General features: G+C 47.0%; 11 protein-coding genes across 17 annotated transcripts in view; 6 read left to right on the top strand and 5 right to left on the bottom strand.

Annotated features, from left to right (window-relative positions):
• Positions 1 to 8,434: 8,434 nt before the first annotated feature.
• On the top strand, positions 8,435 to 9,367 carry LOC118083853 (olfactory receptor 13H1-like). The gene has a single exon (XM_035113270.2). It carries the CDS (start codon positions 8,435 to 8,437, stop codon positions 9,365 to 9,367), a length of 933 nt encoding a protein of 310 aa, XP_034969161.2.
• A 6,577-nt stretch (positions 9,368 to 15,944) lies between these two features.
• On the top strand, positions 15,945 to 16,886 carry LOC118083273 (olfactory receptor 13H1-like). The gene has a single exon (XM_035111937.2). The coding sequence runs from the start codon at positions 15,954 to 15,956 to the stop codon at positions 16,884 to 16,886; it is 933 nt and encodes a 310-aa protein (XP_034967828.1). The 5' UTR covers positions 15,945 to 15,953.
• Positions 16,887 to 23,500: 6,614 nt separating this feature from the next.
• LOC118082591 (olfactory receptor 13H1-like) lies at positions 23,501 to 29,384 on the bottom strand. Its single transcript, XM_088652559.1, has 3 exons — positions 28,832 to 29,384; positions 24,923 to 24,953; positions 23,501 to 23,828 (listed from the first exon to the last, which is right to left on the bottom strand). The coding sequence occupies exons 1-3, from the start codon at positions 29,334 to 29,336 to the stop codon at positions 23,501 to 23,503; spliced, it is 864 nt and encodes a 287-aa protein (XP_088508685.1). The 5' UTR covers positions 29,337 to 29,384.
• Positions 29,385 to 35,767: 6,383 nt separating this feature from the next.
• LOC118082087 (olfactory receptor 10R2-like) lies at positions 35,768 to 36,702 on the bottom strand. Its single transcript, XM_035109397.3, has one exon. It carries the CDS (start codon positions 36,689 to 36,691, stop codon positions 35,768 to 35,770), a length of 924 nt encoding a protein of 307 aa, XP_034965288.2. The 5' UTR covers positions 36,692 to 36,702.
• Positions 36,703 to 41,829: 5,127 nt separating this feature from the next.
• Positions 41,830 to 51,618, top strand: LOC118085749 (lysozyme C, milk isozyme-like). Its single transcript, XM_035116711.2, has 4 exons — positions 41,830 to 42,040; positions 45,983 to 46,144; positions 48,626 to 48,704; positions 51,309 to 51,618. The coding sequence occupies exons 1-4, from the start codon at positions 41,905 to 41,907 to the stop codon at positions 51,373 to 51,375; spliced, it is 444 nt and encodes a 147-aa protein (XP_034972602.1). The 5' UTR covers positions 41,830 to 41,904; the 3' UTR covers positions 51,376 to 51,618.
• A 4,959-nt stretch (positions 51,619 to 56,577) lies between these two features.
• LOC118085738 (lysozyme C, milk isozyme-like) lies at positions 56,578 to 62,970 on the top strand. Its single transcript, XM_035116701.3, has 4 exons — positions 56,578 to 56,754; positions 57,169 to 57,330; positions 60,172 to 60,250; positions 62,108 to 62,970. The coding sequence occupies exons 1-4, from the start codon at positions 56,619 to 56,621 to the stop codon at positions 62,172 to 62,174; spliced, it is 444 nt and encodes a 147-aa protein (XP_034972592.2). The 5' UTR covers positions 56,578 to 56,618; the 3' UTR covers positions 62,175 to 62,970.
• Positions 62,971 to 66,552: 3,582 nt separating this feature from the next.
• On the bottom strand, positions 66,553 to 73,696 carry LOC118081337 (uncharacterized). 4 transcript variants are annotated; one of them, XM_088651780.1, is made up of 4 exons: positions 73,640 to 73,696; positions 72,346 to 72,485; positions 69,663 to 69,789; positions 66,553 to 68,895 (listed from the first exon to the last, which is right to left on the bottom strand). In XM_088651780.1, exons 3-4 carry the CDS (start codon positions 69,694 to 69,696, stop codon positions 67,067 to 67,069), a joined length of 1,863 nt encoding a protein of 620 aa, XP_088507906.1. In that variant the 5' UTR covers positions 69,697 to 69,789; positions 72,346 to 72,485; positions 73,640 to 73,696; the 3' UTR covers positions 66,553 to 67,066. The 4 variants fall into 4 exon arrangements, with proteins under 4 accessions (XP_088507906.1, XP_088507905.1, XP_060135763.2 ...); XM_088651779.1 differs by lacking the exon at positions 73,640 to 73,696 and adding an exon at positions 73,555 to 73,637; XM_060279780.2 differs by lacking the exon at positions 72,346 to 72,485 and having other exon boundaries at positions 73,640 to 73,686.
• A 7,614-nt stretch (positions 73,697 to 81,310) lies between these two features.
• Positions 81,311 to 82,324, top strand: LOC132592764 (coiled-coil domain-containing protein 166-like). Its single transcript, XM_060279779.2, has one exon. The coding sequence runs from the start codon at positions 81,311 to 81,313 to the stop codon at positions 82,322 to 82,324; it is 1,014 nt and encodes a 337-aa protein (XP_060135762.2).
• Positions 82,325 to 86,010: 3,686 nt separating this feature from the next.
• Positions 86,011 to 101,232, bottom strand: GCNA (germ cell nuclear acidic peptidase). The gene is made up of 10 exons (XM_088651790.1): positions 100,680 to 101,232; positions 99,543 to 99,580; positions 98,364 to 98,424; positions 97,883 to 97,947; positions 95,896 to 96,315; positions 94,174 to 94,342; positions 93,702 to 93,843; positions 93,065 to 93,203; positions 88,327 to 88,531; positions 86,011 to 86,519 (listed from the first exon to the last, which is right to left on the bottom strand). Exons 1-10 carry the CDS (start codon positions 100,733 to 100,735, stop codon positions 86,255 to 86,257), a joined length of 1,560 nt encoding a protein of 519 aa, XP_088507916.1. The 5' UTR covers positions 100,736 to 101,232; the 3' UTR covers positions 86,011 to 86,254.
• A 708-nt stretch (positions 101,233 to 101,940) lies between these two features.
• Positions 101,941 to 109,948, bottom strand: ADM2 (adrenomedullin 2). Its single transcript, XM_060279371.2, has 2 exons — positions 108,722 to 109,948; positions 101,941 to 102,698 (listed from the first exon to the last, which is right to left on the bottom strand). Exons 1-2 carry the CDS (start codon positions 109,201 to 109,203, stop codon positions 102,305 to 102,307), a joined length of 876 nt encoding a protein of 291 aa, XP_060135354.2. The 5' UTR covers positions 109,204 to 109,948; the 3' UTR covers positions 101,941 to 102,304.
• An 8,855-nt stretch (positions 109,949 to 118,803) lies between these two features.
• SBF1 (SET binding factor 1) overlaps positions 118,804 to 140,048 on the top strand; it is a 47,825-nt gene continuing 26,580 nt past the window's right edge. For all 4 annotated transcript variants that reach the window (XM_035127183.3, XM_035127182.3, XM_035127181.3 and 1 more), the window contains exon 1: positions 118,804 to 119,008. In XM_035127183.3, the coding sequence (XP_034983074.3) occupies positions 118,906 to 119,008 (103 nt within the window). In that variant the 5' untranslated portion in view covers positions 118,804 to 118,905. The remainder of the gene's footprint in view (positions 119,009 to 140,048) is intronic.

Genomic DNA, 140,048 nt, shown 5'->3' with positions numbered 1-140,048 from the left:
CTACGAACATGAGTTTGACCAAATTGCGGGAGGCAGTGCAAGACAGGAGTGCCTGGCAAGCTCTGTTCCATGGGGTCACGAAGAGTTGGACATGACTAAATGACTAAATAACAACAACAACAACAACAACAACAGGCTAAAGCCTTGTCCCACTCTTTGCTCCGCATTTTCTTTGCTGATGGGGCCCTATGTCCTATCAGCGTTAAAGGTGTTCAGGGCAAATGTGGTAGCCACAATGGCCTATGCTGCACCGTTATGGGTGGCTATGGCAAATTTGTCACCCTTGGAGACGTTGCAGAATCAATTCTTGCGCAGGCTCCTAAAGCTTCCCTCATGCATAACCAACTCAGCATACGTCTAGAACTGAAGATCCCCGCCCTAGAATCTATCTTATGGAGGTGAGTCTTTAATTGCTGGCTGACTCTCTGGCACAGACTGCCCAGCCACTATCTTGTGCAATGCCTATGGCAGGATAAATTCCCCAGCCCATGGTCCAATAAAATCCATGCCAAACTCTTATTTTATGGAATCTCTCCGTCAGTCTCCATAAATCGAGACCTTGCTGCAGCCAAAAGACTTATTAAACAAAAGCTGGACAATGCTGAGTTGCAATATAACCTAACGACGGGTGGAGGGGTCTGCTTGTCAATGAATATCGGCATTACACCAACTTGTCATGTTCCATCATACCTATCCTCCCTTTCCTTCGCCTCACACTTGTTTGTGTTTATCAAAGTGAGATTTAATGCTTTTCCGTCTAACGTTTTGAGACACAGATTTTCCAAGGGACAAGCTTCCGCACTCTGTACTTGTGACAAAAAGTCGTAAGAATCCCTCCACCACCAAATACCTTCACCTCCCCACCTCAGTAGGAGGATGAGAAACATACTACAACGCCAACCAAATACGCCATATAATCCCATATATACTAGAAGACGAGACAAAACAATGGGTACATCTGGAGAGGGACTCAATTGAAAATATCTGCACCACAGCATATCCCTTTCTCCCAAACAAATTAAAGAAGATTCCCACAACACTCAACAGATACACACAAACTATGTTCAAAGCATGGAAAGCAGAAACTAGTAAATTATCTCCAACTCCATCCCCATTAATTCCCCTGGCTTACCATCCATTGTTCCATCATGCAGCACAAAACCTCCAGATGAAAACCTGGCAAACCAAAGGTTTACATCGCTTAATAGACTTCTATAAAGACAACAAACCTTTGTCAACACAAGAAATACAGGACAAACTAGAAGACATCCCAATGCCCTGGTTAGCACAACATCAATTACATGCCTTTCTAAATAACCCAACAGTAAAACCAGCAGCAACTAGACCCCTGACAGCTTTCGAAAGCCTCCTCCAAATGTCAAAAGGACACGGAAAAGGGACGGTATCTGAAATTTACAAAATACTACTTCAAAATCCCACAGATCCTCTGGACAAGATAAAACGACAATGGGAGGATGACATAGGATATGAAATCAACCTACCCAATGGACTCGAATGTGGTCGAAACCCCCTTTCAAATCTATATCAATGAAAAGAAAAGAACTCTCTTTAAACTAACTCACAGATGGTACCTGACTCCACGAAAACTATCACTAATACGTTCCGGAATCTCATCAAAATTTTGGAGAGGATGCACTTCCACAGGCACATATCTCCACATGTGGTGGGAGTGCCCTAAAATCCAATCATTCTGGAAGACATCCATGCAAGAAATTTGTAAGATAACTAAGCAAGTGCTAGAAATTACCCCAGAATTGGTTTTACTAAATATCTTTCAAGATAACAATGCTCACTCAGATCACAAGGAACTTATAATCCATCTGTTGTCAGCAACCAGAAACATCATAGCCAGGCACTGAAGGGACCTGTCAGGGGTAAACATGGACCAATGGTACCAAGTTGTATGGGAAACAGCCCTACTAGAAAAACTAACCAGTAAGCTGAAACTGACACGGGGACAAACTGAAGAAGACACCTTCACCCCAGCATGGTTCCCCTTCATCACTTATACAGCCCAACAGGACAACGACAAAAACTTACCGTCAGCATACAAATCAATATGGCTAACCTAATCAAAACACCCTCCCTCCCCACTCACGCAAGAAACTAAGGATCATCGCAGCCAACCACAAATGAACAACCACATTCTAAGACAAATCCTGACCTCTCTCACCAACAAAGAAACACGAACAAACAACAGAGAACCAGCACAAACGACACTGACGCCGAACCCCTACACATACCAAGAAAAACAGAAACATCGGCAATCCACCACACCCGACTCCCCATCCCACCCACCTCTTTCCCCCCCTTCCTCATAATGTCTCAACAAGTAAAATTGATGTGTAAAAATGATGCATGGGGAAAAAAATACATGAGACATTGCACTACCTTTGTAACCCAAGAAAATCTTTAATAAAAATAATTATATTAAAAAAGAATCCCTCCACCATATAATGTTTAAATGCCCTCTGTACAGCGCCGCTTGGGTAAACATCCTGAACCCAATAATCCAGGAAATGGCAGACAAACCTGCAGAATCACACCTTGCAATTGCCTTACCCAGACAGAACCCTACAGGTAGCAGGGTTTTTAACCTCAGTTCTCTCATACAAGAGACGAACTGGTATATTATATGACTAGTGAATTTTTACAGAATTTTTACTCAATTCCTTCTATGGCACAGATCATTTCCCTTTTACTTTTGCCTTGTGTTTTATTGTACTTTTATGTTTTTTGGTTATATTTATGTGCCAGTCCGATTATGTTTTTTGCTGTGTGGGCTTATAGCTGCAATAAAGAATTTTGGTTTGGTAAAGAAAGAAAATATCTTAGAAGGATATTTAGAAACTTATTAAAACAATAGGGAGGAGAGATAAATTAAAAGAATTTAAGGAATTATCAGGGAAACTAACAACTTGGATGCAATATCATCATTTGTGTGAAATTTGTGAGAAGGATAGGGTATGAGGATTTTGGGGGGAATATCACAACTGGAGAGAGACTTATTGGAATGTAATGTAAAAGTGTTGTCTAAAATTTACAAATTATTATTGGATTGAGAGACAAAGGATGAGCAAGTAAAATTCTCAATGATACACTGGGCAATAGATATTGGTCATAATATATATATGGAAGCCTGGGAACAACTGTGGAATATGGATATAAAATTTACAGCATGCTATGGTCTAAGAGAAAATGATATGAAAATGATATATCGATGGTATTTAACACCAAGTAAAGTGGCAAAATGTATAAATCTAAATCAAATAAGTGTTGGAAATGTAAAGAGAAAGAAGGTGGTCTTGTAGTAAAGTTAAAGCTTATTGGGAAATGATAAAAATTGAATTAAAAAAGATGTCTAGAATAACTTTTGTTTTAAAAAAAAAACAACCAGAAGCTTTTCTTTTGGGAATTTGTTGTTGTTTAGTCGTTTAGTCGTGTCCGACTCTTCGTGAGAATTATAGGGCCAGAACTACCTAAAATGTATAGAACTTTATTTATGTATACTATGACAGCGGCAACAATGTTACTTGCCCCAAAATGGAAAGAAGTCCCAGCGAAAGAGGAATGGATACAAAAACTTATGGAATATGCAGAAATGGCAAAACTGGGAAAATAAGAAATCAAGACAGAAAACTTTTTATAAAAGAACTAGCTGGACCAGCCACGCGTTGTTGTGGGTTTTTGTGTTAAATGGACCTTTTTCTGTTAAGTGGACCTTTAGAGTCTCCCCTCAGAGTCCCCTCACCTGCCCTGTCCCAACCCTGACTCCCCTACTGTAAGTTTCAAAAATAAGACTCCCACACCCATGCGTGTTCCTGAAAATGTCCCCACCCTGCACTGCTTTGGCTGACTCAGGGTCCTACCTCCCCCCCATGGCTATGTGTTTCCCCTCCCTTTTTTGTGCCTCATCTCTGTGAGCCCCCTCCCCCGTTGTTGTGCCTCATCCCTGTGATTCTCCCACCCTGTGAAAGGCCCACATTCTGTTTGTTTTTGCCTGTGGCCTACTGGGCAATGGTGAGGCCTACTCAGTTTTCCCTGCTGGGCAATGCTGCAGTCTACTCAGTTTTCCCTGTCCCAACCCACCACCCACTGCTTTGGCTGACTCAGGGTCCCCCCCCCATGCCTATGTGTTCCCCCCTCCCTTTGTTGTGCCTCATCCCTGTGACCCCCCCAATTGTGAAAGCCCCACATTCTGTTTGTTTTTGCCTGTGACCTACTGAATGATGTGGCCTACTCAGTTTTCCCTGTTTGGCAATGCTGCGGCCTATTGAAAAAGCTAGGCCTTGTTGCTGCAAAAGGACTGTTTTCAGTTGGTTGCTGTGGAATTTTGTGATGTCATCTAGCAGCGCAGCTTTGGAGGCAGCAGCATGCGATCTGCCTTTCTATTGGATGCTGCTGGAGTCTTCAGAGCTTCTGGTGGTGACGTCTAATTTGGTCACCACTTATTTGTGTTTAATCATTATTTTAGGTGTGAAAGGTATGATTTTTTGGGGGGGGGGGTTAATGCCAGATCCCTCCCTGGTGGGCATGGAACATTGTGGCCAAATTTGTTACATTACGGTTCAGCAGTTACGGAGAAAGGCTGTGACCTCCACGCACGCAATGCCTACATTTTAATATATATGGAAATGATTTATGGAATATTTACAAACGAACTGTAAACAGATAAGAACATTGGCAGAATTATTGTTATTACCTGCAATTTTATAAGAGTATATATTTTAAGTAGATTTTAAAAATGGGTAAATTGAATGAATTTGGATATGCAGAAGACATTAAATACAATTTTTTTGAACCGCAGAAAGAGGGGGTCTGTGAAGCTAGAGAGAGGGAGCCATGGTGAAGAGCTCCATGTGTGTTTATATGTAAATAAAGTAGATTAAATTGTTTTGAAGTTAAGTTCTAGGAGTAAGTAAAACTTTTGAATCATATTTTTGAACTGGAGAAAATTTATTTCAATACAAGAGTCAGTTTTTGTTCACCTAGTGGCTTCTACATGTGCCGTATTAATTATCTCAATAGGTAGATAGGTAAAGGTAAGGACCCCTGGATGGTTAAGTCCAGTCAAAGGCAACTATGGGGCGCTCATGTTGCTTCAGGCCAAGGGAGCCGGTGTTTGTCCACAGACAGCTTTCCAAGTCATGTGGCCAGCAAGACTAAACCGCTTCTGGTGCAATGGGACACCATGACGAAAACCAGAGCTCACTGAAATTCTGTTTACCTTCCCATCCCAGTGGTACCTATTTATCTATCTACTTGCACTGGTGTGATTTCAAACTGCTACGTTGGCAGAAGCTGGGACAGAGCAACAGGAGCTCACCCCGTTCCAATCAGCAAGCCCAAAAGGCTCAGTGGTTTAGAGTACCACAGTGCCCCCCACTTATCCAGGGCTGTCAAAGTGGGACTGGATGGCCCTTGTGGTCTCTTCCAACTCTATGATTCTATGATTTCTCCAGAAAAAGATATGCCAGAACTCACCGTGAATGCCTCCCTTGTTCTCTTATAATGGCAATGTTGCCCACCTTAGAAGTGCCAGAACTGAGTTCTGGTGAGTTCCAGCTGGAAAAAAAGCCTTGAGTAAGAACATATAAATATGTGTCTACCATGTGGCAGTCGGGGTTGCGAGAAAGGGTCATTTTGCAACTCACATTGTGTCCTCTAGTTGCGACCAGCAGTTATCTCAGACAGTCCAGAGGTTACTGACTCTGGAGCTCTCAAAGATCCACTGTGACCACTGGCTAGGCCACCCTTCTGATCAGCGAGCCCAAGAGGCTCCACAGCATCACCCGCACCACCCCAATGTGGCTCATTAACCACTAGGGAGCAGGTGTGAGCAAAATAATTACCTTTGGTCTAATGAGCAGAGCTGCAGGAATGAAGAATGGATCTTCCTGCATGACCCACATAAGCATTCTCCACGAAGTTATTAGGCTCCTGAGATTCTTTGAAAAGGAATATTAATATCTCCCCAACCTACCCACACATCTTAGTATTTTCCTTTCTCATATAAAGGAATAAAGTTTCAAATCAACAACCTTTATTGATGGAAATGGTTAATGTGAACACGTTTTATCATAGCAAACTCCAAAATGTCACTATATGAAGATCAAATTGACTGGATTTGATGGAATTTCAATAATTTTGAAGTCAAGTGGGATTCTTACAGCTTGCTTTTCCTCTTCAACACTTCTTTAGACTACACACTACAAAGGATCTCAGTCTTTTGTCAAATTGGGAGATCCAAATTTAGGTAAGCAATATCATGTTTGCAATTGATATAACCTGTGCCTTTGCAATCTATTCCGGCTCAGAAATAAGCTTCATTGAAATCCAATGGGACTTACACCCAAGTACAGTAAGTGGTTATGGTTGCAGTCTTAATGTACTTTTAGGGTTGCATTGTTGTCTTTCTTCTGATCTAACCAGCTAATTCTAAGCTGTTTTTTCTTTCTAAATGCCCCTATTTTTCTACCTTTGGCACATAAATCCACATGTGTGTTCATAGACACCATGGTTGAACTAGGCTGCAACAGCGTAAAACTGGGAATTCCATTTTCAAATACTAATGAGCACAGGAGATTGCTTTATATTAAGTTGGTACATGTAGCAGTGTTGTCTGCAGTGATTGGCAGTGGCTCGCCAGGACTGCAGACAGGGGTCTCTCCCAGCAGATACTCTACCACTGAGTCATGACCTGAGTTAACAATCCACATGTTTAATTGCTTTTCTATGGAATTTCTTGCTAGCCCTGTGCCCTGAGGATTGCATAAACTAAAAAAATAATAATACAGTGACAAAATAATAATCAGTAAACCATAGAAGCATAGAGTTGGAAGAGACCACAGGGCCACTAACTTTTCTGCATTCCCATAAAAAAACTTAGATATTACTATTTTTCATTCAATTAGAATAGAATCATAGAGTTGGAAGAGACCACAAGGGCCATCCAGTCCAACCCCCTGCAGGAAACACCATCAAAGCATTCCTGACAGATGGCTGTCAAGCCTCCGCTTAAAGACCTCCAACGAAGGAGACTCCACCACACCCCTTGGCAGCAAATTCCACTGTCGAACAGCTCTTACTGTCAGGAAGTTCTTCTTAATGTTTAGGTGGAATCTTCTTTCTTGTAGTTTGAATCCATTGCTCCACGTCTGCTTCTCTGGAGGAGCAGAAAACAACCTTTCACCCTCTTCTATATGACATCCTTTTATATATTTGAACATGGCTATCATATCATCCCTTAACCTTCTCTTCTCCAGGCTAAACATACCCAGCTCCCTAAGCCGTTCCTCATAAGGCATTGTTTCCAGGCCTTTGACCATTTTGGTTACCCTCCTCTGGACACGTTCTAGCTTGTCAGTATCCTTCTTGAACTGAGGTGCCCAGAACTGGACACAGTACTCCAGGTGAGGTCTGACCAGAGCAGAATACAGTGGTACTATTACTTCCCTTGATCTAGACGCTATACTCCTATTGATGCGTCCCTCATAAAATAGCATACTATAAAAAAAGAAGACAGATAGTAGCAAATACAGATAGTAGCAAATACAGTACTTAGTTTATCAGAATAAGGTTCCCAGTCTCATTAGAAATGATAAAAACCATGTATTGAATTTGTAATGCAATTGGTCATCAATAGTTAGCCACTTGGCCAATCTATATAGCATAGCTATCAAGTTCTCCCCTTCTTAAAGGAAATTCCCTTATGCTGAATAGGCTTCCTCACAAGAAAAGGGAAAACAACAGGGGGAGCTGACCTGGAATAAATACAAGTGGCCTTGACCACTGAGGAAGACCCCTTTGGTGTGTGTCAAAAACACAATTGGTCTCTAGTCATTGTTTGGCCCATTGGGTTGATATATAGGCATCATTCTAGACAGATATACATCACTGTGTTTCAATAATTTTATTCACATTTCAATTGTATGTTGGTGTTTTTTTATTTAAATGTGGGTTTAAATAAATGTGGGAATTCCTGGACATATCCTCTTTTTGGGGTCCTACATGCCCATCCAGGGGGAATTTTACATTTTACAGTAAATGTCCTGGATTTGGGATTTTAAAAAATGTGCAGGGGGTGTGTGCTCTGGTTTAGGCTTTGGTGGGGGCACAGGTGACCTGGCTCTGGCTTGGCGGTGGTGGTGATTGCTCTAAAAAATCTCAAAAACTTTTTGTGCCCATGTTTCTTGAAATACAGCAACCCTAGTATAATAAATTATCAAACCAACAGCACCACAGACTGATTTCAATGGGATCGAATTGTGCATAAATGAGTTGGAAAGCAGCCTATGCACTTGGACTCTATGCTGGATTACAAGGGGGTGGGTGCTTCTTAGAGAAACCTCTTTCTGTGCTTCTAAACACATTGACCTTTCTTCCCTGCAGGAGATCCCAAGCACAGAATGCCATGGGACTTGCAAATGAGACTATGGTGACAGAGTTCATCTTGATTGGGTTATCCGAATACCCCAGAGCTCAAACCATCTTTTTCTTCTTCCTCTTGGTAGTCTACCTCACTAGCTTTCTTGGTAATGGCCTCATTATCATGCTAATCATTATGGACCCCAGGCTTCATACTCCCATGTATTTCTTTCTGTGTGCTCTGTCTTTTATTGACATCGCCCTCATCAGCAATACAGTTCCAGAGGTCTTGGTCAACTGCTTCATTTACAGGCCTACAATTTCCTTCTACAGATGCCTGTCCCAGATGTACATTGGTCTATTACTTGTCTCCACTGAGTGTGTCCTGCTTGCACTCATGGCATACGACCGCTTTGTGGCTATATGCCAGCCCTTGCACTACATGAAGATCATGAGCTGGAAATGTTGCCTTTGCCTCGTGGCTGCATCTATGGGCTTTCCTTTCCTGATAACTCTGATCAATGCACTGTTGCGGCCGACTGACTTCTGTGGCCAAAATGTCATCAATCATTTTGCATGTGAGCTGGAGTCATTCCTCAAACTGGCTTGCTCTGACATTCATGCTAGTGAGCTCTTTATGCAAGCTGCCAGCATCTCCATTTTAATACCTCCCTTTGGTTTCATAGTTGTGACATATGGGCGCATAGGCCTGGCTGTACTGCGCATCCGTTCAGCACAGGGTCGCAAGAAAGCCTTTTCCACCTGCAGCTCTCACCTTGCTGTCGTCAGTGTCTTCTATGGCACTATCATGATCATGTACTTGAGGCCACAAGGGAAATCAGTTTCTGAAAAGGACAAGCTCATATCTGTAGCATATGGAGCTTTGACACCTATGCTCAACCCTTTGATATACAGCCTGAGAAACAGGGATGTGAAGGGTGCCTTTTGGAAACTGGCTGGAAGGAAAATATCAGAATAAGTATCAATTGCATTTGATAGTGGCTAATTTCTGATAACAAGAGGAAGTTGTGGTAAAGAAGAAGAAGAAGAGTTTGGATTTGATATCCAGCTTTATCACTACCCTAAGGAGTCTCAAAGTGGCTAACAATCTCCCTTCCTTCCCACAACAAACACTCTGTGAGGTGAGTGAGGCTGAGAGACTTCAGAGAAGTGTGACTAGCCCAAGGTCACCCAGCAGCTGCATGTGGAGGAGCAGAGACGCAAACCCAGCTCACCAGATTATGAGTCCACCGCTCTTAACCACTACACCATGCTGGCTCTCTCAGTGAGACAAATTACACCCTTACTGTAGAGTCACTTGAAGCAAATTAACATTTCCTGTTCAACTTGAGTAATTTCTGTGATTAAAATTGTGAAGGTTCTCAAGTCTGACAACCAGGCAGACACCTCTGCTGCTCTATGAAAAGCCTCCCAGCTTAACTATGCCTTCCAAACTTAGGCACACATGAAAAAAGAGATAGACTTATTCAGTATAGGAGAAAGCCAGTTGAGGAGGAACAGTGTGAAGTTGTCCTTTTGTTGAACAAAATATTCCAATGTGACCAATGTTGCCTGTCTTGAGGAATGCTTAGCAAACAAGTTTTCAGTCTCGTTTCTCTTCTTTTTCGAATTCCATGGCATCTTTACTCCTCCCACAGCGCTATTTCTATGTCCAGGAGCACAACATGTTTACTCAGCCCACAGAGGTGATTTGCTATCCTCACTCTGCCTTGTCTGCAGGGTGGAAATGGAACTGTTCAAGCATGCCAGATGCATAGCTGCCAAGTTATCCCTTTTTTTCAGGGATTTTCCATTATGCTGAATAGGCTTCCTCGCGAGAAAAGCAAAAACTTGGCAGCTATGGCCAGATGTTCTCAGGAACCGGGCCTGCTCGTGAGAGATAGCTGCCCCAACCTTCCTTCCCACTGTCTGCTTCCAGAAGGCAACTACTGGAAAAAACCCCAGACCTACGTGTATGTGTGTGTGTGTGTGTGTGTGTGTTGAGTATCAGTTCACTAGGCTTCAAAAAACCTGAATTTTTAAAATGTCTCTACTTTTGACGCATATAGGAGACCTTCAAGCCAGGCTATCCTAATCTTGTACTATGAGCGGTTACTGTATCTTTGTCTCACAAAAACACATTCCAGAGTGTCTGCATAAGAAAGGGAGGCGTGCCTTGCTCCATGTCCTAAACTCCCTTTCTTAAACCCATATAAGGAAAGTTACAGGTAGGTAGTCGTGTTGGTCTGCTGTAGTCAAAACAAAATAAAGAAATTCCTTCCAGTGGCACCTTAGAGACCAACTAAGTTTGTTATTGGTATGAGCTTTCGTGTGCATGCACACTTCTTCAGATCTAGAAAGCTCATACCAATAACAAACTTAGTTGGACTCTAAGGTGCCACTGGAAGGAATTTTTCAATATAAGGAAAGGAATGCAAAGGGGTCATGTGCAGCGAGGTGCTGCTTAGAGAGAGTTCTTTGTGTGCTTGCTTAATGTATATGCAATTAAGGAAAGACCATAAATGGTATGCTAATAGGGTGATTTAGCCTAGCATAGGAGGGATTTTGCCGCAGTTTATGCATATGTAGTGCCTTAAATTTATGCATATGTATGGAGTAACAGACCCGGTAATGGACAGAACAAAAGGTAACAAAAAGAAAAAAGATAACAAACTTCCAAGAAATTTCTCAGAAATGATGCAAAATCTTGAATTGATAGACTCCTGGAAATTTAAACATCCTACCCAGAAGGACTATACGTACTTCTCCTCTGTATATAAAACGGCATCTAGAATAGATACTATAAGGACACCGAAGGAATTGATATCTAGAATCGAAAAAGTAGAAATACTACCTAAGATCCTGGAAGATCATAACCCAATTAAAATTATAATAAAGGGGAAAAACCAATATGCTGCAAAGAAATGGAGGATGAATGTATTTTTACTAAATAATGAAAAATTGTACAAGGGGCCTCTAAATTAATGAAAGAATACTTCGACATAAATGTAAATGATGAGGTAGATATAAGAACTGTATGGGATGCGGGAAAAGCGGTGATACGGGGCTACTTTATCCAACAAAATTCAATCCAAAAAAAAAAAAAAGAGAGAGAAACTCAAAGTGAATTTATTGGAGGAAATAAGAAATAAGGAAAAAATGTTATATAAAACAGGAAGAAAGGAAATCAATCAAGAATTAATAATTTTAAAGACAAAATATGAAAACATGGTTGATCAAGAGATGGAACGCCAAATTCAATATTGAAAATATAGGAATTTCAAATGGGCAAATAAAGTGTGAGGGACAAGGGATACAGGGAAGTCCCTCCCATCTTAAGTTCCAGCCCATCCCCAAGCGCTGGGGAGAGCAGGGAGAGCTCTGCCTCCAGCGGAGAGTCAGGAAGTGGTGTCCGAGGCTCAGGCAAGGTTGCGGAGCCCATGCCCCAGGTGGGACAGGAAGGTGTGAGCACGGGGGGGGGGGAGGCCAATTCCCCCAACTCCGGAATTGAGACGCAAACGTAGGGGGAAGAGGTTGGGTCTCCCAAAGCTTCTTTGCTGGAAGAAAACGCGCCAATCTCCATTCGGAGGTTCTGACACCTCACCGTAAGCATGTATATAGATCGTTCTGACCACTGTAAATAATCAGCACTCAATAAAAGTCTAAAAAGACTATGCTGCGAGGAGTCGTTACTCTAGAGTAGCCACATCAGCACCTCTGACACCAAGCAAATTATTAGCATGGAAAATAAAGAAGCGACAAAATCAAAAATTTATAAATAGATTAAAAATCCAGGAAGAAATCGTTGACAAACCCCAAGATATAGTGAAACAATTTGAAAATTATTATAGGATTTTATAACAAAATGAAGATTCGGCTATAATTGAGATTGAAAAGTTTTTGGAAAAATATAAAGTGCCCCAAATATCACCGGAAAAAATAAAATAAAAAAATTAAATAAAATTATTAAATCAAGAAATTACCGAAAATGAGATCAAAGCAAGTGTTACAGGAAATAGGTTTTTCCTACTTTCTTCAGTTTAAGCTGGAATTTTGCTATAAGAAGCTGATGATCTGAGTTACAGTCAGCTCCAGGTCTTGTTTTTGCTGACTGTATAGAGCTTCTCCATCTTTGGCTGCAGAGAATATAATCAATCTGATTTCGATGCTGCCCATTTGGTGATATCCATGTGTAGAGTCGTCTCTTGTGTTGTTGGAAAAGAGTGTTTGTGATGACCAGCTTGTTCTCTTGACAGAACTCTATTAGCCTTTGCCCTGCTTCATTTTGAACTCCAAGGCCAAACTTGCCAGTTGTTCCTTTTATCTCTTGATTCCCTACTTTAGCATTCCAATCCCCTGTAATGAGAAGTACATCCTTCTTTGGTGTCATTTCTAGAAAGTGTTGTAAGTCTTCATAGAATTGGTCAATTTCACTTTCTTCAGCACCGGTAGTTGGTGCATAAACTTGGATTACTGTGATGTTAAAAGGTCTGCCTTGGATTCGTATCGAGATCATTCTATCATTTTTGAGATTGCATCCCATTACAGCTTTTGCCACTCTTTTGTTGACTATGAGGGCCACTCCAAATAGGAATACAAGAAAATATTTATAATTCAAAAAAATTGTCATTATGTTTTGCTCTTGTTTCTGTTTGATGTTTTGTTATTAATTGGTGTTTATTTTGTTTAGTTTTACTTTCCTTGTTTGTACATACAACCTAGCAGTTCGAAAGCACGTCAAAATGCAAGTAGATAAATAGGAACCGCTACAGCAGGAAGGTAAACGGCGTTTCCATGTGCTGCTCTGGTTTGCCAGAAGCGGCTTTGTCATGCTGGCCACGTGACCTGGAAGCTGTACGCCGGCTCCCTCGGCCAATCATGCGAGATGAGCGCGCAACCCCAGAGTTGGTCACGACTGGACCTAATGATCAGGGGTCCCTTTACCTTTACCTTACCTTTGTTTAGTTTTACTTTCCTTGTTTGTACATACAATGTACAGATTATGTTGAATCTTATATGATTATAATTTTATATGATTTACTATCATTCATTTCTCTTTTCTTTTTCTTCTCTTTCTTCTCTTCTTTTTTTTCTGTGTATTTTCTTCTTTCTGTTTATGTTATTGGTGATGTTTTGACTTGTAATGCTGATCTGTAATGTTGAAACATAAAAATAAAAGCTATGCAAAAAAATTATGCATATGTAGTGCCTTAAGAGGGACGCAGGTGGCGCTGTGGTCTAAACCACTGAGCCTAGGACTTGCTGTTCAGAAGGTCAGCGATTTGAATCCCTGTGACGGGGTAAGCTCCCGTTGCTTGGTCCCTGCTCCTGCCCACCTAGCAGTTTGAAAGCATGTAAAAGTTCAAGTAGATAAATAGGTACCGCTCTGGCGGGAAGGTAAACGGCGTTTCCGTGTGCTGCTCTGGTTCGCCAGAAGCAGCTTAGTCATGCTGGCCACATGACCCGGAAGCTGTACGCCGGCTCCCTCGGCCAGTAAAGTGAGATGAGCGCCGCAACCCCAGAGTTGCCCGCAACTGGACCTAACAGTCAGGGGTCCCTTTACCTTTACCTTTACCTAGTGCCTTAAGAGATAACAGAAATGTATATATGAAGGAGCCCCTCCCTTTTCTCAGGGCTCAGACTTTGGAACTAGCCAAGCAATAAAACTTTTGTTATTCCTCATTCTCTGCGTGGAGTTTTCTTTCAGCCCAAACGCTGCTGTTTTGCAACACTACTGTTTCAGAATAATCCTATGGAAAGACACAGGGCAGGGCCTAGAGGCCAGACTTAGATCTTATGTAATAATGTATATTTCTCTCTTACTTGTTTCTTTTGTTGGTTGTATAATCCTTATAATGAAGCCATAATTACTTTTGTTTATGATTATCTACCTTATGATAGAATATAAAAAATAAAACTATACATACATTCAAAAACCTGTATTTTGTCAATGATTCTTAAAGGAATTGTATGCTTGTGAGGGGCATACATTCCATCAAATGAAAGATTGGAGGAAAGAATAATGAGGCAGAAGAAAAGTAAATTGGTTGCTAATATGTTGATGATGCTGACCATATAATTTCTCTCCTTCCTACAGTGTTCATAATATAGTCTTATTTAGATTATGAAATAATAATCAAGTCCAAAACGTTAATGTGAAGTATGTTCCCCCTGGGTTCAATTACATACCATTCCTTGCGGGATTCACCTCTGGGCTTATCTTGCTTACTCCAGAAGGACCTACAATACAAATGCAGCTTACAAAAAAGGGAAAGAAAATGAGAGCAAAATACTTACCTTCTTTATCTCAAGGGCTAAGCAGGAGACTTTTCAGTTTACACGGAAGTGAACTAGATTTCAATTCATTTCCCTGACCTTAAAAACAAACATCACTCTCTTAACACCAACTTTCCTGTCACAATTTCTTTGTGTTCTGGCTCTGTGATGTATTTTGGAGAGCATATTGTCAGTCAGATCAACATTAGGAGAAGTATCACCAGGTAAGCATTTTAGTGAAAAGGGGATGGCCATGCTTTGATTTCTCAATACTACTCAATTCATACTGTTTCGAACACTTGGCCTGATGAAGAATAGAGGCATAACTATTCAGGGCTTTGGGAGTAAGTGAGCTTATTATCTGCATGTAATGCTACAGCTGTACAGTTCAGATTCAATAGCTCTATAGCAGGGACAGGGAACACCTGGCCCTCCAAATGCCGCTAAACTACAATTCCCATCAGCCCCAGCAAGTCAAGCTGGTTTGTGCGACTACCTACAATTGAGATGGCAATCCTATCTTAATTCTTCTTTCTTTATTTTCTTGATTAGCTGACTAAAGAGAACTGAAAGGTTAGGAGAAATTTGTATTAAAAATTTATTTTGGGAAATGAGCCACCTATACTTAAAACTACTGTACAAGTTTACAACTTCTAACTGAGAGTGGAGGCAAAGCATTTCCACAGTGGGTGGTTTGTTTGGGTTTTTTGTCCTTCAAATGCATACTCAGATATTTGTGGATGAGTTTATGACTTTCACAAGATTATTATTTTTTTACAGAGTATCTACTGAAGAAGGAATGGATATCTGAGTGTTCATTCCAGATAACCTTTTTGATTTCTTAGATGTGCATTAATGTGGGTTTTGAATTTCAGAAAATTATTATTTAAAGGTAGTTGTAGTAGTAGTCATAGTTATCATCTTGCCTTCTACGAAAGTTTCTCAGGGCAATATACCCTAAAAATAGCACACAAAAAAGAAGTGTGCATGCACACGAAAGCTCATACCAAAATAAAAACTTAGTTGGTCTTTAAGATGCTGCTGGAAGGATTTTTTTATTTTGTTTCGACTATGTCAGACCAACACGGCTACCTACCTGTAACACACAGCAGGTATCTTCAAAACTCAAAGCAAAGCAAAGCAAAACAGGCACTCATGGTCCTTACATTTGTCTTGGCTATGTCTTCTGTCTTGGATAGAGCAGTTTTTTAGGGATGACCAAAATCACATCCCTCCTGCTGTGACATATTTCTAAACATTTCATTCTTTTCACCCTGCAGGAAAATGTTATGGCTGCTGCAAATGAGACTGTGGTCACTGAGTTCATCTTAATTGGATTTTCAGAATACCCCCGAGGTCAGGCTGTATTCTTTGGGTTCCTCTTGATTGCCTACCTCATCAGTGTACTTGGCAATGGACTTATTATCCTGCTGAGTATAAAGGACCCTGACCTTCACACTCCCATGTATTTCTTTCTTTGTGTCCTCTCCTCACTTGACCTTATCCTTACTAACAATGCACTTCCAGATATCTTGGTCAACTGCTTCATTTACATGCCCACAATTTCCTTCTCTAGATGCTTAACACAGATGTACATTGGTCTGTTAGTTGTCGCAACAGAATGCATCATCCTGGCCATCATGGCATATGACCGCTTGGCAGCTATATGCCAACCCTTATACTACATGCAGATCATGAGCTGGAGAGTTTGCATAGCCCTGGTGGCTGTCTCTGTAGCATTTTCCTTTCTCAACACCCTAGTCACTGTCCTGTTACAACCTAGTGACTTCTGTGGCCAACACATCATCGACCACTTTGCATGTGAGTTACAATCATTCCTCAAGTTGGCTTGCTCAGATACACATATCAGTGAGTTATTTATGCATATTTCCAGCCTTTTTCTCCTAATACCACCCTTTGGTTTCATAGTTGTGACATACGGGCGCATAGGCCTGGCTGTACTGCGCATCCGTTCAGCACAGGGTCGCAAGAAAGCCTTTTCCACCTGCAGCTCTCACCTTGCTGTCGTCAGTGTCTTCTATGGCACAATCATGATCATGTACTTGAGGCCACAAGGGAAATCGGTTTCTGAAAAGGACAAGCTCATATCTCTAATGTACGGAGCTTTGACACCTATGCTCAACCCTTTGATATATAGCCTGAGAAACAGGGATGTGAAGGGTGCCTTTTGGAAACTGGTTGGAAGGAAAATATCAGAATAAGTATCAAAACATTATGAAAAGGCCATAGCTTTCAATTACTATTATTAGCATAGGTCTGATCTGAAGATACTTGAGGGGGAAAGATGTCCTTCACCCATATTTTATTTGATAATGACATTTAACCAGCCCCTGTTCCAGTATAGCTCTCAGCTCTGTTAACCAGTTTCCCTCCCAGAGATTAATGTCCCCTAGAAGTGTCCCCCCCCCCATCTACATCCAGAATTGAAGGAAACTGCAGCAAGAGGTGACAGCTCTGGACTTGACCTACTTTGAAACCTTTTCCAAATCATATAAATGTTTTGAGTGATAGTTTCATTAAATAACTGTATGTTCTCTCCTATTTTTATGCCATAGGGATTTTTTTATTTCAGCAGATAAAACATTTTGTTTCATTTTTGTTGAAAGCAAATTTTGCAAGCCATTTTTTAATATTCTGAGCATGGCTGTGTTGTAATAGCATTATATGTTAGGAAATATCAAACCACCTAATATTTGTTGACAAAATCTTTTTGATGTACTTCTGAGTTTCCTGCATTCCCATAAAAAACTTAGATACTACTATTTTCATTCAATTAGAATAGAATCATAGAGTTGGAAGAGACCACAAGGGCCATCCAGTCCAACCCCCTGCCAAGCAGGAAACACCATCAAAGCATTCCTGACAGATGACTGTCAAGCCTATGCTTAAAGACCTCCAAAGAAGGAGACTCCACCACACCCCTTGGCAGCAAATTCCACTATTGAACAGCCCTTACTGTCAGGAAGTTCTTCCTAATGTTTAGGTGGAATCTTCTTTCTTGTAGCTTGAATCCATTGCTCTGTGTCCGCTTCTCTGGAGCAGGAGAAAACAACCTTTCACCCTCTTCTATACGACATCCTTTTATATATTTGAACATGGGTATCATATCACCCCTTAACCTTCTCTTCTCCAGGCTAAACATACCCAGCTCCCTAAGCCGTTCCTCATAAGGCATAGTTTCCAGACCTTTGACCATTTTGGTTGCCCTCCTCTGGACACGTTCCAGCTTGTCAGTATCGTTCTTGAACTGAGGTGCCCAGAATTGGACACAGTACTCCAGGTGAGGTCTGACCAGAGCGGAATACAGTGGTACTATTACTTCCCTTGATCTAGATGCTATACAGTACTCCTATTGATGCAGCCCAGATGCTGGCTATTTGATACTGATGCTGGCTATTTGTTTGAATTCCTCCCTGGTGGTTTCCCCCCTTTTCCATTTTTTGTACATATCCCTTTTAAATCTTAACTCAGTTAAATGTTCTTTAGATAACCACCCTGGCTTCAGGGCCGTCTCTAGGTAGAGTCCCAGTGGCGCGAGGCGCCAGGGCACCGGGCCGGTAGGCTGGGCGCTGCGCAGCAAAGCCGCGTGGAAGCGCCAGGGCGTGCAACCGGCTTGAGACTGCCCTGCCTGGCTTCTTTAGGCACCTCCCATGTTTCCGTCTCATTGGTATTGCCTGAAGTTGTGCTTTTAATATCTCCCTTTTTACAAACTCCCAACCATCATGAACTCCCTTCCCTTTTAGTATTTCTGTCCATGGGATCTCACCCAGCATTTCCCTAAGTTTTCTGAAGTTGGCTTTCTTAAAGTCTAGGATTTGAGTCTTAGTATGCTTGGTTGCTCCTTTCAGCTGTATAATAAACTCCAGAAGAGCATGATCACTCCCACCTAATGATCCTGCCACTTCTACCCCACTAACCAGGTCATCACTAATGGTTAGGATCAGATCTAAAATGGCTGATCCTCTTGTTGGTTCTCCCACTTTCTGGACAAGTTGTCTGCAAGGCCGGTGAGGAATCTGTTCAACCTTATGTTCTTGGCTGAGTTTGACATCCAACAAATATCAGGATAGCTGAAATCCCCCATTACTACTATCTCACTTCCTTTTAAATGCTTGGTCATCTGTTCCAGGAAGGCCTCATCTGTGTCCTCAGTTTGGCTTGGGGATCCATAGTAAACTCCCACAATGAGATCACTGTTATTTTTCTCTCCCTTAATTTTGACCCAGATGCTCTCAATTTGGCTTTGAAGTTTTAAATCCTGGATCTCTTCACAGATATACACATCCCTGACGTATAACGCCATTCCTCCTCCTTTCCTGTTTGGTCTATTTCTCTGAAATAGATTGTGTCCCTCTATTACTACATTCCAATCATGAGACTCACCCCACCAGGTTTCAGTGATGCCTATTATGTCGTATTTAGTTTGCTGTACCAAGAGCTCAAGTTCATCTTGCTTATTTCCCATGCTCTGTGCATTAGTATACAGACATTGAAGACCATTGATCATTCCCCCATGTCTCTTATTTAAGAATTTTTTCCTCCCACCAATAAGTTTGCATACTGTTCGCTCCATTTGATCCTTGACATGTGGGTGATCATCTTCAGCACTTGGTAGACTACATTCAGGACCACTGTCTCTCTCCCCCACATAAGTCAGTTTAAAGCCCTCCTGATGAGTTTTTTGAGTTCCATGGCAAAAACATTCCTCCCAACCCTTGTGAGGTGCAGCCCATCACTTGCCAGAAGTCCATCTTCAAGAAACTACAGACCATGATCTAAGAATCCGAACCGTTCCTTCTTGCATCATTTGTGAAGCCAGTTGTTCACTTCCCCTATTTTTCACTCTCTCCCTGGGCCACGTTGTTCAACTGGAAGGACAGATGAGATGACAATTTGTGCATTTAATTGCTTCAACTTCCTGCCAAGAGCCTCATAATCACTTTTGATCTTCTGGAGGCTATGGCTTGCAGTGTCATTGGTTCCCACATGGACCAAAAGGAAGGGGTATTTGTCAGTGGGTTTTATGATTCCTTGCAGCCGTTCTGTTACATCTTAAATCTTGACCCCAGGGAGACAGCACACCTCTTGAGACATCTTGTCAGGCCCACAGATCACTGCTTCTACCCCTCAGTAGGAAATCCCCTATCACCACTACACACCTCCTCATAGGCTTGGTCGGGATTCTTCCATGTGCTGTCCCTTCCAAGGTCACCTGCATATTCCGGGAGGACTGACTTTGCTGCTCGTCTTCATATTTCTGATCAACTGTGATGAGGGAGAGATCTTCAAATGGAGTCTGTTCTTCGTCTTCTGTGTTAAAGGAGAGCACTTCAAATCGATTGTGTAGTTGTAAACACTCAGAGCGATCCCTGGGCCTTCTACTTCTATGAGTCGCGTTCCTCCATACATCTGGCTCCTGTGTTGGGGAACTGACCTCCTCCTCAGGAATGTCCCCTGTCTCCTCCTTGGTGCAGACAGTGTGCTCTGCTGCATCCAAGAAAAGCTCCAGCTCTTTAATTCTCTGGAGCGTAGATACACGGGCCTAAAGTTGCTGGACCTTGTCATCTAGTAGGGCAACCAACTTGCAATTGCTGCAGGTGTAGTGCCTACAATTGTCACTCATGTTTAATATAATATTATTAGAAACAGAATATATATATTTTTTTATAAAAGAGCTTCTTCCTGCTCCTGAGAAATTTAAACTTTTCCAGTTTGATAGATCTATTTTTATTTCTCTAATTGATTTGGAATGATTGACAAGATCTTCCAAATCTCCAGATTCTCAGATATCCAGCTGGGGTATCCTTTAATCTACTCTTTCTGTTTCCCATGCGTGTTACAAAGTTAACTGGCTGGCACTGTCCACCTCCAGCCACATCAGGCCCTCAGGGAACAGTGGGCAATTCCCACTTAGCCAATCAGAGGCAAGCAGCCTGCCCCTACCCTACTTAAGAGGGCGGCCAGGTGTGAGCCGTCCTTTTGGCCAATCGTCCTGGGATTTTTCCACCCACCCACCTAGTCTTTAAGGGCCCACCCATGTGTGTGTGGGGGGGGAGTGGGCACATTGCCTATGGGCCTTGCTATGGTTTTTTTCGGTCGCCATACTCAGGGCCGGGGGGGAATTTTCTCCTGCAAGCAAATTGGCCAACTTGCAGGTTTTCGCCTACCTCATATCAACTTTGGCAAATAAGGCATTGGGCTGGATCCTTAACCACACAGGTCCTGTTAGAGGGGTCCAGGAGGGGTGACTCTGTCCAGGAGTCCACTGGGGGACCAATGGACCAAAACAGCCCTCCCAATGGCAGCCTGTGCAGGGTTATGACATCCAATCCATGTTGGGGGGTGACTCCCCAGTATAGGTTCGACCCCACCAGGTTCCTATCAGGAATCCATGTCTCTCCTTGAGGCCCATGACACTAGTTTGGACGGTGAGCTCAATGCCTTTTCCTGTTTAGTGCTGAAGATTGTAGTGTGAGCACACTTCATAGGCACAACTCAGACAGTAGTTCTGCTTCATGTTCCAAAGGTATTGGCTTGTCCACGGGACGTGAATCAACAAGGCTTCATGGTAACATGGCGGCTTCAGGGTTCTCTTCTTGACTTGCCCACTACTCTGCCAGGAGTATAAACCTATTGGATAGAGGTATTCCCAGATCCGAGGGAAGGTATCCCACAATGAAGTCATCTAATCTGCTTTGTTTGGAATTGGGCAAATCACTCAAGCTCTGTGATGAAGCAATCCTTTTCCTCTTTTTGATCATATTAGGGAACAAACCCTGTTCTTATATAGGGCAGCAAAATTCCAGATTCTGTGGAGTCCCGGTTATTTGCTAAGCCAAAACGGGAATCTTTGCTGTTGATAAATTAGGCAAGCAGTCAATAAGCAGTGGAGGCACAAATAGTTTTGCAGATATGTCAGCAAATAACTTGGCAGTGAGACCTTAAGTCATAAACTATTGAGTTGCAGTGAAGGCAATAATATATGCAAAACAACAGGCAAACACAGTGGCAGAGCAGTAAAACAGTAAAATTAAGCAAGAAAACAAGGAAACACTAAAACTAGTCCATAAAACAATAAAGCTTAACTATAAAATTGGAGAGTCGATTGGGGCTGCTGCTGTCACCATCTCACTAGAAGTCTTGCATTTTATGATTCTAATGGTTTAGGCAAAGGGGTGTGGGGGGTATATAGATTTATAGATACAGTATTTATTTCTTTGATGGTGTCTGTATGGTTTTGTCTTGGCCTTGGGCTAGTAAAATGAAGCTTATCTTCTAAAAGGTTCTTATCAGGTAGCAGGTGGGCTGCCTGATGCTGGATACGTGCCCAATGCCATAGTCAAACCTACTGTATCTGAAGAAGTGTGCATGCACACGAAAGCTCATACCAAAATATAAACTTAGTTGGTCTTTAAGGTGCTACTGAAGGAATTTTTTTATTTTGCTACTGTTCCCTGTAATCAATAAAGTTTTGGCTTGATTCTGTCATTAAAAGTCTACTCAATATTGATCCAGAGTAGATTCCAACATATAGCTAGCAGAGTAACAACTTAAACGCGTTGCAGGATTCCCAAAAAATAGACCAGAGGCAATTGTATTTCATCCAGCAGAGCTTTATTGCTACTGAAGGCAAATGAGCATAATGGTCACAAATCCAATACAATCAGGATTGGGAAACTTAACTTATAATAAGACTAAAACCTTAACACTAAGCATACTATATACAGAACACTACCATGACCATTAGGCGCCTGTGCCAGAAATACTGGATAAGCCTCACACAGTGCTGTTGGGGACTTCAATATCCATGTCAAGGATGCCTCAGATGGACTGGTTCAGGACTTCATGGCCTCCATGACAACCATGGGGCTGACTCAGGGCATCGATGGTCCAACACGTCAACCTGGTCTTTGCTTCAGAGGGTGTGAGGGACAAGGGATACAGGGAAGTCCCTCCCATTTTAAGTTCCAGCCCATCCCCAAGCGCTGGAGAGAGTAAGGAGAGCTCTGCCTCCAGCGGAGAGTCAGGAAGTGGTGTCCGAGGCTCAGGCAAGGTTGCAGAGCCCATCACCCAGGTGGGACAGGAAGTTGGGCGCACGGGGGGGGGAGGCCAATCCCCCCAACTCCCGAATTGCGACGCAAACGTAGGGGGAAGAGGTTGGGTCTCCCAAAGCTTTTGTGCTGGAAGAAAACGCGCCAATCGCCATTCGGAGGTTCTGACACCTCACCTTAAGCATGTATATAGATCGTTCTGACCACTGTAAATAATCAGCACTTAATAAAAGCCTAAAAAGACTATGCTGGAGTCGTTACTCTAGAGTAGCCACATCAGGCCCTCTGACAGCGGGGATTGGTAATACTCCATTGACTGGCATATAACCCCTGTTTTAAAACCACTGTACTGGTTGCAAGTTTGTTTCTGGGCTCCATTCAAGGTGCTCACATTATTCTTTAAAGCCCTAACTGATTTAGGCCCCAGATATCTGAAAGACCACCTCTTTCCCTACCGACCCTCTTAGGTTCTTAAATGGCAGTTCCTCCTCCACCCCGCTCTGCATGGCCCCTGGGGAGAGATGAGGGGAGCTTATTTGCTTAGGCTTATTTTTCAAATTTATAAACCACATCACAGCATAAGGCTACAAAAGCAGTGTCTGTGATAAGATTTTAAAAAGTTAAAATATAAAAAAGAGAGAAGCATTCCAAAAACTGAACCATTTCTGCAAATTTTATTCATAAAATATGAAGTATTACATTAAAGGAATTTCAGAAGAGCATTCAGGCACTCAAGAGGTGTATTCAGATATATTTAAAAGGGGCTAGGGATCTATTTTCCTGCCCATTACCCTCCACAAGGCTCCTTTCACATCCTTGTTCCTCAAACTATAGATCAGAGGGTTCAGCATTGGAGTGACCATGGCATAGAAGACAGCAACAAATTTGTCCTGGTTTGAAGATCTGCCTGGCGACCTTAAGTACATGGCCATAGCTGTGCCATAAAAGATCCCAACCACTGTAAGATGGGAGCCACAGGTGGAAAGAGCCTTGCTCCAACGCTGAGCTGAGCGAATCCTCAGCACTGCCAGACTGATGCAAACATAAGTCAGCAAAATGAAGGCAAAGGGTACTAAGAGAGTGAAAACACTGCTGCCGAGTGAGAAACCTGCATTGGCTGATGTTATGTACTGAGCTGAATCCTAGAACAATAGGATTCAGAAACAGCGGGAGCTACCCAATCCAACTCCAGGTGGAAGTGAATCCGCAACCTGATTGGCCTGCTGGAGCAGCCAATCAGGCGGCTGGCAGAAGTGAATCTGCTACCTGATTGGCCTGTAGGAGCAGCCAATCAGGCTGCAGGCAGAAGTCAATCCACAATATAATTGGCCCACAGGTGTAGCCCTGAAGTAGCCAATCACGCAAGGCCCATTGTGTAAATAATGTATATAAGCAGATGGTTTTGGGAAAAGAGCCATTCTTCTTCTTCTCCTCTTCTCCTTGATGACTATGAGCTGAATAAAGAGCATGAAATTCACTCTCGACTCCGAGTACATTTCACTGGCGACGAGGATGGGATCCTGCTGAGCTGACCGCCACCACGCACTGCACCGCAGCACCGCCACCTGCTGCACCGCTGCATCGCACCGTGCATCCAGGCTTCAGCTCCAGGACCCAAGGAACCCAGAATGGCAACCGACAGCAGCTTCTCGCCATTCAAACCAGCATCAGGAGACTGGGAAGGGTACGCCGCCCGTTTCAACTTCCTCCTGCAAGCGAAAGAAGTCACCAACGATGCCATGAAGAGGGCGACATTCTTCAGCGTCTGTGGAGAGGAGACGTTTGAAATCGCCCGGGCTCTCCTTGCACCTAGAGATGTCGCTACCGTCTCTTACAAAACAATAATGGAACGGCTGAAGGAGCATTTCTCACCACAGCCCTCGGTGGTAGCTTGCTGAAATGCCTTCTACGCAAAGCGGCAAGCCCCGGGGGAAACCATAACTGGGTTTGTGACCTCCCTCCGCCAAGCCGCCCGGCTATGCAACTTCTCAGAGTTGGAGAACATGCTTCGTGACCGCCTCGTCGGTGGCCTGAGGGACGAGATGTTGCAACGACGCCTCTACGCCAAAAAAGACCTCACGTTCCAGATTGCTCTGGAGGAAGCCCTGGCAACCGAAGCCGCCGAGAGGTCAACGCAAGAGGCACGACCGGCCCCGCCATCCCAACCGAGGGTCTACCACGAAGACCTCACCGACGAATCCGAATCTGACAGGGAGGAAGTACACCGAGTACAGCGGCGCACTCAAGCAGCACACACACCACAGCAGCCTCGACGAGAAGGAGGGAACTGTGCAAGCTGCGGGGAGAACCACGAGAGGAGGACCTGTCGTTTCCGCAACGCAGAGTGCAGGCAGTGCAGAAAATTGGGACACATCGCCCGGGTGTGTCGGGCTCGACTCACCCGTCGACAAGCATCAGATGACCGACCCAGGAGCCCCAGGTCACACGGCACCATGCACCAAGGCAACTCGACGGAGATCACGGACTACCAGGTATTCCAGTTGCCCCATCCCAGCACAGAGAAAATTTATATAGAGGTACAGATAGAGGGAGCCCCATGCCGCATGGAGCTGGACACGGGTTCAACTCTATCCATAATCTCGGCCCGAACATTAAGGGAACTGTGCCTTAATGGGGGTCCCAAACTAAGGCCGGCCCCATTCACCCTCCGGGACTTCCAGAAACGTAAGGTCCCTACAATGGGGGTGGGGACCTTCAGGGTGCAATATCGAGGGCGAAAGCAACAATTGGACTTGCTGGTAGTTAAGGTCCCCTACGTTAGCTTACTGGGACTGGCATGGTTTGGACCTCTGGGGCTAGCCGTTACCGGAGTGAACCGCACTAGCTTACAAGTGGACGTGGACGCCATATGCAAAGAGTTTCCAGGGGTTTTCGATGGGGCATTGGGACGATATACAGGACCCCCCATTGCCCTACAGCTAGACCCCGCTGTACGACCCATCAGGCACAAGGCCCGCCGGGTCCCGTTCGCCCTGAAACCCCGCATAGATGAGGAATTGGACCGACTCGTGGAGCAAGGAGTGCTGGAGCCGGTGCCCAACGCCCCCTGGGAAACTCCAATTGTCACACCCGTCAAGCCTAACGGTTCGGTCCGCATCTGTGCAGACTACAAATGCACCATAAACAAGGCTCTCACGGCCCATGCATACCCAGTGCCAGTGGTCAGCCATGTCCTCGCCACCCTGGCTGGGTCAAAAATCTTTGGCAAACTGGACTTGGCCCAAGCGTATCAACAGTTGCCTGTGGACGAAGCCACAGCAGAGGCTCAGACGATTGTGACGCACAGAGGGGCATTCAGAGTAAAGCGGCTGCAATTTGGCGTTAGCGTGGCACCAGGCATATTCCAGAATCTAATGGACTCTCTCCTTAAAGGGATTCCTGGCGTCACCCCCTTCTTCGATGATGTACTGATCGCCGGGCCCACACCAGAGGAATTTGAGGACCGCCTCCGCTCCGTCCTGCACCGTTTCCAGACGGCGGGCCTCAAGGTGAAGCGGGAAAAGTGTTTACTGGGAGTGCCGCAGGTGGACTTTCTGGGATTTAAGGTGGACGCAGAAGGGGTCCATCCAACCGGTGACAAGGTACGGGCCATTTGTGAGGCCCCAGCGCCCAAGAGCAAGCCCGAACTTCAGTCATTCTTGGGACTATTGAACTTTTACCATGCCTTTCTTCCGCATAAGGCAGCGGTAGCGGAGCCCCTACACAGACTCCTAGATAAAAGGGCCCCTTGGGTGTGGGGCCAGCGACAAAGGGCCGCATTCCAGGCAGTCAAGGACTTGCTCGTCTCGAACTCGGTCTTGGCACACTTCGACGAGAGGCTGCCAGTGGTGCTGGCATGCGACGCCTCTCCCTATGGCATCGGCGCTGTCCTGGGACACCAACTCCCGGATGGAAGAGAGGTGCCGGTGGCATACTTCTCCCAGACGCTTGCTGCAGCCGAACGAAACTACTCACAGATTGACAAGGAGGGTCTGGCAATCGTGAAGGGCGTAAAAAAATTCCATGATTTCTTGTACGGGCGGCCCTTTACCATAGTGACTGACCACAAGCCGTTGCTTGGCCTGTTTGCCCCCGAGAAGCAGACCCCCCAAGTGTTGTCTCCACGTGTCCTCAGGTGGTCAATTTTCCTTGCCGGCTACCAGTATGCACTAATCCACCGCCCTGGGAAGGCGATGGGCCATGCAGACGCCCTCAGCAGGCTACCACTACCAGAAACAGGCCCCGACCCAGCGCCTGCGCAAGAGGTTATGACCCTGGAGCTGCTTCCCGACTGACCCATTCAGGCACAAGAAGTTGCGCACCATTCCACAAAAGATAGGGTCATCTCCCGGGTCCTGGACTGGGTGTGGCGAGGATGGCCCAGCAGCAGCCCCGGGCCAGAATTCGCTGGCTACACAAACCGCAAACATGAACTGTCGGCCCACAAGGGGTGCCTGTTATGGGGAAGCAGGGTTGTTGTTCCCCAGCCCCTCCGCAAAAGGGTCCTCACAGCCCTACACGAGACACACCCAGGGGTAGTGAGGATGAAGGCCCTTGCCAGGAGTTATGTGTGGTGGCCGGGGATTGACAGAGAGATAGAGGCCTGGGTCCAACACTGCCAGACCTGCCAAGAATCCCGCCCGGATCCCCCAAGGGCCCCAGTCCAGCCCTGGGAGTCCGCCCGACATCCATGGTCACGCTTGCACGTGGACTTCGCTGGCCCCTTCCAGGGAAAAACATTCTTCATAGTGGTGGATTCCTACACCAAATGGCTGGAGGTCGCACTGGTACCGTCCACTTCTACGGCGGCAGCCATCCGGGTACTACGTAAGCTTTTTGCAACCCACGGGCTCCCTGACACCCTCGTCTCGGACAATGGAACCGCATTCACGTCAGAGGAGTTCCAGACCTTCACAGCGCAGAACGCCATCCGCCACATCCGCTCAGCACCATTCCACCCTGCCACCAATGGCCAAGCGGAGCGCATGGTGCGGACCACCAAGGACAGCCTCCGCCGCATGACACAAGGGGACTGGGAATACCGCCTTGCCGCATTTCTTCTAGCACAGCACAGCACCCCAAGCACAACGACGGGCCAGAGCCCAGCTGAACTACTAATGGGCCGGCGCCTTGCAACTAGACTGGACCGACTTCACCCCGACAGAGCTCAGGATGAGGTAGTGGTGGGGAAAGGCAGGAACCCCCGGACATTTGTGGCCCAGGACGCAGTGTACGCAAAGAATTTTGGGGCAGGCCCAGCATGGGTACCCGCCACAGTCACCAAGGTGACCGGTCCCGTGTCGTACGAGGTACTAACGGAAGGGGGGCAATGTTGGCGCCGCCACTGCGACCAGCTACGGCGACGATTCCCAGGAGGAACCCGGGAGGAGAGCGGGACAGAGGGGTCCCAAGGGGACAGCAGGGCAGTGAGGCCTGTAGAGCGAGAGGGGTGGGCAGGGGAAGCAGAAGCAGTAGGCACAGAGGGGCGCCCCGAGGCTGGAAGGACACCGGAACCAGAGCCACAACCTAGTGGTTCAGTGGCGCCAGACCAGACAGCCCCGGCACAGCCAGCAGCCTCGGAACACGAGCCAGAACCAGAACCCCTGACCAAGGAACACCCCAGGCCACAACGCACACGGAGGCGGCCAGCAGACCTTGGGGACTACGAATGCAACTTCCCGGGCAGGACTGGAACTTAGAGGGGAGGGGTGTTATGTACTGAGCTGAATCCTAGAACAATAGGATTCAGAAACAGCGGGAGCTACCCAATCCAACTCCAGGTGGAAGTGAATCCGCAACCTGATTGGCCTGCTGGAGCAGCCAATCAGGCGGCTGGCAGAAGTGAATCTGCTACCTGATTGGCCTGTAGGAGCAGCCAATCAGGCTGCAGGCAGAAGTCAATCCACAATATAATTGGCCCACAGGTGTAGCCCTGAAGTAGCCAATCACGCAAGGCCCATTGTGTAAATAATGTATATAAGCAGATGGTTTTGGGAAAAGAGCCATTCTTCTTCTTCTCCTCTTCTCCTTGATGACTATGAGCTGAATAAAGAGCATGAAATTCACTCTCGACTCCGAGTACATTTCAGCTGAGATATCAGAACATGCTAGTTTCACAACAGCCTGAACTTCACATGCAAAATGGTTGATGACATTGTGCCCACATAGTTTGATCTTCATGGTGAAGGATGGTACAAGGGTCAACAGGGAGGCCAAGACCCACGAGGAGACAGCCAGACAGCCACACAGCCTTCTGTTCATGATCAGCGTATAGTGGAGTGGCATGCAGATCGCCACAAAGCGGTCATAAGCCATGGCAGCCAACAGAATGCATTCTGTCGTTCCAAGGAAGAGCGAGATACACATCTGGGCAAAACATCTGGCATTGGAAATAGTGGGCCTATCCGTGAAGCTGAGGGCCAGCATCTGTGGGACTGTGCTGGTAGTATAGCAGATGTCAAGAAGGGAGAGGTTGCCTATAAAGAAATACATGGGGGTGAGGAGGTGAGGATCTGCTACGATCAAGAGGACAATAAGGCCATTCCCAATAAGAGTCATTAGATAGAGGAAGAGAAAGACAACAAAGAGCACCTTGCGCATGAGTGGCTGGCTGGAAAGCCCAGTCAGTAGGAAGGTCTCTGGTGTCGTTTCATTATCATCTTCAGGAACCATGACGTTGTAAATCCTTCCCAAGATGTGGAATTATCTGCCGGGATAGTAAAGATGCCCCCAAACTATAGTAATTGGAGTGTGACTCAATCCCATCACCATTATTGTTGGTGAAATAATAATAATAATAATAATAATAATAATAATAATAATAATAATAAATTTATTTATAGCCCACCCTCCCCAGCCAAGGCCAGGCTCAGAGAGGCTAACACCAAATATAAAACAACTAGTTAAAATACAACTCAACAAGAAGACTAAATACATTAAAATTAAAAATAAAAAATAAAAAATTGATAATTTTATAATGGTGAAATGCTTATTTCATAATGTCATCAAATAATTATTGGGGAACATTTTTTTCCATTTTCTGTTGAACTAGGGATGAATGAATATTTCAATTTCAATTTCTCACTATTTCTAAACCTTTTCAGTTTTAAATTCAGTTCTCCATATATCAACATTAGTTTGTGATTGATTGATTTAAAAGCCCTTGTGAAATTTCATCAGCATATTGGCTCTAATTTTTCCTAATATACCGGTACACATTTCTATGTGAAAAAAATTACACTCTGTGTGGAAAATGTATCCTTGGAGCATGGTTATGAAACCCCAATCCTGCGGCATACAATAGTGGTACAAATCCACCCCATATGCAGATATCATATATACAGTGTATTTAAATGTTCTAGGGAAATCTGTGACTCTCCAGATGTTGCTGGACTACAACTCCCATCATCCCTGACCATCCTGGCTAGGGCTGATGTCCAACCATATGCAGGAGGGCCATGCATTTGTGCCACCACTGTAAGTGCTCCTTGCAAATTAAAGCGACCCAGAAAGGAGTTAAGTGCTAAGAAGCACCTTTGTGGCCACAACATCTGAATGAGGATTCCCACTCCCTTGCTGTTTTGTATTACCTTTCTCCTAGACCAGCATTCATTCCTTTCTCTCCATGTACATGTTGGTACTATCAGAGGTAACAAGCATGATATTTGACTAACGTGAACTTGTTAATTGTCCTATTTTATGTTGTACTCCACATGTAGCAGTGGACATACCATTCTCTAATGTTTTATTGGCTGTCACAAAAATTCTTACAGTCATAGGGGTCACATCCAAATACAGATGGAAGAAATTGTCATGTTTGGTTCTCTCAGGTTCTCATTTTCCCCATCTTAAATTCAGTTCTCCACAAGTCTGCTACAATTTGCATAATTTTTTTAAAACTATCCTCATGAAAAATTCTTTAGCATTTTAGTCTGAATTTCTCCTAAAAAAATAAAAAAAATCCTAAAAAATAAATTTTGTATGCAATTTTGACTAATGTACACATTTGTGCAAGCACCTTCCCTATATATAATGCATTTTTGTTTGTTCTATATTCTATATTATCAGATCTATATTCTTTTTACATACATTTTCTCCTAATATGGGCATTTTTGTGAGCATTGCTTGCTTAGAGAACTGCACCACAAAATCTGGACAAGTGCAAGTTCTGGAAGATGGCTGTGCTTCAGTTCTCATATTGATTCAGAAAGTGCAAATTTGGGGGGTATAGCCAGGTACTTTAAATGTATGCTGTGGGTGTGACTATAGTATGATATTGTGTGGTATTAATAGGGTGGTGAATATCTCTAATGGGGGGAAATGGGTGTTCTCCTAAAAGAATCAATTACTAAAGTCAGCTTGCTATATTACAGTTTAAATTTCTGACTAAAAATGTAAAATACATACAAAAGAAACTTGAAATATTTACCTTATGCGGTGTCCTGTTGGATAACATTTGTTGAAAGGGAAATAGGTTGCCTGATGGAGCTGAATCAAATAGCCCTGTGCAGCCTAATCTCATACACATTTCTTTAAAATTAAGTTACATTAACCACCCTGCGGATTCCTCCCAAGTCAATGTGCCTATAATTGCAGCTTTAGGAATAGGTAGTTCTAAAAGAACATAAGAAGATCTAATCCACGAACATCACGAGGGGATTTCAAATATTTTGATTAAATTAAAGAATAAATAAAATACTCTTCTGGTTATCACACCAGTCTTAAGAAACAGCAAATGTTTGAGAAAACCATGAAAAACAAAAAAACACTTTTTATATCATCTGACTTACGGTAATTAGGCTGTGTTAACAATATTGGGGGGTGGGGGACCAGAATATCTCTGCTGATTCAAATGGCAACAATGGAAAGCTGAATCAATCTTCTCAACCAAGTTTCTGATCATAAGTGGTTAATTCTTGTCTTTATGGCCTGAGGAACCATCAAATCTAGACCCCCATCTGAACAGAATACTGTAAAATCCAATCTCTGTGTGTGACTAGAAAATAACAATTTTTATAATTAAAACTTGAAAACTCATTTATCATGAGTCTTTATATCCCTGAGAGATTTCAAAAGTTTTATGTACAGACTTCATACCTCTGAGAATATGTCCCAGACAGGCAATTAAGAACCAACTTCCTATGGGGTATTATGTATGTATGTATGTATGTATGTATGTATGTATGTATGTATGTATGTATTTGAATGGATTTTTAAAGACATATTTTTATCCATATGGCATTGAAAGCAGCATACAACAAAGCAGTAACAGAGCAGAACACAAAAAATGGCACATCATAACATTGGAATTGGGCATATTAATATGAATTATACCAGTTATGTAAAAAGAAATCTTTAAGCAGTTTACATAAGACATAACCAGGAAAGAAAAAGGCAATATAAATTCATATAAAAATACAGAACTACAAATCATTTTTTAAATAAAAGTTAAGTGTCATTTTGTTGTTGACATTTAAACCCCTTGAGTAACTTGAGACCAATATACTGTATTGGAAAATCATGAAAGACCATTGTTATCCTGGGGAGATTTGGGTCAAGCCCAGCGATTGCCCCTCTCATGCCCAGACAATTCCTAGGCATGAGTCAACTAAGCAGTTAATTCTATTTCTTGTCGCCAGCATGATTCTGTAATAGTTGTATGCAAAGAGAGTACAGCTTAGTCCCACCCGTGAAATTCTGGGCTATTTCTTTCTTTATGCAGAGTCTGACAGTAAAACACTGGACGGCACTGGATGCTTGTCAGGCATTTAAGAGCATCTCGATGGAGAGCCAGAGAGGATCTCCTTTGGCCCCTTGCCACCTCTGGGGAGGAATCCTCTGGCCTTGCCATCCAAAGGGGGCTCTCAGGCAACCATGTTATCTTACAAACAGCCATAAACACAATCTGATTTCAATAATAATAATAATAATAATAATAATAATAATAATAATAATAATAATTTATTATTTATACCCCGCCCATCTGGCTGGGTTTCCCCAGCCACTCTGGGCAGCTTTTATTTAATACATACTTTAAATCTATTCAATTAAATATACTAATTGTGTGTTTTAACTATATTGCAAACACTTTAATTAAAGATTTGGAAATTTAATTCATTGTGTGGCCCATGGGTTCAGTGTCAAAGTACCCTTGTAGTCCACTTGGCCTGAGAAGTTGGACCACCCTGGTCCAACTTCTCAGGGCTTTGGACACTATATAAGTGTGCAAGAACTTGACCCACTAGCAGATGGGAAGCCAGTGTCGGTCTCAGGTAATAATAATAATAATAATAATAATAATAATAATAATAATAATATTAAATTATTTATACCCCACATATCTGGCTGGGTTTCCCCAACCACTCTGGGCAGCTTCCAACAGAAAAATAAAATACAGTAATCTATTAAACATTAAAAGCCTCCCTAAACAGGGCTGCCTTCAGATGTCTTCTAAAAATCTGGTAGCTGTTTTTCTCTTTGACATCTGATGGGAGGGTGTTCCACAGGACAGGCGCCACCACCGAGAAGGCCCTCTGCCTGGTTCCCTGCAACTTGGCTTCTCGCAACAAGGGAACCGTCAGAAGGCCCTCGGTACTGGACCTCAGTGTCCGGGCAGAACGATGGGGGTGGAGACGTTCCTTCAGGTATACTGGACCGAGGCCATTTAGGGCTTTAAAGGTCAGCACCAACACTTTGAACTGTGCTCGGAAACATACTGGGAGCCAATGTAGATCTTTCAAGACTGGTGTTATGTGGTCTCAGCGGCCGCTCCCAGTCACCAGTCTAGCTGCCGCATTCTGGATTAGTTGTAGTTTCTGGGTCGCCTTCAAAGGTAGCCCCATGTAGAGCGCATTGCAGTAGTCCAAGCGGGAGATGACCAGAGCATGGACCACTCTGGCAAGACAATCTGCGGGCAGGGAGGGTCTCATCCTGTGTACCAGATGGAGTTGATAGACAGTTGCCCTGGACACAGAATTGACCTGCGCCTCCATGGACAGCTGTGAGTCCAGAATGACTCCCAGGCTGCGCACCTGGTCCTTCAGGGGCACAGTTACCCCATTCAGGACCAGGGAGTCCTCCACACCTGCCCGCCTCCTGTCCCCCAGAAACAGTACTTCTGTCTTGTCAGGATTCAGCCTCAATCTGTTAGCCACCATCCATCCTCCAACCGCCTCCAGGCACTCACACAGGACCTTCACCGCCTTCACTGGTCCTGATTTGAAAGAGAGGTAGAGCTGCAATTGGTCTTGCAGGAAAAAGCATGGGGTGAGATGGCCGAAGAAAGCTTTATCATGTACAGTATAATGAGATAAGAATCCAATGTCCTTATTCAGACCAGGTCTCTCCATGGTTTTAAGCTTGGTAATGAGTTGTAATTCAGCAACTTCTCTTTCCAGTCTGTTTCTGAAAATTTTCCGTAATAAGACAGCTACTTTGAGATCTTGTATAGAATGTCCTGGGAGATTGAAGTGTTCTCCTACTGGTTTCTCTGTCTTGTGATTCCTGATGTCAGATTTATGTCCATTTATCCTTTGGCGTAGGGTTTGGCCTGTTTGTCCAATATAGAGCGCTGAAGGGCACTGTTGGCATTTGATGGCATACACAATGTTAGAAGATGAGCAATTAAATAGTCCTGAGATGGTATGTTGGATGTTGTTGGGGCCAGTGATGGTGTTGTCCGGGTGTATGTGGCAGCAAAGTTGGCATCTGGGTTTATTGCAGGCTCTGGTACCAGTGTCCATGTTAAGTCTGGTGGTGGTATTATTGTGGGTGAGAAGTTGTTTAAGATTGGGTGGCTGTCTGTAGGCAATGAAAGGTCTTCCTCCCAGAGCTTGAGAAAGAGAACTGTGTTCCAAGTGTCTTATATCATAGAACAGAGGGACATTGGAAACATTCCAAAACAGTTTTCACCTACATGCTGTCCACTCCCAGTTGGTGCTGGACTACATCTCCCTCCAGCTCTCACTCTTACCCATACTGGCTGGGGCTGATGGGAGTTGTAGACCAAAATAGCTGGAGAGCAGCAGGCTGAGGAGGGCTGTTTTAAAACATTGTAATCTTAATTATGGTTCCCTCTAGAGTCTCACTCTACCTTGAACCTTGTGGGCTTCATGGAGCAGATGGTATCAACCCCTTACGCCTCACAAAACTAGGCAGAGGAGGGGGAGGGAAGTGTTTGGGAAGTAATTGTTCCCAAAGTCCTCTCCTCAGCCCTCATCTTCCTGCTGTCTTCTTGCTGGGCCCCAGGGCTTGGCACCCTGGAAGTGCGTAACCAAGCACCAGACCCAGACAATGCATGATTATAGTTGTCAAGAACACAACTAAGACAAGCTTTTTATTTTTATTTATTCATTTTATTTATAAGCCGCCTCCCCTCACCCCCATGAGCTCAAGGTGGTGTACATGGTTAGACTATAAGATGGTGAATGGCCTAAGGTCACTCATGAGCTTCATGGCTGAAGGGGGTTCGAACGCTGGTCTCCCAGGTAACAGCCCAACCCTATCCAACAACAGGATAGCAGCTTCCCTGTAGAAAAATATCAGACCAGTTCACAAAGGCGTTAGAACACACATCATCAAAAACAGATAGTAAAACACAATCACACTTTTAACCCCACACCATAGAATCATAGAATCAAGGGCCATCCAGTCCAACCCCCTGCCAAGCAGGAAACACCATCAAAGCATTCTTGACATATGGCTGTCAAGCCTCTGCTTAAAGACCTCCAAAGAAGGAGACTTCCACCACACTCCTTGGCAGCAAATTCCACTGTCGAACAGCTCTTACTGTCAGGACGTTCTTCCTAATGTTTAGGTGGAATCTTCTTTCTTGTAGTTTGTAGTTTGAATCCATTGCTCCGTGTCCGCTTCTCTGGAGCAGCAGAAAACAACCTTTCTCCCTCCTTGATCTAGGATGTCATATAGAGGAGGGAGAAAGGTTGTTTTCTGCTGCCCCAGAGAAGCGGATGCAGAGCAATGGATTCAAACTACAAGAAAGAAGATTCCACCTAATTTTCAGTGGAACATTTCCTCTACCCCTTAGGAATAAGGCAACCCCGGCACATCATCTTCCTAAGGGCTCCCTTCACTTCATTGTTCCTTAGAGTGTAGATCAGAGGGTTGAGCATGGGAATGAGAACAGTGTAAGACACCGCAAGGATATGGTCCTGGCCTTCAATATAGCTGCCTTTGGGTCTGGCATATGAGAAGATGGCACAGCCATAGTGAAGAAAGACCACTGTCAAGTGGGCTCCACAGGTGGAGAAGGCCTTGCGACAGTACTGAGACGAGCTCATGTGCAAGGAAGCCATCAAAATGCACCCGTAAGACAGCATGATGAAGGAGAAAGGGATGATGAGGATCATGGCAACCAAGGTTGTAACGAGAATTTCCATAGTTCCATAGCCAGGACATATCCTGCTCAGCACAGGAGGGATGTCACAGAAGAAATGGGGGATATGGTTGGGCGCACAAAATGGCAAAGAGAAAATCACTCCAGTGAGGAAGGAAGAAAGAATGAAACCACCACAGACAGACCCCATCACTAAGCACCAACAAATCCGTTGGCTCATGAAGGCCCCATAGTGTAGTGGGTGACAGATGGCCACATAGCGATCCCATGCCATGGCTGTCAACAGCAGACAGTCAGCCACCCCTAAGGCCACAAAGAAGAACATCTGAGCCGCACACGATGCCAAGGGAAAGGGCCTCTGGGGAGCCAGCAGGTCACCAAGCATTTGTGGTATGACCACCAGAGTGTAGGCTGTCTCAGAGCATGAAAGGCTGCCCAGGAAGAGGTACATGGGGGTATGGAGGAGAGGATCAGTCCACACCACAGTCATAATCAGCCCGTTGCCTGCCAAGGTCACGGCAAACATCAGGAGGAAGAGTCCAAAGAGCAGTCGAGCCAAGCCTGGGTGACTAGTGAACCCCAACAGGACAAACTCGGTCACCATGGTACAGTTGATAGAAGGATCATGACCCATCCCTGATCTGTAGCGGAATTAACACAAAGTGACATAGACCTACATCAGTTATGAATGCCATGAGCAGAAATACCGGTATGTAAGAGCATTAGTAAACCTGAACTGTCATTGTGGGTTTGACCCTCTAGTCCAGGAGTCACCCATTTTGAGGGGCCTAGGTGCACATGAGAATTCTGTGAAACTATAACGAGAACCACAAATTACCCATGTTATGGAAGAAAAACCAAGGACACTCTCTCACACACAAACCCAGTCAAAACAGCTACCTATAACATAAGCCAATTAGAATACAGTGAAAAAATGAGGCCAAACCTGCCAAAAAATAAGCCCACCAATTTGTGTATGGCAATATTCTCTCATGCACCACAGTAGTTATAACTGCAGTATGTAACTACTGTGGTGCAGTATTAGTAGTGAAGCAGATCTACAAAGCCATGGGCGAAGGAAGGTTTCACACAGCGGAAAAACACTTTGCAGCTATGGAAAACTCACTTTCCTTTACCAGATTCAGTTCATGTAACCCCTATGAGCAATCACCTTGTGGGATATTTTTTTCTGCACATGAGCAAAACTAGCCTCCAAAATTATCCACCCTGTTTGTGAGCAGCAAACTGGCGTATGTGTGCATGTTCTCTGGTGGCCAGTGGAATTTTGAAAGAGTTGGGGAGGAGGCAAAAAAAGAAAATTCTCTTCTAAGAAATTTCAGCTCAGTTAGTAAGGAGGGGTACTATTTACTATTTTGTGAATTCATGTTGTTAGACGAATGAAGCAATGGGCTAAGGTAGAAAGGGACAGAAGACAAACCCATTCCTGCTGTCAAAAATAAGAGTGAGCAATGTTTACAGTGGATCCCTATTCTCCACTTTTGGGGGGGGAAATTGGTGTGGGCTATTTTGCTAAATACTCTCAGGATGATGGTGGCATGTGGCTGAAATTTTCCATCAGTTCAGGGAGAACCCCTAAAAGAAAACCCTCAGAAAAATGGAAATTATTTTCTGAGCAGATTTAAGCCCAACTCTGGGTGGATGTGCATTCACCAAACTGAAGCTCATATTAGTATGAACTTTGCAAGCAGCGTTAGAGCATGGGAGAAATGATGGTATGCTAGAGAGATATAGAACCTGTGCACCACAAGGTTGCCAGGGGCTCAGCTAGGACTTTTGACTGGACTCTGTTCCTCTCCCTCTAGCTCTTATTCAGAAGCATTCTGGCTTCATTTCACACCAGGACTCTGCCGGGCCCCTCACTGCCCATGCTTTGCACCCTTCCTTGAGTGCTTTGTCCTGGCTGGAATGTGTCCTCAAAGACTGAAAATGACTCTTGCTTCCTTGAAAGGGGCATAAAGAAGGGTGTGTGAGTGTGTGTAGAAACTAATCTGTACAAATGCAAAAGGTATAGTCACTGTTCTCCTGCTTTTGCTTCTGGCCTCGCCCACCACTTGCGTTTGGCCCTCAGAAGGGAATGTGACCCTTCATCCGAGAAACATCCCCCGGAGTCTCCTCTGTTCAGTTCAGGACAGATAGAGAAGTTGTTTGCAATTTCCCGTATGAACTGACCTGACTTGCTCTGACCCAGCCTGCAGCTCCTGGGCTAATGTGCAGATCCTTCCGATTTCACCCTTCTCCAAATGTTGCAATGCAGCTCTCCACTCAAGAAGGCATTTTCAATTGTGCACTGCAGAATAAAATGCATAGTTTTGCTATAAAAGTAGTCTAGAAAGGGACTGTTGAAGGAACAGCCAGGAAGCACAACAGACGTTGGATTCAGACCTGGGTTAGGAACACTTTCATATTTTCACTCCTTTCAGTTGGAATTCAATCATATACCAACATATTCAGGTTTTGCAATTGTTGATTTGGCAAAAGTTGATTGGGCATTATTTTGCAAAATTATATTTCCTCTTCTCCCCCTGCCCCCCCCCACCAAAACCCCAGACTTTTTGCAATACAGAAAGTGGTAGAGAAATGCACTGGAAAATGGAGGTCAGCAATTGTTTGATGCAACCTCAAATAAGCTCCCCCAAAAATATTCAGAATGAATGCTCAGTGACTAGTTAATGTTGTCTACTTTGCTCACAAACTTTGTGCAAAAAAACCCCCAGCAGGATGTATAATCAATAAATAGGTCAATATTCTGAAGAAGTGTGCATGCACACGAAAGCTCATACCAAAATAAAAACTTAGTTGGTCTTTAAGGTGCTACTGAAGGTATTTTTTTATTTTAGGTCAATATGTTCAGAGATATGTTTAAATATGAAGGTTTGTGGAATTTTTTAAGGCAAATAAGGCAACAGAGAAGAAAGGACTTAGGAATGAACACATGCAAAAGTGGCACATTGGAAATAGACTGTTCATTCAGGTTTTGCAACAATGGAAAAAAACCCAAAAAACACCTGAACAAGCTGGTGAAACTGGATGTAAGGGAGTGTTGCATGTTACAAGAAATGATCCCTCTTTTGAAATGCCTTCAGCTTTCTTTGGGGAAATGTTACACACCCTTCAGCATTTCTCTGATGAAAATAGAGATGTCCTATTCAAGAATAAGAATAAGAATAAGAATTTTACTATTTATACCCCACCCAACTGACTGGGTTGCCACTTTGGGCAGCTTCCAAGACATATAAAAACATAATAAAACATTAAACATTTTTTTAAAGTCCCTATACTATTCAGATGGCTCAAGGGTTGGGTAACTCCATACCCTCCAACATTTCTCTGATAAAATAGGGGCACCCTAAGGAAAAGCGGGACATTCTAGGATCAAATCAGAAACTGGGACAACTTCTGTAAAACTTGGACATCCCTGGAAAATAGGGAAACTTGGAGGGTTGATGTTACCGGTCTCCAGTAGGAATGGGGGGAGGTATTCAATTTCATTAGCATTTTAAAGACAAATCTATTCACACCTTATGACACAGTACACAAATTGAAACACAGGTACCCTTTGAAATCTGCCCTTACCTGAATGTTGTGTTGCACTTCTCCAACCAAGGTTTGCAAAAATGCATATATTAAAGAAAGTGTGCATAAAGATTAATGTATTAGTGAAAATAACATACAAAAATGCCTTCTATTAGAGGAAAATGCTTTCAAAAATGTGTACATAATTTCAAAGTACAGAGGACGAGATGGTTGGACAGTGTTCTCGAAGCTATGAACATGAGTTTGACCAAACTGCGGGAGGCAGTGCAAGACAGGAGTGCCTGGCGTGCTATGGTCCATGGGGTCACGAAGAGTCGGACACGACTAAACGACTAAACAACAACAACAACAACAACTTCAAAGTGAATACAGAAATGTGTTTTTTTGAGAAAATCACACTAAAATACTGATGAATTTTCATTAGGAATTTATTATTATTATTATTATTATTATTATTGCAAATTGCTGCAGAAATGTCATGAACTGAATTTGAGATTGGAAAACTGTGAAACTGAGGAAACCAAAATGGACAAATCCTTCTACTCCTAGTCTCCTTCAATCACTGAATAGTGGATCTCAAACTTTATTTCTCTTGGGCACACTTTCAGAATAGAAATTTGCTTGCACTACACTGAATTTTTTATTGATAAGAATTACATGAGACAGGGGAGGGAAACAACTAGCAGTGCTTGATTTATAACTTGGAACACAACTACTTTATAATATGATAATGGGACATCCAGAAAATATAAAACTATGCAGCTACATGAGAACACGAATCCTTCCCCAAATATAATATTGATTGTCCTTGAATCTTCCCACCCCAGTTGCCATCGTCTGCCACCATGCCCTTGTTTCCCACCACACCCTTTGAGAGCCACCGCAATAGAATAACAGAGCAGAGCTCTAAAAGCAGAGGGCAGCTGGCCAAGAATAACATTGTTCATGGCTGAATTATATATTCAATTTTTTTGTCCAGTAGCATCTTAGAGACCAACTAAGTTTGTTCTGGGTATAAGCTTTCGTGTGCATGCACACTTCTTCAGATATACACATTGTTCATGGCTGTGATATTAAAGTTCTATACTGGTCCCTTTTTTGTCTCCAGAAAGCTTCTCTTTTTTCTCTGTCTATTGGTTGCCTCACAATAATTTCCACCCCCAGACTCCCTTGTGCAAGCCCCTGAACCCCAAATCCCCTAAATGTGCAGCTCAGGCTGTTTGGGTGGCAGAGGAGAGGGATAGATGCTGTTGGACCTTACCTCCAAGTATCCTGGGAGACAGCAATAAGATATGTGCAGAAAATGAGAAATTGCCCAGCTACAAAATCAACAGAGAAAAGGCCCTGCTGCAAGAGAACCCTATTCAGATGCTGGGTTTTGTAATGCATACCTCCAACATTTATCTAATGAAAATAGGAATGTCCCATTCCATAATGATAATTTTCCTATTTATATCCCACACATCTTTCTGGGTTGCCCCAGCCACTCTGGGCAGCTTCCAACATATATTAAAACACAATAAAACATTAAACGTAAGAAACTTCCCTGTACAGGATTGCCTTCAGATGGCTTGGGGGGTCAGATAACTCCATACCCTCCAACATTTCTCTGATGAAAATAGGGACATCCTAAGGAAAAGTGGGACATTCTGGGATCAAATCAGAAACCAGGACAACTTCTCTAAATCAGGGATGTCACTGGAAAATAGAGACAATTGGGGGGGTTTCCTGGTAATGTATTTATTTTTAAAAGAATTACTCAAATGTTCTAAGATAAGTAATCTAACCTTGTGTGAAACCAACCAAGCTGGTTGGTTGTATATATCACCTCTGGAGCCACAACAGTTCAACCCTTAAACTGTAGTTGCTGGGAGGCAAAATTATAGTTGGAGTATTCTGGGATTCCAGCCTCTGGGAATATAGATATGAGATTGTATCATCTCTCATGTAATATGTGGCAATGGATGATTAAATGATTTGTTGATTAAGGCACATCCAAAACTTGTGATTCTGTGTTCAGTTTTCCTGCCTATTTTAATTTTATTCCATGATGAGTAAATGTTGAGGCTTTGTTTTGTGTGCTTTGATACATGCTTCTTACTTTACAGCTCAACTCAGAACTGCAACATTTTTTGCTATTGCCACACATGCACATATCACAATCACCATCCTGTTTACCATTTGGACACTCCAGGAACTCTGGACTATAAAAGCCACTAGGAATCCAAGAGAACTCAAACATCACGCCAGGGAGCTGCAGAGATGAAGGTTTTGGTCCTCACGCTCTTCTGCCTCCTCATTTCAGTGAAGGAAGGCAAAGTGTTTGAGAAATGTGAACTGGCTGCACTTCTGAAACAGCATGGACTGGATCAATACCACGGCATCAGCCTGGCCGACTGTGAGTTTGCTCTTCCTTTCCCTCAATCTTGGCCATTTTAGGTGTTTGGGGACAAATCCTGCCCAACCAGGATTCAGCCCAGAATCATTTTCAGTTTGAGGCTAAAGTTTAACTGGAGTTTTTGAAACCCTAATTAAACATACTAGTGGGGTGGGAGTGCAGAAAATAATGCCAATAAAAAAAGAAGTAAAGGACCCCTGGATTGTTAATAATAATAATAATTTATTTATACCCCGCCCATCTGGCCAGGTTCCCCCAGCCACTCTGGGCGGCTTCCAACAAAACATTAAAATACAGAAATCAAACATTAAAAGCTTTCCTAAACAGGGCTGCCTTGAGATGCCTTCTAAAGGTCTGGTAATTGTTGTTCTCTTTGACCTCTGGTGGGAGGGCATTCCACAGGGTGGGTGCCACCACCGAGAAGGCCCTCTGCCTGGTTCCCTGTAACTTGGCTTCTCGTAGCGAGGGAACCACTAGGAGAAGGGGACGACAGAGGACAAGATGGTTGGACAGTGTTCTCGAAGCCACCAACATGAGTCTGATCAAACTGCGGGAGCCAGTGGAAGACAGGAGTGCCTGGCGTGCTCTGGTCCATGGGGTCATGAAGAGTCGGACTCGACTAAACGACTAAACAACAACAAACAACAACCCATGTACTATCTGAAAGCAAAGGGGAACATTGATTGCCAGATGTGATCCACCCCTCCAGCTCTCTTACCCAACTAGTATGCTCCACTGTGTCCAGCTCTGGGCACCACAATTTAAGAAGGATATTCACAAGTTGGATATTCACGAGCAAGATCACCAAGGATCTGGAAACCAAGCTTTATGAGGAATGGTTGTGGGAGTTGGGTATGTTTGGCCTGGATAAGTGGAGACTGAGAGAAGATATGATAGCTGTCTTCAAATATCTAAAGGGCTGTCCCATGGAAGATGGAGCAAGCTTGTTCACTCCTGCTCCAGAGAGTAGAACCCAAACCAATGGATTCAAGTTACAAGAAAGGAGAAGTGATTCCTGATGGTAAGAGCTTCCAGTAGCACCTTAGAGACCAACTAAGTTTGCCATAGGTATGAGCTTTCGTGTGCATGCACACTTCTTCAAATACCAGCTCATACCTATGCCAAACATAGTTGGTCTCTAAGGTGCTACTGGAAGGATTTTTTTATTTTTATTTTGTTTTGACTGCATCAGACCAATATGGCTACCTACCTGTAACTAGTACTGATGGTAAGAGCTGTTTGACAGTAGAACAGTCTCCCTCAGAAGGTAGAGGACTCTCCTTTATGTTGTTTGTTGTTGTTTAGTCGTTTAGTCGTGTCCGACTCTTCGTGACCCCATGGACCATAGCACGCCAGGCACTCCTGTCTTGCACTGCCTCCCGCAGTTTGGTCAAACTCATGTTCGTAGCTTCGAGAACACTGTCCAACCATCTGGTCCTCTGTCGTCCCCTTCTCCTAGTGCCCTCAATCTTTCCCAACATCAGGGTCTTTTCCAAGGATTCTTCTCTTCTCATGAGGTGGCCAAAGTATTGGAGCCTCAACTTCACGATCTGTCCTTCCAGGGAGCACTCAGGGCTGATTTCCTTAAGAATGGATAGGTTTGATCTTCTAGCAGTCCATGGGACTCTCAAGAGTCTCCTCCAGCACCATAATTCAAAAGCATCAATTCTTTGGCGATCAGCCTTCTTTATGGTCCAGCTCTCACTTCCATACATCACTACTGGGAAAACCATAGCTTTAACTATACGGACCTTTGTCGGCAAGGTGATGTCTCTGCTTTTTAAGATGCTGTCTAGGTTTGTCATTGCTTTTCTCCCAAGAAGCAGGCGTCTTTTAATTTCGTGACTGCTGTCACCATCTGCAGTGATCAAGGAGCCCAAGAAAGTAAAATCTCTCACTGCTTCCATTTCTTCACCTTCTATTTGCCAGGCGGTGGTGGGACCAGTGGCCATGATCTTGGTTTTTTTGATGTTGAGCTTCAGACCATATTTTGCGCTCTCCTCTTTCACCCTCATTAATAGGTTCTTTAATTCCTCCTCACTTTCTGCCATCAAGGTTGTGTCATCTGCATATCTGAGGTTGTTGATATTTCTTCCGGCAATCTTAATTCCTGCTTGGGATTCATCTAGTCCAGCCTTTCGCATGATGAATTCTGCATATAAGTTAAATAAGCAGGGAGACAATATACAACCTTGTCGTACTCCTTTCCCAATTTTGAACCAATCAGTTGTTCCATATCCAGTTCTAACTGTAGCTTCTTGTCCCACATAGAGATTTCTCAGGAGACAGATGAGGTGATCAGGCACTCCCATTTCTTTAAGAACTTGCCATAGTTTGCTGTGGTCGACACAGTCAAAGGCTTTTGCATAGTCAATGAAGCAGAAGTAGACGTTTTTCTGGAACTCTCTAGCTTTCTCCATAATCCAGCACATGTTTGCTATTTGGTCTCTGGTTCCTCTGCCCTTTCGACATCCAGCTTGCACTTCTGGGAGTTCTCAGTCCACATACTGCCTAAGCCTGCCTTGTAGAATTTTAAGCATAACCTTGCTAGCGTGTGAAATGAGCACAATTGTGCGGTAGTTGGAGCATTCTTTGGCACTGCCCTTCTTTGGAATTGGGATGTAGACTGATCTTCTCCAATCCTCTGGCCATTGCTGAGTTTTCCAAACTTGCTGGCATATTGGGTGTAGCACCTTAACAGCATCATCTTTTAAAAATTTTACATTCCAGGTTCCTATGCAATATTTTTCTTTACAGCATCGGACTTTCCTTTCGCTTCCAGGCATATCCGCAACTGAGCGTCCTTTCGGCTTTGGCCCAGCCGCTTCATCAGCTCTGAATCTACTTGTACTTGTCCTCCGCTCTTCCTCAGTAGCATGTTGGACGCCTTCCGACCTGAGGGGCTCATCTTCCAGCGTCATAACTTTTATATGCCTGTTGTCTTTGTCCATGGAGTTTTCTTGGCAGGGATACTGGAGTGGCTTGCCAGTTCCTTCTCCAGGTGGATCACGTTTAGTCAAAACTCTCCACTATGACCTGTCCATCTTGGGTGGCCCTGCATGGCATAGCTCATAGCTTCTCTGAGTTATTCAAGCCCCTTCGCCACGACAAGGCATTGATCCATGAAGGGAGTTTATAGGGAGTTTTTAAGCAGAGGTTGGATGGCCATGGATACTTTAGCACTGCAGGGGGTTGGACTAGATGATTCTTCCAACTCTACACTTCTATCATTCTGTGATTCTAAGAGCTATGTCTCCTCTCTGCTTCCAACTTCATTGAGGATTCAGTCGGGGGGGGGGGCTGCTTTGCAAAGCACAATACTCCAGAGCACAGCAGCATCAAATCCTTTGCTCATCAGCTGATAAACGGAGGATTCATTTCTCCTGGGTGCTGGTTTACAAGTGCTAGGGCATGGGTAGGCAACCTAAGGCCCAGGGGCTGGATGTGGCCCAATCGCCTTCTCAATCCGGCCCAGACGGTCCAGGAATCAACGTGTTTTTACATGAGTAGAATGTGTCCTTTTATTTAAAATGCATCTCTAGGTTATTTGTGGGGCATAGGAATTTTTTCATCCCCCCCAAAATATATATATATATAGTCCGCCCCCCCCCAAAGGTCTGAGGGACAGTGGACCAGCCCCCTGCTGAAAAAGTTTGCAGACCCCTGTGTTAGAGTTCCCTGCCTCTCCCTCTCCCTGCTTGATGCCCCAGCCAATAGCCCCATATCTGCAGCAGTCCAGGGCTGCCTCCACTCATTCTTGGCGAAAGCCCAGATTAGTCAAGTTCTGTTCAGGCTTTGCCTGAATCCAATGCATAACCTCTAAATGTTTCTTTTCAGTGCTGTTTTGTTTTCAAGTCACACACATTTGCTACAGTTAACTGAGAGAATGCTTTCAAGTTGTTTCCTCTCTCCTCTGCCCTTTCCCTTCTCACTTTGTTCCAGGGATCTGCACAGCTTACCATGAAAGCAAATACGAAAGTAGTGCTGTGGGGCCACCAAACACAGATGGCAGTCAGGACTATGGGGTTTTTCAAATAAACAGCCGCTATTGGTGTGACAATCAACAGGGCGAAACAGCCAATGGATGCAGAATCTCCTGCAGTGGTAAGCAACTTGGTGTCATACAGAAGGCTAACAAAAGGTCTCTGCGATTTCCCAAAGAGAATGGGTTGTGTTTTTGAAGGGAGCAACCCGTTTGTCTCCCTTCAGTTCCCATTCTCCCACTGCAATCCACACCCTCACTTAGAAACCTCATTCCCCACCTTATCACTACATTCCTATTGCCACCCACCCCCAAGACATTCCAACTTGTGTCTCTGTTCTAATAAGCGAAGACCAGGGACAGGCCTAGCCTTGCTTTGCCCACCTCAACAACCTCGGGCTTCTCTCTTGTTGCCCTGACCCACCAGCCATCTCGGAGGGACCAGGCTCCCTGCAGTCCAGAAGGTGAGGCCAGCATGCTTGGGAGACCTGCCTTGTCACTGGTTCACAGAAGCAACAACGGAGGACAAATCTGTCCATTCCTGTCATTATTATTGTTAATACTATTATTGTTAATATTATAATATTATTATTGTTTAAAAGGCTCTAGATTGTTTAATCAGCCAAAGGGGGTGGGCAGGTGTGTGGGGCTCCCTGGTCCTGAATGGGGTAACTCTGCCCCTGAAGGACCAGGTGCGCAGCCTGGGAGACATTTTGGACTCCCAACTGTCCATGGAGGCACAGGTCAGTTCTGTGTCCAGGGCAGCTGTCTACCAGCTCCATCTGGTACGCAGGCTGAGATCCCCCCTGCCCACAGTCTCACCAGAGTGATGTATGCCAGATGGTGGGGGGGGTATAAATGTTGTTGTTGTTGTTGTTGTTGTTGTTGTTAATATTAAATCCTCTCACTGAACAAGTTCTGACTTCCACACTTGTACTGAATGGCATGAGATGCTATCATACCCACTTCCACCCCGCCATACAGTGATAGTAACTAATGCATGGCTATTGTCTTGCTTATTCCTGGTGTCTGTGGTGCCCTATAGAGAGGTCTGATCTGTTGCTCATACATCCTACTCCTGTGTCCCTTGCCTCACCCTTGCAACTCCACCACTACAGCAATGGCCATTTAGAAGTGGCCTTCCAGTAAGGCAGTTTCTCATTTTCCCTGTCTAAAGTTCAGTTCTCCATATTTCTGCCTAAAATTGTTTTGTTTTTTTTAAGAGTAGCACATTCATTTGCATTTTTGGTTGCATTTCTCCTAATATACATACATTTGTATGCAACTGTAACTAATGTAATGCATCTTTCTATGTTGTTCTCTTTTGAAAGATATCTGTCTTTAAGATGGCATATTATTTCAGGAAGTGCAAATAAGATAATAGGGTGAAGAACAAACTGAAGTTCACGCCCTGTTCCTTGCCAACAACTGTGTCTTGCAGGAGAAGCAAATAAAAACCATTACCTGTCCCTCTCTGTTGAATAGCTCTGAAGAATTGCTTCCTCTTCGCCCCCAGATCCAGTTCTTATTGGAAACCATCATCAACACATCGGCTTCTTCTGCTCCCCTTTCTCCAAACTTCAGTCAAGGATGGAAGGGGAGGCAGTCCCAAAAAACCCCCCACTACCTATTCCCAGACACACTCTTTAGCCCTCCATGATTCTAGTGTAAGAAAATGCATTTTCAGGCCTTCACCCATCCATGATGACAGCCGGAATGGTTTGAGTAAGGTGAATTAATTGTGTGAATAAGTAGCGCTATTATGATTCCTACAGCTGTTACTGAGTAGCCAGCAAAGGGTGGAATCCAACACAGCACTAAATAAATGTTCCATAAACCAAGGATTTCTGTTTCCACACTGGAAGATCATGCCCCTCTCCTCTCCCAGCACGACTCCTCAATCTGTTATAAGGGTGGGGGTGGGGGTGTGTCCCCCTGACACTCTGAAGCAGATTTGGCAAGGGCACAGGGCACACATGATGAGGGGAGAGGGAAAACATTTCTCTTGAACTTGTAGTCACTATAATTAACACACAAACACATAACCCCCACACAGGGCAAATGTGGCCTTCCAGACATATCTGTCCACCTCTCATGACTTTCCCTTGCCCATGCCCTCTCTCACGGCCCTGTTCTGTGTCCCGCTCAAGTGCTTCACCTGAATGGGCGCTTGAGCTGTGATGAGACCTCCTTGCTTGCCTGCCTGGAGGATAAAGAGACAAGATGGGGGTTGAAAACTCTGGCTGTTCTGTGGCTACTGCAGCTGGCTGCATTAAGAGTCTTATCCATTAACCCACCCACTTTTGCCTCTGCACTAGCATGTGGCCCCCATAAGACTTCCCAAGAGGAATTGTGGCCCTCAGGCTGAAACATACTCTCCATCTCTGCCCTAATATCTGAAGGCCAGTTCAAAGGGGAAATGCTCTAAATGCTCCCCCAAAGTATTCTGGCTTTGAGTTTGAAGGGGAAAGCACTTCCACGATTCTGAGGCAACCCAATGTATCCTTCCTGAGTGCAAAGGCAGGATTTGCTTTATGGGGTTGGAAAGAAGCTCTTTAGAAAACCAAATACCCTCCTTTTCTTTCTGCTATTTTTTTCAACAGCTTTCACAGATGACAACATCACAGATGACATTGAGTGTGCTAAGACAGTCGTTCGTGACCCCCAAGGGATGGATGCCTGGTGAGTCTTGCTAACTTCTCACTGCTGCCAAGACTCAATAGCAGCTGAGATTTCGATCGTTGTGACTGCATAGGGATGTGTCTTTCACCAGGCTTTGTTGCAGCTAGCAGCTAAAGATTCTTCCTCACTAGACACTGGTGATGCCTCCAAGGTGCTTCCTTAAACGTACAGCAGTGGCTTTTGGTGGCTGTTGCCTATTGGGAGCTGTAAGTATCCAGGTGTGAGTTTAAGGGAACAGTCTAACAACTGTACAGCAGTGGTTAAAAGTGATGGACCTGACAGGCCTAAGTTCAAATCCTGGCTTACAGTGGCATAGCACGGGTTGCCAGCACCCGGGCCGTGCAGAGGGGTCAGTGGGAGGAAGGGAAATGCTTGAAGTACACATGCACACTGCCTAACAGTGTTGGTGTCATGCAGGAGATTGCAGTTGCAGGGATTAGAAGAGTTTTTCTGTTGTCTGGAGAGGTCCCTTCCTGGTTCACATGGAGAAACCATTTTCAAGAGAGCCCAGCAACAGAAGGGCACAGCTGTATTGAGGCAGCACTGGGTGTTAAAATTTTCCACCCCTAACAAGTGACGTGGGTGGCGCTGTGGGTTAAACCACAGAGCCTAGGGCTTGTCGATCAGAAGGTCAGCGGTTCGAATCCCCGCGACGGGGTGAGCTCCCGTTGCTCGGTCCCAGCTCCTGCCAACCTAGCAGTTCGAAAGCTTGTCAAAGTGCAAGTAGGTAAATAGGTATAAACATTGTTTCCATGTGCTGCTCTGGTTCACCAGAAGCAGCTTTGTCATGCTGGCCACATGACCTGGAAGCTGTACGCCGGCTCCCTCGGCCAATAACACGAGATGAGCGCCGCAACTCCAGAGTCGGTCATGACTGGACCTAATGGTCAGGGGTCCCCTTTATCTTTACCTTTAACAATTTTGCACCCACAGCAACTGCCCCTGTGCCCTCCCATGCTATGCCACTGCAAGCTCACAGGCTGATACTTGGTCTCTCAGCCTCATCTGCCTCACAAGCTTCTTGTAAAGATAAGAAAGAGAGAGGAGAACCACATAGGCCCCCCGAGTGCCTTGAAGGAAATGTGGAATATAGGTATAATAATAAATAGATTGTAATGTAGGAAAGGATGAGGCAGTATGAGTTTGGTTGCTGATTGGGGGGAAACCCTGGGGCAGATGACTTTGGGAAACTGAAACTATTTTAAAGATTTCCCCTTGCTTCCTCATACCCAGAAACAGTAGCTGTAAATAAGCAGATTATTATTATTACATCTAGAAGGGCCTCAGATGATCATCACAAGGTTCTGGTCAGTTCATATTGAGAGAGGTGGTCCTTGGGGTATTGCAGTCCTGAGCCAGTGTGAGAGTCTGATACCTGGCAAATTGTTGGGGAACATGTTCTTATGTTCAAGGCCACTACAAGGCATAGCATCGCACAGCACAGCAAGCGGTTCAGGAGCTGCAATAGATAGTCTTTCCACCTGACCCAGCCAGGCTCTTATTACGTTCATGTACTGCAGCTTTTCCATTTGTTCTTCGTCCTGGGGGGTTAAAAAGTGGTTTATGAGAAAACTAGGAGAAGGGATACAAAAACAAGGATCTTGAGCAGCTTTTCCCAGCTTGGCACCTTCCCAATAGTTTGAACTCTAATTTCCATCACCTTCAGCCAGTGCAGCCAACAGACATGGATGATGGGAGTTGTAGTCCAAAATATACAGCGGGCACCTGCTTTGAGAAAGCTGGTCTTTAGAATGCTTAAAGTTCCATGACAAATGAGGTTCCATCAGGCCATTCTGGGGTGTGGATAGGTAGACTCTACATTGACCACCAACACTGATCATTCTTCTGATGGAAATGCACCTCAATATGAAGGTTCTGGTCTAATGTCCAAAGGGAACTGATTAGCATTACAAGTGATAATCTTGAATTTACTCCAGAATGTTTTTTTGCTTTCTATGTTTACAGGGTATATAATAAGCTTATCAAGTTTAAGGACTTAATTTTGCATTTGCTAATTGTAGCCGGACAAATCATCACCTGACAGGGGGGAAATCTGGGTAGCCTAAACTTAACAGTACAGTACAGACCGGTTTGGATTTTAGCAATAGAAAGAAAATTGTCCTTAAAATGCAGATTATGCAAGGAAAAGAAAAAATGACAATCATTTTACACCACTGGCAGAACCTTGTTACACATGCATCTTGTAAAACTTACAAAAATACAAGGACAGTTATAGGCATTTGGCAACTTTAATGTATGTAACATGAACTTGGGAATGATTTATTTCTTGGAGAGGCCATGGTGTGCCTTGTAAATTGCACAAGTCCCTGTGTTGTTAAAAGAAAAGAAAAGAAATCAGGGATGGGTTTTTAATAGATGGCAGGGGAGCAGGAGGGGGGCCAGGGGGCAAAACATGATGTGATTCTATGGTTAGTCTGGCCCAGTCAAGGTCACAGTTAACAGGAAGAGGGAATGAGAAGCTGATGCCTCACTGGGAAGCTTTCGGAGGTTTTAAAAGCAATCCATTTCACCCATAGTAGTCCAAAGAGCTGTCGCATTACTCCCCACCATCCTCATTTTTTGCTTTCATTTTTTTTCTTTCAGGGTTGCTTGGAAGAACCATTGCAAAGGAAAGGATCTCTCTGAGTGGACAATTGGCTGCAGCCTTTGAGCTCCATAGTCCTGTATGAGATCCAGCATTTCCCCTTTAGTGAAAGTGATCTCTACAATCAAAATCCAGCTGCTTGTTTCTATACAAGCATTTACATACTGTAACTCCTATGGTGCAGTAGAATAGCTCTCTTTCTACAGGAAGGAGAGAATGCATTTTTAAAAAATGTGTCTGGAGGTCTTGCTTGGCATTCTGGGCTTCTCTGCTTTAAGAACTTCAATAAATTGAGTCCAGTTAAAACTCTTTTCCTGTTTGATGGGTGAATGGGAGGGACAAGAAGCAAGAAGCAATCAAACATTGCTCTGTTCCCTGATTCCACTGAGTACTTATTGGTTATTAAGGAAGAAGAATTATTATTGTTGTTGTTGTTGTTGTTACATAATTGAGAGGTAAGGTAAAAAAAGGTAAAGGACCCCAGGATGGTTAAGTCCAGTCAAAGGTGGCTATGGGGTTGCAGCGCTCATCTTGCTTTCAGGCTGAGGGAGCTGGTGTTTGTCCCCAGACAGCTTTCCAGCTCATGTGGCCAGAAGGACTAAACCGCTTCTGGTGCAACTGAACACCGTGGCTGAAGCCAGAGCACATGTTAACACCATTTACCTTCCCACCACAGCAGTACCTATTTATTTACTTGCGCTGGCTTGCTTTCGAACTGCTAGGTTGCCAGGAAATTGAGAGGTAAGTTGGGCTGCACCACAATACCTGTGTAATAGTGTCCAATAACCAGCATGGGCAAGCTGATGAATTGCTGATTACTTTTATAACCATGCTAGTCTCTAGGAGGTACAACCTGTGTAGATACAGAGCCTGTCAACACTTTCACCTAACCCGTGCCTGGAATGCACAGGTCCGGAAGTTTTCTGCTTGTGCTTTCTAGACATAGGTTTTGCCTTGGGCCTGCTGCTTTCCCCTCGGAAACCTGTTCTTTAGTTCTAAATCAGAACAAATAGCATTCCATAGAAAACCCCATTGCTGTTTGTTCCGTTTCAGCACAGTTCTCTTTAGCTGTTTGCAGTCTCTGGGAGCTCAAATCCAGGAGTTTGAGAGGGAGACCCGGAGTGCTACTTCACAGTGTACATTGGACCAAGAGACATGAATGATAAGGAATATCTGTGCCATATTTCATGGGCATAGCCAGGATTTTTGTTGAGCTTTTAAGGCCTTGGCTACGCTCATTCCATGTTTGTCCTCCTGCCTGTGAACATGCAAAATTACTCCTCCAGCAAGCACAAGCTGGTTGTCTTGCTGGAAGAGGAGGTACAGCAACTTGAGGCCCACCTACCCACACTTTGAGCTAATGGGAAAGATGAGGAATTTCTTGATAGAGCAGAGTGAACTGTCTTGGAACAGAGATGATGACAACAACTTATTATTTATACCCTGCCCACTCTGTGCAGCTCCCAACAGAATATTAAAAACACAATAAAACATCAAACATTAAAAACTTCCCTAAACAGAGCTGCCTTCAGATGTCTTCTAAAAGTTAGATAGTTGTTTATTTCCTTGACATCTGTGTGGGTTGTAATCCACTACGAGCAGTCAAATACAATATTCCTTGTTTTGCTAGAGTGGACATGCAAGGGGATGTTACTCCAGCCAGTCGAAACATCCTGTTCCTCCTGGCCTGGAGCATCCTTCCTTGCATGTGACTAGTGGGTGGGCGTGACCTTCCCGGACCTGGTGAAAGGACAAGTCACGCAGCCACCTCTCTCTCTCTCTCTTTGATCTTCTTCTGCAAACTTCCTGGACTGCTGGCTGCCAGTCAAACAGTCCCCCAGGTCATCTCCCTTATGGGGTAAACCTGTTAGTATAAGTTTGTAACTTTAAGCCTAAAGCCTGCCTTCAGGGATCACACTGTGCTCTGCCTGATTGTGAGTAAAGTTTAAAAGGGGATCTGACCAAGAACATACAATTCAATCTGAGGTTCTAACAAGCCTGCAACCAGCTTTCTGCTGTGCGTGAGAAGGGGAATGTAAACTCTGCTAAGTAAAGGAACTTGCCAGTGCAAGTTAGGAAGGATATTAATAAACAATATATCCTCTCCTGCAACCCTGAACATTCCCACAATCTGATGGGAGGACGTTCCACATGGCGGGCATCACTACTGAGAAGACCCTCTGCCTGGTTCCCTGTAACCTCACTTCTCACAGGGAGGGAACTGCCAGAAGGCCCTCGGAGCTGGACCTCAGTGTCTGGGCTGAACGTTGGGGGTGGAGACGCTCCTTCAGGTCTACTGGGCGAGACAGCTGTGGGCAGGGAGGGTCTCAGCCTGCATACCAGATGGAGCTGGTAGACAGCTGCCCTGGATACAGAATTAACCTGCACCTCCATGGACAAAATGACTCCCAGGCTGTGCGCCTGGTCCTTCAGGGGCACAGTTACCCCATTCAGGACCAGAGAGTCCTCCACACCAGCCCGTCCCCTGTCCCCCCAAAACAGCACTTCTGTCTTGTCAGGATTCAACCTCAATCTGTTAACCGCCATCCACCCTCCATCCGCTTCCAGACACTCACACAGGACCTTCACCGCCTTCACTGGTTCTGATTTAAAAGAGAGGTAGAGCTGGGTATCATCCTGAACTGCTGGCTGCCAGTCAAACAGTCCCCCAGGTCATCTCCCTTATGGGGTAAACCTGTTAGTATAAGTTTGTAACTTTAAGCCTAAAGCCTGCCTTCAGGGATCACACTGTGCTCTGCCTGATTGTGAGTAAAGTTTAAAAGGGGATTCTGATTTAAAAGAGAGGTAGAGCTGGGTATCATCCTGAAGGAGCGTCTCCACCCCCATCGTTCTGCCCGGACACTGAGGTCTAGCTCCGAGGGCCTTCTGGCGGTTCCCTCATTACGAGAAGCCAAGTTACAGGGAACCAGGCAGAGGGCCTTCTCGGTAGTGGCACCCACCCTGTGGAATGCCCTCCCACTAGAGGTCAAAGAGAACAATTTCCAGACCTTTAGAAGGCATCTCAAGGCAGCCCTGTTTAGGGAAGCTTTTAATGTTTGATGGATTTCTGTATTTTAGAATTTCTGTTTTTTTGGAAGCCGCCCAGAGTGGCTGGGGGAACCCGGCCAGATGGGCGGGGTATAAATAATAAATTATTATTATTATTATTATTATTATTATTATTATTATTATTATCCGCATACTGATGAACACCCAGCCCAAACCCCCTGATGATCTCTCCCAGCGGCTTCATATAGATGTTAAAAAGCATGGGGGAGAGAACAGAACCCTGAGGCACCCCACAAGTGAGAGCCCAGGGGTCTGAACACTCATCCCCCAACACCACTTTCTGGACATGGCCCAGGAGGAAGGAGCGGAACCACCGTATAACAGTGCCCCCAGCTCCCAACTCCTCTAGACATTCCAGAAGGATGTCATGGTCAATGGTATCAAAGGCTGCTGAGAGATCCAGCAGAACTAGGACACAGCTTTTAATTTTGTCCCTAGCTTGCCAGAGATCATCAAGCAGCTCGACCAAGGCAGATTGAGTCCCATGATGAGGCCTCAATCCTGATGGGAAGGGATTCAAATGGTCCACATCCTCCAGGCATGCCTGGAGTTGTTCAGTAACCACCCGCTCAATCATCTTGCCCAAGAATGGAAGATTTGAGACTGGGTGATAGTTGGCCATATCCTCACTTTGGAGTGTCCCTTTTCTGAGCCCCCATCTCTCTCCCACAGACACATAGATTCACAAGAATGCACACAATTTTATGCCAATGCCTGCCATTGCCAACAATATCAAAACAAAGTGTTGATTCAGCACTACAAGTAAAATACAAACAGCACAACACACACATTCAGACCAGTTCAGAAAGCAGCAGGTTGGTGATCAAGGAGCATTCAGGGAAAAGAGAGGATTATACCTGCCCTTCCTTTGGAAAAATGGATATAGAGAGTATGATCAATGGCATAGAAAAGTTTGTTGCTGGAATGATTTGGTTGTTTCCAAGGCTGCTGTCATGTTCAGGCAAGAGATTACTGCTTGGTAGAGTTACAGGTAGGTAGCCGTGTTGGTCTGCCGTAGTCGAAACAAAATTAAAAAATTCCTTCCAGTAGCACCTTAGAGACACATGAAAGCTCATACTGTACCAATGACAAACTTAGTTGGTCTCTAAGGTGCTACTGGAAGGAATCTTTTTATGTTGCTTTGTATAGGACATTTCCCTCCTCTCCACTGAAGACTCCCCCAGGCAACCTCAAAATCTGCTCTAAAGATTGGAATGACTCTCAGAACAGATTTGGTGGTTCCTGGGGCAGAGATGGGTTTAGGGCAATGTTTTCCCACATGAGGTGTGGGGTAGGGGTGCTGAGTTTTGTCCTTGCACCAGGCACCACTGAAATTTTAAAGATCAACGTCCACCATTGTCCAGGGAGAAGAGAGGAATCAGGAGTCAATTTGTGAATTTGGAGACAAGCCATTGAGCTGCAGATGGTGAAGAGAAAGCCCAGGAAGTCAAAAATGATGGTATGAGATGTGGATCTGAAGGATTTTGCACAAGAGAATTACTCAAATCCAGATGGCTCTTCTCATGTTCTTCTGCCCTGCAGGGTCCTTTGTGACAACTCTCCTGTAAAAGATATTTGGCTTCCCACAAGGTTTCAACAGTCCTCCATCCACCTATAAGTAGAGGGACCTATACAATAAACCAATAAAACAGTAGAAACTAATTTTTAAAAAACAACAACAATTTACAGCTATACTAAAATTAAACTAATCCCCAGCCCCAACTAAATGTTTATCCCACCCCCAACAGAGGAAAACAAAACAAACAAACAAACAAACTAAAACTAAAACGGCCCAGATTAAAAACTATTTTAAAGCATTTTAAAGCATTCTCGACATTTGCCCCAACCCCAGAGTTTGTTCCAGTGAGTCTGGGCTCCTCAGCCCTTACAGCAGGACAATGTCCCTCTGTCCCAGGAGTCTGCCTTTTTCCCTATTAGGTAATTATTTACTATTACACAGATGCTATGTCTTTAAGCGCATATATGCTGCCTGCTTTAATCTCTTCCATTTAAAATGATAAATAAATATGGAGATATTTCCTAATCATATATCAAAACAGAATTGCACCATGTGTCTGTTTTTTGTTTTTTTTTTTGCAGGGAGCGGGGTTACTGTCAATATTTATTCCACCCCCCATCAGTGTTCTGCTTACCATCTGGACTCTGCCCAAATTTTTAGTCTACAAAAGCCACTGGGGACCCCAGGGAATCCAAGCATCTCTCTCCAGAGAATCGCAGAGATGAAGGTTCTGGCCCTCACCCTCTTCTGCCTCCTCCTTGCAGGGAATGAAGCCAAAGTGTTTGGGAGATGTGAACTGGCTGCGCGATTGAAACGGGCTGGGATGGATGGATATCGTGGCGTCAGCCTGGCCAACTGTGAGTTCGCTCCTCCTTTCTTTGCTATTTCTGGTGTTTTGAGGCAAAGTATAAATGGGGACTGCTTTTCAGGAAATGGTTCACACAAACCCTGCTGCCCATCAGAATGTCCGAACTCTCATTAATCTTTGAAAGATCAAGAAGCAGACATAAAAAGATTCACCTCACTGCACATCTAAAGGGCCAAACCAAACCAAATTTATCCTCCTTACTAATGTGAGATTATGAAAAAATTTCTATTTAGGACCATTTGGGGGGGGGGTTTAGACGTTACAGACAGCTTTTACCGTGAACATTGTAAGAATGTTTTTTAATTATTCTGTTTCAAAATGCTGCAACTTTGACAAAAAAAAAGAGATTGCACACCCAGCGTGTACCCAAATTGTAACCCTTTTCTTGTTCACTTTGTTCCAGGGATCTGTGCCGCTTATCATCAAAGCTCATTTAACACCAGACTCGTGGGGCCACAAACCTCCAGCGGCAATCGTGAGTATGGAATCTTTCAGATAAGCAGCCGCTGGTGGTGCGACAATGGACATCGCCCAACAGCCAATGGGTGTAGCATCTCCTGCTATGGTAAGCAACTTGATACTATAGGGAATGCTAGCTTCCACTTCTTTAATTCAGTTCACATTTGAAGGTGAATCTACCTAATTTGCACTTTTCTGAAATAATACACAGACAAACACACAGCACATTCTTTGAACTGCATTGGGCACAGTATGCCTATAAATAGATATATTTACAAAAATTACATACAAAAGTGCATTAGATTACAGAAAAATGCATACAAAGCTGTCATTCAGGAGAATTTCACACAAAATAACTGCTGGATTAAAAGAAAAAAGAAAAGAAATCCACAACCTGGGGGTGCCCAGGTGTATCTGTCCAGCTCTCAGGACTGTCCTTAGTCAGTGGTCCCCAATGTTTTTGGTATGGTGACCCACAAATCCAAACTTAAAAGACATGGTGACTACAGATTTATTGTCAAATGAATTTTGGACTTCCAGAAATGCTGGTACTAATATCTTAATAAATTTAAAATGTCTCTCCCACACTTCTCTCTTCCTGTGCCCCCTTCTTTGTTGAGTTTGTGGTTAACTTTTAATGACACAGTTAATAATAAAAATTGGAACTACATAATGAAATTCAAAATGTTTCACATAGTAATTTCCATTTATTTGTTTAAGTTAAAGCCATTGGGGTGAGCATAGGGGAAATTGTAGAGAGTACAGTACAGTCATTGCTGCTTCCCTCCCCCCAAACTTCCATGTTTACCATGGGAAGCCAGCTGTGCCCTGTTTCTCCTGACTGTGTCACTTAAAGTTGTTTTTACATGCAAACGTACACACTGGTACTGCTGTTGTCCAATAACACCAGGGAGCACTCCTTGTACCAGGAAAATCTACACAAGGTAGCCAGACGACACTATTGCATACACACAGAGCACACACATGCCCTCGCACATACAGACCACAGACATACATGCAAGTTTTGTGTCTCTCGCTCCACCTTATACCGCACAGATATACAAACACTCAGATCTCTCTCTCTCTCTCTCTCTCTCATGCACCACATGCGCATGTGTGCATTCCTCCCCCCTCACCATTAGCGTAGTGTGGGTTGCCACCCCCTTCACCTGGTGGACTGGGTGGTTGGGGTGGGCACCAGGAGGTGGTCTGCAGAGCCCCCGCAGAGGGGTGATGGAGCCTGTCTCCAACAGGCTCTTTGACTGCTGCCTCCACCCACCTGCCCACCAGACCAACCTGTCTGCCACTGTGCCTCAGCTGCCAGGGCTGGTGGGGATTCCTGATTGCACACCCTCAAAAATGTGTGCTGGGGCAATGGCCCCCCTGGCTCTCCCACGCCACACCTCAGCCCCTCAGAGACACAGACTGCTCTCCCTCTCTGCTCAAGTACTGTACGTATCTTCCCTTCTGAGCACACATACATGTAACCCCTTTTTCTCACTTGCATGAAACAACATGTAAATCTGTCCCTCCCTCCCTCCATCACACACACACACACACACTCACACACACACTACAAATACATCTCTCCCACCTTCCTCACACAACTTGCACGTCTCTCTCACATCTGAAGAAGTGTGCATGCACACGAAAGCTCATACCAAAATATAAACTTAGTTGGTCTTTAAGGTGCTACTGAAGGAATTTTTTTATTTTGTCTCTCTCACAGTCACACACACATTTCCATACTTGAGCACTAACATCCCAATTCTAAAAAGCATCTTCATAAGGCTCAAGAACCATCTGCCAACAGCACCACCTAGTGGGCAGCAACATTCCCCTGACCCTGCAAGGAGACCTCTCCCTCTCCTTTACTTTTCCATCCCTTTTTAAAGAAAACGTCCCCAGCACAAGGCAAAAGAGGCACCTGCTGGTGGTTGGGGGATAGCAGAATCCTGAATGTGCCGGGGCATCCCTGCTGCTTCTCCCCACCCCCTCCATTCCATTTAGCCTTACTTACCATACAAACAAGGCTCTCACTGCTTGCTGGCAGGCAGCAGCAGCAGCAGCCTGAGCACACAGGGATAACCCCACAGCTCCTTCCTTTCTTTCCCAACCTTTCATTTCAAGTAATCTGGAGACAGGCAGCTGTGTGAACAAAGGTCCTAACACTCCTTACCAAAGTATTTCAACAGGGGGAGAAAGCACTCAAGCAACTGAACCACTTCAACTGATTTGGCTGCCCACTTGCAGGTCGCAACCCACAAACTCGGAAACATTGCCCTAGGCCAGGGGTCCCCAAACTAAGGCCCGGGGGCCGGATGCAGCCCAATCACCTTCTAAATCCGGCCCACGGATGGTCCGGGAATCAGCATGTTTTTACATGAGTAGAATGTGTCCTTTTATTTAAAATGCATCTCTGGGTTATTTGTGGGGGGCATAGGAATTTGTTCATATTTTTTCCCCAGAAATATAGTCCAGCCCCCCACAAGGTCTGAGGGACAGTGGACCGGCCCCCTGCTGAAAATGTTTGCTGACCCCTGCCCTAGGCCATGACCTCTCACTAGGCCATGCTCTGTCCCACTGCCTCTGCTCTGTATCCTCCTGCTTTTACCTGGGTGCAATGTGTCCTGGAACTGTAACCTTGCTTGTCTGGATGGAGGATGAAATGGGCCATTTATAAAGAACTGATTTCTTTCTCTGGCTAGAATGCAGCTGACTAGAAGGGATCCCCTGCTTGGTGCTATAATGTTTGAATGCCAGCTCAAGGGGGAAACGCTTTAAGTGCTCCCCAAAAGTATTCAAGCTTAGTGTTGGCTGGACCTCTAGGAAAAGGCATTCCACAGTCCAGAGGCAGCCCCTGCAACCTTGGGGATGTCTGTATTCTGGGATTTGCATTTTAGGAATCCCCAGTAACCTCATTTGCTTTCTGACAAATCTTTGCCAGCGTTCTTAAATGATGACATCACAAATGATATTAACTGTGCCAAGAGGATTGTCCGTGACCCCCAAGGGATGAATGCATGGTAAGTGCTTATATCTCAGTGCTTGGAACATTCAATACCAGCCAAGTTGTCAGTTCACATAACTGTGTAGAGAAAGATGGTTCCACTTGACCTTCCTCAATAGGCACTGTCAAGGGCTAAAGATGATGCTTCCTTCAATGTACAGCCAGTAGTGCCCCCACTGCTCTGGGACCCTGTGCTGCATTTCCCCCCTTCCTCTGAGTAACTGGCAGCATCGTGCTGGAAGCTAGGAAATGACCACAGCCCCACCCACATCACAAAGCCAGCCACTCAGCAAACACCTGGGTGGCTGGTGGCTACTAAGAGCTGTTAGTAGCTGTCTTGGTGGGGATTTAAGGAAATGATTTGGCAACTGAGCCAATGTGTAAGAGAGGAACTGGGAGACCAGAGATCAAATCCTGATTCAGCCAGGAAGTTCAAAGGTTGACATTGAGTCAGCCACTGTCTCCCAACCCAGCCTGCCCCACAGTGTTTGTCTAACCATGTATGCCACCTTGAGCTCCTTGGAGAAAAGGTGGGGTATAAATGTAGTAATAAATAAATTGGAATGCAGGAAAGGAGGAGACAGTCTAAGTTCTGTCATGGGCTGGAGCGAAATCCTGGGGCAGATGGTTCATTCCCAAGTTTGCTTGGAGGTCTTTCACAGAAAGCTAACCATGCTTAGCAGCCACAGTGACTCTGTTCCACCTCCATTGCTAGGCACAATGTGCCTCTGAATGGGATTCTCCCTCGTGGGCTTGCATGACCCTTGTGAGCGAAGCTGTTGGGAGTCCCGTACTCCCAGCAGGGTCACCCAAGGCAGTACGGTCAAAGGGAAGGAGCTAGACAAAGAAGAATCCAACAGCAGAACAGAAGGAAGATAACAAGCTGAAATATACTCGGAGTCAAGAGTGAATTTCATGCTCTTTATTCCGCTCGTAGTCATCAAGGAGAAGAAGAGGAGAATGCCCTTTCCCCAAAACCATCTGCTTATATACATTATTTACACAATGGGCTTTGCGTGATTGGCTACTTCAGGGCTACACCTGTGGACCAATCAGTTTGTGGATTGACTTCTGCCAGCAGCCTGATTGGCTGCTCCTGCAGGCCAATCAGGTTGCGGATTCACTTCTGCCAGCCGCCTGATTGGCTGCTCCTGCAGGCCAATCAGGTTGCGGATTCACTTCCACCTGGAATTTGGATTGGGTGGCTCCTGCGGACCAATCAGACTGCTGATTCTGGATCCTATTGTTCTATGATTCAGCTCAGTACATAACACAAGCGGTATGTTACAATGGCTGTGAAGGCGGGTGAAGGCTGCAGCAGATAAGAATTTACCGGCCATTGTTATACTCATGCCATCAGAACAGAGCCTTACTGCAAAGACTGTGCGTTGATCAGCACACATAACATAAAACAAATTCACACTTCTTAAAAAAAACCAAAGCGAAACCCTGAAAAGTCCCATAGTGGTTGCCAAATGGTTACGTGGGCAAGACCGTGAAATCTGGAAGCCTCTAGTCAGGAACCGGCACGTGGGTGATGGATACAGACAGATCCAGTCATTCTGACTCAAGGAATGAGGCCATTGAGAAGCTCAGCAGCTCTGTCCATGACTGAGCAGTAAAGTTCCATGGAGGATGGGAAGCAACATTTTGCTAGCAGGGCATCATGGGCTGTTAATAGGTAGATTTCCCGTTGACCACCAAAAATAATCATCAGCAGAGACAATGAACAGGAAGAAATACTCTGTAGCCGACACAAATGCCTCACTTGGAAATGTGGTGGAGCTTTTAAAGAAGATCCATCTCCCTTGTAGTTGCTTGGAAGTCATGTGGCTTCCCTCGCTTCATTTTTTGCTCTCATTCTGACTTTTAGGTATGCTTGGAAGAAACATTGCAAAGGAAAAAATCTCTCAAAGTGGACAAGAGGTTGCAGACTCTGAGTTCCATGGTCCTGAATGAATTCCAGCATTTCTCTCGAGATCCCCTTTGATGAAACGTCTACCTACTGCCATATAATCAAAATCCAGTTGCTGCTTCCTGCACTAGCATTTGCATATTGTGCCACACCCCATGGGGGAGGGAAATGGCCCTCTTTCTATATGAATGAGGGGAAGTGATTGTTTTTTTTTAAGTGTGTCTGGGCTGGTCAGTCATCTTGCTCTGGATTGCAAGCCTCTCTGCTTGAAAATTTCCAATAAATTGAACATAAACAAAACTCTTTTCTTGTTTGATGGGTGAATAGAAAGAACAGAATTAAGTTAAGCATCATCATCGTCCCATCATAATTTGCAGGGAAGTGCAGAAGCGTTCCTAGGTCCCTTGCACCCCTGGCAAGGAGCTGTATGGGCACACACACACACACCAGAAAAGATCCCTTCTCCCACATGTGATCTTGCTGTGACAGCAGCGATGCACTGCCACACACATACACACCATAAACTCCATAGTCTCTCGCAGTCTACCTTCATGCTTCCTGCCATCTCTCCCACCACTCAGCTCCCAGCTCTTGTCTAAACTCAAGACCTTACACAGACAACTAGTGACAGATTTCTGGGGTGACTTACAAATGTCAGAGAGATTGGAAAATGGGCCCCAAGTTTGCAGTCAATTTAAAATTGGAACACATCCTATAATATTCCCATTGTTTCCTGACTAACTTTCTCCTGCTTATTACTTCTGGTACATCCTATTATGAAGTTTTCCTAAACAAAATAAAAAAACTCCTTCCAGTAGCACCTTAGAGACCAACTGAGTTTGTCATTGGTATGAGCTTTCTTGTGCATGCACACTTCTTCAGAGTCTATTATCCCTTCAAAGGACCAGGTCTGCAGTGCTGAGGAAGAGGCTGTGCCCTTTCTCCCTGCATCAGATGCAACTGCCTTCCTGAAGCTGTCAGGTGAGGGGGAAACTCAAATGACAGATGTGGTACCACAAGATAGCTAGATCAACCAACACACATCTCTCCTCTTAGGTTAAGGGGCACTGCTGGGTTTAAGCAGGGTTAGCCAATGGGGATCAGGTGCATGATGGGTGAGACCATAAATTTCCCACTGCAGTCATAAATGCCCACGTACTGCAGCAAAAGAGTAGTCTGGCTAGGAGCAGAACTGCTGTGCTTGGACAGAGAACGACCCAGGGCCCTTCTGACCCCATGTCTCTGTGCTTGAGCTTTAAAAATGGCCATTTTCTCTGGTGTTAGGTGCCATTTAAGGCTTTATAGGTTAAAATCAGCGCTCTGAATTGGGCCTGGAAACTAAATGGCAGCCAGGGCAGTCAGGCTAGGATCTGTGTGATATGCTCAAACTGTCTTGCCTTGATGAGCCACCTGGTCGCTGGATACTATGGAAACATCTGTCTGCAATTAACCATCATCTTTCTGGTAACATCTGGAATGAGAAATTTATCCCCTATCATGATACCATGCCCACTGTTCCTCTAGCCAGACTCCAGCTCACTTTGCAGGGAGACAGGGAAATCACTCGGAATCTACATAGTTGGATATGCAATGAATGGACAGACTGCAGGCCAGATTGCCTGCCTGGTGCAAGGGCTGAGGAGGTCGCTTGTCACCTAGATAGCCTGGCTAGATAGTACTGGGGAGGAGTCAGTGGTTATGGGGCATGTTAGCACCAAAGACATGGGAAGATGTAGTCACAAGGTCCTAGGAGCCAAATTTAGGTTGCTCAATAGGATACTGGAAGCCAGGACCTGCAAGGTAGCTTTCTCTGAAATGCTGCCAGTTCCATGCCACAAAGCCAGACTCTGTGGTCTTAATGTGTGGAGGAGACGGTGGGGTCAGGAGGAGGAGTTTGGATTTGTTAGGCACTGAGAAACAAGCTGGGGCAAGCTGGGCCTGTAGAAAAGGGGCAGGCTCCCCTTCAACCAGGGATAGAACCAGACTACTGCTGGCACCAAAAATAAAAACGGTGGCAGAGCAGCTTTTAAACTTATCAAGGGGGAGAAAGCCAAGAGGAACTAAGAGAGATCCAGTTTGGATTGAATCTCTCTGCTGGGATGCAGATGATAAAACTGATGAAAATTTCAATGTGGGCAGTTGAGAAATTGTAACACTGTAAGTGCAGGGGCACAATACAGCAATTCAGAGAGACCAAATCACCTCATGTCTCAGCGGTAAGAACGATCAAAGAGTCTTGTGGCAGACTCCCGGCTAGAGGCAGAAACTGGGACCTCCAAGAAGGTCTAGGGAGCAAGTGGGTTTGGGGATCCCTGGCTAGCAGGGCTGGTGCTAGGGTTTTTTGCGCCCTAGGCAAGATCACCTTCTGCCCCCCCGCTCCCCCAATAAATAAATAAATAAATATAAATACTGTATTAATTTTTATATAAAAAAAATAGAAAATAGAAAAATAGAAAAAATAAAAAGTAGGAAAAATAAAAATAAAAATAAAAAACAGCTGAGAGGCGCAGCGAGGTGACCCCAGGCTCGCACTCCCCTCACGCCGGGAGCGCAAGTCTGGGGCAGCTGCCTGTTGAGCGGCTTCAGGCCGCTCCCCTGAGGCACGCGCGTGCCTCGGGATAGCGGCCTGAAGCTGCTCAACAGTGACAGGCGTGGAGGAGGCAGCCCCAGCCTCACGCTCCCCGCGTGCCTCCGGAGCTTAACGCTGGGAGCGCGAGCCTGGGGTGGCCACCTCCACTGCGGCTGTCAGCTGTTGAGCGGCTTCAGGCCGCTCTCCGGAGGCACGCGCACGCCTCAGGATATCGGCCTGAAGCCGCTCAACAGCTGACAGCCACAGTGGAGGCAGCCCCAGGCAGCACCGGGGGGCAGGCTGGCCAGCGCCCCCTTCATTTTGGCGCCCTAGGCAGCTGCCTAGTTTGTCTAAATGGACGTGCCGGCCCTGCTGGCTAGGTGGGACCAGAGACCCAGCTGGCCTGCAACTCGGTGAGGTGAAGAAGGATCTTCAACCCTGTGGGACCCAAGCAAAGGTCTGGCCCTCAAGGCCAAGCCCTGGTGGGCTCAACCTTCAGAAGGCCAGTCACGGCCCATGGCTCTTGGCTCTGCCCTCCCTGCCACAGCCAGATGGGGAGCCCAGAGGAGACTGCAAGGAGCAGCTGACACTATTTCCACTGCAATGGCTCTGGATTGAAGGTTTCAGGGGGATTCAGTGCAGCTCCAGCTAGTGAACCCCTAACTCTAACCCCAAATCCCTAGGTTAGATTACTGGAACATGTTATACTTGGAGCTGCATCTGAAGATGGTTTGGAAACTTCAGCTGGTGCAGAATTAAGCAGCCAGGTTGCTTACTGCGACAAGATGGTCTGAGCCTATTACATGGATCCTGGCCTGATTGCACTGGCTGCCAGGGCAGAGCATTGATGACCCAGTCAGGCAACTTTTGCATTTATTTTTTTAAAAAAAAAACTTGCAAAACCATTATATTGAAGTTCTCCCTCTCCAGTAGTGACAGTACATTCAAGCACAGTCCGTTTACATTAAGGGTGTTCCAGGTAGGTAGCCGTGCTGGTCTGCCATAGTCGAAACAAAATTAAAAAATTCCTTCCAGTAGCACCTTAGAGACCGACTAAGTTTGTCATTGGTATGAGCTTTCACGTGCATGCACTTCTTCAGATACACAGAAACAAAAGTCACCAGGCCCTTATATTTAGTGAGAGGGTGGGGAGGGGTATTACTCAGAAGGGTGGTGGGAATGGGTGATTCGCTGATAGGTGTGGTAAGCCTGTTGACGACTGTTAACAACTGCAATTGGTCTTACAGGAAAAAGCAAGGGGTGAGATGTATAATTTATAAGAATCCAATGTCTCTATTCAGACCAGCAGTAGGAACAATGTATCATGCATGGTAGAGATGTAAAAAAATAGAATTATGGGATACAATGAGTTAAAGAAGATGTTTAAATTATCGTTTCCCAAAAAGCCAGAAGCTTTCCTTCTAGGAATCATTGAGGGTGAGATTCCCCAAAGATCTGAAGAAGTTATTTATGTAAGCCACCACGGCAGCAAGAGTATTGACAGCACAAAACTGGAAAGGAGACCAAATTCCAACAAAGAGCGAAACTGATGGAATATGCGGAGATGGATAAGCTGACAGGGCAGTTAAGAGACCAAGAGTACCAAAAAGTTAAGAGCAATTGGAGTAATTTTTTAAAATATCTGAAAGATTACTGCAGTGATTAAAAAATTTTGACTGGGCTAGATTGACTCTTGTAAAGATAACCAGTAGAAACAGTGGAAACGATGGTAAATAGAAGATTAGATACAACTGGAAAGGCATACAACAAAGAATTCTATGGACCCTAGGAAGAGGTAGAAGGAAGTCCAGTGCAAACAAAGTAACAACATAAGTAGATAAGTAACATAATTTTTATTTTATTTTTTGTTTATGCATACATGTTCAATATAGAGATGCGGGTGGCGCTGTGGGTTAAACCACAGAGCCTAGGGCTTGTCGATCAGAAAGTTGGCTGTTTGAATCCCCGTGATGGGGTGAGCTTCCGTTGCTCGGTCCCAGCTCCTGCCCACCTAGCAGTTCGAAAGCATGTCAAAGTGCAAGTAGATAAATAGGTAAACGGCATTTCCGTGTGCTTCTCTGGTTCACCAGAAGCGGCTTTGTCATGCTGGCCACATGACCTGGAAGCTGTACGCCAGCTCCCTCGGCCAATAACGCGAGATGAGCGCCACAACCCCAGAGTCGGTCACAACTGGACCTAATGGTCAGGGGTCCCTTTACCTTTACATGTTCAATGGTGGAATGTTGAGAGATTTCAATTGTTTATAGTGAATGTTGACGTGTATGAAAAGGGTGGTTGTAAATCAATAGAAAAACCAATAAAGATGTAAAACAACAACAACCTTTTACCTATAGTTTCCCCCCTGTATGAATTCTTTCATGGACTGTGAGATTGGACCTCTGACTGAAGCTCTTTCCACATTCCAAGCACTGAAATGGTTTTTCTCCTGCATGAATTCTTTGATGGGCTGTGAGTTTGTCTTTCTGACAGAAGCGCTTTCCACATTCTGAACACTGATGCGGTTTCTCCCTTGTATGAATTCTTTGATGGGCTGTGAGTTTGGCCCTCTTACTGAAGCTCTTTCCACATTCCAAGCACTGAAATGGTTTCTCCCCTGTATGAATTCTTTGATGAGAAGTGAGACTCTCCTTCCACGTGAAGCTCTTTCCACACTCTTGGCACTGAAATGGTTTCTCCCCACGGTGAATACTTTGATGACTATGGAGGTTTGTGCTTGTGTTAAAGCTCTTTCCACATTCAAAGCACTGATATGGTTTATCTCCAGTATGAATTCTTTGATGGGCTGAGAGATTGGACTTCTGACTGAAGCTCTTTCCACATTCCAAGCACTGATATGGTTTCTCCCCTGTATGAATTACTTGATGGGCCATGAGAGTGGACCTATGACTGAAGCTCTTTCCACATTCCAAGCACTGATGTGGTTTCTCCCCACGGTGAATTTTCTGATGCCGATAGAAGTTTGCGCTTGCGTTAAAGCTCTTCCCACATTCTGAGCACCGATATGGTTTTTCTCCTGTATGAATTCTTTGATGGGCTGTGAGAGTGGACCTCACACGGAAGCCCTTCCCACATGCCAAGCAATGATATGGCTTCCCCACTGTATGAATTCTCTGGTGGCTTGTAAGATTGGACCGCTGTGGGAAGCTCTTTCCACATTCTGAGCACTGATATGGTTTCTCCCCTGTATGAATTCTTAGGTGGGAAGTTAAGTAGCTGCTGTAACTGAAGCTCTTTCCACATTCCAAGCACTGATATGGTTTTTCCCCACTGTGAACTTTCTGGTGTTCTCGGAGGTTTCCACTACTTTTAAAGCCCTTTCCACATTCCAAGCATTGATATGGCTCCTCCCCTGTATGAATTCTTTGATGGATCTCAAGATTGGTCTTCGCACGGAAGCTATTTCCACATTCCAAGCACTGATAAGGCTTCTCCCCTGTATGAATTCTTTGATGGGAAGAGAGCCTTTCTTTACTACTTAAGCTCTTTCCACATTCCAAGCACTGATAGGGCTTCTCCCCTGTATGAGTTATCTGATGGGTTCTAAGATGGCTCCTGTAACGGAAGCTCTTTCCACATTCCAAGCACTGATATGGTTTTTCCCCACTGTGAACTTTCTGGTGTTCTCGGAGGTTTCTGCTACTTTTAAAGCTCTTTCCACATTCCAAGCACTGATAAGGCTTCTCCCCTGTATGAATTCTTTGATGGGCCATGAGATTGCTCCTCGCACGGAAGCTCTTTCCACATTCCAAGCACTGATAAGGCTTCTCCCCTGTATGAATTCTTTGATGGGAAGAGAGCCTTTCTTTACTACTTAAGCTCTTTCCACATTCCAAGCACTGGTGAGGTTTTTCCCCACTGTGAACTTTCTGATGTTGGCGGAGGTTTCCGCTACTTTTAAAGCTCTTTCCACATTCCAAGCACTGATAATGTTTCTCTCCTGTATGAATTCTTTGATGGGAAGTGAGAGTCTTCTTTTGGCTGAAGCTTTCCCCACATTCCAAGCACTGATAGGGCTTCTCCCCAGTAGGATTTCTTTGTTGGGAAGTGAAATGGGAGCTCTGCTTGAAGTTCGCTCCACACTCCAAGTGTTGATATGGCTTCTCCACTGTGCCGATTTTGTGGTAGCCTCCCTTCTTAATTTCCAATTCATCACCTTCTGCAATGAGGAGAGAAACAGATTAGAGCCTCAGGAAGAAATGGAGCCCCAAATTATTGAACAATGCTAATGAACACTTGTGATAGAGGAAGAACTGAGGGGCATTAGTCATGAGGTCTTACTACAGAGCTTTCCAAACTGTGTTCTGCGACATATTAGCGTATCAACTGCAGTGTGTAGCTCTTTTGCACAAACACATCCCACGCTCCTCCTGGGGCTAGAAAGGGGTTAGTTGCTTGTAAAACTGAATTACTGTGTCACAAAATGATGCAAAACTGAATTACTGTGTTGCAAAATGATGCATGTCCCAAAAAATGTGTCACCAATATGAAAAGTTTGGCAAGCTCTGTCTGTACTATAGGGTTCACTGCCTTTATTGCCTGGAATTCACTGACATATTTATGGGAACCTGAGATTTGAAAAGTCTGGCTCGTTCCTGGGATGGATTTTGTTTGGCTCATGAAATCCACTCCATCTCCAAAGTCAATTGTCTCTTTGGTCAACCAAAAACTGACGGAAGCAAAAACAAAAAACCGGACAGAAGCTACTTCCACTTCCCCATCAAAAAAGGACTAAGAAGTTCAGCCTGATCATGATTAAAAAGGCATAACTGGAGGAAGAATAATCACAGAAAAGCGGTAGATAGCCTTCCATTCGAGGTAAGCTGTGCGGGGTGTTAGAATCCCAGATTGTGTAAGTGGGAAGTTCATCACATAGATATAGGTCTTGAATTTAAAAACAGATATTATGATCCAACCAAGCCTTACCAAGAAAGTCCAAGATCCCCCGATTCTCCTCCATGACTTCCTTAGGCAGAGCTCTCTGGTCAGGATCCAGCAACGCCCACTCCTCATCTGTGAAACAAGTAGCTACATCTTCAAAATACACTGGACCCTAAAAGAAAAAGGTCTTTGTCTTAGATAGCATAAAAAATATCTACTATACTTTGGTCTGTTGTTTTCCGCCTGTTCTTTGCTGTGTTGTTTTAATGGGATTGTTTTGCTGCACATTTTAATTATGGATGCTTATTTAACATTTAATGGAATAATTTTATTGTGTATTTTAATGATGGAAATCTTTGTTTAAATGGGTAGAGCTCCACATTGTGTTCTTTTCTCCCTGTGCACTGTTTTAGGGGGGAAACCCTCATTGTGCAATTGAGGGAACTGATTAGGTACATGGCCACTGTTTACTATTGTTTGTCAACTGCTTAGAAGCCAATGTAGCATTCAACAATCAATATTGAAATACAACTACAACTGATAAATAATACTAGTGACATACAATCATAGACTTGGAAGAGACCCTGAGGATTATTGTCCAACCCTCTGCAATGCAGGAATCTCAATTAAAGCACCCATGGCCCTCCAACCTCTGCTTCAAAGTTTCCCAGGAAGGGGTCCAGCACCTCTTGAGGGAATCCGTTCCACCATTACTCTTACTTAATCTAAGCACTGTCAGGATGTTCTACTCGCAAGTAGAACCTTGGCAGAGACACATGCCCGACTGGCATTTTCCCTCCCTCCTGGGCATTCGGGAGCTTCAAAAGCACTCCTTAGCTGAACATCACAGCGACTGATGCCAGAAGACATCAGTACACTTGGGATCCACAGAGATTTGCGCAGTTGCGTAACAGAACTCAGCAACTCAGCATTTTGGCTAATCTACTTTATTTACATATAAAACACACATGGAGCACTGCAACATGGATGCCTCTCTCTCTAGCATCAGACAGCAAAGAGAAAGAACAAAGGACAATAGTCCCACTTCACAGAACACAGTAAGACAGACACCCTGTCTACGACACTTCCCATTCTGTGAAATGTAAATATATACAGTCATGTGATAGACAACAAACCCATGACTGCACACGGGGAATGAATCTCCAACAAGCACAACCACAAGGGCTCCAGACTAGGGCTGGATGATAAATCGGTACATCATCCAAAACCAGTCTGAAGTCCGCATCATGGTAGAGGTTTCATAACATTCAACGTGGCAATATAGCGTAAATGACAAAGAGTGCTGGCCCTATGTAAAAAGTGACCATGTGGGGGAAACTGTGAAGCTGGCCCTTGCTTTTCGTGATTCCTGCCGCCCCTGTTGCTCTGTCAACTCGGCTCTTCCCTGCCTCCTGTGAGGGGCAGCAAACCAGAAGAGCAGGTGCTGAAGAAAGCAGCCAACCCAGGACCTTTCCTCAGGAACAGAGAAACCATCAGCTTCTTGTTTTCAGTGCATGGGTCAAGCTGGTAGGTGATGGAGGGAGAGGCTGGTCCGAGGCAGCTCTGGGCTTCTTGCTGGGAGCCCCTTTCTCCCTTCCTTGCTCCTTCTCCAGGCTCTCTCAGATGGCAGGGTCCGCCTGCAGGCGCCTCCTGATCCCCAACTTTTGCCAGAGGCCTCGCAAGAGCAGGAAGCCCTTTCCTCCTTGCCTCCCCCAAGTCCTTTCCTGTCTTTTGAACGACTGCTGCCCTCAGCCGGAGCTCTCTTGGAAGCAGCAGCTAGTCCGATGGAAAAATAAACTGGGGTTATTACTTCTGACTAATAACAGGGGTTATTACTTCTCAGGCTATTACATTAATAAAATAAAATAAACTTTGTCCTGTTGTTTAAGCCTCTTCCCTCCGCTCTCCTTTTGTGTGTCTCTTGATTGCCAGAGAACACCAAAATTCAATTTTTCCTGGCAAAATATATGCATTTTTTAAAATAAATTTTTGTTTGGTAAAATTTTGTCCATTCTTTCTAGTTTGAACTGGTTTATAAAAGAAAATCACCAAACAATCAAATAACTGGTGTTCTGGGATGTATATACAAATTCAATTGAGACTCAATAGTGAATAATATTTTAACATCTAAGTGAGACAGAGAATTGGCTTTTTTCTTGTTTAGTAATGTAATTAATTTTGGGGGGAACATTCTCTTACCTTACCTTTGATATCCATGCTACTTATTACTTCTACAGCTTTAGAGAAAATGTGCTAATTTTTAAATTATATATCCTATAAAATAACTGCTGCAACAATATGCTAAAGGTAATTAAAAATGTATCCGTTTTAGACCCCTAAGTAGTAGTAGTTGCTAGTTTTCATTTGCTTCTCCACAGTTCCAGGCTTATTTCAGACACTGTGATATATTGGTATGCTAAATTAAAATGCTGAAAACTAGAAATCACCCAGCCCTAGAACGTTATCTGTTGACTCTGTTCTATCCTATCTCCCTTTTCATAGAATCATAGAGTTGCCAGGGACCCTGATGGTCATTTAGTCCAACCCCCTGCAATGCAGGAATCTCACCTAAAGCAGCCACAACATGCTGTTTTGTTTCGGTTTAAACCAATTCATGAACCAAGAACTCATATATTGACCACTAGTAATAAACCACATGCCGGAGATATTCTTGCCCATTTCTTGTGCTATTTTTGTTATATACAAATAACATGAAGACTCGGCCTACTTCTTTGGATCCTTTGTTACTCCTATGATCCTTCTTCTAGGGCAGACATGGCCAACAGGTAGATCGGGATCTACCGGTAGATCCTCAGGACGTTTCTGGTAGATCGTGGGTAGATTGTGGGTTGCTTAGTGATCGCTAGCCTAAAAGAAAAGAAAGAGCTCTCCCCCTAAAAAGAAACCCTCAAGAACTCTTCTCTCTCCCCCACATAAAAGCTCAATAACCGTGAGCAATTGCAGGGAGAACTCCTTCCCTCTTCCCGATACTGAGTTTACCAGTATGTGTGTGACTGTGTTAGTGTGTTGCACAGAATGGCTGGATTGCTCTCTGTCCCTCTTGCCTGCCTAGAGCTCCCCGGCTCCTCCTCCCTCATGTTGGCAGAGAGGGAGGGGTGTGTGTGAGTTTGCGTGCGTGGGAGGAAAGCGGGAGCCGCAACTCACAGAAGGATTTCCCCCCTGTCCCTGTCTCTTTGAGCCACTGGGAGCCAGAGAGAGAGAGAGAGAGAGAGAGAGAGAGAGAGGTGGGTGGCCCTAGCTGAGGGGGTGGGGGAGAAAGAGAGAGAGAGAGAGAGCAATGTTTAAACATGACAGATGAGCACCTTAAGGATTCCCTGAAGCTGGTCCTGACACAGTACTCATCTGATACTGAACAGTTGGTTACCAAAATGGTGCTGCAGGTGTCATACTAACAATGGATGAAGGCATGTATTTTTTTAAGAAATCCTGATAGGTAGGTTAATGGAGTGGGTAAAGGAGTTTGTGCGGCGTACAGTTTTGTGAGTGCTTTTATGCAATTCTCTCCCAAGAAATCTATAAAAAAGTTTCTGTTGCCCCCTGTAAGAAAAAGTATTTGGGCTGTGCTCCCCCAAAAAGGTTACCAAATTTGGTCACCCCCCTTTCCTTCTCCCTAAAAAAAGCTCAACAACTTTGAGCCGAACCCCAAAAAATGGGGGTAGATCACCGCCAGATTTTGATTCTGAAAGTAGATCACAGTCTTTTGGGAGTTGGCCACCCCTGTTCTAGGGTGTCTGGCAGGGGACACCTCAGGCTCCTTCTGGGGAGCTCTCGCCCAGGGCTTCACCTGGCCAGCCAAGGCAGGTGAGGGAGGGAAACCAGTGGGTCTCGAACCCTCCGCCCGCCCCCTTCCCGCCAGGCCGGGCTTCGGTTCCTTCCTTCCCACCCCCACCCCCCCGAGCCAGGCTGGAGCTGCGACCTGGCGGCCTTGTCCCGGGGCTGCGCGGAGGCCGGCCAGACTCCCCCTGCCAACCGCTTCGATCCCGGGGCCGAGAGAGACTCACGGAAGGGTCGCAGGAAGAGACGCGGAGGGCGGGGCTTCCGGCTCCGCCTTCCTTTCCGGTTCCCTCTAGGAATCCCGCTCCGTTCATTGTAACCCTTGTCAAGCCGGGCGCGCCCAGCTCCCCACCTGCAGGATCCGGGGAGAAGGAGGCTCGATCGCCGGGCAACGGGCAGCCTAGAAATGAATGCAAAAGGAACTCACTCACGGAGGGAATTAGAATGTGAACGAGTCGAAGGATGAAGAAGAGATCTTGGTTTTTCTTTCTGACGATTTAGAAACAAAGGCACATCAACAAGAAACGGAAACTTGACGCTGGGATTTTGTGTCAAGAAAGTTATTCCTGTTGTTAAAAACCAATAAAGATGAATTGGAAAAAGAAAGACATGCAAAATAAAAACACAGCGTAGTTAACAAGAACAAAAAAAAAAAAGGAATCATGGAATCATAGAGTTGGAAGAGACCGCAAGGGCCATCCAGTCCAACCCCCTGCCAAGCAGGAAACACCATCAAAGCATTCTTGACATATGCCTGTCAAGCCTCTGCTTAAAGACCTCCAAAGAAGGAGACTCCACCACTGAAATATACTCGGAGTCAAGAGTGAATTTCATGCTCTTTATTCAGCTCATAGTCATCAAGGAGGAGAAGAGAAGACGAATGGCTCTTTTCCCAAAACCATCTGCTTATATACATTATTTACACAATGGGCCTTGCGTGATTGGCTACTTCAGGGCTACACCTGTGGGCCAATTATATTGTGGATTGACTTTTGCCTGCAGCCTGATTGGCTGCTCCTACAGGCCAATCAGGTAGCAGATTCACTTCTGCCAGCCGCCTGATTGGCTGCTCCAGCAGGCCAATCAGGTTGCGGATTCACTTCCACCTGGAGTTGGATTGGGTAGCTCCCGCTGATTCTGAATCCTATTGTTCTAGGATTCAGCTCAGTACATAACAACCACACTCCTTGGTAGCAAATTCCACTGCCAAACAGCTCTTACTGTCAGGAAGTTCTTCCTAATGTTGAGGTGGAATCTTCTTTCTTGTAGCTTGAATCCATTGCTCCGTGTCCGCTTCTCTGGAGCAGCAGAAAACAACCTTTCACCCTCCTCTATATGACATCCTTTTATATATTTGAGCATGGCTATCATATCACCCCTTAACCTTCTCTTCTCCAGGCTAAACATACCCAGCTCCCCTAAGCCGTTCATCATAAGAAATGGGAGTGCCTGATCACCTCATCTGTCTCCTGAGAAATCTCTATGTGGGACAAGAAGCTACAGTTAGAACTGGATATGGAACAACTGATTGGTTCAAAATTGGGAAAGGAGTATGACAAGGTTGTATATTGTCTCCCAGCTTATTTAACTTATATGCAGAATTCATCATGCGAAAGGCTAGACTAGATGAATCCCAAACCGGAATTAAGATTGCCGGAAGAAATATCAACAACCTCAGATATGCAGATGACACAACCTTGATGGCAGAAAGCGAGGAGGAATTAAAGAACCTTTTAATGAGGGTGAAAGAGGAGAGCGCAAAATATGGTCTGAAGTTCAACATCAAAAAAACCAAGATCATGGCCACTGGTCCCATCACCTCCAGGCAAATAGAAGGGGAAGAAATGGAGGCAGTGAGAGATTTTACTTTCTTGGGCTCCTTGATCACTGCAGATGGTGACAGCAGCCACGAAATTAAAAGACGCCTGCTTCTTGGGAGAAAAGCAATGACAAACCTAGACAGCATCTTAAAAAGCAGAGACATCACCTTGCCGACAAAGGTCTGTATAGTTAAAGCTATGGTTTTCCCAGTAGTGATGTATGGAAGTGAGAGCTGGACCAAAAAGAAGGCTGATCGCCGAATAATTGATGCTTTTGAATTATGGTGCTGGAGGAGACTCTTGAGAGTCCCATGGACTGCAAGAAGATCAAACCTATCCATTCTGAAGGAAATCAGCCCTGAGTGCTCCCTGGAAGGACAGATCGTGAAGCTGAGGCTCCAAGACTTTGGCCACCTCATGAGAAGAGAAGACTCCCTGGAAAAGACCCTGATGTTGGGAAAGATTGAGGGCACTAGGAGAAGGGGACGACAGAGGACAAGATGGTTGGACAGTGTTCTCGAAGCTACGAACATGAGTTTGACCAAACTGCGGGAGGCAGTGGAAGACAGGAGTGCCTGGCATGCTCTGGTCCATGGGGTCATGAAGAGTCGGACACGACTAAACGACTAAACAACAACAACAACAACAATTATGTATAATGTGATGTTTTAACGCAACACATAATATGAGTGGTGTTTTATTGTTTAATGTTTATGTGTACACCGTTTGCTTAATTGTTCCATATAATTTGTTCAAAACCATTGGTTTTTCATGTAAATTATCAACATGTTTTATCTTAAATAAATAAATATTGCAGAAAATAATAGTATGCAACTGTTATTGCTCTACATAAAATCTAAAATTTATGTTTATTAGTTCACAATTTAACATACTGAGAATAAACGAGTCAAATTTTCATCACTCGTAGTGAGGCAAAATTTCAATCTGTAGGAGCAGGTTCTAAATATTAACCGATTTGTCCCAAATTTGAAATTTGACTATGTTTATACCATACGCCTGATATAAGATCAAGGGAGGAAACATTTTCCAAAAAAAGTTTTTTATGACCCACCCTAACCAGCATCCCAGGGGGGCCCAGCAGCAATGTGATTCTTGCTCCCCCCAGGCCAGCACCCTTGGCGGGGGCCAAATTCACTAACCCTTAAGTACATCTCTGAGCAGGGAGCAGGTCCTCCAGGACTCGCAGTAAGATGGTCTCCACCTTGGAGAATTCTGCAGCTTTGTAGAAGTGTTCCCAATTCTGCCTGTGTGGACAAAGTGGTCAGGGCTTGGGGTGGGGGCTTTGGCCTAGAACAGTAGGGCTCCTCTCTTCCATTTTCAACAATGTGATGATTCCACCTCCATTGTGACACCAGAGCCCATGGTTCTGATGGTTTTCTGCTCTTGGGACACTTTCCATTTTCAACAATGTGATGATTCCACTTCCATTGTGACACCGGAGTTCTTCTCTTGAGTGTCTTTTTTGCCTTTTAGCTTTTCAGGAGAGTTCATCATTCAAGAGGCCAACGTCTCGCATGACTGACACTCTGGTGGGGCAAAAATGTTCAAGACGTTTCTACAAAGTGGCACAGAATTGAGCTTGCCCTCCATGGCGGCTGCTCTGCTCCTTGCTCAGGATTGCTGCTGCTGATAGTTCCTCAGGTTTAGCGGGGCCCATATTAACAGAAACCTCCGTTCTCCAGACTTGTCCCCACTGCCAGCACCACCAGCACCCATTGCTTGGAGGAAAGGTGAGGAAACACCCCCTCCTTCAGCCTCAGATTCTCTCACAGCTGCCTGGGGGCTGCCCACCCCTCTCCCAACTTCAGAAATGCATTGAAGCAGATCTCCTTTGCACCTCAGCACAGGGCAGGATAGGTATAGTCTTACTTATCTTCAGACCACAGTCTCCTTGTTAGTCCTTGCAGTGTTAAAACGAGACATTTTGGCCGGGCACTATGACAAGAGCCATCATTGTTTGGCACCTGTTGGGTGACTTGCCCAAGGCTTTGGACCAGGTCAGGTTCATCCAGCCCAGAATAGCTTTTGAGCCTAGTCCCAGCTCTCCCAAACCTCAGGCAGAGAAGGGTCTTTCTCACCACCTGCTAGGTGAGATGCCAGGGATGGAACTTGGATTTCTTCTTTCTTTCTTTCTTTCTTTCTTTCTTTCTTTCTTTCTTTCTTTCTTTCTTTCTTTCTTTCTTTCTTTCCTTCCTTCCTTCCTTCCTTCCTTCCTTCCTTCCTTCCTTCCTTCCTTCCTTCCTTCCTTCTTTCCACATGCAAATCAGGCTATGGTGCCTCTCCAAAAAAGTTGCTCAAAAAGTCATTGTTGATATAAAGGTAAAGGATAAAGGGACCCCTGACCGTTAGGTCCAGTTGCGAACAACTCTGGGGTTGCGGCGCTCATCTCGCTTTACTGGCCGAGGGAGCCGGCGTACAGCTTCCAGGTCATGTGGCCACTGGCCAGCATGACAAAGCCACTTCTGGCGAACCAGAGCAGTGCACGGAAATGCCATTTACCTTCCCACCAAAGCGGTACATATTTATCTACTTGCACTTCATGCTTTCGAACTGCTAGGTTGGCAGGAGCAGGGACCAAGCAACAGGAGCTCACCCCATCATGGGGATTCAAACCACCAACCTTCTGACCTTCTGATCAGCAAGCCCTAGGCTCTGCGGTTTAGACCACAGCGCCACCCGCGTCCCAACCATTGTTACCAATATACCAACACATTGTTGGTATATGTGTTACCATTGTGTTTTACAAAGGATAAATTACATAAAGGAGTTAACTGCGACAGCTGTGAAACAGGTGGCTATAACTAAGGTCCAGCTTCTGAGTCAGTGTGTTTTGTCTTGTGACTCTCGTGAACAGTCTCCTTAAAAGGGAACTGTGTATGCAAGCTAACAGAGGTGTAGAGTTGGGTCTGAGAGGATAATGCAGAGTTTGTCGGAGGTTGAGGAGATAGTGTACTTAAAGGACTGCACCCTCTTGTATGTGGGAGAAAGAGACTTTGTATTAAATCCTTACATTAGACTACCGGTAATTGCCTGTTGGCTCATCTAACTGCTACTTCTGAATGAAAAACTCATCTTCCTCAGTCTCTCTGAGAAGTGGTTACTTCAGCACTGGGGTCCGAGGGGAACCTGCTGTGCTGCAGAAGCACAACCAACAAAGGTTATGGGCCCAGGGTGGGCAGCAGGTAGCGCTACAGAGCAATAAGAGAATTCCTGAAATCAATCCCACACTTTGGAAACCAGCAATCTGAACTCATCACAGTCAAGGAAGATTTTGCAGATAACTCGGGGGCAAACTGGGGTCTGTGGATCCTATGTGGCTAAGTGGTTGTGGAAGCTGCAGAACGTTTAACTGCAGGAGGGAAGCAAGCAAGTTTCATGATGTCTGTGTCTCTGAGTATGGAGAAACTAACAGAAAAGAATTATGCCAGTTGGTGTGCCAAGATGGAGATGCTGCTCTGGAGACCCTGTATGAATGACCCACCTTCAGACCCTCCTTCTCCTGAGAAGGGAGCTGGTGGCGCTGTGGTCTAAACCACTGAGCCTCTTGGGCTTGCCAATCAGAAGGTCGGCAGTTCGAATCCCCTTAACGGGGTGAGCTCCCATTATTATGTCCTAGCTTCTGCCAACCTAGTAGTTCGAAAGCATGCCAGTGCAAGTAGATAAATAGGTATTGCCACAGCAGGAATGTAAATGGTGTTTCCATGTGCTCTGGGTTCTGTCACAGTGTCCCGTTGCACCAGAAGTGGTATAGTCCTGTTGGCCACATGACCCGGAAAGCTGTCTGTGGACAAACGCCAGCTCCCTTGGCCTGAAAGCGAGATGAGCACCGCAACCCCACAGTCACCTTTGACTGGACTTAACTGTCCAGGGGTCCTTTACCTTTTTTTACTTTTACTTTCTCCTGAATGGCTTCACAGAGAGGAGAGAGCAAGAGACACAATAATTATTGATCTGGAAGACAGCCAATTACCGACTGTTAGAGGGCTGTTAACTGCAGAAGAAGTTTGGACTACTTTAAAGAATTTGCACGTGAGAAAAACAGCAGGCAGCAACTATATGAATGGGAAAGAAGACAGGAGCAAGGGAAGATGGCAGAGAGCTGTTTCAACAAGCCAAAATAAAGAAGTGAATGTAGAAGAAAGAAAGAGTGACAACACATTGAAAGTTTATGGAATCTGTAGGTGCTACAACTGTGGATCAGACAATCACCTTAAAGGAAATTGCCCCAGGAAACATTTGGATTACAAATCTACAGATAGAGAAAGAAAATTACAGAGGAAAAGGGGGTGTTTCTCTGCCCACATTGTAAAGGTAGACTCTGTAAATGCTGAGGGAGTGTAAATCAACAACAGCTCCAATTAACACAAAATGTGAAAGAAATCCTAAGCGAGTTCTAGAACTTCTGCATATAGATTGAGCAGATCCATTCCAGAAAACTCTGTGAGGAGCTAAATTTAATCTTATAATTGTTGACAATTTCTTGCATTTTGGGTTCATTTATTTGTTAAAGGAGAAGCTAAATAGAGGTTTGCGAATTTTGTAAACTGGGTGGAAGCAAAATATGATGCAAAGATAACTGGAGTGCAGTCAAACAGAGGAGGTGAATTTACCTCTAATAACTTTGAAAGATTTCTAACTGAAAAGGGAGTCCAACATAAAAGGGAGTCTTCAGGTGTTTGTGTGTTGAAAGGAAACATCTGGAAAGTGGTCTTAGGTGGATTAGCAGTTTCTTATACTCACAGAAGCCAAGAACCAAGATCCTCACAACAACTATTGGTGAAAGTGAGTGTCTTTTGATATAAGTAAGGGTGTCGCAGCCTGAGAAACAACAGGGAAATCCCTTAGCTTCTCTGTCAAAAAAAACTTAATAGAGGGCATTTACTTTTTGCCCCATCCCTTCATTGTATTTTAATAAATTTAAAATTAACATAATGCACAGCGAAAACCCAATCAATTGAAGAAGCTTCAGCACAAAGCACTAATCAGGTTCTGAGCTACCCAGAACAAAATCTCTCAGATCATGCATTCTGGCATAGCTGCATTTTTCAAGTGCTCAGCTCAAGAAAGAGATATGCTGACTACATCCTTATGGACTGGGTGCTGTGGAGCACCTCCCCCTCCAGCCCCGTATCTGGCAAACAGCCCCTTGCTCATGGAGAGCTCCGGGGGGGGGGGCACCCAGTTCCCTCTCTCTCCAACTCTTTTTATACATGCCTCAAATGCTTCTGTCCATTCTCATGTGATGTCAGGAGGGAGCCAGCAAGCAGTAAATCACCCAGAGTGGGTGAAGTTAACTATTGATTACCAGGAGGGCCAAGCCTAATGAGCACAGCAAGTCTTCCTTGGTAGGTCTGATCCTTATGAGGCAGTTGTGGAGCCTGAAAGTCCCCACCTTCCCACAGCTAAGGGCCTTCCTTCCCAAGCAATCTGAGTTGGCACCTGTGTTTCTGCCTATACTCCTCTTGCTTCATGCCTCTCCTGATCCTGGGAGGAAAGCTTGTCACAGCAGGGTGTGGGTGTGTGGAAGACACTTGTGTTTCTTCACCAGCCTGACTCATCTCTGCCTCTTGGCCTCCCTCAGCCCACTCTCCTGCTTACGCTTCTGATTCTGATACTAGACCTCACTCTGCCACAGACCCCATCCCCCCTGCTCACTAAATCCTGGCACCTCTTCAGCTTCTGCCACCTCCTCCCCCCAGTCTGCTCCCTCTTCACCCTCTTCCCACTCATTGTCGTCTCACCACCAAGCCCCCGACTCTGAGCCTTCTTCCCCTGGCAGTTCCCCAGTTGGTTCCTCCCACAATTCCTCTGTGCCCAACCAGTCCATGACACATGGATAATGGTGCTGGTTCAGTGCAGATCCAAAATATCATCAACAGTTCAAATGATAGTTCATAAAAATTCTGTTTCTATTGAAACTGATTGTTTGTATGTCGCTGCTTTTAGAAACTTGACTGAGGACGTCAGTACCTCAGAACATGGTACCAAAACATTTAAAGTAAAATCCCATTGCATTTCTCTTTTGTCAGTGCCTCAGAGGGCAGACCCTGCCACAGCATGGCAACAAAGAGAACCAAGTCGAAATCTCGGAAGAGCATCGCCAAGAGCCTGAGCATGACTGGGCCGCTCTTGACGGAGCAAGAACAGACTCTGAAGAAGGAGTCTGTCATCCTGGCGGAGCACATCCACACCTACACGGAACGGGTGGAGCAGTTCCAGAGCAGAAACGAGCTCCTGGACAAGGAAGCGCAGGAGATCCGGCTGAACAGCAAGGCCTACCAGAGCTACCTGAACAGGCGTGCTGTCCGCTGCCAGGACTTCATCACAACCCTCAATGACCAAAACCTCTTTGACCTGGCCACAGTCGTGAAGCAGAAGGAGGAGCTGACCTCCCAGTACACGGACAAGGAGACGGAGATGAGGAGCCAGCTGATTGAGATGGAGACCAAGTTCTCCCTCATGACCAAGGAGGTGGAGGAGCTCAAGCCCTTCAAGGAGCTGCAGACAGAGCAGCTCAGCCGCATCCGGGAGCTGGAGAAGGAGCTGCTGGCCATGAAGATCCAGCACTCGGAGCAAATGCGCTTGCTCAAGAGCAAGTACCTGCACCAGAAGGCGGAGTATGAGGTGCAGGCAGACCAGAAGGTCCAGGCTCTGGCCAAGAAGGCCGAGAAGGAAGCCGTGCGCAGCCTCATCCAGCACACCAACCGAGTCAAGGAGGAGAACAGGCAGCTGCGCAACGAGCTACTCGGCCTCATCCAGCGAGCTAAAGGCCTGAAAGCCGTCCGGCAGCAGCTGAGAGAGCAGAAGGAGCAGCTCCTGCGGGAGCTCCAGTATGGTAAGGGCCTGGCGCACAAGCGCCGCTGGCTCCAGGAACAGGGGGCTCAGAAGACCGGCCCCACTCCCAGTAGCCAGCCTCCCAAGAGCGGGCAAAACGCCTCTCGGGGCGCGAGCGCTCAAGGGCCTGCAAAGAGGGATGCTCAAGCAGCTTCCGCTGAAGGTTTGCCACCACTCTGGAGCCCCAAGAGCAGCCCCAAGCAGAAAGTGATGCCCACAAGCAGCCAGCAGTCTTGAGAGAGGGAGCGGTTTCCAGGCGTGTGAGCAAAGGTGAGAAGGCCTGAGTGCAGACTTCTGAAAGCTGAGGCGGAAATCCCGGCTCAGAGACAGGCAACCAGCAGTTCGGGGATTGGAGAGTGCAGCAGCTCATGCGTTCTGCTCTTCGCTTCGTATCCGAGGCGGCAGGAAACATGGACCAAACCCCCACCCCTCAATTAAAAGGATGTGTGTGGATGCGCATCAGTGCTGGATGGCAGCTTCCTGTCCTCTTATGGGGGTCTCGGGGCAAGCGGGAGGAAGAGGTTGCTGCGCCTCTGCTTACTCCCAGGCAAGCCCATTGGCCTCACAGCCAGCAGCAAGACCTGCGCCCTCTCATAGGCTCTTGAGGCAGCCTGCTGCCACCCACCAGCCCTCGGGCAATAGCCCTTGCCCGCTTCAGGAGGCAGAGGCTGCAAAACATTGGGCAACACAGGCTGCTGCCTCCTCTGGGCAATGGCCAAAGAGGGTTCGTAGTTAAGTGCATTAGTAGCACAAACTTACATTAGTGGAAGGGGTGGGAACCTGTGGCCCTGCAGGTATTGTTGGTCCCATCACCCCTGAGCATTGGCTGTGGCGGCTCTGTGGGAATGTTGAGGATGTATTAATAATAGCCTTCCTAACTCACGCTAGCAAGTTTCTTTATATAGCAAAGGGCATTCCCCTTCTTATGCAGCAGAAAACTGGTTGCAGACTCGTGTGAGCCTCTTAAGACAATAAACAATTCAATCTGGCTTGCTCAGATTGAGATATGTTCTATTACTCCTGGTAAGAGATCCCTCCAAAAAGAATAGACACCACAGTCTTATTCATAAGTACCGTAGCATAAAGTAGTTCTACACATAGAATCATAGAGTTGGAAGAGACCACAAGGGCCATCCAGTCCAACCCCCTGCCGAGCAGGAAACACTATCAAAGCATTCGTGACATATGGCTTTCAAGCCTCTGCTTAAAGACCTCCAAAGGAGACTCCACCCACACTCCTTGGCAGCAAATTCCACTGCCAAACAGCTCTTACTGTCAGGAAGTTCTTCCTAATGTTTAGGTGGAATCTTCTTTCTTGTAGTTTGAATCCATTGCTCCGTGTCCGCTTCTCTGGAGCAGCAGAAAACAACCTTTCACCCTCCTCTATATGACATCCTTTGATATATTTGAACATGGCTATCATATCACCCCTTAACCTTCTCTTCTCCAGGCTAAACATACCCAGCTCCCTAAGCTGTTCCTCATAAGGCATCATTTCCAGGCCTTTGACCATTTTGGTTGCCCTCCTCTGGACACGTTCCAGCTTGTCAGTATCCTTCTTGAACTGTGGTGCCCAGAACTGGACACAGTACTCCAGGTGAGGTCTGACCAGAGCAGAATACAGTGGTACTATTACTTCCCTTGATCTAGATGCTATACTCCTATTGATGCAGCCCAGAATTGCATTGGCTTTTTGAGCTGCTGCATCACACTGTAGACTCATGTCAAGTTGGTGGTCTACCAAGACTCCTAGATCCTTTTCACATGTACTGCTCTCAAGCCAGGTGTCTCCCATCCTGTATTTGTGCCTTTCATTTTTTTTGCCCAAGTGTTAAAGTTCGTCTTGTTTGCTTTGGCCCAGTTGTCTAATGTGTTAAGGTCATTTTGAAGTGTGATCCTGTCCTCTGGGGTATTAGTCACCCCTCCCAATTTGGTGTCATCTGCAAACTTGCTCAGGATGCCCTCAAGCCTATCAGCCAAGTCATTGATAAAGAGGTTGAATAAGACTGGGCCCAAGACAGAACCCTGTGGCATCCCACTAGTCACTACTCTCCAGGATGAGGAGGAGCCATTGATGAGCACCCTTTGGGTTCGGTCAGTAAGCCAGTTACAAATCCACTGAATGGTAGAATTGTCTAGCCCGCATTTTACCAGCTTCCTTACAAGAATATCATGGGGCACCTTGTCAAAGGCCTTGCTGAAATCAAGATAGGCTACACCTACAGCGTTCCCTTCATCTACCAGGCTTGTAATTCTGTCAAAAAATGAGATCAGATTAGTCTGACATGACTTATTTTTCAGAAACCCATGCTGACTTTGTGGGAGATGATCTGGGGAACTTCTGGTTGGCAGCCAGCAGTCCAGGTGAATCAGGAAGTTCGCAGGACGAAGGGAAGATGGCAGCATGCCTTGGCCTTTTCCCAGGTCTGGGAAAGTGACGCCCACTAGTCACATTCAAGGAAGGATGCTCCAGGCCAGGAGGAACTGGAAGTTTTGACTGGCTGGGCCAAACATCCCCTTGCATGACCACTCTAGGAAAACAAGGAATGTTGTACTTGACTGCTCCCAGTGGATTACATCCCACAGGCTGGTGAAACTGACACCACCTGGAACCACAGCTCAGCTTCCCCTGGTTTGTGGGCTCCAAAGAGGGCTCACTGGGAAGCAGCAGCCAAAGGGACTCCAGAAGGAAGTTGTCACCCAGAACCATACCCTCCAACTCAGCAGCAGCACAGCACCAGAAGTTGCTTGCGTAGAAGCGACTTCCGGTGCCAGTGCTGCCCGATTTTTGGTGCCCAGACATGGGCAGAGCGGCACCGGAAGTCACTTCTACGCATGTCCAGACATGTGCAGAAGCAACTTCTGGCACCGGGCTGCCCGTGTCTGCATGTCTGGGCACCAGAAATCGCTTCTGTGCATGTCCAGACGTGCAGACAGCTGGGAGCCGGTACATGGCCACCGGCAGGAGCTAAATCCGGGGGATTAACGGGATATTAATCAATTCAGGATGACAGCGGGAAACAGTGACAAAATACGGGGGTTTCCTGCGAAAAACGGGAGACTTGGCAGCTATGCCCAGAACACACACCAGTGAGCACCACTCACACCAGGCATGAAGGGCCAGGATCCATGCCATTGTTCTCCTTGGCTCCAGACAATTTGGCCAATTCATGCAGCGAAATCGGCCTCAGAGAAGCTGGTGGTTAAACAAGGCAGGGTGAGCATTGTGGGAAGGGGGTTTGTGCAGCTGTCCATTAACACTGAAATCCCTCCTGCTGCTGCTGCCTTGAAGAAAAATTCCCTCCTGAGGCTGCCTTTGGGCACAGCAGAGCTCTTGGCCCCTCAGCCCCTTATTTGCTTTCTGAATCAAAGACATCTTAGCTGCAAGGATGTGATTATCTTCCTACATAGATTGCCCCAAACAAGGAGCTACAAGCCAAGTGGTGAGATTCTGGCACTGCATCTCTACTGCATTGGGAGCCAGGATCACCACATCCCACTCTGAAGCCGCCATAGCACAAAGCACAGAGCCCCCACTTCCCAGCCCAATCTTAGGTGGCGGTGTTTGTTTCTTGGCCGATTTAGGTAGCACTGGCCTGCTCCAGGCTTCTCAAAGCACAAGCAAGAAAGAAAGTATTTCTCAGATGGGGTGGGTGACAGAGACGTCCCGCTCATGTTGGGAGGGGGGTATAAGATGACCTCCTGGCTAGAGCTTACCTCCCTGGTCGTGAAATGGCCTTTGCGCCACAGGTGTGCCCCTGGCACATATCACAGGAGTGGTCAGGCCCTCCAGACACCACCACCCACCACCCCGCGCGAGATGCAACAGGCGGCAGAAGACCAGCTGGAGCAGGTGTGAGATAATCCATAGACTTCCAGCGAGTCATCTGTGCTCAAAAGCACAATTGGGAAGAAAACAATACTCAGGACACGCAAATAGTTTGCTTTATTCATAACTCAACGTGTTACCAAACTGATTTAATCCCTGGACAAATGCGATCAGACACGCTAGGATTGTAAAAAAAACATTTGGAATGGGGGAAGAAGGGAAGAGAAGACTGGGCAGTTCCTGAGGAGGTGGCCCCAGCACCACCTGGTTAGCTTCTTGGGAAGGAAAGCGTCCCAGACGTACAGCAAGGGATCTGGAGCTGCTACCCCAACCCTTTGCTAGTGTGGGAGAGTTGCTTGTGGGGCGAGAGAAACTTGGGCAGCAAAATCTGCACTGAGCTTCTTCATGACGTCTCCGTGGCTCAGCCCCTTCTGCGAGTGCCTAGCAGAGCTGTAGTTTTCTTTCACAAACTTTGCAAAGGGTGTGAGTGGTGCTTCCGCTGGTGTGCCATCCTTCCGCATGGGCTGGCACAGCACAAACTGCCCCTTGCAAAGGGCACAGACAAAGCGCTGAGTGTCCAGAGACTTGGAGTGACGCCCAATCCTGGAAAGCAAAAAGACAAGAGGAGGCCTGAGGGAGCAGCAGGCAGGCGGGCGCAGGAGGCGGCCGGAAGTGAAACCCACTAACTGGGAGCTGGATTCAGCAAGAGGCCACATGGCCAGCACTCCTGATGCCCCACTGGATGTCGCAAGGACCAAAAGGGAGGTGAACTGACAACTATTTTCCAGAGATTTTCGTCTTGCTTCAGGATGAAACCCACCCATACACATGAAAAGAGAATAAAACAGCTTGAGCTCATCATGCAGATCAGAGCCCAAAACAGGCCCACAATCAGCCAATCTAGACACGTTGGTTGGTTGGTCAACAGAAGCCCTTCTTGAAAGAACTATTCCCCTAGAACTATGAGTTGTGAGCAGGCCTGGCTAGTCTCTCTGGGTAGGTAGGGAGGCCCCAAACAGGGAGCCAATTTCAAACTGGTCCCTGGACCAGTTGCCACCCAGCTGTGTCCAAGACAGCAAGCCTCAGCAGGCTGCTTTCAACCTTGAGGCCAAGAATCTCCCTGATGATTCCCAGGAAGACAAATTCTGCAGCCACCATGACACGTCCTTATCTACTCCAATGATGTTACTCCTCCTGCAGAGTATTAGGGAGACCATCATCCAGGTCGAGCTCTGGCCTTGGCTTTATATGAACGATGGAGAAGCAGTGGGAAGAGAGGCAGAGGACTTTGGGGGTTTGGGCACCCCTTTTATTTTGCTATAATGACTCCCGCCCTGGGAGGCCTGTTATTCTATGAGGTGCCCATGCCTTCCTCACTGGGCACTTTAGCCTGGCACTTTTCAGGGAGCATTTTTAAGTTAGGCATCTGGTGAGGATGGGCTTTGGTTCACCTTGTACTGAACGTCAGATGAGCCCGCAGGATCTGGCCAAAGGGGCGCATCCTGTTCTCCTCAGTGGCCAACCAAGGGCCCACCAGGTCCCAGAAGCAGCAGCAAATCTCCCCACTTGTGATTCCCAACAGAGCATTTACTGCCTCCGACAGGGGAGGGAGAACATTTTGTCTCCATGTATTCGACTTATCCTCCTTTGAAGCCCCCCAAGGTAGTGGCTGCCATTACTTCTTGTGGGAATGAATTCCACAAACTATGTGCCATGTGAAGAAATCAGTACTTTCTTTTGCCTGTCCTGAATCTTCCAATGTCCTTGGATGTCCACAGGTTCTAGAGTTATGAGAGGGAGAAAAGCTTTCCCCTCTCCACTTTCTGCTGCTTGGGGGCTTCCTGGGCTGGCTTCTGTGGGATGAGGAGGGGGGACTAGAAGGGCCCCCTTCGCCTGACCCAGCAGCCACAGGGCTCTCCTTCAGCTCTCAAACCCTCATTCCCCTTGATCCGCACCACGGAGACCAAACTGATGTAGAACTCAAGGGCTAAGCAGGGCAGAGCTCAAGAGTGGAGAAAACTCTTCCTGGGGGCCAGGATGCAGCCCCACATTCCCAATTCCCTCACAAGGCACTGACTGTAAAATCCGATATATCTGGATATCTTCCAAACTTCATTCCAAAAGCTGAAGTGCAGGGGGCAGGGTGGGTGGGGTCTGACCACCTTCTGTGGGGTTAGCCCACAAAACCATTGGGGCTTACAGGATCAGGGCCCTGGAAAGCAGGAGATTCTTAGAGTCCATAGCAGATGCAGAGACTCTCTTAGAACAGGATATGGGCCTCACTCAGGACTAGCGGCAATACCTGAGGCGGGATACCAAGTAATCTACCAGCCAGGATGCAGGATGGGGGTTAGAATTGCCCACCGGGGCTGAAATGCCTCGCCAGGAACAGGGCCCGATCCTCACTCACGTGTTTTTGCACCGGCAGCACTCGTAGGTGAACTTGTACTTGATCTCATAGTTGTGGCATCGGGACACCACTGGGAGTTCTGGGTGGACCACAGCTGACTTCTTCGCATACAAGCGCCAAAACCGGCCGTGGCCGTCTCGGACCCCGTGGATCAGCCAGGCAGCTGCGTGGCACAGTTCGTGGATCAGAGTGTCCCGAAGTCGATCTGCATGAGACAGGAGAGTCATGGAGCGAGGAGACCTGATTCCAGTTTATGCGCAGGCGCACAAGCACCAGGCTCACCACGAGGGCTGGGCATCTCTGGCTTTCAATATCACAATATATCACCAGCTAAACATCACAATATAGTGGTATACAGTGGTACCTCGACTTACGAATGACTCAACAACCGAATTTTTCAGCTTACGAATGGAGGTAATGGCTGCGCGCTTACAAATGTCTTGACATCCGTAAAAAATCTGCGGCGGTTTTAGATAGGGATTTTTCGACTTACGAATTTTTAGATAGGGTTGCTTCGAATTACGAATTTTTCCGTTTCCAATGGCGTTTTTCGACTTACGAATTTTTCAACTTACAAAGGTGCCTTCGGAACGGATTAAATTCGTAAGTCGAGCACCACTGTATCACAACGCCTGAAACAAGGATGGAGTTATGGAGAGGCATTGGCTGGCTTCACAGTTTTCCCCGCATCATAATTTTTGCATAACACACAGAGACATGAAAGAATTATGAAACCAATATCACAAAATGGACTTCAACCCAGTTTGGGATGATTTTTCAATCTATCGCCCAGCCCCACTCCCCACCTTCCCACACCTTCTTCCCTTGCACTGCCCTTCCTTGAACAAGTCTACCCAGGAGACCAGAGAACCAGCTGGGGAAGGGAAATTTGCCTGCTTCTAGCAAGCCACGCTTGGTCAAGGTCTGTTAATACATTGTTATTTGTTGTTGTTTAGTCGTTTAGTCGTGTCCGACTCTTTGTGACCCCATGGACCATAGCACGCCAGGCACTCCTGTCTTGCACTGCCTCCCGCAGTTTGGTCAAACTCATGTTCGTAGCTTCGAGAACACTGTCCAACCATCTCGTCCTCTGTCGTCCCCTTCTCCTAGTGCCCTCCATCTTTCCCAACATCAGGGTCTTTTCCAAGGATTCTTCTCTTCTCATGAGGTGGCCAAAGTATTGGAGCCTCAGCTTCACGATCTGTCCTTCCAGGGAGCACTCAGGGCTGATTTCCTTAAGAATGGATAGGTTTGATCTTCTAGCAGTCCATGGGACTCTCAAGAGTCTCCTCCAGCACCATAATTCAAAAGCATCAATTCTTCGACGATCAGCCTTCTTTATGGTCCAGCTCTCACTTCCATACATCACTACTGGGAAAACCATAGCTTTAACTATACGGAGCTTTGTCGGCAAAGTGATGTCTCTGCTTTTTAAGATGCTGTCTAGGTTTGTCATTGCTTTTCTCCCAAGAAGCAGGCGTCTTTTAATTTCGTGACTGCTGTCACCATCTGCAGTGATCAAGGAGCCCAAGAAAGTAAAATCTCTCACTGCCTCCATTTCTTCCCCTTCTATTTGCCAGGAGGTGATGGGACCAGTGGCCATGATCTTGGTTTTTTTGATGTTGAGCTTCAGACCATATTTTGCGCTCTCCTCTTTCACCCTCATTAAAAGGTTCTTTAATTCCTCCTCGCTTTCTGCCATCAAGGTTGTGTCATCTGCATATCTGAGGTTGTTGATATTTCTTCCGGCAATCTTAATTCCGGCTTGGGATTCATCTAGTCCAGCCTTTCGCATGATGAATTCTGCATATAAGTTAAATAAGCAGGGAGACAATATACAACCTTGTCGTACTCCTTTCCCAATTTTGAACCAATCAGTTGTTCCATATTCAGTTCTAACTGTAGCTTCTTGTCCCACATAGAGATTTCTCAGGAGACAGATGAGGTGATCAGGCACTCCCATTTCTTTAAGAACTTGCCATAGTTTGCTGTGGTCGACACAGTCGAAGGCTTTTGCATAGTCAATGAAGCAGAAGTAGACGTTTTTCTGGAACTCTCTAGCTTTCTCCATAATCCAGCGCATGTTTGCTATTTGGTCTCTGGTTCCTCTGCCCTTTCGAAATCCAGCTTGCACTTCTGGGAGTTCTCGGTCCACATACTGCCTAAGCCTGCCTTGTAGAATTTTAAGCATAACCTTGCTAGCGTGTGAAATGAGCGCAATTGTGCGGTAGTTGGAGCATTCTTTGGCACTGCCCTTCTTTGGAATTGGGATGTAGACTGATCTTCTCCAATCCTCTGGCCATTGCTGAGTTTTCCAAACTTGCTGGCATATTGGGTGTAGCACCTTAACAGCATCATCTTTTAAAATTTTAAATAGTTCAGCTGGAATATCATCACTTCCACTGGCCTTGTTATTAGCAGTGCTTTCTAAGGCCCATTTGACTTCACTCTCCAAGATGTCTGGCTCAAGGTCAGCAACCACGCTACCTGGGGTGTACGAGACCTCCATATCTTTCTGGTATAATTCCTCTGTGTATTCCTGCCACCTCTTCTTGATGTCTTCTGCTTCTGTTAGGTCCTTACCACTTTTGTCCTTGATTATGGTAATCTTTGTACGAAATGTTCCTTTCATATCTCCAATTTTCTTGAACAGATCTCTGGTTTTCCCCATTCTATTGTTTTCCTCTATTTCTTTGCATTGCTCATTTAAGAAGACCCTCTTGTCTCTCCTTGCTGCTTTTTGGAAATCTGCATTCAGTTTCCTGTATCTTTCCCTATCTCCCTTGCATTTTGCTTGCCTCCTCTCCTCCGCTATTTGTAAGGCCTCGTTGGATAGCCATTTTGCTTTCTTGCATTTCCTTTTCCTTGGGATGGTTTTCGTTGCTGCCTCCTGTATAATGTTACGAGCCTCCATCCATAGTTCTTCAGGCACTCTGTCCACCAAATCTAAATCCTTAAACCTGTTCCTCACTTCCACTGTGTATTCATAAGGGATTTGATTCAGATTGTATCTTACTGGCCCAGTGGTTTTTCCTACTTTCTTCAGTTTAAGCTGGAATTTTGCTATAAGAAGCTGATGATCTGAGTTACAGTCAGCTCCAGGTCTTGTTTTTGCTGACTGTATAGAGCTTCTCCATCTTTGGCTGCAGAGAATATAATCAATCTGATTTCGATGCTGCCCATTTGGTGATATCCATGTGTAGAGTCGTCTCTTGTGTTGTTGGAAGAGAGTGTTTGTGATGACCAGCTTGCTCTCTTGACAGAACTCTATTAGCCTTTGCCCTGCTTCATTTTGAACTCCAAGGCCAAACTTGCCAGTTGTTCCTTTTATCTCTTGATTCCCTACTTTAGCATTCCAATCCCCTGTAATGAGAAGAACATCCTTCTTTGGTGTCATTTCTAGAAGTTGTTGTAGGTCTTCATAGAATTGGTCAATTTCACTTTCTTCAGCACCGGTAGTTGGTGCATAAACTTGGATTACTGTGATGTTAAAAGGTCTGCCTTGGATTCGTATCGAGATCATTCTGTCATTTTTGAGATTGCATCCCATTACAGCTTTTGCCACTCTTTTGTTGACTATGAGGGCCACTCCATTTCTGCTACAGGATTCTTGCCCACAGTAGTAGATATGATAGTCACCCGAACTGAATTCGCCCATTCCCTTCCATTTTAGTTCACTGATGCCCAGGATGTCGATATTTATTCTTGTCATCTCATTTTTGACCACATCCAGCTTACCTCCACTCATGGTTCTTACATTCCAGGTTCCTATGCAATATTTTTCTTTACAGCATCGGACTTTCCTTTCGCTTCCAGGCATATCCGCAACTGAGCATCCTTTCGGCTTTGGCCCAACCGCTTCATCAGCTCTGAATCTACTTGTACTTGTCCTCCGCTCTTCCTCAGTAGCATGTTGGACGCCTTCCGACCTGAGGGGCTCATCTTCCAGCGTCATAACTTTTATATGCCTGTTGTCTTTGTCCATGGAGTTTTCTTGGCAGGGATACTGGAGTGGCTTGCCAGTTCCTTCTCCAGGTGGATCACGTTTAGTCAAAACTCTCCACTATGACCTGTCCATCTTGGGTGGCCCTGCATGGCATAGCTCATAGCTTCTCCGAGTTATTCAAGCCCCTTCGCCACGACAAGGCATTGATCCATGAAGGGGAAATACATTGTTATATAATATAATAATTTATTATTTGTACCCCCCCCTTTCCGGCTGGATTTCCCCAGCCACTCTGGGCGGCTTCCAACAAAGATTAAAATATCACACATTAAAAACTTCCCTAAACAAGACTGCCTTCAGATGTTACCCCTGGTGTCTTGATTTACAGTATGGCATTAACGCTAACCCAGAATATACAAAGAGGAATGCTTAGGATAATGCGCCAAGCCAGCAATTCTACTATGGTGGGGGGCAGAATGTGGCCTGGTGGGCTGGGATAAGGCCCCACCCTGGCTGAAATCAAGCAGACCTAAGTCTGATCAGTGCCTGGATGGGTGATGGTCTAGGAGCCACATGGACACCCCCCTGGGATTCAGGGTGGAAGAAAGGTGGGATTTGGATACAAGGAAATAAAAATAATACCACCAGACTCCCCTCTACTTCAACCTCAAAGCTCCTTTCTAAGCCAGTTACAGGATCTGAATCTGTGCACTGCCACCCAAACGCAGAATTAGCCTTGCAGCAACTCAACAGAGCTTCGGGACCCCAGGAAGACCCCCTCCCCCCACTTGCCTGCAGAGTCACAGACTTTCTCCGAGAGCATGATCCGGGCATAGCGCTGCCCCTCAGGGCCCTTCATCTGGCCACTCACACAGCACCCGGCCGTTTTCCGCATCTTTTTGTTCCAGACAATCTCCATCTTTTCTGGCAACTGAAAGGACAAGAGGAAGAAGCAGCTTAGTTCCCCCCCCCCGGTCCTGGAGCTGCATTCCTGACTTCTGAGCTGACGGCCAGGCTGGCCAGAGACCAGAGGAGCCCAGCTGGCCGGCCTTTCATTTCCCTGACTCCCCAGGGCAGGCGTGCGCTAAGCCCTCTTTGTGCAGCTTGGCTCTGGGGAGGAGCAGAGACCAGACCACCTTCCTCTCTGTCCAGCATTACTTTTGCACAGCACCCACTCATTTGCCGGACTCTTGACTTCAGCTTTGCTGATGCAGGAATCCAGGCAAGAGTCCAGAGGCAGCTCATACAGCAGGCAAGGAACCTCTCGCTGCTGCTGCTGCTGCCCTTCTTCTCCCTTCCCCAAATCTGCTCAAGAGGCCACAGGATCCATAGGAGGAGAGAGAAGTGGTCGGCAGCCACGAGCAGAAGCCAGACCCAGCAGCCCACCTGCTTGAAGCGATGCAGAAACCACCCCATTCCAGCTCTGTACCTTTTGCTCAAACACGGAACGGTTGTAGAATTCATAGAGGGTCTGGGCCAGCTCCCCCTTCCTTCTCCGGAAATGCTTCGCGGGCTGGGATTCTGGGTCAGACAGCTCTTGCAAAAAGCAGCCCTGCACCTGGCAGGAACTCCTGAGGAGGCAAAGACCCATGAGAGGGAAGGAAAGGGCAGCCCAGGCTCCGTCCGTGAAACTCACCAGGGTTGCCAACCTTTTGGAGTCCTTGGCTGCCTTGAGCAACCACATTTTTCTGCAGCTCCTGTGTGGAAGCCACAGACACTGGGGTCCGGATACAGAACGTGCATCCCAGCCTGCAGGCTGCCAACAGGAATGGAAGGCAGAGGGCTCCCCCCTTGCTCTCAGGGCTTGCTGGATCTTCCAGGCTCACCACTTCATGCCTGGGCCAGCGGCTTTGCCAGAGTCTAAATCTGGGAACAGAAGCATGAGCGGAAGATGAGCTCACCTCGTCTGGGTCTGGTGGGACGGGGTGATGTCACCCAGCACCTTGCTCTTCGGAGCTTGCGCAGAGATCGGCCGGGCCGGAAGAGGCGATCTGGGCCGCGTGGGAAGGGCACTCTCGCTCTTCACAGCCGGGCGGGTGCTTCCAAGGGGAGGTGGGACGTTTCTTCTCTCTACCAATCACAAGCCAAAGGTTCAGCACAGGCAGGCAAGGCCCCAAGTGGAAGCACCAGGTCCTTGGTCTGCAGGTTGAGAGCTGCCGCCCAGGGCACATGGCCAAAGAGCTTCACAAGCCCTTTCTGCTCCCCAATCAAGGGTCCGGCAGTGTCAAAACACCTGCAGATGTTGAGCCCATGGCCACCCCCATATCCCGCAAGAGGGTCAGTGAACACCTTGTGCACAGCAGAAGCAGCACTTCTGCCTGCCCTGAACCCTTCAGGTGACCCAGAGGACTTGCACCCTTACGGGAGGCAGAGAAAGCCACGCCCCCTGTCGGGTGTAAAACACAGAGCAGTCAAATACAACATTCCTAGACTGGACATAAAAAGGGGATGGCTGGAGCAGCCAGTCGGAACTTCCTGTTTCCTCCTGGGCTGGGACAAACTTCCTCCACATGTGACTAGAGGTGGGCATGACCTCACCTGTGCAGGTAACAAAACAGCACAGGGGAGGCAGCCATCTCTCTCTGTCTCCATTCCTCAAAGAAGCAACATCTCCTTCCTGAGATGCTCTCTTGGAAAGGAACTAACTCCTTATGGGATAGATTCCAGGTGTATATATTTTGTAACTTGAGTCTGCCTTCTGGGATCCATTTGTGAACAGGATGTGTGAGGAAACTATTTTTTACTTTTATATAAGACTGTGTTGTGTCTATTCTTTTAAGAGGGAATAAAAGGGGATTTACCAGGAAACTTATTTTAGAGGCTTATACAAGCCTGGCAAACCTATCCGCTGTGGAAGTTTAAAGTTTAAAAGGGGAATGTTAAATGATAGAACTTGTTAACACAAGTTGGGACCAGGACTGTGCTAACATTACTTAAAATGAGGATACTTCTAATTATACGACAGTGTGAAGAGGACTGGGGGTGAGGGGAATAGTCCTGCAGATCGTTTTCAAGCTTATGGAGAATGTACTCATGGAGGACACTTCTTCACGGCTCCAGTACGGAGAGCCTCGCAGGCAAAGAGATGTGCAACCCGCCACCTGTGGACACCTGCCCCAAGCAGCACAGGATCGAGCCAGAGATGGCTTCTCACAGGTACCCTGGGGGTGGGGAGTCCAGTCTAGCTGGCTTTCGCTCTTCTCCCTCATACAGAAATGAAGCTTCTTTGCTGCTTCCATTTCCCCTCAAGCTCCCACTTTCCACAAGGCAAAAAAGGTTCTACAGCTGCTGTTTCAGGAAATCTCCCCCTTTGCCCTGCAACCCCCAAAAGGTGTTAAATGGGTGCTGAGGACCCTGCCTGCCTTCACTCCCCTTCCCGAGAAAGACTGAGCGGCCCCAGCCTTTCCTAAGCAGTCCAGGAATTCTCTTTTTGAAAATAGCTTTACGTCTGCACAAAACACTCCCCCACTTCCTTTCCTCCAACCAAACGGAGACCCAAAGCTACAGAGATCTCCGATTTGTGGCCATGGGGTTTGAGGGTGGGAGGACCCTGGAAGCCCCCTCCTCCTACACCCCCCGGCCCCCTTCCAGGGTGAGGGTGGGAGCAGGGCTGCCTCTCTTACCGGCGGTGCCCTTGGGGTCTGCCGCTGCTGCCTTCCTTGCAGAAAGGACCATCTTCTGCTTCAGCCGCTCCAGGAGGCTGTCCATCTCCTCGTCGGAGGTGTCGGATCCCAGCATAGGACTTGCTCTCGGCTCCTGGCTCCGGGCGGTGCCTCCAGACGGCTCCGGGGCACCACTCCTTTCCCCCTTGCTCAAGGGAGAATCGGGGCTGCCCCTGCGAGCGACAGGGCGTGGCAAGCTCCTCCAGGTCCCCTTTGGGGTCTGGCGTGCTCGTCTGGGCTGCTGGGGGTTCCCTGGGGAGCCTTCGGCAAAGACGGAGTCCTCGTCACTGTCGGTCTCGCTGAACACAAGTGGAGGCAGAAACGAGGCAGAAGAAGCAGCCTCCTTTCCAGGCACTTCTTGCACCTGAGCAGATCGCGGCCCTGCAAGGCAGCAAAAAACATTTCCCAGGCGCTTCTTGGGTTAGGGTTAGGGGGCAGATCAATCACTGCATTTAGAGAACATGAGAGTGCCCCAACTCCACTCTTCCTCTGAAGTACTACAAGGCTCTTGGGCTGGGATGTTGCTGGGCATTTTAGTTTGGGCAGAGGGTTGTGGCTGCTTTCCTTTTTTTTTTGATCCTTATTTTAGATTTTGTTGTGATTTGTGTGGGAATTGTTCAGTTTGGTATAATAATAATAATAATAATAATAATAATAATAATAATAATATATTTATACCCCGCCCTTCCCAGTTTAAAAACCGGGCTCAGGGTGGCTAACAGCAAATATAAAACATTGATTAAAATGTGACTATAAAACAGCATAAAACAGCATAGAATACAACATAAAATGCAGCATCAATATCAACAAAATTAAAAAAATTCAGGGGTCATTTTTGGGAGAAAAAACCAAAACCCAGTCAGTAGACATCGAACAATCACCAGGGCCAGCAAGGAGACCAGGGAAGAATTTAAATGTGGGGTCCCAGAAAGGGTTTCTTCATAGAAAAGGGAATAGAGGATCAGGCTAATTCAAATGAAAGGCCAGACAGAATAGCTCTGTCTTACAGGCACTGCGGAAGGAGATCAAGTCCTGCAGGGCCCTAGTCTCGCGGGACAGAGCATTCCACCAGCTCGGAGCCGTCACTGAAAAAGCCCTCGCCCTGGTGGAGGATAGTCTGGCTTCCTTAGGTCCCGGGACCTTTAAGCTTTTAGTTTAGTTTAGCTTATTGCCAAGGTTCTCGACCAGCATACACATATATACATAAAACAATCTAAAATACAATCTAAAATATAAGCAATAAATATCAACCACTTTAACCATTATAAAAATTATTAGATAAAAGAAGGTATCACTACTTGGGAGGGTACAGAAAATGGTAGCAATGGATCATCTTTGGCTCTGTCCTGAAATTTTTGGGCACTACTAACTAGGTCGGCTCAGATTTTTATGGCTCTAGCAGACCTTAAAGTTATTATTATTCATGGACCTTAGGGTCCTCTGGGGGACATACCAGGAGAGGCGGTCCCGTAAGTATGAGTTTTGGATTTTGTAATGTTTTACGTATCGTTTATGACTACTTTTGTTGTGTTGGAATGGCGTACTGTTTTATGTTGTAAGCTGCCCTGAGCATGGTTTGAACTGTGGAAGGGGGGGCACACAAATAAAATCACAGCCATCCCATAAAATCACAGCCATCCCATATTGCCCCAACATAGGGCCCAAATTCCAGCACTCCTGTGGGGCGAAAGGAGGCCACCAACTGCCCCCCAGGTTCAGAGCTCCGCAGGGTCCCCAGGGAGGGAGCAGGCTTCTTGCGTGAGTCGTAAAACACAGCCTGGAGGGAGGGGGAGGGGGAGGAAGGCCATTTCGAAGTGACCCCCCCCACACACACACACCAGGACACTACTCTGCCCCCTGGACAAACACATGGATGACCTGCCTTGGACCAGAACAGCTCAGCCAGCCTCCTCTGACTGGCAGCAGGGTTTTTTCCATTACTACTTGCCTTTTTTGCCAGATCCATATTTGCTTGTGAGGTACCTGAAGAAATCATCCTTGGAATCGTCCAATCTGGGACATAAGAGACGAAGGCAGCAGCGTCAGGAGGCAAACAAGGATGCAGAACAAGTCCGTGGTCTTGTTTGTGAAATATACAGCAAGCCCACAATTTACACAGGGGTTGCATTCCAGGATCGTGCCTGAAGACACAATTTTGTATAGTCCAAACACACACTGGGCTCTTTGGTGGGTGGGGTTGCCATAGTATTTTTTTCCAGATGCCCACCTCCTCTCTATCTCCCTCCCTCCCTAATTTATTTATGCAAGGCAAGGGCATGAAGCTGAACACACACAAGTTAAAGGTGTGTAAGTTGTGGGCTTATGTAATTCAAATAAACATGCCAAGTCAGAGCTCTACTCACTTAAAGGCAGCTGAAACCATTTCCAATTTGAAAAAACCCAACCCTCCCCCCTTTGGCATAACCCACCTGCTCTGTGTCCTTGGAATGCAGCATGATGCAGGTTTGGGGGTCTTCATTCTAGATAGAACTAAGTCAAAACCATGAAAGGGGGAGAAATGTCATTTTTTTTGTTTCCTGAAAGTTGTTCTTCTAAAGCCCACAAAGGTGGCAGCTTAAAAAACTAGTCAGCGTTTAAATGAAACCAGGGACGAAGGAACAAACTGGGTCCACATTCAAGGGGCTCAGATGCCAGCCTAAAGCTGCTCCCAGCAGAAAGACCTCAAAGGAGAGGCTGAACATTCCACTGACATCTGATTTGGCGATTCTTCTGGCTGTTTATATGCAGTGTATTTAAGCAGGCCTCTGGGGCACCCAGGAGGACCCACCAGAGACGGGGCACAGGTTAAACTGTCAGACTCGCTCATCTTTACAGACGTACTCCTCCTCCTCCCATCTGTTGACCCAAAATTAGCCAGAAGCAGATGGCAGGCTGCTGCTGAGGCCCCCCCCCCAAGTCCTACTAAGAAGTTGTGCTATGTTTCAATGTTAGGCGGCATCAATATGCAGGTGGCCTCTGTTACTGAGCTCAAGGGAAAGGGAATCTGCCTGCCTGCCAAAGGGCTTCATCCCAGCAGCTGTGGATCAGAACAGAAGAAACCCTTGGCCAAGAGACTCTGGTCCATGGCAGAAACAGGACTGACAGTCGAGGGCAGAAATGCTTTTCGGTGGGTGAGAAGAGATGCGGACAGTGCAGCCATCTGAAGAAAGCACAAGGCTCCCTGCACCCTGATCAAGCTGGGGACCAGGTTAACCCCTAAGGCAAGAAAAGAACCAATTTTAGTTGAGAGCAAAAGGGTAATAGATGGGGAACCTATCAGTACATAAGAAAAAGTTTCTGGGTTGCTGCAACCCAGAGAATGAGGGTACAGTGGAACCTCGGTTTACGCCTACCTCCGTTTATGAACGCCGCAGACCCGGAAGTATTTACATCCGGGGTCCACGGCACTCGGATGCGCAGAAGCGTACCTTCGACGAGCAAACGCCTTGGTGGAACGGATTGCATTCGCAAACCGAGGTACCACTGTAGCTCCTTCTCCGGGCTTCATCTTGGCTTCTTCTCTTTCCTACACAAGCAGCTTTTTCTGAGGGTTTTTTTTGTGCTATAACTTATCTTTAGACCCACCGAGGAAATTAGCTTTTACTTACAGTTTTCAAACTCGTCATCACTGCCTGAACTCGCTGAGCTGAAAAGCAGACAACAGTAAAAGGAAAGTGGCTAGCCATTGCACAGTCCTATTCTAAATGCACAGAAAGAAGCTTTAATCAAAAGTCTTCACTGCGGTGACATATGGCAAGGAGCACACAATGTTCGGACATTTACAATTTAGAAACACAAAGTGTGGAAACTGAAGTACACATCATGCATGGCCTGGAGAAAGGGGGCAGAGGAAGGTTCTTCTCCCTCTCTCACAACCCTAGGACTCTGGGCCCTCCAAGGAAGCTGAATATTGGAAGATTCAGGAAAGCGCTTCTTCACGCAGCACAAAGTTAAACTCTGGAACTCCCTGCCACAGGAGGATGGCCACCAGCCTAGATGGCTTTAAAAGAGATTGGACAAATTCATGGAGGAGGAGAGGGCTAGCGATGACTCTGAGTCACAATGATTATGCTCTGCCTCCCTTGTTGGAGCAGTGATGCTTCTGAATACCAGTTGCTGGGAGTCACAAATGGGGAGAGGGCTCTTGGGTTCTGCCCAGGGGCTTCCGCCATTGGGGCATCTGGGAGGCCTCTTGGAGAAGGAGGCTGAGCTAGGGGGGCTCTTTGGCCTGGAGTAGCAGCTCTTCTCATGTTTCTGGCGTTCATCTTCAATGCGGAAAGGCAAGAATTACTCCAGGGTTGGCAAACATGTTTCACTCGCAATTCCCTTCAGAAGAGCACCTATATATGTCTCCATGCCACTGAACACTATTAACTTAAAAGATTTAATGGCGGTAGATGTCGATTTGTTTCCATTTCTTTTTCTACTTTTTATTGGGTTTTTGCAGCCTACAGCATCATACACACATCAAATAAGACACCCCATCAAATACGACACCCCAGCCTAACACAGACCATGGAATTTGGTCCATATTTCCAAAAGAAGATCCAAATAACAGAATGAATGCCATCTCTTTTGAGTTCATCTGTACTATTCACTTGTTTAACCCTTTCCATGAGAAGTTGAGCCTCTCTCCTCCTACGCCACGTCAAGGCGTCCCCCCCCCCCTATTTCTATTCTACCGAAGGGGCCGACCTCCCTCGCCGTCTGCCCAGCCAAGGCGTCCTGAGTCCGGGGCGACTTACCTCGCGCTGCTGCTCGGCCGCCGCGCTGCTTCTGCGGAGCCCCCTCGCCGCGCCATGGGGCCGAGAGAGGGAGACGGACGGACGGACGGACGGACGGAGGGTGGGAGGGAGGGCCTTCCAGGGAAGGCAGGGCTCCCCCTCGGCGCCCAGCTCCGGAAGAAGACTGCGGCGAAGGGAGCCTCGGGCGCGTCGCTCGCCTCGCCTCCGCTTTGAATTTCCCGCCTGGGCGCGCGGGGATGACGCACTTCCGGAGTCTCGCCCCGTCGCCCCACGGGCTTCTTCCGGTCCCCCCCCTCGGGAGGCCCACGCTGCCCCGCCGGGCGGAGGGGAGCGGAGAAAGGCCTGCCGGGAGGCGGCCCCTGGGAGCTCTGGCCTTGCCGGGGGTGGACTAGATGGCCCCGGGGACCCCCTCGGAACGGGCTTTCTCCCTCGCTGCTCCATGCATCCGCCTGAGAAGGGGCGAGCGGGTTTGGAAGGGGGCGAGGAGGAGTCCAGAGAAAGTTCTCCCCGTTCCCCCAGCCCAGAGCCCGCTCAACAAGCTCTAGCTTAGGGCCCCACTAAGGAAAAATAGAACATGGATGTACATTTCCAAAATAGAAGATAACAAGCAAATAAAACCTCCATACAGCAACCGTGTTTTGTGTTGTGTAGGCTCCTAGGATGGAGTCATGGGCCTCAAATATCCCTGGTTTGCTCCTTTCTAGATAGAAGGTGCCGACATTCTGCAGGTGCAAATGGCTTGAGATACCGATGAGGTCCATAAATTGCCATGTAGCATATATTCCACAGAAAAAAAACAGCGACCATTTGTTGTGGACACAGGACAGCTGGACATATCAAGGGCCCCGTTACCTTCAGGAGCTGAGGGCTTCATCCAACCTCAATCGGGCCCTGGTTGTGTCTCTCCCCCCCCCCCCCGCAATGGGAATTCCCACATTTTAAAATGGTTTACATTTTATTGTTGTACACCACCCTGTTGTTTGATGGCAGGGCAAAATAGAAATACATTGCATAAATTTTAAAAAAGGAAGCCGGTCTCTTGGCTGCCTTGTTCTCACATCCTTCAGTTTGCTTCGATGGGTGTTTGGCTCTTGAGCTGACTGCTTGCCCCTGCCGATCCTCAAGAAGCCTTCCTTGAGGTTCAAGGGACATCCGGAGGGGCGGGGAGTCTGGCATTTCTTTTTACTGTGGGGGGTACTTCCTTGTAGAAATGGGCATGGCCTGAGCCCCACCCCCAAATGCATAGGATAACTCTCTTGGCAAAAGATAGACCATCGCTTAGACGTTTATTTTTTTCCTTAACAAGTGGAAATGTGGGAGTTGTGTTTGGTGTAACATTGTGCCCAGTCCTTCCAGACCTCCTATGCACTCGCCTCTCCTGTAGGGCAGTCTAGGTCTGCTGCTCTGCTCCTTTCCATCGGATGGCCAAGACACCTCTCAGCCGGCTCTAGTCAGGGCTTGGGCCCTGGTCGCTTCTTCATGGCCCCTCCAGCGGGGATGGAGGTGTCCCTTCAGTGCAGAAACCAACCCCTGTCAAGACCACCAGAGAGGCCAGGCCAACTTCTCAGGGACATGCCAGGGGGGAAGCAGGAGACCCTCTCCAGTCCTGGAGTCTGTTGCTTCCCTCATCCATAGCTGTGGGGGCTGCTGGGGTTCATGGGGGCCGATTCCTGACGTCCCAACTGGCCCTTCAGAAGCCAGAGCCGATGGTTCAGGTTTTGCACTTGGCAGGTGCCCAAGGCGCAGCCGACACGCACCAGCTGCGCACGGTGCAGGCGGGGGGCTGCATGGCGCTTTAGACGGGGGGCTGGAGTCCACGGGAGCCAGTGGAGGGGGCGGCTGCCAGGTTGCTGGGGATCCAGTCTGTGCCTGGGGAGGACGGAGAGGGGGAGCCGGCTTCCTGCCGTCACCATGGGAGGCTTCCAGGCGGGCCACATCCTGGCTGTCTTGTCCAAAAGCTCTTCTGCCATAGGCCCCTTCTGCAGCCAGGCTGGTAGGTGGCTTCTGGCCAAGGGCTTCCTGCAACGAGAGGATGGAAGAGGTGCCATGAGGCTCCAGCTGGCAGCAGGAGGGAAAGAGGCATGTTGGAGCAGGAGCACAACTACTTGCAGGAGCAGGGCTCACAGAGCAGCCACAGCCTGTTTACGGGATGTGGAGGAGGGAGGGAGATCAAAGCCTCCTTTTCCCCACCTGCCTGTGTGGTCCCTGGGGGTGCAGGGGCCACACCTACTTTTGCACTGCCCAGGCCCAGAGCCTGGTTCATGGAATGTGGCTTGAAACGGTTTGGCTGCCCTTGCCCCAAACCTGCACTCACCATTCTTTCTCATGGAGGAGCACTCGTCCCAGGTGAGTCTGCCTCTCAGGTGGGATGGTCCAGGCAGGGTGTACAAGGCAGCCTCTCGGGGAGAGAAACCTGTGGGGTGCCACTGGGCCCAATTCAAAGTACTGTACTCGTGGTTACCTTCCAACCCCTGAACAGCTTGTCCGATGCTCACCTGGAGGCACGCATGGGCATCTCCAGGAACTGGCCAGCCCTGAAAGTGAGCAGGGAAGACCCCACTGCCAGAGCCTCCCCTCAGGTCCATCAGGTTGGCACTGGACCTGGGAGACAGGGTCAGAGAAGGGCAAGCCTCACACCCCAGGTGAATCTTCCTATAGCCCAAAGGAATCTCCATCTCCACAACCTCAAATGTGGTCTGGTGGCCCAGTGGCCACTGAGTTTCAGGGCTCTGGGTGGGGACCCCCCTCCATCCAAACAGCAGCAGGAATAAGGCCCTTTGGGACATGCACTTTATTTTTAGAATGGGCTGCCTGAGAAAGACCTTTTTGTCTCCAATGTCATAGACAAGAAAGCCAAAGTGTTCCCTCCTAAAGTCCACTTTGCTGAGTGTGACTCACTCTCAAGAATCCAGGCAGAGGACAACAATCTTGGGTTTCTTTCTTGGAGAAAATCTTGTGAGGTCTGGTACTGAGGGAGTCAGAAAATATGACTTGGCCTTTGTGTGCGGAGCTTGTGCAGAGTGTGTGACTATGGGCACCCTTGCTGTGTGTGTGTGTGTGTGTGTGTGTGTGCATACGTGCACATGTGTACGTTCGTATAGCTGTGACTTGTGTCCCCTTCTCCCTGCTGTGTCCTTTTATGGCCAATAGACATGCTGACTTCCCAGGCCATTGGAGATGGTTGCCATTCTCAGAGACAAATGCGGCTCTTCCACTCACTCCCATTAAAAAACTTAATGTTCTGTATTTGGTTTTCTCTCAGAAGTCTTTACTGTAATAGGAAGCCACTTTTTAAAGGGCTCCCCCCCCAATTCTTCATGGGAGGATTCTCTCTGTGGGGGACCCAGATCCTGAATGAGATCGTGGGAGAGGAGAAGCAGGGGCAGAGCCCCCCTTTGGGTGGGGAGATGAGCTCCCACAGGTCCCCATGCCCAAATCCTGTTGGGAACCTTGGAAGCTGCCAAATTCCAAATCAGACCCCTGCTCCATCTGGTTCAGTACTGTCCGCACTGACTGGCAGCAGCTCTCCAGGCAGGGTTTTAGGCAAGGAACATGCGCAGCCCTAGTTGCGCCATTGCGGATTGGACCTGGGCCCTGCATGTGGAGCTGGTGCTCTGTCCCTTAACTATGGCCCTTCTCATATCAACGGGGCAAAAAGTCAGATGGGGCAGAAGGAATATTTAACACATTTAAATGACGCAACATTTAATTGCTTGGAATTGGTAGACTTCAACCTCGGCTTTTGCTTTTGACAGGCGCTTGTTAAAAGCTCAACTCTTGGCCTTCGTAACTGATCAGAGACAGACCTGCCTACCTGGCCATCCACCTAGGAAGAAACAGCTTCCTTGGCGGTGGTTCCAGGAAGGGCAGCCCCCCACCTCTGTGGCAGGACACAGCAGGGGGGGGTCATCTCTTGAGGGCCATGCTCTGCACCAGCCGTGAAGAGACTCGTGAGCTGAACCCAGAAGCTCCCTCTAACAGCAGTCCCTCCTCGAGGCCAGGCCTGGAGACGCATGACGGGCAGCATGTCTCTCTGGGTGGCTGCAACCATCTCTTCCAGACCACAAGAGAAACTATGTGTAACCTGGCCCTGACGCAACCAGCTCAGCCACCTTTTCCATTGGGGGGGGGGGAGAGGAGAGAGCATGTGTCAGGTTGGGGCATGGAGAAGGATGTCAGCTTCCTTCCACCAGGGAAGAGGAACTGGTCTGGAGGAGGGAAGGAGGAGGGAGAGACTGGGAGATGGCCAGAGGGAATGAGCAGGGCGGGAGGGGGGAGGAGCCCATGCAAGGCAAGGGAGCTATACCTGCCACAGGACACGTACGCTTGGCAGGCAGGCAGGCAGGCAGGCAGCAGGGAGGGAGCAGGGAGGGAGCAGAGGCCAGCTGCATCAAAGGCCTGCAGCCCACACACAGTCTCTCTCCAAACTGTCACCACAGTTTCAGGTAACAGGACAGGAGGAGCTGCCTCTCACCTCCACAAGTGAGGGCGCCTGGCACAACTGCAGGTGGGTAGGTGGGTGTGGTGACTGCCTGGCTCTGCAGAGGCCGTGGTCCTCTGGCCTGTGGTGTGTGTATGAGAGAGAGAGAGAGAGAGAGAGAGAGAGAGAGAGAGAGAGAGAGAGAGAGAGAGAGAGAGAGAGAGAGAGAGAGAGAGAGAGAGAGGTGTTTGCTTCTGCAAATGCAGCCTAGCATTGCACCAGCTTTTTGAGCTGGCACATCACACAACCGGGGCTTCTGTTCGGTTTGGGAGCCACTAAGACCCTGAGATCGTTTCTGCCCACTTGGGCTCCCCATCCTATACTTGTGCCTGATTCTTTGCACAGAGGTGGTTTTAGGGTAGCACAACTGGTTCTGCCCCACTGGGTGTTGGCGCCACAGGGGGTCCCGCAACAATGATGTAGAATGGAGCAGGAGAGACAGGGGTCGCCAAATTTATTGTTGCACCACTGAAATTTGAGAGCCCAGGACTCTACATGCAGGACTCTACATTTATCACTGTAGGTTTTCATTCTGTTGGTTTCAGCCCAGTCTTCCAGCCTGTCAAGATATTTGGAACCTTTTCTGAGGTCCTCATTCCCTTCCCAGCTTGGCATCAGCATCCGCCAGGCTCCAAGGCTCCAAGGAATCTAAAGCAATGCTGAGCCGGACAGTGTCCCTTGGCACTCAGCTCAAGACCTCCCTGTCGGCCAACACAGAGCCACCAGTCGTGGGCACTCAGTGGGCACAGCTGCTCAGCCTGTTTTAGATCCACCTCAAAGGAGTGTTGTCCAGCCTCTATTTTACCTACTTGTCAACAAGATAACATGGGAGACTTTGTCAAATGTTTTGCTGAAATCAAGATATACCATGTTCATTGTAGATAAAGCAACTAGACTAGTCACTCTAGACAAAATTACAGGAGGAAAGGTTAGTCTTGCAAGCCATACAGTTGTTCGACCCATTCTGGCTCCTAGTCAGCAATGCTTTATTTTCTAGATGGCCACAGACTGACCTCTTACTCATCTTGTATTGACCATTCAGTAGTTTTTAGAGACACTCCCCTCTCCCCTTTTGAAGACCGAGACAACATTTGCCCACCTCCACACATAAACACCCATACATTCTTTACACACACAGGGTGTGGGGGGGGGGGCAAAGCAGCACCTCTTGCCATTTGCTTGAAAAGGAAAAATGTCGCAAGAGCTGATGCAACAGCCGGAAGCCTGTAGGGGAGCCACAAACCTAAGCCAAGAATCATAATTTGCACTTCCCAGTAGGTGCCTCAATAAAAGTTTGTCTTTCAATTGGGAAGACTCCAGTTCCAATCTCTGCTTGGTTGTGCTGACCCCGAACCAGTCTCTCACCCTTAGGCTGTTCTGCTTCACAGGACTGTTGGGACGATGTGGGTCTCCCTAGAGCAGGGGTCAGCAACCTTTTTCAGCCGTGGGCCGGTCCACCATCCCTAAGACCATGTGGTGGGCCGGACTATTATTTTTTGGGGGGAGGGGATGAACGAATTCCTATGCCCCACAAATAACCCAGAGATGCATTTTAAAGAAAAGGACCCATTATACTCATGTAAAAACACGCTGATCCCCGGACCGTCTGTGGGCCGGATTAAAAAGGCGATTGGGCCGCATCCTGCCCAAGGGCCTGAGGTTGCCTACCCCTGCCCTAGAGGAAGGGCAGGTGGGGCTGTAATTCATTCCCCATCCTTTGCATAGGAAGCAGCCTCTGCTCTGCCACTGAGGGCTGGGTAAACAGGGCAGGAGGTGCTTGTGGGGACCACGGCCTTCTCTTGCTTAGGAAGCTGTTCCGCTTGCCCTTCATGGAAGCCTTGCTTGCTTTCCCATCTCCAGGCTCCCAAGTGCTGCATGGTGGAGGGGAGGAAGGGTTCGGATGGGCTCCCATTCATCTCCTGGGCTTCCACCTGCTGCTCCTCACCCCCTTTAGCACTGGAACAGGGGCTATAGGGACCAGAGAAGATGCTGGCATCCTGCCCAGCTGTGGTCCCAAGCAATGAGCTGGATGCCTCCACCCCCTGGCTCACAGACAAAGGAGGGAGCATGACACAGAAGTCAGCCCCCCCCCCCCAATGCCTTGCCACCTACCCCCATCCTCTGAGCAGAACTAGTGGGCTGCAGTGGTCAAAGGTCTACAGGGTCTCCCCACCCCCCACTATGTCAACATACTTCCTGGAGCTGTATTTTCAACAGCAGCAGAAGAGCCTTGGGGAGTCCCACCAGCCCTTGGCTGAAAACCCTCCATCCTTCTCTGCAGGGACCAGTAGCCTGCCCACTTGCCTCGAGTGGAGGAACTCCTCCCTACTCAGTGGGAGAGCCAACAGCTTAGTCCACAGCGCAGCCAGGAGCATGCCCAGCTCTGCTCCAAGCTCTGCTGAGCCCCAACGATGCCCGTTGAACCCTGGCCTGTCCTTCCGCTGCCTTGGCTCAGGGGCAGCTCAGGTTCAGGTTCACTTCCCCCCAGCCATCCGATGGTCAGGTGATGAGCCAGACATCCAGCCCGGAGTGCCTGACCACCCCCTTCGGCCTGAACCCTCACCCACTCAGCCGCACCCGCTCCCTGCCGGGCTGACAGAAATGCTCTGACAGCCCAGATGCTTGGAGTTGAAGCACCCAAGGGTGCCAAGTCATGCCACACTCACATGCCCCCATGCAGTTGCCAGCTGTGCAGTCAGCAACTTCTGAGGACCTATACACTAATTGTTGTTGTTGTTTAGTCGTTTAGTCGTGTCCGACTCTTCGTGACCCCATGGACCATAGCACGCCAGGCACTCCTGTCTTGCACTGCCTCCCGCAGTTTGGTCAAACTCATGTTCGTAGCTTCGAGAACACTGTCCAACCATCTCGTCCTCTGTCGTCCCCTTCTCCTAGTGCCCTCAATCTTTCCCAACATCAGGGTCTTTTCCAAGGATTCTTCTCTTCTCATGAGGTGGCCAAAGGATTGGAGCCTCAGCTTCACGATCTGTCCTTCCAGGGATCACTAATAGCAGGGATCAATTCTCTCTCTCTCTCTCTCTCTCTCTCTCTCTCTCTCTCTCTCTCTCTCTCTCTCTCTCTCCCCTGCAATTGTGTTAAGGCCCAGCTGGCCCAAACCTATTTTCTCTGTCATGTGCCCCCTCCCTGCATAATTCTCGTTTGCACACCCACCCCCTTTTCACAGAGAAAATCAGTATAGAGCTGGGCTTGCTTCGTCAAGCCGCCCTCTCTCTTAGCAGGCAGGCTTTTTCACACTTGTATATAGAATTTATTTAACAACATTTATATACCGCTTCATTGTAAATGGAACCCCTAGGCAAGTGTGTGCATGTGTCTGCTTCTATGTGCGCTTTGTGTTTGTGTGCCCCAGTGCCAGGCCCCGCAATGAAATGGGGCTGAGCAGGCGGGCCTCTATCGGGGCAGGGCTCTGGTCACCTCCCGGCCTCATTTCAGGCACCCAGACACCCACCCCATCCCACCCCACGGCTGCCGACCTTCGCCCTCCCTGGAGGGGACGATGCAGGAGGAGAGTTCTCCGACGGGCGGACGGACAGGGACTCACCTGGGCGACAGCGGCGAGATGCGCCCCGATGGCGCGGGCGAGGCGGACTCGGCGCCCGGCAGGTGAAAGAGCAGCGGGAGGAGCGGGAGGAGGAGGAGGCGACCGCGGCTGATGCAAGCGGGCTCCCGGCGCAGCAGCTGGCGCTTCATGGCGGCGGAGAGGGCTGAGGGGCGCGAGGTCCCGGTGAGGGGCGCTGCCTCGCAGGGGAGCCGCTTGGCTCCAGTGCCGTAGTCGAATGCAATGCTGGCTGGTGGAGCTCGGGCTGCCCGTTCCTTCGGAGAGGTGAGAGTTCCCCGGGAATCCTGGACGGTGAGCTGGACGGCGCGCTGGCTCTCCTCCTGGACGGCTCCGGGAGCCTTCGGGACATATATCCCGCAGCAGCAGCAAACTGCCTCCCTGCGCCGCCTGAGCCAGCTTAAATACCAGCCTCCTGGCCCCTGGGCGCTGCCTCTGGAGGCTCCTTCCGCGACGGGGCGGGGCATCCAAGACCGCCACTGACTGGCTGGGGCTGCCCGGGAGAACGGGATGGCCGTCCAGGGTCACACCTCCCCAGAGCTCCCACGGGCCGCCTTGGTCTCTCTGCGCTGACGACCCCCTCCCCGCCGCGGGGACGAGGGGAGGCGGAGAAACCGGGGAGAGTCTCCCGTCGAGTGCGCCTTCGGGTTTCCTGCCTTCCTGGGTGAATTCGCACCGAGGTTCCTGGCAAAGAATTGGAAGAATGAAGAAATGCCAACTGTGGATGAATGGCAGAAGAAGCTGATAGAATATATGGAACTGTCTGAATTGACGGGGAGACTTCGGGATCGGAGTGAAGAAGCAGCGGAAGAAGATTGGAAGAAATTTAAAATTTATTTGAAAAATAAGCGTCTAATAGATTGAACCAAAGGAAGTGAGGGAGATACAAAGAGGTTGTAGATAATACAAGGGTGTGAAATATGTATTGAAAGAAGATAAGGATAAATTAATTAAGAAGTAGATATCGATCGAGTTTATATGGATAAGATATAAAAGATATAGCAATAAGGTAATATTGAAGTAATAATTAGAGTTTATATAAGATTTAGAATTTACTAAGCATGAAATGTAAAGAATCGCAGTAGAAGGGGGAAAGAGGAAGTCAATAGATTAGAAATAAGGGTTATAAATTAGAATTTTGGTTTTCTGCATTTTTGTATTTTTTGTATTTTGCATTTTTTGTGTTCTGTATTTCTTTTTTTGTGTTTTGTATTTTTGTATGTTTTTGTTGTTTAAAAAAAATCTTTAATAAATACATTTTTTTTTAAAAAAAAGAATTCGCACCGAGGTTCTGGCCTGCAGGGTCTGCGCCGCCCACTAGGGGGCGCCTGGACTCCAGGGCTGGCCAGAGATTTGGTCGCCTAGTACGAAGAGACAAGCCGCAACGGAGGGACTCCTGGCGGGGGGGGGGGGTCCTGCGCGGCTCCTTCATCCTCGCTGGAAGCCCCTCTGCGCAGGCAGGGAGGCGCCCCGCTCCCCACCCCAGACTTAGTGGCCAGGCCTGCCCCTTTGGACTGGTCCCCGCCCCATCCGCAAAGCACACCTGTCTGCCTGCCCCACACCTGAGGCCATGTTTCAAAGGGGGGTCGGGGTGGGGCAGATTGGGAGTCTTGCTGGCGCTTTGAATTGAGATCGGGCAAGGGAAAGGGGGCGAAGCTGCTCCCCCCCCCGCCCAAAGCAGGGCTTGCGATCACCGTGAAGCAGCTGGCAAAGAAGAACTGGATCCTCGCCCTCCTGTCAGAGGGTGGGAGGGCTGAAGATTCAGGCCACGGTCAGATCCAGCTCCCCCCCCCCCTGGTTCTGTGTATATTCTACTTTGCAAATGAAAACTAGCCTGGCTCTCCTGGTCTCATCAGCGTTAAAAGAATGATGTCTTTGCAATTTGTGACCTATCCATTTTTAAATCACTTGGGAGGCTTTTCAACTAAGTGTCCTCTCAGCAGCTCAATCCAGGGATCCAGAGTTATCTTTAAGAGGATCTCCAAAATTAGGTTAACAGGAGCTCTGCTTGAGCACAGAATGACCCCTGGGGACTGGCAGATCCAGGGCAGGATTCCTGCCAAGGAGGCCAACTCCAAACACCCACACCCACACCCACCGTGGGCACAGGAGAGGTGGGCAGCTTCAATACACAGAATGGGGCAGCGTTAATAATAATATTATTATTAGCCTACTGCCTGTCTGGCCAAGGACTGGGGTGGGGATGTTAAATTCCCCCAGGGAGAGGAATTAGGATGAGAAGCCAGGAGGCAGAGGGGGGAAGGGAGGGAAGCAACTGTCCGCAAGGCCCAGCAATCTCATCATCTGAAGCCTGAAACCAGCAGTTCCTAGGCATTTTTCAGCCCCCCCCCCGGTTCCATAAACTTATTCCTGTTGCCCCCTACCCTGTCCTACAAAAAGCAATATTCAGAATAGTGGTTTGCATGACTCACTAAGGAGGAGAACAACACAACAGAATTCAAAACAGCAGTCAATTGCACATTTACTCAAAATCCAATTAAAGTTACGTAGTTTAAATAATTTGACAAAACTGATGAACTTGATCCAGTGATAGATGCTTCTCAAAGCTTGGTGGTCATTTATACCTCCAGCCCCCCCCATCACCCCCTGGGGAATCCCAGGTGGTGGTACCAACCACTCTGGGAACCCCTGGGCTAATCTCATTTCTTCTGCCTTTTTTCCAGGTTCAGAGTCTTTTCTCTCTTCCTTTCTGTGCGAAAGAGAAATTAAGGAGAACCAGAAACCAACAGGAGGCAAAAGGAGGACATTTCGACACCCTGTGGTCAAGAGGGTGATCATCCTGCACGTGTGGGCGTCTTGTGGCTTCTGTTTTTTAAACCACCCTTAAGAAGACAGTTATGCTTCCCCCTTTGCCTCAGAAGACCTGGTGATCCCATTTGGGGGGGCACCCACAAACCCTATGAGGTGTCTCAGTGCCTCCTTACCAGAGTCAGGTACTGGCGGGGGGGGGGAGCGGAGCCGGAGTCTGACTCAGAGAAGAGGCAGGGGAGCTGCAGAGCAGGAGGGGGTAGCACTGGAGGAAGAGGCAGGTCAGGCAAAGGAGGGGCCCGGGGCTTCCCCACCCTCTCCTGCCCCCCACTGTCTCCCAGAACCAGCGGGAAGGGCAGAGGCAGCTTCCAGGCAAGCAGAGTTGGGGGGAGATACATCAGCAGGTGGAGGGGGAATGGCTTCTGCTGCCGCCAATGAAGGATGTCGAGAAAATAATTTGTTGGAATCAAACAAGAGTGGCTGCGATAACCCAGTCAGATGGGGGGAGGAATAATAATAATAATAATAATAATAATAATAATAATAATAATAATCTCCAGAGTGAGGTATAGCTGCCTAGACACTAGGCTGGTTTGCGTGGGGATTCAGAGCAGTGGAAAATGCTGTGTCAGCTTTGACAATAAAGAGTCAACTATCTGCCATGTGCATTCCTTTGGCTGGTGTCAGAGGGCCTGATGTGGCTACTCTAGAGTAACGACTCCAGCATGGTCTTTTTAGGCTTTTATTAAGTGCTGATTATTTACAGTGGTCAGAGCGGTTAATATACATCCTTAAGGTGAGGTGTCAGAATCTCCGAATGGCGATTGGCGCGTTTTCCTCCAGCATAGAAGCTTTGGAAGAACCAACCTCTTCCCCCTACGTTTGCGTCGCAATTCGGGAGTTGGGGGGATTGGCCTCCCCCCCCCCCGTGCGCCCAACTTCCTGTCCCACCTGAGGCATGGGCTCCACAACCTTGCCTGAGCCTCGGACACCACTTCCTGACTCTCCGCTGGAGGCAGAGCTCTCCTTGCTCTCTCCAGCGCTTGGGGATGGGCTGGAACTTAAGATGGGAGGGACTTCCCTGTATCCCTTGTCCCTCACAGCTGGGAAGGGCTCTTGACACCCAGGGATCTTCTGCATCTTTGCAGAAGCTTACGAGAAGCTTGGCCTATCACTCAACATCCAAAAAACCAAAGTGCTGCACCAACAAGTACAAAATAACCCCTCTGCAGCGCCACAAATCCAACACAATGGTGTAACATTGGAAAATGTCAATCACTTCCCCTACCTGGGCAGTTGTCTTTCCACAAGGCCCAACATTGATGCCGAAATCCAGCATCGCCTGAGCTCTGCGAGTGTGGCTTTCTCCTGATTGGAGTGCAGAAGGTTTGAGGACCGGGACATTCGCAGGGAAACAAAAATGCTTGTTTACAAAGCTATTGTACTACCAACCTTGCTATATGCTTGTGAAAGATGGACCACTTATAAACGCCATCTCCAACTCCTTGAAAGATTCCATCAATGGTGTCTCGGAAAATGTTTACACGTCACTTAGGAAGACAGGTGAACTAATATCAGTGTACTGGAAGAAGCAAAGATCACCAGTGTTGAAGCAATGATTATTCAACATCAACTTTGTTGGACTGGTCATGTTGTGCGGATGCCTGATGATCGTCTTCCGAAGCAACTACTATATTCCGAACTTAAAAATGGAAAGCGTAATGCTGGTGGTCAACAAAAGAGGTTTAAAGACTGTCTCAAGGCAAATCTAAAAAAATGTAGTATAAATACTGACAATTGGGAAACACTGGCCTGCGAGTGCTCCAGTTGGAGAACAGCCTTTACCAAAAGTATCACGGGCTTTGAAGATACTCGAACTCAGGATGGAAGGGAGAAACATGCTAAGAGGAAGGCAAATCCACACCGTGATCAACTCCCACCCGGAAACCAATGTCCCCGCTGTGGAAGGATGTGTGGATCCAGAATTGGCCTCCACAGTCACTTACGGACTCATTGTTAAAGCCATGTTTGTGGAAGACAATCTTACTCAGCTACGAGGGATCGCCAAAGAAGAAGAAGTAGGAGATGATCCCGGGGCAAGACTGGATTGTAGAATCCTAGAATTGTAGAGTTGGAAGGGACCTCAAGGGTCATCCAGTCCAATCCCCTGCAATGCAGGATGTCTCTGAACTGTAAGGCTCCTGGGGCAGGGACCTTTCCTTTGTGCTGTCCTTCTATAGGTTACGGTTGGTGCTTTAGAGTTAAAATCAGAAAGACCAAGCATGGGCATAGCCAGGACGTATGTTGGGGTGGCAGGCTTTATGTTGGGGGGTGGAGCAGAACCAAGGCATCTGTGACATAATTGGTCAGTTAGTATTTTTATTTACAGTGGTACCTCGGTTTATGAACACAATTGGTTCCGGAAGTCTGTTCATAAACTGAAGCGAACTTTCCAATTTAAAGTAATGGAAAGTGGATTAATCTGTTCCAGACGGTCCACGGAGTACTCAACCTGAAGCGTACTTAACCCGAAGCATGGGTGTAATTGGTTCCGGAAGTCTGTCATAAACTGAAGCGTTCATAAACTGAAGTGAACTTTCCCATTGAAAGTAATAGAAAGTGAATTAATCCGTTCCAGATGGGTCGACGGCGTTTGTAAACCGAAAATTCGTAAACCGAGGTGTTCATAAACCGAGGTTCCACTGTACTTGATTTAGGGGGGCAGCTGCCCCTCCCTGCCCCCCCCCGGCTGTGCCCATGGACCAAGGGCAGTAGCAGTCTCCAAGAGAAGGGAGAGCTGGTACTGTGGGCATCTGTGTGTGGGTGCTTCTTCCACCACCTGGACACCAAGAGCCCCCACTGGTGAAGTGGGGTGTGTGTGTCAGGGTCTAGATTTGAAGGTGCTACGAGATCTGGCTTGCGGTGTGTGTGTGTGTGGGGGGTTTCCATTCAGGTAATGCTAGGGTCAGACAGGCAGCAAGCAAAGCCCAGGAGGGATCTGGCCCTGAGCCACATTTCTAGAAGTGGAGGCGGAGGCTGCCTGGCACCCACAGACCAGGGACCTGATCCTGGCTGGCATTGTGAGTCTTCTGAAGGAGCAGGTGGCAGGAATCCACTCTGGGCTCCTGAAAGCTGTCCTGGTCAGCCAAATGGCTTTCTCAGACTCTGCTCTGGATTGAAGGGACTCAGACTCCCCGAGGAAGGGAGGATTTGCCAAGGAAGCGTCTCATTGGCAGAGGGGCCCCACCTCCAGCATCTGCCCCTGTACAAGTGTATAGTTCTCTCCGGTCAAGAGAGGGCATTGCAGCTGCCCTCATCCAGAACAGGAGCAAGAGGGAGGGAGAAGAGGTGTGTGATGTCTAGATCTGGTCCTTCTTACTGCAAACAGCATGGAATGCAATGTGAACCTTTTAGACAGTGCCGCCCGAAAGCCTGGAAATCTTTAGAAACGATTACCCATAATTTCCCCTGTTGGTATAGGAAACCTGGGCCAATTTCATGACTCACAGACTCAGAGGCCAATAAAAGAGGACCCCCCCCCCAAAGTTTCTGTATTGTTTCATGCAAGCAGGTTGCAGCAAAATTGCAGGAAGTCAGGCTCTTCTCCAAAAGTTTCACTTCTTCAGAATCGCCAAATAATGTGTTTGCTTTTTTAAAACAAATGGACTTGTGAGGTCCAAGCTTGTGGCTGAACTGGGGGGTCACAGGCTAGACAGAGCATGGACCACACTTGAGCAGACTGCAAGCAAGTTTGTGGACAGCAAGCCAGCCCAACACACCTCAGCCTTGGCTTTCAGGTCCTTGAAGGTGGATGCTTGTGGTCCAGGAGGAAGAGGCTGAAGGCCGAGTTATAGGTTTCCTTTTGCAAGGAAGATGAAACATGTGTTTCCCTTGCGCAAGACTCCATCTTTATTCCCGTTATCAGAGACTGGAGAAGTCACTAGATGGTGCAGCCCATCTCCCTCATGCAACGCTGGAGACATCCATCTGCCTATGGGGTGGGAAGGTCAGCCATGGGTCCCAGGGGGCAGGTGGGAGAAGGAAGAACTCCTTGGGCAGAAGGGGATGCAGGGGTGCCAGGAGGATGGGGCCAGCCCCATGGGGTCTCCCTGTGCCTGCTGGCCTGGAGGCTCTTCAAGGACCCTGCCATGCCCATGACCAGAGGGTGACACCTCAGGCCTTTTCCCTAGCCATCTCACTCACTCATTCTTGCTCAAAGCAGAGAAAGGCTTCGTTTCTCCAAGTCAAGGGGGGCTTGAACCTTCTTTGGCTACACGCCAGCAACAATTCCCGTGGTTTGAGCTGGGAGAGAAGCGTGTGAGCTTGGGAAGGCCTTCCTTGCAGAAAACCCACCGCGAGCTCCCATGTTTGGGAGGCAGGATGAAGCCAAGTCTGGGCTGTACAGGCCTGGGATGAATACATGCTGGGAGGTCCCTGTCCTTTGGCCCTCATCTGGCCAACCAAGTAGGGGTTGCTTTCCTGTCCAGCTTCTCTGCACCCTCCAGGCCCAGACGCAGGTATGGTCACCCTCAGCCCAGGCCTGTTCTGGCAAATGGTCTGCAGAAGGAGAACCTTTTCCTGGCCTTTGGTGGGACTAGATGCGGCCTGGGTCATGTCCATAGGATGTGGAGAGGAAACAACATGCATACCTTTTGTTTCGCAGTGTTTCTTAACTGTTGTTGACACCAGAGCACCCAAATGTAATGATCCTGGCACTCGCTCTGTGTCTTAATCATCTTGCAGCTGTTGCCAGAGGATAATCTTCCTGTTAATACCAGACAGGGCACCCCAGTTGCCAGCTTTCAAATATGAGGCTGACTCATATTTGTACCATCCATATTCTGGGATTTGTAGCATCTGACAAGCTGCATTAGAACTGCCTCGCTGCATCAGATCGGCTAATGCCCACATTCGGACCCTTCCAAGCCCAGTCCAAAGGGCTCCATATGGCTCAGGGCCCCAATACCTTCTGGAATGCCTCTCCAAATAGGAATGTATCTGAATGTCTAAATCTTCATCGGAGGCCCCACTACTTGTATTTTTAATATTTTGTTGGAAGCCAGCCAGAGTGGCTGGGGAATATATTATTATTATTATTATTATTATTATTATTATTAGAGAAGAGAAGGACCTTCTCAGTCATGCCTCCTGCCTGTTTGATGCTCTCCCCGGTGAGGGCCACCTGGCACCGACGCTGACATATTTTTGGTGTCAGGTAAAAAGTTACATCCCCCCCCCCCGGCTGATGATGATCTTTCTGCTGTTGGTGTGCTGCGAAAACTTCCTGCGGCTGTTATGGTTTGTTTGTTTGAGTATATAAGCGGCGACTCATTTTAGTAAGATTCTCCTAATCTAGGCTGACCTTTAGTCCAACAGTTGAGGGTGCCTCACCTGGGACTCAGGTGAAGTCAGTGGGGTTTGCTGCACCCCAGAGCACCTGCCCTGACTAGTCCAGGCACCCCCAAACTTCTGCCCTCCAGATGTTTTGGACTACAATTCCCATCTTCCCCGACTACTGGTCCTGTTAACTAGGGATCATGGGAGTTGTAGGCCAAAACATCTGGAGGGCCGCAGTTTGGGGACGCCTGGACTAGTCTAACAAAGCCTCTCCGTCTCCCAGGGGGATCTCATAGAAAGGAGCAGGCGTCGCCAACCTCTCAAGACTTTCTTTTGTCTGGCAGCTGGTTCTCTTCCAGCTGGATTGTGTGCAGAATGCAAGAAGGATTTGCAGCCAGCTCACCTGCCTCCTACCCCTTAAGCTGACAACACTGGGAGGCATCAAAGAACAGTGGCTGACTCAGAGTTGGTAGAAGCGGCGAGGCTGGGAGCACAATCTTGCCTGCCCTTCGTTCCTCTAAATCTGGCAACTAGTCACCCTCCAGGAAGGGATCTGAAAGTGATCCAGGCTCCGGAAGGCGGCTGGCAAAAACGGAGACCCTCGGTTTAGCCTTCTACCTTGCATATGTTGCATTCTGGAAAGGAGACACATTTAAAGCCTCGTAGTGTCGACACACATTTAGTCTTCCTCACCCACTGCTAACACTTCTGCATGGGATACTTTTTATTGATCCTGGACTTCTCTTTTGCAAGTCAGAGAGGATTTTAGGACAAAGCGTTATAAGGCAACACCTGGAAAGGAAAGGTACATTGAGCTTTATGCCCCTCGCCCAGGACAATACTGGCTTTCCCAGGCACTTCTGATCTCATTTAATTTGATTATGTACAAGGTTAAAGGCTAACTTTCTGGGGAGAGGGGGGTCCTGGGGGATGTGCAAGTCCAGGTGCCCGACAGAAGACAGGCCAGCAGAAAGGCCAGAGGGCCTGGGGGAGGCCCTACGAGGCTACAGAACTTGTGCTGGCTGAAGAGGAGGTCACTTCAAGCCCAGCCGCCAAGCCCTGTTGCGGGCCTCTAAATTGGTGGATCCTTGGGAAGACTGAAACATTTGTCCTAATCCTGGCTCTCAAATGGCTACTGGTCCCGAGGGCCAGGCTCTGCCTCCCCAGTCAGAGGCAGCTGGGCTTCTGGTCACAAGGAGCTGGAGACCCCAGGAGGGGAGAGTTGCTGCTGCTTGTGGGTCCTCCATTGGGGCATCTGGTTGGCATTGTGAGAACAGGATGCTGGCCTAGATGGGCTCCGTTGGGCCTGATCCAGCAGCCAGGCTCTTCTCATGTTCCTGACAACTTAGGGAAAAGGCCCATTTTAAAGTTCCGTGGTGAGGACTGAGGAATGTGGCCAGCTGTGTACATGAAGCAAAGTCTTCCTGCACTTATGCATATAAACAACCTAGGCTTAATTCTTTGACTGCCAAATTGTAGTCTTTTGTCAATTCTGAATTTATTGGTGCGTTCTGTATGTTGTATTTCCCAATGCTGTGCATTTCCATGTTCTGGTGTTTGTTGTAAGCTGCTTTGGGCACAGCCAGGGCCGGATTTACGTCTAAGCTCAACAAGCTCTAGCTTAGGGCCCCCCAAAATTTTAAAGGAGAAAAAAACTGGATGTACATTTCCAAAATATAATATTAAAAAACCAAATAAAATAAAACCTACATACAGCAACAGCGTTTTGTGTTGTGCAGGCTCCTAGGATGTACATATTCCGTCGGAGGCCCCGTCTCCAGAGTCCCGGCGGCGGAGGGACCCGGGGGCGGGCGGGCGGGCGGTGAGGCCCCGCCCCCTGGCGACCGGAGGAAGGAAGGAAGGAAGGGGCGGGCTCTCGCCCCGCGGAGGGCCAATGGGCAGCCTCCCCGGCCGCCGGGCCCCGCGCATTGGCTGGCGGGCGCCGGCGCCTGCTGGGGCCGCCCGGGCTGGGTCGCATCCCGCCGCCCAGGCAAGATGGCGGCGGCGTCGTCTGAGGAGGCGGCGGCGGCGGCGGCAGCGGGAGGCGGAGCGGCCGGGCGGGGATGAGCCGCGGCACCCTCGCGCCCCACGCCGCCCTCGCGCGCCTCGCCATGGCCCGCCTCGCCGACTACTTCGTGGTGGTCTCCTTCGCGCACGGGAAGCGCGGTGAGTCCGGGGGGGGGGGGCAGACGGAAGGAGGGAGGGAGCCGGGAGGCCCGCCAGGCCCCTCTCACGCTGCAGACCGGGCCCTGGGGCCGGCCCAGCGCCTCCGCCCTCGGTCAGAGCGGGCGCGCCCTCCGCCGGGCCGGGCTGGGGCGGAAGGGCCTGCGCGAGGTTGGGGTCCCGGCCGGGGCGGCTTGGCGCGCCAGGGGGACGGAAGCGGCAGGACTGGCCTGGTACCCATGAAAGCAAGCCAGCTGCCTGACGGGGCATCCCGGGGCGCCAGCTGCACGCAGGTGCACGTGAGGACCCCGAGTTGGCAGGTGCGTCGCCCACGTGGGAGCCTGCGCCGGGTGGTGCCAGTGACGTGCCAAGTCCCCCTCAGCAGCTCCCGGGCAGGTTGGGGGAGGGAGGCCGCCGCTCGGGGCAGGATGGGGAGAGGAGAGCCCTTCTGGCTGGGCAAGAGGTCCTCGGCTTGCTCTGGGGGGCTTGGGGTCCTGACCAGGCGCTGCATCTCCTCACCTGCCAGACTCTCTTCTGCTTCCTGGTACCTGACTGACTCATCAGGTAGATCCTGGCCCGAGAAAGGCAGGTCTCTGCCTGTCCAGCAGGTGCACCTGCCGCTTCTCTGACTTGGGCTCCCCTCCTCTTGGTGGCTCTGTCTGTGCCTCTCGCTGTGTCTTTCAGGGTCTCTGGGCCTCTTTCCGCCTCTAGAATGTCTTGTCTGGCAGCTGCAAAGGAGGGCTTTTCACATTTAGGGTTGGTTCTGTTGCTGAAATGGCCTTGATAGTTAGACCGGAGGGGTTTTTGGTTGGGTTATTTTAGGCAATAGTCTCCTCCCACATGCCAGTTTCATACTGAAGGAAACAGGTTTCTGTGTCCTTCGGTCTTTCTGTGACACAATGATGTTGGACAGAGCTCCTTTTTGGAGGTGTTCAAGGAAAGACTGAATCGACATCTTTCAGGGATGCTTCAGGTAAAGAGTCTAGAAGGGCCTTAGGGGGCCATGCATTGCAGCACATGTCCTTAGCAGGCTATCTTCTAGCTAAAACATGATGTTTCAGTCTTCTCCCAGCTTCCTCTGGAAGCTTCCAAGGAAATATTGAAGTCAGCCATTTATATTGCAATTCACATGTTTCTTAAACAGTTGCTATGACAATTAAATGGTTATGAAGTACATTATTCAGCTGTGATTCCTGCATTGGAGGGGATCGTAGATGATCTTTGGGGGTTCCTTACAAGTCTATAATTCTGTGGAGCCTGCATAACATCTAGGAGTATTATCCGGAGTCTCTTGTATAAAGTTGGCTGTTTATTTTGAAATCAGTATTACAAAAAAAAAAAAACAACCAAGTAGAATTCTCCAACCCATTCAGATTCTCCCTAACATAAGCCACTCCAGCCTCAATCCAGCAGATGGGACAAAAATTACTCATGCAGCCCACATGTGTTTTGCACTATGGATATGTGTTAAGAAAGGGGAGCAATTTTGAAACCAAGGATTTCTGTTTGTCTCTTGGTACCCACGCAAGGACTTGCTGCAAGATCCCTCACTGGAAGGCTGTCCAGAAATAAGAGCTGGTACTCACTGGCAGAAAAGAGAGAAACAAAATAAAAAAATTCCTTCCAGCAGCACCTTAGAGACCAACTAAGTTTGTCATTGATATGAGCTTTCGTGTGCATGCACACTTCTTCAGATACACTGAAACAGAAGCCACCAGACCCTTATATATAGTGAGAGGGTGGGGAAGGGTATTACTCAGAACGGTGGTGGGAATGGGTGATTGACTGATAGCTGTTGACTACTGTTAACAACTGCAATGGTCTTACAGGAAAAAGCAAGGGGTGAGATGGCTAAAGACAGCTTTATCATGTATAATGAGCTAAGAATCAAATGTCTTTATTCAGACCAGGTGTCTCCATTGTTTTAAGCTTGGTAATAAGTTGCAGTTCAGCAACTTCTCTTTCCAGTCTATTTCTGAAATTCTTTTGTAATAAGACAGCTACTTTTGAGAATGTCCTGGGAGACTGGGAGACTGAAGTGTTCTCCTACTGGTTTCTCTGTCTTGTGATTCCTGATGTCAGATTTATGTCCATTTATCCTTTGGCGTAGGGTTTGGCCTGTTTGTCCAATATAGAGAGCTGAAGGGCACTGTTGGCATTTGATGGCATACACAATGTTAGAAGATGAGCAATTAAATAGTCCTGTGATGGTATGTTGGATGTTGTTGGGGCCAGTAATGGTGTTGTCCGGATGTATGTGGCAGAAAAGTTGGCATCTGGGTTTATTGCAGGCTCTGGTACCAGTGTCCATGTTAAGTTGTTTAAGATTGGGTGGCTGTCTGTAGGCAATGAAAGGTCTTCCTCCCAGAGCTTGAGAAAGAGAACTGTCATTGACTCTAGGAGAGGTTGTAGATCTCTGATGATGCGCTGTACTGTTTTAACTTGGGAGCTGTATGTGATGACTAGTGGTGTTCTGTTATTTTCTTTTTCTTTTTTTGGTCTGTCTTGCAGCAAGTTCTCTCTGGGTATCAGTCTGGCTTTGTTGATCTGTTGTTTAACTTCATCGGGTGGATATTTTAGTTCTAAAAAGGTTTGCTGTAGATCTCTTAGGTGAGAGTCTCTGTCTGTAGAGTTGGAACAGATGATGTTGTAACGTAGGGCCTGGCTATATACAATGAATTGTTTGGTATGTTTTGGATGGTAGCTAGAAGCATGTAGATATGTTTGTCGGTCAGTTGGTTTACGGCAGGGGTAGGCAACCGATGCGGCCCAATTGCTTTCTCAATCTGGCCCACAGATGGTCTGGGAATCAGCGTGTTTTTATATGAGTAGAATGTGTGCTTTTATTTAAAATGCATCTCTGGGTTATTTGTGGGGCATAGGAATTCGTTCATCCCCCCCCCCAAAAAAAAATATAATCCGGCCCACCACATGGTCTGAGGGACGGTGGACCGGCCCATGGCTGAAAAAGCTTGCTGGTATAAGGTGGTGTCTATACGCCCATCTTGTCCAAAAAATGCATTTCTTGCATAGATTGGTTCATTGTTAGGTTGATGGTGGGGTGAAAGTCATTGAATGTCTGGTGGAAGGTTTCCAGGGTCTGTTGACCATGTGTCCAGGTAATAAAATATCGTCAATGTATCGCAGGTACAAGAGATGTTTGAGTGGGTGGGAGTTTAGGAAACGTTGTTCTAAATCTGCCATGAAGACGTTGGCATACTGTGGGGCCATGCGGGTGCCCATTGCTGTGCTGCTGATCTGGAGGAACAGGTCATCACCTAATTTGAAGTGGCTGTGGGTAAGGACAAAATGGCAGAGTTTGGTAGCAAAGTCTGCTGTGATTTTTATCTGAAATGGTGTTCCTTATGGCTTGTAAGTAATTGAAACAAAATTAAAAAAAAATCCTTCCAGTAGCACCTTAGAGACCAGCTAAGTTTGTCATTGGTATGAGCTTTCGTGTGCATGGTATCTGAAGAAGTGTGCACTTTCTGAGAGTAAGAGCTATTCAACAGTGGAAAGGATTCCTTAGGTAGGTGGTACACTCTCCTTGGAGGTTTTTAAGAAGAGGTTGGATGGCCACCAGTAACCCAGTTTTCAGGCACCATGTGGCATCTAAATTGTCTACCTGACTTTCTAACACTGATCTACACCAGTTCCCAATTTGTTACGGGGCCAAGTTCAAGGTGTTACTATGGGTATATAAAGCCCTTAACAGAACAGCAATATATGCTCCAGAAATCTTTAATGGTTTAGTTAAGCATGCTATCACTGAGTAAATTTTCATTTAATTATACACATCAAATTTAGATTCCCCCCACAATATTTTCCCAGATTTTTATAAGCTGCAGCCTTATTTCAGACATCGTGATATATCGAGATATCACAATGTTTAGCTGGTGATATATCATGATATTGAAAACCAGATATCGCCCAGCCCTAGTGTAGATGTGATCTTGTGTATGTAATCTTAGAGCCTCTGTCTATAATCTTTGAGAATTCTTGGAGAACAGGTGAGGTCCTGCAGACTGGAGGCAGGCAAAGCTCCTCATCTTCAAAAGGGGGGGGGAGAGAGAAGATCCAGGTAATTACTGACTGGTGAGCTTGACATTGATATTAGGAAAGTTTCTGGGACAGATGATTAAAAAGATGGTCTGTGAGCACTTAGAAAAGGATGCTGTGATTACTCAGCATGGGGTTCTCAAAAAAACAGTTATGCCAAACCAGTCTCATTATTTTTTGGTGGAGTTTCAAGCTTGGTGGATCAGGGTAATGCTGTGGATGTGGTGTATCTCAATTTGTAAGGCTTTTGACAAAGTCCCCCATGAGATCCTTGTGGCGAAGCTGGTAAAATCTGGGCTGGACGAAGTCACTGTTTGTATCTTCCTGGAAAAAGTGACAAGTTGGGTGCCAAAGGCTTCTTTCCTGGGCCTGTTGTTGTAAACAGGGTTCGAAATTACCGGGGCGCCAGGTGCATTTTGCATCTAAAGGTTTTCCATTTCCGAGCACCTCCCAAAGTCCGGGTGCCATTTTTTGGACGTGATTGACACTCAAAGATTACTGAAATGTATGTGCTTTGAAGACCCAAGTATATGTTAAGGAGTTTTAAAATAAAGAGTAGAGTGTTTTGAAAATGGGAAGTATGGTATCAATATTTTTCAACACCAAGTTAAGCATGTATTAACAATTTCTGCTAAAAATGTGATATTAACAATGTGTCACTTGTGTGAATTGCATATTAATTCATGCTTATCAAAACAACAACAACAACAACAAAACAACTTCTGGGCGGCTTCCAACAGAAGTATTAAAATACAATGATTTATTAAGCATTAAAAGCTTCCCTAAACAGGGCTGCCTTCAGATGTCCTCTAAAAGTGTGGTAGTTGTTTTTCTCTTTGACATCTGGTGGGAGGCCGTTCCACAGGGCGGGGGCCACTACTGAGAAGGCACAAAAAGTGTTGCTGACCTCCTCAGTGGTGACTAGACATTCTGTTTTGGTGCCCACAAACCAGGTTCCAGAAGCCGTTTTCCTCCTAGCTTTTCTATCCCAGTGATTGTAAAAGATTTGGATGAAGGAATTGAGGTGATGCTCATATTTGCAGATGACACCAAACTGGGAGGGACAGAAGACAGAATCAGAATTCACAATGACCTTAACAGATTGGAAAACTTGAATTTCAGTGGGCTGCTGTACTTAGACCGGAAGAACCAACTGCACAAATATAACACGGGGGACACGGGGCTTGCCAGTAGTACATGTGAAAAGGACCTAGGGATCTTAGTAGACCGCCAGCTTAACATGAGTCAACAGTGTGATGCAGCAGCAAAAAAAGCTAATGCAATTCTAGGCTGCATCAACAGAAGTCTAGTGTCTAGATCAAGGGAAGTCATAATACCACTCTCTTCTGCCTTAGTCAGACCACACCTGGAGCACTACTGTGTCCAGTTCTGGGCACCACAATTTAAGAAGCGTATTGACAATCTGGGATGTGTGCAATGGAGGGTCTGGAAGCCAAGCCTAAGGAGGAACAGTTGATGGAGTTGGGTATGTTTAGCCTGGAAAAGGGGAGATGGAGAAGATATGATAGCCATTTTCAAACATCTAAAGGGCTGTCATATGGAAGGTGGAACAAGCTTGTTTTCTAATGCCCTGGAGGGTAGGACCCGAACTTAGCTGAGATCCTGCACAGCAAGGGTTTGGACTGGATGACGCTTGGGATCCCATCCAACTCTACAGTTTTGTGCTTGTAGACATTAACATGCTCGTGTTCAGATTTAATTTTAAAACTAGTTATTTTTAGAGACGCTTAATATCATTGGAAGTATATAATTTAAATAAAATTATTCGGCTTTTTTTTTAAAAAACAAAACTGTACTTGTTTATTCATAACTGCCCTGATGCCACCCTTTTCAAAGATGTGAATGACTCTTGTCGTTAGCATTTTATGAAGGTCTGACACCTGTGACCCTTTTGCTGTGGAGGCTCATGCCCTTTGCCTGTGTTTGGTGGTGTGATGCTCAAGGAACTACCGTAGCAGCCCTTTGGCTCATCGCCTGTGGAAGAATTCCTTCAGGAAAGGCTGCCTTAGCCAGAGGCTTTGGTGAAACCAGCCTATGGAGCCCCAGGCCAAGTCTTCCGCAGGCTCTCTCTCCCTCGTGGAGTGGGGGGCTTGCTGGCATTCTTCCTGCCCACAGCCACCCCTTCATTCCTGCCTTCTGAGCCCCTCTTCCACCACATTGCTTTCTGCAGCATGTTCTGTTCTCTGCCCATAATGTTCCTGCAGCATTTATTCAAACTCCCCCACTTTCCTGGTCTGAGGGAAAATAACAGAGTAGCTCCTGGAAGCCACCTGCCTCCTGTCCCTTTGGTTCTTCCTCCTTGGCCACCCTGCCCTTTACTGTAGCATTCATGAGCTTGCCAGCTCTGGCAATTTCGACTCCTGCAGCTTTTTCCAAGGCTTTTGTCCGATGCTTTTTCCAAGTACACTTTGCATCACATCACATTATGCTTGTGATCCACAGTCTGGTACGTAGGAGAGCTTCATTTCCTGAGGCAGGGCAGCCGCTGAGATGGCAACTGTTCTTTGGTATGTGTTTCTGATATTAACTAGATCAGGGGTCAGCAACCTACGGCCCATGGGCCGGAAGCGGCCCGTGGAGGTCATTTGACTGCCCCCCGAGCTGCCCCCGAACCGAACTGCCTGCTCACGTGCTGCGCTAAACTGGCGCAGCGTGGCGCGGGGACTCACTTCTGCAGTGCTGGAAGTCGCGGGCACACGCGCTCATGATCCGGCCCATGGAGGGATCTCCGTGGGACTGATCCTGCCCAGGCAAGATAAACCTTGCTGACCCCTGAACTAGATAGAGGCTGAAGGTGTTGATAGGGGATGCACACTTCAGGGTTTTCCCCCCTTGTTGGCTATTCAAGCTACTTCTTGATGGGGCTCTGGCAGACGGAGCTCCCCCCCCGATGAATTGGCAGCCCCCCCCTTGTCCCAGGGGCCGGAGCATTGGGCATCAGGCCCCCTTTTGTGCAGATGCTTGGGTGTGTGGGGCACAGTGAAGCTTCTCCTGGGGGCATCCGGGCAGTAGGCTTCCAAGGGGTGGGGGTGGGAGAGCTCAGTGTTGCTCTGACTCAGAACGGGCTTTTGTGCATTGAATGGAGCTGTGCCAAAGCAGCCACGTCTCTCTTTGGAAGAGCTGCCTTGTGGTTGAGGTTTGGACTGCACTGTGTGGGAGTTTCTCAGTCAAATGTGTTCAATATGAGCATTTGGAGGAAAAGATCCTGCCTGTGTGTTCCTTACAGGGCTAGAGGCCACGGTAGCCTGACTGCCTGGGAGCCTCAGCTTTCTGGAACCTGCTTGGTCACCAGATGTGCAGCCGGTTGCCCATTCTGCAGCAAGAGCTTGCTGGCGGTTCAGAGTGGAAGGACTGGCCTTGGCACATAAACCCAGGGTGTGTCCATGGGGAAGGGCAGGGGAGTGGTCGCCTGGCCAGGTGCCTGGCCTGAGTGTTCTGGGGAAATGGAGCAGAAGGATTGGCTTGGAGCAGGCAGAGAAGGGTCTGGAGGGCTCAGCGGAGAGTTAGTCTGAGGTCTGGTGCTGATCAGTGGTTCCCATGAAGTGTGACATTGCCCAAGTTCTGGGATGATGTTGATCCAGTGTGGGGTTGCCAGCAGACCCTCTGGGGAAGCATTCCAAATGGCTTTCCTAAGCCGGCGGGCCATAGGCCAGTGACGTATGATGGGCTGAGGCTGGTGCTCTCTCCCTGCTTGCTGCCTCAGAGCTTGCAGCTGCAGCCTCCATGGCCTGAATCACAAGCAGCCTTTAGGGGCAATTCTTCCTGCGCCACACAGTCAGGAGATGGCCTGGACTTCCAGGCTCCTCCTAGCGTCTTGCTTTCTGCCAATTCTTGTGTGACCTGCTGACTCTACGATTCTATGGATGGCCTTCTTCATGGATGCTTTAGGTGAGATTCCTGGATTGCAGGGGGTTGGACTCGATGACCCTCAGGGTCCCTTCCAACTCCACTATTCTATGATTCTATAATACAAAAGTCCAATGTCATGTTGGGTTGTATTAGCAGGAATACTTTCCCTGTGGACAGTGCTGCTGCTCTGCTCAGCACTGGTGCAGTTGGCCCTTTGGTAAACAAAGGCCAGGTTAGCCTCGCTGACCCATCAAGAGTCCTCTGACTCCATCTCTTCTGAGGTGCATGTTAGCTCCTCTGATGCTCCTGCTAGTCTGCCTTGTATATGGCCTTGCTGGGTGTCCTGGCGCTCTTAGCAGCCGCTGCCACCATAGATATCTTGCTGGGATGCCTTGCAAGGATGGGTCCAGGAGGCGCTGTGTTGAGGTGGCTTCCAGCTGTTCTTGGAGGGTAGGTCCCAGAAGGTGATGGTGGTCATTTGCTTATGGGATGCTGCACATTTCCATCTTGTTCTGCACTTGTTGATTGTATCTTCCTGAGGATGTAGTAGAAACCCTGAATGATCTGGGAGCCATGGGAGGCATGGGTGAGAAACAGGAATCCAATCCAGATTACAGTAGGTGGGAACGCTGTTAGCTGGGGATGGGGGTGGGGAGATGATCTTGGATTGGGAAAGTGGCCTGTCTCCCTCTGAGTCCTGAGGCTTACAGTTGGCAGAGCCTCTTCTTTGCAATACAGTACTGTCTGGGTTAAGGTTAGGGTTTCTTTTCTTCTTTTTAAATATAATTTTTATTCATTTTTCATTACATTACAATATCAAATCATGTCAAATCATAATACAATTTATAAAGCCAACTAGCTGGCCCTGCCACGCATTGCTGTGGGTTATTTGTGTGATTTCCCCTACCCTATGACGTATCCCTGTGATTCCCTCCACTCCTCCCCTTGGCCCCCACCCTTGGAGAAGGAACTGTCAGCTTCTGGGTTCTGTTTCCCAGCATGTCATTTTTGTCTGAGCCCTCTGTTGTCCCCGGGGAGTGTTGTCCCCTCCCCCCTGTATCTCCGTACATTGGCTACTGCGCACGCATCGTGAACATTTATATATTTATTGATTATTATTGTTTTTAAATAAAAACATCAGAAGCAGAAGTTACTATTGTTTAATTTTATTTTTGGGGTTGTCATTTATTTTGGTGGGTATTGTATGATTTGGGCGTTGTTGTGTGTTTTGTGGTTTGTTTGTTTTGGTTATTAGGATTTTCTAATTTTGGAGTAGGTGTTTTGAATGTAGGATCTGGTGTTGGTTTGAGGACTTAAACTGGGGAGAGAAAGTGCATGGTTGGTTGTTGTTTTTTTAAAAGATGCAGAGGCTGGCAATCAGCCATAGTATAAAGCCTAAGTTAAAAGGGGCACGACTGCCCTTACTTAAAATGGCCACCGTAGCCTCGCATGTGACACAACGCCCACTAAATTAAAAAGCAAAAACCCCTCGCCATGCTCCCAAGTGCATGTTAGGAGAAATGATGAACGACTGCCTAATGCTGCCAGGCATTTATTAATGCAGCCTTTGGGAGAGGCTTTGGGCTTGGGCTTTGGAGGTGGAATGGCCGTTTTGGCGGTCGGGCCTACTCAGATTTCCCTGTCCCAACCCACCCCCCACTGCTTTGGCTGACTCAGGGTCCTCCCCCCCCCATGGCTATGTGTTTCCCCCTCCCTTTGTTGTGCCTCATCCCTGTGACACCCCCCCCCCCCCGTTGGGAAAGGCCCTATTCTGTTTGTTTTTCCCTGCTTGGCAATGCTGCGGCCTATTGAAAAAGCTGGGCCTTGTTGCTGCAAAAGGACTGTTTTCAGTTGGTTGCTGTGGAATTTTGTGATGTCATCTGGCAGTGCAGCTGTTGGAGTCTTCAGAGCTTCTGGTGGTGACGTCTAATTTGGGCGCCACTTTTTTGTGTTTAATCATTATTTTAGGTGTGAAAAGTGTGGTTTTTTGATATTTTTTTAATGCCAGATCCCTCCCTGATGGGCAAGGTACGTTCTGCCCAAATTTGTTTCAATTCGGTTCAGCGGTTATGGAGAAAGGCTGTTTCATCCACGTGCGCAATGCCTACATTTTTATATATATAGAAGATTATGCATTCCAAATTAAACAAATTGGGTGACTTCCTATGTTCTGATCGTTTGGAGATTGTTGTTGTTTAGTCGTTTAGTTGTGTCCAACTCTTTGTGATCCCATGGACCATAGCACGCCAGGCCCTCCTGTCTTGCACTGCCTCCCGCAGTTTGGTCAAACTCATGTTCGTAGCTTTGAGAACACTGTCCAACCATCTCGTCCTCTGTCGTCCCCTTCTCCTAGTGCCCTCCATCTTTCCCAACATCAGGGTCTTTTCCAGGGAGTCTTCTCTTCTCATGAGGTGGCCAAAGTATTGGAGCCTCAGCTTCACGATCTGTCCTTCCAGGGAGCACTCAGGGCTGATTTCCTTCAGAATGGATAGGTTTGATCTTCTTGCAGTCCATGGGACTCTCAAGAGTCTCCTCCAGCACCATAATTCAAAAGCGTTTGGAGATAATTATTCCTAAATCCTGCACATAATCTCATTTATAATCCAAATACAGCAATTCTGATCTTGATCCTTCTAATTTAGCAGTCGCTGGTGTAATGGTTGCTTTTCATGCTAGGTCCTCTGCTGGTGCAGAAAGAAGCAGCCGGTCACATTTGCAGGCAGCCACTATGTGCAATGTTATTTTGTGATGGCTGTATTCTAGCTGTGACAGTAGCACAGACACAAAAAAGTGTAGACAGAACAGGATTGGATCATGAAGTAGATGACAACTCAGAAGTCCTGGCTGCCTCTGTCCGTGATCCTGGCTCTTCTGCATCAGCAACCTGGGAGCTGCTTGTGGTCTGGGTCGCAACATAATTTCACAATTGTCTAGTAGCAGCCCCCACCCTAAGGGAGGTGTGGTGGATGTTTGGCTTCCTTATACCCTGTGTTAGAAACTCAGATATATCAGCTACTTGCCAAATGGCACCTTAAACCTAGGTTGGCGTCACCACAATAGAAGGTCTAGGCGCCATTCCCCACCCCACTCCAGTGGGATTTACTACCGGAAGTAGTAGTAGTAGTATTTTTCATTTCATTTCTCAAAGCGGTTTACAACTCGTTAAAACACCAAATAAAACAATCCAGAGTTAAACAAATTCAAGCTTCAAGGAAAATATTTCAGATCCTTCTCTGACACTTTGCTTATATTTATTTACTTAATTTAGATACAGTAGCTGCCCCATAGCAGAAGCAGTGTTTGAAATTAGCCAGGCTCCAGGCACATTTTGCACCTGGCTTTCAACCACTTGTGGTGCCGGACATCTCCACCATAGAGGTGCCTGCCTGGGGATCATTGGATTCTAGACTGTTTTCATACACTAATATCCTATCCTGTAGAAATCTATCAGTTATATTTTATCCACTCCACGCACCCCCAAACTTCGACCCTCCAGATGTTTTGGACTACAATTCCCATCTTGGTCCTGTTAGCTAGGGATCATGGGAGTTGTAGGCCAAAACATCTGGAGGGCCGCAGTTTGGGGATGCCTGATCTACACAATCTGAATGAATTTTTGGAACCAAAATGCTTTTTCTGTGCAGCCTGAGCAGGAGCAGTCACCATTAAGAAAAAGAAGTTGGAATAGACCAATATATATGCAGACAGTCCCTGAATCATGTGACTTTTCCTCTTTCAGTTCTCAAAGCTAGCTCAGTATTTGCTACACTGACTGGCAGCATTGGCTCTCTAGGGTTTGAGGCACTGGAACAGCTGTCAGGGATTGAACCCGGGACCTTCTGCTCTGCCACTGGGCTTCGGTTACTTAGGGAGTCTCTCTGCATCCCCCTCCCCTGCGCCAAGCTGCTTTCAATCTGTGGAGGCTAAACTTGGTGAAGGGAGTTTCCTTTAGCGCAGGGGTGTCAAACTCAAATTCATCGGGGGCCGCATCAGCAGTTTGGTCACCCTCAAAGGGCCGGTTGTATCTGTAGGACTATGTGTACACTCTTTATTATCATAAATTATTGTCACTGCATTCAATTATTCCGGTTTTTGTAATAATGTAAGTAATAACTAGCTCTGAAAGCGGAAACAGTCAGAATAATGGCAAGTAGATATTCAAATGTACAATTATTGTACAATTTATTGAAAAATGATTTTTGATAACTGCACTGGGTGGTGGAGGCTCGCTAGGATTTCATGCAGGACCTTTGCAGAGCTACTAGTACCTGGAGATGCTGGGGTCCTTCTGCATGCAGGACAGATGTTCTGCCAGTGAGCCACCACCCTTCACCAAAGGGACTGGCTGAGGTTGACTCACTGGAGCTGCTCTCCTGGTTCCAGGGTTTAAGGGCCAGAAGAGAGGGAGTGGGAGGGAGAGAGGAAGGAAGGAAAGAGGGGAGAGAAAGAAGAGTAGGAAATAAGGAAGGAAATAAAGAAGGAAAGAAAAAGAAAGAGGGAGAGAAGACGAAAAGGGAGAAAGAAGGAAGGAAGTAGAGGGAAAGAAAGAATAACAATGAGGGAGAGGAAGAAAGATGGGAAGGAAGGAAGGAAGGAAGGAAGGAAGGAAGGAAGGAAGGAAGGAAGAAAAGAGGGAGCAGGAGGGAGAGAGGAAGGAAAGAGGTGAGAGAAAGAAGAGTAGGAAAGAAGGAATAAAGAAGGAAAGAAAAAGAAAGAGGGAGAGAAGACAGAGATAAAGAAGGGAGGAAGGAGAGGGAAAGAAAGAATATGAAAGAGGGAGAGGAAGAAAGAAAGGGAAGGGGGGTCGCCGCCTTGATTGCGGGCCACATGACGAGGGCCACATGACGAGGTCTGGCGGGCCGGATTTGGCCCCCGGGCCTTGTGTTTGACACCCGTGCTTTAGCGCCTTGTTTTCTCTTGTGCTTCCTGGTGCCATGTCAACCGGCACCCCAGGAGTGGTGCTGGTCTGGGCAGCCCCTCATTCCTTTGCTAGCGGTAGCAGACCTGCCTCAGGAGCAGCTGGGGGCTGAGCTGGTGTCAGTCTTGCTGTGCTGCTTGCCTGGTGCTGCGTTGCCGTCTTGTGGGGAGCAGGACGATCAGGAAGCTGAATGGTTTTTGAGGCAGGCTTGGCGCATCAGTTTCTTCCTTATATAGAAGCAACATTTCGTACCTCCCTGGGCTGCGGTAATTGTGACTCACTTGGGATCTCAAGTGCTGCATTTTGGAAGGTCTGGATGCAAGAAGGGGTTTGGTGGCAGGTTCAGGAATTAGTTGTCAACTTTTCCAGACTGGGCGCCTGCCTTTAACCTCAACCGGCAACACAGGACCCCCTCTTGACCGCAGGTGCCTGCTTTTATTCTTTCTCTCTCTGCTCGTGCATCTGCTCTTGGAAAAAATACTAGAAAATATCTGCACTACCCCAGTGAACGGAAGGATCTTAGTGGTAGAGCACTTAAGTTGCATGCAAAAGGCCCCGGGTTCAATCTCCGTCAACTCAGGCTGGGAAAGGCTTCCCTCCTGCCAGTCTCATTGGACCAGTAGCCTCACTTGGCATAAGGGAGGTTCCGATGTCACAGTAAGGGGGATCCATGAGGTGAAGGCCAGCGCTTTAGGAAGATGTTGTGGTGAGCTTCCTGTCAAACCTGTCTGCCAACAGAATACCCCTTCGCCATGTCTGCATTCAGGGAAGTTTGAAGAGGTGAAATGGTGGCCCTCTTCCTCACTTGCACAGTGATTTTGACAAGGGTCTTCAGAGTAATGTGCACATGAGAGAAAGGGACTTGTCCATACTGGGATGGGGAGCCCTTTTTAGGTTCACAAAGTCCGCATGCCATTATGGGCCGTCTTCTGCAATGGGTGGGGCCAGAAGGGAGCAGAGCAGTGGATGTGAGGCCCTGACCTTGGAACAGGATGTTGCCTTCTGGTCATGCAAAAGGTGGAGGTTTCCACACAGGCGAACACACCATATGTATCTCCAACCTCTTTCCAGGCAATGAGAGTTAGACCTATTCCCGCCAGGCAAATTCACTCCAGGAGGGTAGAGCTTCTGGGAGGGAGTATTTATTCAACATCTTTATCAATGACTTGGAGGATGGGCTTGAGGGCATCCTGAGCAAGTTTGCAGATGACACCAAATTGGGAGGGGTGGCTAACACCCCAGAGGACAGGATCACACTTCAGAATGACCTTAACAGATTAGACAACTGGGCCAAAGCAAACAAGATGAATTTTAACAAGGAGAAATGTAAAGTACTACACTTGGGCAAAAAAAATGAAAGGCACAAATACAGGATGGGAGACACCTGGCTTGAGAGCAGTACATGTGAAAAGGATCTAGGAGTCTTGGTAGACCACAAACTTGACATGAGACAACAGTGTGATGCAGCAGCTAAAAAAGCCAATGCAATTCTGGGCTGCATCAATAGGAGTATAGCGTCTAGATCAAGGGAAGTAATAGTACCACTGTATTCTGCTCTGGTCAGACCTCACCTGGAGTACTGTGTCCAGTTCTGGGCACAACAGTTCAAGAAGGATACAGACAAGCTGGAACGTGTCCAGAAGAGGGCAACCAAAATGGTCAAAGGGCTAGAAACGATGCCTTATGAGGAACGGCTTAGGGAGCTGGGTATGTTTAGCCTGGAGAAGAGAAGGTTAAGGGGTGATATGATAGCCATGTTCAAATATATGAAAGGATGTCATATAGAGGAGGGAGAAAGATTGTTTTCTGCTGCTCCAGAGAAGCGGACACGGAGCAATGGATTCGAACTACAAGAAAGAAGATTCCACCTAAACATTAGGAAGAACTTCCTGACAGTAAGAGCTGTTCGGCAGTGGAATTTGCTACCAAGGAGTGTGGTGGAGTCTCCTTCTTTGGAGGTCTTTAAGCAGAGGCTTGACAGGCATATGTCAGGAATGCTTTGATGGTGTTTCCTGCTTGGCAGGGGGTTGGACTGGATGGCCCTTGTGGTCTCTTCCAACTCTATGATTCTATGATTCTATGAGTATGACTTGTGGACAGCCCTGAGGGCCAGCTGAAGAGGCTTGGAGGGCCATATATGGCCCCCCAAGCCTGAAGTCCCTCAGCCTTGCTCTATACTCTGCTTAGAAAACGGATCCTGCAGGCTCTGTGAGACCTGAATGGATGATGTGGGGTGGAAGAAAAGCAGTTCATGGTTCCCAGCTGCAGGGTTGTTCCATGTTTCTGTTGTGTTACTTGAGCCTCCGGAGAGCCTGGAAGGCCTGAGTCTCCAGCGCTTTCTCTGGCAAGGGCTCCCCCTCTGATCTGTTTAGCATCTTGGAGAGTTGCAGCACGTTCAGCCCAGCTGCATCACTTGGGGGCCCTAAGATCACAGCTGGGCAGGGCAGGTGCTGCTGGGATGGGAGGGGCTCCAGGGTCAGTTGCATATTGTGCTGGCAGAAGGACCAGTGGCAAAGTTTGTGTTTCTTTAAAAATTATTTTTATTAAAGACTAGCTGGTCCTGCACGCGTTGCTGTGCGTTAGTCTGTGAAATGTAGGGTAATAGCCCCCCTTCAGATCCCCCTGAGCCTCAGAGTCCCCCTGAGTCGAGGCGAGATACTGTGGAGAGGGCAGGTATCATCCCTGTGTCTCCCCCCACCCTGTTCTGACCCATTACGTATCTCTGCCCTCTATTTGGACACTCCCCGCATCCCCTCCAGGCAGGCCCCTACCTCCACTTGGCAATGTTGGTTATTTGGTGGGGGCCTAGTGGTCTGATAATGACCGCCTTGGTGGTTTCAGTTGCTTGGTTGATGATGTCATTTGGTTTGTGGGTGTGGCTTAGATTTCACAGGAAGGGAGGGGGTGGAGGAGGGTATTATGCCACTTGAGGGCGCTGTTTGACTTGGTGGAAAACCAGGTCTATACCTGCCCAGGTGTGTGATTTGAGGGATTTTTGTCCCCAGCAACGCTCGGGGAGTGGCCTGGATCGTTGTGTCAAAATTTCAGGACGATCGATCAAGCAGTTACGGAGAAAAGTGGAAAACGCAGTTTCACGATTTTTACATTTTTATATATATAGATTTTCTTGGTTTACAAAAGTACATGCCTTGTCTCTTTCTTCAGGTTGCACAGTCTTTCTTACAAATCAGTTTCATTTGTTGTGAGACTTTATGTTGGGTACATACAACCTTGGGGAAGAAGGGGGGAGAGGAAGGGGGAAGGGTGGCTTATATTCTTTTGCATAGTGTCCGTGTGGGGTTTTGTGTCAGCCTCAACTGGGTAGGTTCTCTTTTCGTTTATTACATTTCCTTGGTAGCGAGAGATATTGTGGGGCAGGAAGTCGTTGGCTGTCTGTGGTTGTCTGCAATGGGGTTTGTTGCATTTGTGAAGGGTTGGGAGCACTTGTTGGGTCAGATAAGCCAGATTGATTCGTATGCTGCCAGTGGCAGAGTTGACTGCTAGTCCACGTGAGGGGTGTCTGCTATGTTGCTTGGTCCTTAAGTCACTTATTTAAAGATTGTGTGCGTGTTGTGTCTTACAAGAGAAGAGTAACTCAAAGGAGGGAGGTAACTGGGTTGCATAGTATACAGCAGGCACGTCCAACAGGTAGATCACTGGTAGATCACTGGCTCCCCCCAAAGAAGCTCAACAACTTTGGCTCCTCTAAAAGAAAGGTCAACGTTTTAGCCCTGCACCCCCCCCCCAAACAGGGCTTTCCTCCTCCCTGAAACTTTGACCCGAACCCCTCAGGACTCCTAGATCCTTTTCACATGTACTGCTCTCAAGCCAGGTGTCTCCCATCCTGTATTTGTGCCTTTCATTTTTTTTGCCCAAGTGTAGTACTTTACATTTCTCCTTGTTAAAATTCATCTTGTTTGCTTTGGCCCAGTTGTCTAATCTGTTAAGGTCATTTTGAAGTGTGATTCTGTCCTCTGGGGTATTAGCCACTCCTCTCAGATTATCACTTTGCCTTCTGCTCCTTCAGGCTGCTGCTCTGCAGGTGAAGCCGACTCCTGACCCATGACACTCAGGTGTGGCTGGGGGGGGGGAGCCGTAAGCACACCTCACGGTGTCATCCAGATGGGAAATTGGTTCACCTTAACTATGGTTAGTTTAACAGCAATCACAGTTTGAAGTTAGCTTGGTTTAAACCAGGCATGGCCAAACTTGGCCCTCCAGCTGTTTTGGGACTACAACTCCCATCATCCCTAGCTAACAGGACCAGTGGTCAGGGATGATGGGAATTGTAGTCCCAAAACAGCTGGAAGGCCAAGTTTGGCCATGCCTGGTTAAACTAACCATAGTTAATGTTAACCACAGTTTATCAGGTTGGATGATACAAGAGACCATGGTTAGCAAGATGCAGGACTAGAGGCACATGAGGGAAGGAGGGGACCTGACACCCCGTGTGGCTCATTCACATAATGCTGTACGCCGGCTCCCTTGGCCAATAATGCGAGATGAGTGCCGCAACCCCAGAGTTGGTCATGACTGGACCTAATGGTCAGGGGTCCCTTTACCTTTACCTATCCCTGTAATATTGGGTTGGGGCTAAGGCTGTTGTTTTTCTTTTGATTCTATATCTTGTGGTTTTATATTTTGATTTTGTTCTGTGAAGAACCACTCTGAGACCTCTGGGTTTAGGGTGATATATAAATGATGATGAGGATGAGGAGGATGATAATTAATACAGTCAAACTTCGGTTTTTGAACATCTCGCCTGCCAAATGTTTCGGAAGCTGAATGCTGAAAACCTGGAAGTGAATGCTTCCGTTTTCGAACATGCCTCGGAAGTCGAATGGCTTCCAAGGTGCGCTTCTCAATTTTCCCCATTGAACTTGCTAACAGCCCTTTGATCCTCAGTTTTCGAATGTTTCTGAAGTCGAACGGACTTCCAGAATGGATTACATTTGAAAACTGAGGTTCCACTGTAATAATAATAATAATAATAATAATAATAATAATAATAATAATGTTATAATTGATTCTTAAGTGGAGAGTTAGAAGATGCTGCATATAGTATTGAGATGGATGACCTTTAATGCCAGTATGACTTGCAAATTTTAACTTCTCCCATGTGGGCACTCTCTGTGCAGCAGAATCAACCCCACATCAAGCCAGCCCCCCCCCCCCCACATCTGACTTACCATCTTCCCCTCTGCATCTGCCAAAATGGTGCAAGGCTTCCCCCAGAAGCCACACTCCATCGCAGGAACCACAGGGTTGCATCACTGGGAGCGCAAGGAAACCCCGTTGTGCCCACAAATCGCCTGCGCTGCCTTCACAGCAGATCTGGCCAGTGGAATAAACGCTCCGCAGCCGTTTCAAGATGCCTGCGACCTGTATGTGTGGGCACAAGCATGGTCAAGCAGTACACATGTGGGGCTGCACCTTCATGCTCCTCATAGCACACGAGTTCCACATGTAGAAGGGTGTCATTAAGACTCTGGACTGTGAGAGTTGGTTATTAGGATAGTTTTTGTATTGGCATATGTATGTAGAATCACAGAATCGCAGAGCTGGAAGGGACCCTGAAGGTTATCTAGTCCAGCCCCCTGCAATGCAGGAATCTCAACTAAAGCACCCATCTGTAGATGTCTATTAAGCTTATAATGAGCTTGTCGTTTCATATGTCTTGTGTTTGTGTGTGAAAATGTTTATGGAAAATATTTGTTGTTGAGTTTTGCAATATTACCTTATTTTTATAAGTAAATACAAATTAATGCTGTAACATCAAATAATAGAAAGGTGTGATCCTTTGAAGGTGACTTGGTAACTGCAATTAATCCAGAATGCAGCTGCCAGGCTAGTGACTGGGAGTGGCTACCTGAACCATATAACACCGGCCCTAAAAGACCTGCATTGGCTCCCAGTACGTTTCCGAGCACAATTCAAAGTGCTGGTACTGACCTTTACCGGTAAATCTCTAAATGGCTTTGGCCCTGTATGTCTGAAGGAGCATCTCCACCCCCATTGTTCAGCCTGGACACTGAGGTCGAGCTCCGAGTGTCTTCTGGTGGATCCCTCATTGTGAGAAGTGAGGTTACAGGGAACTGGGCAAAGGGCTTTCTTGGTTGTTGCGCCCCCCCTGTGGAATGCCCTCCCATCAGATGTCAAAGAGATAACCAATTATACTACGTTCTGTAGACATCTGCATTGGCACTGTGATATATCTTTTTTTAAAAATTTTTTTTATTGTTTTCTTAAGCACAAAATTGCAATATACAAACAAGAAAAATAATCCATAATAAAAAAACCAAGTCATCTTTTACATTTCTATTATTATTTACTGTATACATTCTATTGTTCTGCCGAACGTAACTTCCTCCTTTTTCGGTTTTCTAAGTCATCATCATACATATTGCGCTTTCTTCATTCATATCTCTATCATCTTCTTGATTACATTACCATATTTTAAATATATCTATATTGTATCTGTTGTATCTGTTGTAGGTTTTATGTCAATCCTGTGTCTTTATAGTCTTACAGTACTCCTTTAGGTATTCCACAAAATTCCTCCAATCTTTTTGGAACTTCTGGTCCTTTTGTTCCCTTATCCTTCCTGTCATTCTAGCTAACTCCGAATACTCCATCATTTTAACCCTCCAGTCCTCTATTGTTGGAATTTCGGTTGATTTCCATCTTTGAGCCAACACCATTCTGGCTGCTGTGGTGGCGTACATGAATAGTTTTTGGTCTTCCTTTTTAATTTCATTTCCCATCAATCCTAATAGAAAACTTTCTGGCTTTTTGGGAAGTGTATACAGTATTTTAACATCTTTTTTAACTAAATGTAAATTAATTCCCAAAATGTTTTTACTCTTTCACATTGCCACCACATATGATATATTTCTCCATCTTTTTGGTTACATTTCCATTTATTTTTCTTCTTATAAATCTTTGCCAACTTGACTGGTGTCAGGTACCAGCAGTACATCATTTTCATGATGTTTTCTTTTAAGATTATACATGCTGTAAATTTTATATGCTGGTTCCATAACTTAAGCCACAAATCATAATCGATGTTATAACCAAAGTCTGCTGCCCATTTGATCATCACCTCCTTCGTCCACTCATCCTTGGTGTTCCACTCTAATATAAGATCATACATTTTTGACAACAGTTTATGTTTCCCCTCCACCAATTCTATTTGGAATTTAGATTTAATATATTCAAATCCATTAGTTCTTTTGTCCTCTTTAAACAAATCATTAATCTGGTGGTACTGTAACCATCCCGTTACTCTCCCTTGTAATTGCTCAAAGGACTTAATTTTCCAACCTTTATCTGTCTGTACTGTCATCTCCTCATATGTTAGCCAGTTGGTTTCCATATTCTTTTTCTTGACAGTCAGGGCTTCTGTGGGTGATAACCACCTAGGTGTTTTCCTTTCCAGCAAGTTTTTATATCTTTCCTGTACCTCAAATATCGGTTTTCTTAATCCATGAATTAGGAATCCCTTGTGGACTTTTACTTTGTTGTACCACAGCTACGAGTGCCACCCGTACCTGTTATTAAACCCCCTCCAAGTCCAACAAGTCTGTGTCTTTTAAAACCAGCCATCATGATTCTCTAATCCATACCAGACAGGACACCTCGTAATAGGTTTTTAAATCTGGCACTGTGATATATCTTGTTTTATATTCTGTTGGAAGTCACCCAGCGTTGCAGGGGCAATCCAGTCAGATGGGCGGGTACAGGTAATTAATAATAGTCATAGTGATAATAATATTTATTGTTATTATCCTTCCCAATAGATTTCTTTTAAACCTAGTAGACAGCTATGCAGTGTGTGGCTTCCTCTCTGCTGGGCTTCTGGAGGAGGTGCTTCTTTCACCGAACCTTCCTCCAGTGAAACCTCAGCCACAATTCCTCTCTTTCCCTGCCCAGCCCAACGTCCCAGTATGCAAATGCACATCTGAGGCCTCATGGCCTGGCAGTAAGAGCATTTCAGTGCCCCTCCTAAGCAGCGCAACCAGTGTCAGCAGCAGAGACAATGCGCAGCCTGTTCCCTCCTTGCTGAGTGATGGGACGGACCTTCAAAATAATAGCCTGCCTATGGGAGAAGAACCAACAACAACAACAACAACTGTGCTGTGTGCCAAGTGGCTAAGAACTGGATGTGGCCCACTCCTCCATGGGCCAGGTTGTGGT

Source organism: Zootoca vivipara, chromosome 9 (assembly GCF_965207765.1).
Source record: "Zootoca vivipara chromosome 9, rZooViv2.hap1.1, whole genome shotgun sequence".
Classification (NCBI taxonomy): domain Eukaryota; kingdom Metazoa; phylum Chordata; class Lepidosauria; order Squamata; family Lacertidae; genus Zootoca; species Zootoca vivipara.
The sequence above is the reverse complement of the archived record's forward strand: the minus strand, read 5'-3'. Positions and strand labels throughout refer to the sequence as shown.

Excerpts from the sequence above, each read along its gene's own strand:
- LOC118083853 (XM_035113270.2), top strand. The coding sequence starts at position 8,435 with ATGGGACTTGCAAATGAGACTATGGTGACAGAGTTCATCTTGATTGGG.
- LOC118083273 (XM_035111937.2), top strand. The coding sequence starts at position 15,954 with ATGGCTGCTGCAAATGAGACTGTGGTCACTGAGTTCATCTTAATTGGA.
- LOC118082591 (XM_088652559.1), bottom strand. The coding sequence starts at position 29,336 with ATGCGCAAGGTGCTCTTTGTTGTCTTTCTCTTCCTCTATCTAATGACT. Across the intron at positions 24,954-28,831 it reads GAAACTAGCATGTTCTGATA|CCTCCCTGTCAGATTCGGAT; the intron begins TCTCAGCTGAAA and ends CTCGGTGTACTT. Across the intron at positions 23,829-24,922 it reads GATTCGGATTCGTCGGTGAG|CAGTGTTTTCACTCTCTTAG; the intron begins GTCTTCGTGGTA and ends CTCACTCGGCAG.
- LOC118082087 (XM_035109397.3), bottom strand. The coding sequence starts at position 36,691 with ATGGTGACCGAGTTTGTCCTGTTGGGGTTCACTAGTCACCCAGGCTTG.
- LOC118085749 (XM_035116711.2), top strand. The coding sequence starts at position 41,905 with ATGAAGGTTTTGGTCCTCACGCTCTTCTGCCTCCTCATTTCAGTGAAG. Across the intron at positions 42,041-45,982 it reads CGGCATCAGCCTGGCCGACT|GGATCTGCACAGCTTACCAT; the intron begins GTGAGTTTGCTC and ends ACTTTGTTCCAG. Across the intron at positions 48,705-51,308 it reads CCCCAAGGGATGGATGCCTG|GGTTGCTTGGAAGAACCATT; the intron begins GTGAGTCTTGCT and ends TTTTTCTTTCAG.
- LOC118085738 (XM_035116701.3), top strand. The coding sequence starts at position 56,619 with ATGAAGGTTCTGGCCCTCACCCTCTTCTGCCTCCTCCTTGCAGGGAAT. Across the intron at positions 56,755-57,168 it reads TGGCGTCAGCCTGGCCAACT|GGATCTGTGCCGCTTATCAT; the intron begins GTGAGTTCGCTC and ends ACTTTGTTCCAG. Across the intron at positions 57,331-60,171 it reads GTGTAGCATCTCCTGCTATG|CGTTCTTAAATGATGACATC; the intron begins GTAAGCAACTTG and ends AATCTTTGCCAG.
- LOC118081337 (XM_088651780.1), bottom strand. The coding sequence starts at position 69,696 with ATGGAGGAGAATCGGGGGATCTTGGACTTTCTTG. Across the intron at positions 68,896-69,662 it reads GGGGATCTTGGACTTTCTTG|AAGGTGATGAATTGGAAATT; the intron begins GTAAGGCTTGGT and ends TCCTCATTGCAG.
- LOC132592764 (XM_060279779.2), top strand. The coding sequence starts at position 81,311 with ATGGCAACAAAGAGAACCAAGTCGAAATCTCGGAAGAGCATCGCCAAG.
- GCNA (XM_088651790.1), bottom strand. The coding sequence starts at position 100,735 with ATGGCGCGGCGAGGGGGCTCCGCAGAAGCAGCGCGGCGGCCGAGCAGC. Across the intron at positions 99,581-100,679 it reads CGGCCGAGCAGCAGCGCGAG|CTCAGCGAGTTCAGGCAGTG; the intron begins GTAAGTCGCCCC and ends TCTGCTTTTCAG. Across the intron at positions 98,425-99,542 it reads TGATGACGAGTTTGAAAACT|TTCTATCTAGAATGAAGACC; the intron begins GTAAGTAAAAGC and ends GTTTTGACTTAG.
- ADM2 (XM_060279371.2), bottom strand. The coding sequence starts at position 109,203 with ATGCCCCGCCCCGTCGCGGAAGGAGCCTCCAGAGGCAGCGCCCAGGGG. Across the intron at positions 102,699-108,721 it reads ATCTCGCCGCTGTCGCCCAG|GAAGCCCTTGGCCAGAAGCC; the intron begins GTGAGTCCCTGT and ends CTCTCGTTGCAG.